The sequence below is a fragment of the Cyprinodon tularosa genome, unplaced genomic scaffold (genome assembly GCF_016077235.1).
Source record: "Cyprinodon tularosa strain WSP-4 unplaced genomic scaffold, ASM1607723v1 ctg349, whole genome shotgun sequence".
Lineage (NCBI taxonomy): Eukaryota > Metazoa > Chordata > Actinopteri > Cyprinodontiformes > Cyprinodontidae > Cyprinodon > Cyprinodon tularosa.
In genome coordinates, this window is record NW_024039062.1 from 604,496 (window position 1) to 748,674 (window position 144,179).

The 144,179-nt window shown below is 39.0% G+C and overlaps 3 protein-coding genes across 8 annotated transcripts; 2 read left to right on the forward strand and 1 right to left on the reverse strand.

Annotated features, from left to right (window-relative positions):
- Positions 1-27,069: 27,069 nt before the first annotated feature.
- On the forward strand, positions 27,070-87,117 carry znf462 (zinc finger protein 462). 5 transcript variants are annotated; one of them, XM_038294967.1, is made up of 13 exons: positions 27,071-27,419; positions 60,672-60,925; positions 61,166-66,345; positions 68,311-68,445; positions 70,758-71,137; positions 73,098-73,216; positions 75,103-75,300; positions 78,359-78,614; positions 78,721-78,860; positions 80,506-80,729; positions 81,739-82,108; positions 82,909-83,038; positions 83,396-87,117. In XM_038294967.1, exons 2-13 carry the CDS (start codon positions 60,712-60,714, stop codon positions 83,613-83,615), a joined length of 7,566 nt encoding a protein of 2,521 aa, XP_038150895.1. In that variant the 5' UTR covers positions 27,071-27,419; positions 60,672-60,711; the 3' UTR covers positions 83,616-87,117. The 5 variants fall into 5 exon arrangements, with proteins under 5 accessions (XP_038150896.1, XP_038150895.1, XP_038150892.1 ...); XM_038294964.1 differs by having other exon boundaries at positions 27,072-27,419; positions 70,755-71,137; XM_038294966.1 differs by lacking the exon at positions 27,071-27,419 and adding an exon at positions 28,100-28,230 and having other exon boundaries at positions 70,755-71,137.
- A 6,425-nt stretch (positions 87,118-93,542) lies between these two features.
- Positions 93,543-106,868, forward strand: rad23b (RAD23 homolog B, nucleotide excision repair protein). Its single transcript, XM_038294973.1, has 10 exons — positions 93,543-93,749; positions 94,332-94,413; positions 97,305-97,384; positions 99,227-99,417; positions 99,496-99,548; positions 100,313-100,440; positions 102,546-102,684; positions 102,806-102,933; positions 106,101-106,274; positions 106,404-106,868. The coding sequence occupies exons 1-10, from the start codon at positions 93,684-93,686 to the stop codon at positions 106,512-106,514; spliced, it is 1,152 nt and encodes a 383-aa protein (XP_038150901.1). The 5' UTR covers positions 93,543-93,683; the 3' UTR covers positions 106,515-106,868.
- A 1,412-nt stretch (positions 106,869-108,280) lies between these two features.
- klf4 (Kruppel-like factor 4) lies at positions 108,281-112,042 on the reverse strand. 2 transcript variants are annotated; one of them, XM_038294971.1, is made up of 5 exons: positions 111,743-112,042; positions 111,532-111,640; positions 110,113-110,980; positions 109,720-109,890; positions 108,281-109,331 (listed from the first exon to the last, which is right to left on the reverse strand). In XM_038294971.1, the coding sequence occupies exons 1-5, from the start codon at positions 111,745-111,747 to the stop codon at positions 109,156-109,158; spliced, it is 1,329 nt and encodes a 442-aa protein (XP_038150899.1). In that variant the 5' UTR covers positions 111,748-112,042; the 3' UTR covers positions 108,281-109,155. The 2 variants fall into 2 exon arrangements, with proteins under 2 accessions (XP_038150899.1, XP_038150900.1); XM_038294972.1 differs by lacking the exon at positions 111,743-112,042 and adding an exon at positions 111,294-111,452.
- Positions 112,043-144,179: the final 32,137 nt, after the last annotated feature.

Genomic DNA, 144,179 nt, shown 5'->3' on the forward strand with positions numbered 1-144,179 from the left:
TAGCTGCTGGTTAATATTCACTGAGTGCTGCTGTGCATCTCTCCTCCTCCACGTAGCTAACCTCTATGCACCCAACCTCTGTTACCTCCACTGGCTTCCTGCCCCCATCCGCCGGGGTTCTCAGACCAGCCCCGGAGCTCATGGCTCGGTTCGAGTGACCGGTGTGTTTCGACTACGTGCTGCGCTGTAGTCGACCAAAATCCTGGACGATTTTTTAATTCTCCCCAGACCTTTTTTTAGGTATGAAAAGTAGGACATGTCCAGGAAAAAGAGGACGTCTGGGCAACCTAGTCTTAACACACAGAAATGTAAATGAAAATTCCCAGTATGCACTACGCTCTACTTCTTCTACCTGAGAAAATGGAGCTCGCCATACAGGGCGTACCGGATTATAAGGCATGCTATCGGTTTTTGAGAAAATTGAAGGCTTTTAGGTGCGCCTTATAGTACGGAAAATAGGGTACTTACTATTTTTGTTCTTTTTGAAATACATACAGTACCTTTTGTCGGTCTGTACAATTAATTCCACTATCATATGTGAAGATTTCTGTTTATAGTACAAAAAAGAGGAAAAACCTTCAATCAACACATTGCGGAGCAATTAACATAGATGGTTCACAAAAAAAAGATAAATACAAAAAAGCGTTTCTCTACTGACTGATATATCTGTAATCAGTAGCATAGCGCTTTGCCATGTATACAACTTTATAGATGACAGAAAACACTGCACATCACCCTGAACCCACCACCACAATTAGACATGGTAGAGGCGTCATTATATCCCTCTGGGGGCCAGCCAGCATTTAACCAACACTATAAGAAAAACTAGGAAAAATTAAGTACATGTCTTTTTAGATATGTCTGTAATCTGGTGGTGCATCTATTAGAAAACTTTAGGAGGACCAATTTGAATGATTAAAATCAAGTTACAGAGAAAACCTTCAGAACACCAAAGTAAACAAAATGATCAAATGTTTCTCAGATTGTTCTGGGATCAGCGGCAATAGATGGTGCTGCCTTGTTTGCTCCTCCACTGCAATCCCAACTCTGCCTCTATTAGCTTGGATGCTTTTATGGGAAACTGACAGCAAAATGGATTAAATGGGGTTTGCTGACAGAATACATATCAAATCTTAGGGCATGCAATTGTGGGGCTGCGGCATTTGCAAGGCTTATGACTTCTGCTGAGGCTGTGGATCCAATGCGCTTCTGCCGGCTTTCCTCTTCTCGCCGCTGTTCAGATGAGGGAGAAAGAGGGAGAAGAGGGGAAAAAGGAAAGAACTCTTGATCACATGCTTTGTCTGAAGTGAGTCACCTTGCAAATATATGAATAGCAAATGCAGGAAAAGTAATCTGGCGGTGCACAGGTACATCCTCTCATTTGCATATCTGCCAGCCCCTGTGTTTAGCTTATGCATTTTAGGACATGACATCTGAAATATGCAAAGGTATGCATATATCCCCCCCCCCCCCCTTTTTATCAATAGGCTACACATTTCTTTTTTGCACTTTACCCACTTTTGTCTCCTCAGTCCTTTATGGTTTTTTCCCCATTCTGTATCTTCTTTTTCTCATCTCAGACCCATGCTTTCTCTTGCACTCTAAACCTAATGCTGTTCTTCTCCCTAGGTCTCAATCAGGGTGCAGTGTACACCCCCCACCCCACCACAATGAGGTGCATGACAGGGTAGCAGGTGGGTCGAGGAGAATATAACAAATATTCCCTTCCGTTTCTCCCGGCATCTCACCCACTGTCCGGCCGGAGGCTCTCCTCAGACATCCTTCCTCCTTTCTTCCAGCAGCTTTCTATTTCCTCTGAAAACATTGACAGTCAAATCAGATTCAGGCTATGTTCCACCTTTGCTGAACGTCTTTCTAGACAACCAACAGTAAAGAAAGTTGCTAAATGTCTCAAGCCTGAATTTTCATGATCTGGCCTGTTTGCTCTTCCTTAATTGGTTATTTCTTTCACCTGTTGTTTTTCCTCCTTGTTGCAATTATCATTTACTCCTCTCACCTGTTTCCTTTGATTTATATTCTGTTCAGCCTAAGCATTTGGGGCCAGATCATTATTTGTTCTCCGTTAGTCGTTCTATTCAGTTCAGTTTGTTTCAAGGTTCATGTTTTGGATCCTGTCGGCCAGTGGAAAGAGATTTTGTGTCTGTCTCGTCTCCTGCTCGTCCACTGTCCCTCCCCTGCTGAGTCCTCAGGGTTTTTGGCTCTATATGCGGAGAGGTTCAGTTTTTATCTCAGTAAGCCTGGCTCCCAGGTGGAAACCAGTTTATAGATCCTTCATCAAGTTCTGGTTCCATGTCTTATATCTGCTACCCTCTGACACTGAGGCTGCCTGTCTGCACCTGATCCTGTCTGCTTCTGTGCGTGACCACCTGGTCATGCTTCTGGACCCTGTCAGACTCTGAACCCTCCTCGGAGCTCTACTATGCCCGGAAGCCTGGATCCTGTCTGTTCCTGCCTGATCTAGATCCCGTTCTGTCTGTTTCTGCCTGATTTGTATCCTTGACTAGGATCGGCTTCCTGCTAATCCTCCCGAGATGCACCGGGGACACTCTGGGTGACGCTCGCCGTGTCAGCTGTCAGCCCATCGGCTGGATCGCGCAACCTTCACAGGTGATGGACTGAACTGCTAAGCCAGAGTGTCTGTAATTGGGCGGTGCCCCGCCCCCCCTGCAGCATGCGTGAGCCGCAGTTCCTGGCAGCTCCACTTTAGTTTTAGTTTTGTTTGTTTTCCTTTTTGAATACTGGGTCCATCTGTGCCGTTTCTTGACATGAATGGGCATTAGGTGTTGACCTAAGTTAAATAGGTAAATAAATACAGGAAAAATTAATTGCTTCAATTGGTAACATGTAATTGAGTTAAGTTTGCCTAACTTGATTAAAGTTTTCAACTTATAAAGATAATAAATGAAGCTGGATCAACTTGATTCAAGTTGCATTTTATTTTTAAAGTGTATAACAGAAATGTGAAATACATTTGCATTGACCCCCTCTGAGTTAAAATGTTGTATAACCACATTTCCCTTATTCTTTACAAAATAGTTAAAAGCTCTGTCAGATTGGATGGAGAGTATTTTCAGATTCTCAATTAGATTTAGGTCTAGACGTTGTCTAGGCCATTTATTAAAAACACAAGCACATGTTGATCCATGCCTTGCGGTAGTTTTACAGTCAGTGTACTATTAGAAGCATTTAGAAGCCTTCAAAATGTTTTCTTCCAAATCTGCTTCATGTTTACTTAATCCATAACATTTCTTATAATTATGGATAACATTTATGGACACGGCCTTATGGAAAAGCTGTATGATTATTTTAATACTGCGAGTGCAAAATGCAATGCATGTCAAATATGTGTGTAGTTTAGGTCAACATTATCTCCCCTTTGTAAAGTGCTTTGTAGAGGAGAGGTTGGGGAGGGTGAGGAAGCGCTGTTTACCTGTATGCTTTTGCTCTTATTGACATGGTCCCACATGACATGTGAATGGAGCCACAGCTAGTATCTGGCCATGAGCTATCATTATCTTTGCCATCCTCTCTCTGATGAATCTACCGCAGCTCCTTGCTGAGGAGCATGGCTTTATTTAATGGACTCTTTCAGCCGTGGTTCGCCAGGCAGAAGCCTCTTACAAACCCATTTAAAGAAGGTTCTATGGATTTCATGGCTCCCTGGGCACTCTCTCCTCCTTTCAATAAGGTGAAGTCCAAGGCTTTATCCATCCGTCAATGGGCCAGGGGAATTGTGGAAGCAGCACTTTTTTTTATCCCTGAGATGCCTCTGTGCTTGGCTGTTCTCTGATAGGACAGCCTTGTTGTTCAGCTTCCACCTGGGGACTTCTGAGTTCCTGTGGCAGAGCAGATTTATTGTTGCATAGATGAGGATAAAGTCTGGGCATCTTGAACTGTGCCTGCAGACAGAAACTCAAATAATAGAAAGGAGGAAGGAATAGAGGAAGGAGATCCATGTTGATTCAGGTTCTTCTGAAGGAGATACACATCCACATGTATGGGATGCAGAAATATGTCTTCCTTGTATGGGTTCTTTATCATTTAGCCAGGAATTGCACACAAGCACCAAGATAATTACATTTGCAGAGGTAATAACACTGTAACTAGAATAAAATGAATTAAAGCACAAACCGTTCTTTTTAATAGAGATCTCAGCAAATTTGTGAGGTATATATCTTGATAAATTCAAAAGAATATTAAACAAAACCATGATTTCTTAAACATTTCAATTGAAGCTGAAAGAAAATTTAGGGAATTAGTTTTTCACCTTTTATCCATCCCTTTATTTTACATTGTGGCTGGATAAACTGAGCTTCTCATCCAGCCTGGTTTGCACATTTTCAAGAAATGCTCTGCTGATGGATATTAGCAAATTTAGCCCAGCAGCTATTTTTCTGACCTTTAAGGACCACCACACACCAATGTTATTTCACAATTCCTTTATTTTAATAATACGTCACAGTGTGCACATCTCTGCACAGTTAGTTCAGTAGCTATGGTCTTGTACTCATTTCCCAACTTATAAAAATTCAGCTCACATGCACCTGACTTGACTGATTGATTTATTCTTTCACTTAAAATACCCTCCTTTTTTCTTTTTAAATCAGAGAATGTTAATCATGTTGTGCAAGTTTACTAGCACAAGATTATGAATATATTAAATAACTCAAACTGGGAGTTATAGTTAATTAATTGGTCATTCAAATCAAGGGTAAAACTAGTAAATCCTTATCGGTTGAATGACTATAACTGTTATTTGCTTACTGAGAAGGGTTCTTAGTCTCTTACACAAAAGGTTGGACTCCTGAATCCAGCTGTTTAAAATCCAGTTGCCTTTTACCAATTTAGTTATTTAGACAGTGACGTGCGGTCAGGGGAGGCAGGTGAGGCAGTGCCTCACCAGCCATCATGGAAAGAAAGAAAATATATAATCATAAAGTAATTTAAATTGTTATATTCATCCGGTGGTTTGTACTAAAAAATATTAATTTTTCATGTAGCTTCACCAATTTCGATTTTTATTTGTTCAAAATCGCTGAATTTTCTTATTTTCCCATTCAAATGCTTGGAAGCGATGCCGGTGAGGCAGCAGCGAGCTCTGCCTCACCTTGGATTGCGCAACCCCTGGCTCTGCGCTGGCTGCAAAGCGGAGAGAGCATGTTGCTGTACGGCGTCAATAAAATGGTTTAAACAAATGTAATATGTGAACTTATTTCTAATAATTTGGCTTATGTATATAATGTACAGAGCTTTTTGTCACCAACTGTGTTTGTGTAACGTGTTTCGTGTAATGAGCGATTATAAACGGCAGAGAACAAGTTCGAGGTGAGGCAGGCAGTTCTCTTGCCTCATGGCAGGGGGTGCTCAAGAGACTGAAAACATAAGGCAGGAACAGGACGGATCAAGGAAGGCTTTCTTCCCTGGCAGTGATCTCCATTGAGACAGAGAGACTTTTAAAACTGAAGGAAGATAAGGAGGACTTCTATTCATTTATAAGTAAAGGTAAGACAGTAATAACATTTATTTTGTTTTGTTTTTTAAGGAAATGTGTGTTTTGTGAGCTACAGTTTGTATGTGTAAGGATGCAGAAGTGAAACATAACCTGTAAACTGCTGTCAATCTATGCATCTATTTGCAAATCTGATTCTGATGACGTCAGTGCCTCACCAGCTATGAACCTCACCGCACGTCACTGTATTTAGACTATGGTCGATCTACGTTCCTACCCTCATCTATGGTCATGAACTCTGGGTCATGACCGAAAGAACAAGATCGCGGATACAAGCGGCCGAAAGGGTGGCTGGGCTCTCCCTTAGAGATAGGGTGAGAAGCTCGGTCATCCGGGAGGGACTCGGAGTAGAGCCGCTGCTCCTCCACGTCGAGAGGAGCCAGTTGAGGTGGCTTGGGCATCTGTTTAGGATGCCTCCTGGACGCCTCCCTGGTGAGGTGTTCCGGGCACGTCCCACCGGGGGGAGGCCCCGGGGAAGACCCAGGACACGCTGGAGAGACTATGTTTCTCGGCTGGCCTGGGAACGCCTTGGGGTTCCTCCTGAAGAGCTAGAAGAAGTGGCTGGGGAGAGGGAAGTCTGGGCCTCCCTTCTTAAGCTGCTGCCCCCGCGACCCGACCCCGGATAAGCGGAGGAAGATGGATGGATGGATGGAAATACGCAAATAAAAGGGGAAGAAGGGGTTTAAAAGTCTGCTCAAGAGTCTCTGAGGAATGTGAATGAGAAAGTTTTAAGGTTAACAAATTGAAAGTGTCTTTTAAAATAGTAGCATATGGTAAAAAAATTTACATTGACTAAGGAATGCATTAATTGTGATGAGGCTGAAAGAGAATAAGTTAGTTTAGCTGTTACCAGGAGATCTGGTCAAACAAGACTACCTATTCTAGCTAGGTCACCCAAGAAGAGCACTTATTAAACATCAAATGGATGGATGGATGTTCCTGTTTTGGCTCGTTGGAATGGAAGGGACTTTCTGCCTCGGGCTGTTGCAGGCCCCGTCTTTGTTCCAGTCTGTTCGTCCAACTGCAGCTTTTAAAGCAATTTTGAGCAATCTGATGCAATAACAAGAGTCAACTTTGCAGGGGTTAATGTTTGAAGAATAGAAAAAAATACATTACAATAGAAGAGAATTCAACTTTATTGTCATTGCACTGTTACAAAGAACAAAGCAACGAAATGAACTCTCTGCTTTTAACCCATCCCCTTGGGGAGCAGTGGGCTGCCATTGTGCATCGCCCAGGGAGAAGTGTGCAGTTAAAGGTCTTGCTTAGGGACCCAGAGTGGCAGTCCTTGGGATAGGGGCTTGAACTCAGAACCTTTAGAACACAAGCATAATGCCTTAACCACTATTTCACCGCTCCCCCTATAACTCGCAGTAGTCCGGGACGTCTCCCTTTAGCTACAACGTTTAGCAGGTGGCAGCTCTCAGGCAGTGGCATTACCAGTATGGATTGGGTCAGGGACTTCTTGCGGCTCCTCAGCAAACAGCAATTGGGCCCAGCTGTTGTTCCTTCGGCAGTTAGATTCATGTTGACCAGAGCTGGATTAGCTCTCCTGTGCTGCAGTAGGCGGTTCAAGAAGCACTGCGTTAAACACGGTTTTAATTACAGGAAAGACGGCCACTACGATCACCTCCTTCCGAACCGTAGGAAATGTAGTCTGACTTGGTCCAGCAAGGAGAGACCTCTCAGGAGGGATTTGGTTGCAACTTAGCATAGCTTTCAGTGGAGAAGCACTTAGTCTAGGCCAGAGGTCACGGATTAGTGGACAGTGGTCCGGATCTGGACCCACCTGCTGGCTAAGCCGGACCCAACCTGATTTAAAACATTTAGAAATTACCACATGTGTCCGACGACAGTGTCTAACTTCACTTGTGCCCCTTCTCCTGGTAACAAGGTAAAGCCCTCCAGAGCACCTGGGACCAGGCTGCACATCATACAAATTAGCCAATGAGCTGTGTGCTGCTGTGAAAAAGAATTCTCCACCAAGAGAATAAGAATCGATCAAGGCTCAAAGTGAGACCCTTGATATGTGCTTGAAAATGGCCATGTCACCAATCAAACCCAGGTTTAAAGCCTTGCAGGGCAGTCTAAAGCCCACTTCTCTCATTAAGCCATAAAAAAAGAACAAAAAACAAACAGTCACTTCAAAAAACACTTTAGATTTTAAAATGGAAACATTTCCTATTTTTTTTATATATATTTTTTATTTAAAAAGTCAATGTGTAACATGGATGCATAAACCCCTCATTTTATTTCAATGTTAAATTCTTAATTAACTTGTTCCTTAAAGTAACAGAATATAATTAAATCTCTGGACCTTTACTGGTTGATGCTTTTCTTTATTCAGACCTCGCTGATTTCTAACTGGTTACCCCTGGTCTAGGCCTTACGCGGCTGCCGGCCACTGACAACAGGAAGTTGACTGGATACATGTTCCTTTTCTAAACTCCATCGGTGGGGTATGCCTTCAGGAGGGAGTTGTTCCAGTTACATCACTGAAGTTTGATCTCAACATTCATAATCCAAATGTTTTTTAATGTCTAAAAAAGTTTTTTGCTCAGACTCTAGATATAAGCAAGTTTGGGTGAGTAGTGGAAAAATTATCCTAATGTTGCTTAATTACAGAATGTTCTCTTGTCTGTGTCATGGTTTTATGTAAGTTTCCAACCCACATGCAGCACACACTCAGGAGACAAGTAAGAGTTTAAAATCTTTATTGATAACAGGAACTAGTAGGCAACTGGTCCAGGAATGAGAAAACAGGAATAAGTGTTGGGCTGTATAGCAGGGAAACTGAATGGATAAAAGAGATCTTGAAAGAGAAGATTTGCTTACTGGTGATGAGTGGGGTCTGAAAAGTGGAATGTGATTGGAGGTTAGGAACTGGTCTTCGAAGGTGAACTGCTTGTGAGTCATGCGTGTGAACCAGGTGGCTTCTTAGGTTGAATCAAGGTGAGCAGCAGGATGACCTGAATGTGAGCTGTTGGAGAATGATCAGGGTTCAATGGGAAGTAGAACTCAGAGGAGGAGAAGGTCTGGGGAGTACCAGCTGGAGCTACTGCAAATTCAGTCCAATTCCAGGGAGAGGAGGAATCTGGGGGGAGATGGTCCACCATGTGAGGTTGTTACTGCTTCAGAGCTCAGGGTGGTGAGGAGCTGGCGCCAGCTAATGCCAAGGCAGCAACAGTGTCCGTGAGGGAAAATTTAAAGCCCATGTACAGTCTAAGCCAGGTTGACAGACCAGTGCGCCAAAGAGGTACCGAAAGAGAATCCAAGCCAAGGTCAGTAACACAGCCCAAGTTCAGTAACCAGCAGAATCCAGGAAGTCAGTCTAAACACCAAACTGACAGAGCAGACAGGGACAAATAAAAAAAAACAACACAAATATAAAGAGGCAGAAACTAAATGTCAAAACATTTACTTGAATGCTAGAATTTATCTTGCTGAAACAGCTCAAGTAATCTGGTGCTGATGGCAGGCAAGCAAACTGCGGGAACCAGGTGAAACAGATTGACAATAATCAGCCGCAGGGCCAATTAGACAGGTGAGCAGGGGCAAATGAAAAAGCCAAACATCAGCGCCAGGATTGGCCCACCTTCCTGTTTCAAGAGTAGCCAATTTAAATTTACTTTTCTATCATATCTCATTTATATCCCAGGAAACAGGAAGTCATGATTACCAATTCAAAGTCCCTTAAGTAATTATCTATCTCATGGTCCTTGGATGTTAGGTTTTGGATTTCTATTGTTTTTTTAATCTATTTTTTAATCTATTTTTTTATTTGTGTAATAACTATTTCCCTGCTGTTTAGTTGTTTTCATTGCTCCTGTAGTTTATGTGCTTTTTTTCCCATGTTTGATTTCCAGCGTATTCCAGTTCATGTCCCGCCCCCTTCTCATTAATAATATCTTTAAACATCATTAGTATGCTAATCCTATGATCCTGTCTGTTCCATGGTCATAACACCTTGTGTTATATAAAAATCTAAATTCAGTTGACCTTTTCGGTCATCGCTGACATGCTACCATTCATGCTACAATTCAATTCTCTATGAGCAAGAAAGAAATACTGTTGATTTTGTACTTTCTCACTATTTTTTCTTTTTCTTTTTTTTTTTAGAAGAAACAAACATTCTTGGGTATTTCAAAAAATTGAGATATTCTCCATTCTCATTCTCTTGATTGTGCCCCAGAGAAATGGGAGGCAGTAGTTAGTGGCATTATCAGAGGCAATCACTTCACTGATGTCAGACAATGAGGACTTAAGAAGCCATAAAGTTTGCAACAATGAAAAATGATGTGCCAACACACATCCAGAGACACACAAAAACACATTTTCCTACTTCCATTAGGAGTTTTTGTCCCTTTTTTTTTTTTTTAAAAAAGGAAGCTTTAATTAAGAAGTATGTTAAGCTGAGATCTTGTATGTTTCAGCGATATGCCAGAAGAGAAGAAGCAAATAACTGCATTTTTGTTCTCACATTATGCAAACTGTACCTTAATTCAATTCAGTTAACTTATATAGGCCTAGCACTAATTCACAACGCATCTTATCTCAAGGCATTTTACAGCTCAGCCAGATCATACTGTCAAATTGATTCAAAGTTTTCTATCTAAGGACAACCAGTTGATTGCATCGACTCAGTGACTCGAAGGCAATCCCTTAGACTAAACATGCTTCTAGCGACAGTGGAGGAAAAACTCCCTTTTAACACGAAGAAACCTCCAGCAGAGCCAGACTCAGTATGAGCGGCCATCTGCCGCCCCGACTGAGGTTCAAGGAGACAGAAGCAGAGATACAGAAGCAAGCAGATATACAAAAGGCAACTTTCCAGCTCCACAGGAAAAATCAGCCAGGCAGACAAGCTCCGAGCAAGCTCACATGTCAGAGGATGAAGAGAGTCACATCCAGCCAGTCACAGTCAGAGAAACAGGACAAACACTGACAAACACTTTGGAATCATCTATATGCAAACTTGTTGATGGCAGTAGCAAAGATGATGATCCAGGATGGTGGCACAGCCAAACAAGAACAGACCAGATAAAGCTACTATGAGAAAAAGCAGAGAGAGCATAAAGTTAGAGATTGATACCGCATTTAAGACCAGCGTCAAGATGTGTCCTAAGAGTGGAGAAATTAGCATAAATACATAAAAAGAGGTCCAAGAAGGCATTTATAGATAAAGCAAATAAATAAAGCACAATAATGTACAAATTTACATTCTACTGAAGATGTACATTTTGATTGCAAGATGAGTCAGAGTGAAATTAAAACACATTCATCAATTACAGAGACTGAATTACCACAACATGACCTGAAGAGCAAAACCTTGCTTAAGAAATGTCTGACCTAGAACTGGCCTAAGAACAACTGACCTCCTTGCCTTGAGCCCATTCCACTGACACTGAGGAATTTGAAACATCTGCAGAGGGGGAATTAAGCCCACTCCTCTTTACAAAATGTCTCTAAATCCTTTAGGTACTTGGGTTCCACTTACAGCTGAAGCTTCAGCTTCCTCTGGAGGTCATTCTGAGACCGCCTCAGTCGCTGCATGACACGGTTCATCTTTCCCACTTCTGTATTTTCTTGTTATTTCTCAGTCACAGTCATCCTAAAATACCCAAACAGGAGCCATTTTAAGCTTGAGGAAGAAGGTTTTAATGTCGGTTGGAATCATACCTCATCTGTTCAAAGCATTAATGTACTATCCTTGGCATAAAAAACAGAAATTTTCTTAGATCTGAATAAATTATTGTCCAAAGAGCAGGGCATGGAGCTTCATCAAATAAATAAATGTCTTCAGTGCGTTGGTTTGAATAAAAAATGCTGGCTAATAATAAAAGATGAACGGGTTTTATACAACAATGTTCATGTTTCAGAAGAAAAATGCTGGGTTACACCATCATATTTGAGGACTGCAAAGGGACCCAAGCTGCACTTTGGTCAGCTCTGATTTAAATGTTGTTTGGAAAACCATAGATTGGCCTATATCTGGGCTTTTTTTTTTTCATTTTTATCAGGGCTCATCAAGATCTCAATCTATTCCAGCTTAGCATGTCATCAGATGTGTTCTTATTGCTGTTTTCCTTACTGCTTCATGGTTCACATCTTGTCATCCTGTCAGATCCTGAATGGAGCCTCAGAACAAAGTTGGTCGATAGTTACTCTCTGTTTACTCCATTTGCAAATAATCAGACAACATCAAAGTCTTGACGCTGATTCATTCACTAATTGCAGCTTTAGACAGCTTTTACCAATATTGATGGAGATGCCGGAATCAAAGCTGGATCAGGTTTATGCACACAAGTAAAGTTCATCACTATGATGTGTGTTTCAATTTTTGATGGCATTAAATACTCATTTAATGAACTGAATCCAGATCAGTCCTTAGCCTTCATGTAAAATGTATTTTGTTCAACAATCATGAACCAGATTGTATCTGATCATATCCTGGCTCTTCAGACTAGCCATCGGTTCCAGATTATTTCAAGCCGTTGGTGAGACATATTCTAGCGTTCCTGTATTCTGTTTACCTGATCCTGACCTGTTCTGCCTCTCAACCTCTGAGCTTCTCTGTTCCCATCTGAATTGTTTGCCTGATCGATCTTCTGACTTCTGCTTGATCACTGCCTGTCAGTGTTACGTACCTGGACCTTTTACCCGACTTCATTCCCTGGATCTCTGACCTCCTGGCTCTGACAACTGAACCGTTCACAGATGTCGGCTTTCACTTTGCCCTCTGGATTATCTTGCCTTCCTTAGTCTGCTCAGTTCTGATCTCCTGCCTTTCCTCTGACCAACAATACATGCACATCTGGGACTCTTTGTTTAGTAACCGCTGCATCGCATTGGCAGCCAACCAGCTGGAACCAACCTCACCCTCAGTCCAAGCCCAGCGGGTGAGGTTGGTAGTTGACCGGCTAAGTTGGGGCTCAGAAAGTTGTGAGCTATAGAAGGCATTGCCTTTAATGTTTGGGATTCTGGTTCAAAACTAACCCTAGGATTCCTACATCCTTGTTTTGTTCTTACAAAAACCTTTTCTTTCGCTTCACTTTCGGTATTTGAAGAGCCAAGTTTTTTTCATTTACATTTGGGAGAAAGATGTACAAAGTACAAAGCAAGGAAATTCTTTTCTGCGTGTAACCCATCCCCTTGGGGAGCAGTGGGCTGCCATTGTGCAGTGCTTGGGGTGCAGTGTGGGGTTAAGGGTCTTGCTCAGGGAGCCAGACTGGCTGTCTGTGGCAGTGGGGCTTGAACTCAGAACCTTTGGAAAGCACAATGCTCTAACCACCAGGCCACTACTCCCCTAGTAAAGTTATAATTATATACTTTAATGCTTACTATAATACTATACTATAATGTTGTTTGTGCTTATAATGTAGAGATTAATATTAGCATTGCTGTTACTACTACTGCATTATTAAGGACATTCACTCCACCATCCATCAACCCCACAGTTACATCTGGATTACTTTACAGCGAAACTGCTGCTTTAATGACACCAACGTTCCCACTTTTTCTCTGTTTTTATAACACTGAATTTTGGGCTTTTCTTCATTATTTTCACAGCTCTGCTAGGAGGTGCTAACCGGCTTAGTTAATTTCCCTCCTGTTTATACCCCTTCTCACAGCATGAAATGTTTTTCTGATAGTCTAGTTAGTGCAACAATTAAAAAGTACAACAATCCAGAGGATCCATGTTTATTTGATTATCTGTCACTGCAGTCACAGTGATATGGGGGGGAATAAATCCCTGAGCATGCTGTTACACATTTACAGCAAAAAGCAATGCCTTGCGGCTAAAAATTTCTGAAACACGAATTTAAGTTACCGTAAGACATTCAAACATTGCAAAGTGTTTTACTTATGAAATCTTTCTATGTTTCAAAAAATATCAAAAGAAATATTTTTTGATTTGTAGCAGGATATTACTATGTTATCTGGGTGCCACTTGCTTTGAAAATGAGGTATGTGTGTCTGTCTTAATCACTCACAATTCATAGTCATCACTTATTTCACAGGAACACCGCTAACATGAAGAACCAATCAGATGAAATTGATGAGTGCATCACCATTCCTTCCATAGGAGTAAAGAATAGGAGCCAGCTACTATCAAAAACATTTACTCCATTATCTGTTCTTCAGCAAATGTAAACTCATTATTTTAAGATGACACAAAGACAACAGAGCATTGGTTTTGAAAGAGGCCATATGTTATTTTAAATTAAACTTAAGAGAGGAATAAAGCCTTTTTTTATCTTAAAGTTTATCAACTCCCTCTATAGTTGCTTAAGCAGGAAGGCTGCTTATAGGCTGAATCTCAGCATTTAGTTAGGATGGACAAAAATGAAACTCATTAGTTGAGATAAAAAAAGAGGATAAACAAGCTGGATTTTGGGGGAAGATTTAACAATTCATTTGGAAAACAAAACAACTTAATGTAATATTTTTTGTTGCATATTTTTTTTACTTATATCTCTTGATTGTCCCACAGGGAGGATGTTTGTCCTCTACATTTACTCATCCCTTTAAGCATCAGTGGGCTACAAACAATGAGTGGCATCCAGGGAGCCTTCAGGGATAAAGGCTCCTCTTCTGGGACCCAAAGTAATAGCCTGAATTTCTGAACCAGTGACCTTTGGGGCCAAGCGCTCTACTCTAAACATGGCGCACCACTTCCATACACACATGGTTTGGCAGACTGATGAGAGACAAAGATTTATCAAAGAGAAAATTTTCAATTGTTGGGGAACAGGCAGTACAGGAAGAAAGCACTGGTGCCAGGAGCAAAGGCAAACTGACATGAAAGGTAACCGAAAGTTGAATTGTCCAGAAGGTCATGAAAGTGACTGTTAGAGAAGTGATTATAGGACAAGAGTGGTATTGACTAATTTGTGAATTGTAGACTTAGACTTAGACTCAACTTTATACCTCCTTTGGGATTACCGGTACTCCTTCAGGGAAATTCTGGTTCCAGTAGCTTATAGAGTACAAAGAGGTAACACAAGATACCATTAAAGATAAAAAAATACGACAAATTATATAAAAAGAGTATATATATAGTACCAAAAAAGCATAAAACAAACAAAAAAATTGTTGTAATGTCCTGGAATATGTTTCCCTTAGATATGAAAATATCTGCACAGTAGAGAGCCAAGGGAAGACTACGTAAGACATCATAGTTGACTTGGGTTATTGCACTTGTGCTGCAGAGATGAACTGACCATATAAATAAATTAAAATTAAACAGACTACACCGTAGTTGACTTGGATTATTGCACTTGTACTGCAGAGATGTACTGACCTTATAAATAAGTTAAAAGAAAATGACACAGGCTACACAGTAGTTAACATGTTTTTTTGCACAGTGAGAGAAAATAATATTGCACAAGTGACAATAGGTAATGTTTTGCATAAGATGTCCAAGGAGGGGGGTACTGACAGCAGATGCAGGGACTGAACAGAGGAGCTGAGGGAAAATGTACCAGTTCTTTTTTCAGACGATGCCTAAAGCTGTGGGGCAGAAAAAATACAGTACAGATACCTGCATAAGTATTAATGTATATATTTGAAAATTGCTGGGTGGTGTAGAGCCAGGGCAAGTGGAGTGGTGGAGACAGAAGAAATTGACATATGGGGAACTAAACAGGAAAATATAAGGAGAGAGAGGGCGGGGGGGTTAACCATAAGAGAAACAATCATGTTGAAATAAAAACCTGAAACTAAGCCAAACTATTCTTACTGATTTTTTTCCAATATCCTCTTTAACTTACACTACTTTTAAGCTTGTGTTTTTGTTTTTGAGCTGTTGTTTCCTTCCAGACTGTTCTGGACTTCATGGACTGCGTTGAAAGTTTTTTTTTTTTTACGTCAGTATGTATAGTAGGGTTTTATCATTTCTGCTTTTCAGGAATTGTTGAATAGAAAATGACTTGGTCCTTGCCACCTCTGCTCCATCCTCCAACCACCTTTAATTCACACAGAAATCATGTCATGCTACATTGTCCTAAAGTTTGATTGACTGATTATGTTATTTGTTATAAGCAGCGGCGTAGGAAGAGGGGGGGACGGGGGGGACATGTCCCCCCCAATATAAAAGCCAGGTGGATATGTCCCCCCCAAAAAATTGTACCGCAAAATATTAGATTTTGACAATTTTTTAACTATCGTGCTTTTATTTTGAAGGCGCAGCATAGCGTTACGTCACTGTACTCCCCCTCCCCTCTGTGAACTGTTGAGTGTTTGAGCACTCAGAGGGAAACAGCGATACAGAAAGTCAGAAACTTGTTAATGAGGTAAAATGGTCTGTCGGGAATGCTGCTATGAATATTGCTTATTTATAACGTCTTGTTGTCAGTTCACTTTCATATATAGAAACTGAATCTTTTTGGTTTAGGCATCTTAGTCTTGTAGGAAGAGGATTAGGGCCACTGAAAAACGTTAACTGATTTTTAAATGTTTTTTTAGTTTAACATTGGGGGAAAAGTCAGAATTCTGACTTTTCTCAGAATTCTGACTTTTTTTTCTGACTTTTTTTCCCAGATTTCTGACTTTAATCTCAGAATTCTGACTTTTTTTCTGACTTTTTTTCCCAGATTTCTGACTTTAATCTCAGAATTCTGACTTTTTTTTCTGACTTTTTTTCCCAGATTTCTGACTTTAATCTCAGAATTCTGACTTTTTTCTCAGAAATCTGAGAGATGATTAATATTTCTAATCAGTTTACAGTTTTTTTTGGTGGGGGGAGGGGGGACTATACAGATATATAAAAACAAGAAGGTCTACCTAAAAAATAACCAGAATATATGTTTAGAGTAAAGATTGACTACTTGTGTTTACACAAGCACACAATTTAAAATCTGCTGAGCTTGCTGTGCAAGAAAATGTAAAATATACGTATAAAGAAATATAACAGGAAGTACTGCTAAAACATAAACTAAATGTTAAATAATGTAGATATTGGTTTAAAAAATTCTTCAGATTTGGAAATTTGGAAGGAATACATAATTTTGAAATTAATCCACAAATCTGGTAAAAAATAAATAAATAAAAAATAAAAGTTGCACTTTTTTACTTGAGGAATTTGTTGAATAACTTCATAATTATGAGTTTAACTCGTTGGAGGTAATGCTACACTTCTCTGCTTCCTGTCCTGCTCATAAAAGGTAAACATTATAAACCCACCATTAATTTTCTACACTATTTGGAAAACACAACACAAATGTAATATAACAAAAGTATGTTTAACAACAAACATGTTAGCATCAAGCCATAGCCATGTCTATTTTAGAGACTAGCTCTCTTGTTTTAATGACCTTCTGCTCCTCCATTAATGAGGGGACCCCTCAGGCACGTAAAAAGTTGCCTAATTCTGTAATTTTCCACCAATGTGTCACTGGCCATCTCAAACAACTCACATCTTTGTCAGTGAAGCTGAGAGCTCCACATCTCTGCCTTCATGGTGCCCATCTACATTAAGATCCAAAATTCTGAGAAAAAAAGTCTGAATTCTGAAAATAAAAGTCAGAATTCTGAGATTAAAGTCAGAATTCTGAGAAAAAAAGTCTTAATTCTGAAAATAAAAGTCAGAATTCTGACTTTTTTCCCGTATTAAACTGAAATAAAATGTAAAAATCACTTAACTTTTTTTTTTTTCCAGTGGCCCTAATCCTCTTCCGTAGTCTTGGTGTGATCACTCATCCAATATTTAACTGCTAACTTTCTCTAGACGTTTGCCACATTAGCCAAAATGTTTTTTTTTATATATATTTTTTTATATCTCATTTCAGTACATTGCCACCACCAACTAAAAGGCTGAAAGGCTGTCACCTAACACAACTTGTGTTGAAATTAGCCTGGTCTGGGCGTGCGTTTTACGAGGATTTTTTATTTTTTGCATGGTTTTGATTCGCCGAAATGGACAGATGTTATACCTGCCGCGCTCCTGATCGTTAGTTAACCACAGGGAGAATTAATTTTAATTCTTAGCAGCGGCGGTCGCATTGGTTGTGCAACCACTAATTAACCAACTAATTAACTTCTGCACCTTTATTTCCTCAAATAAACTGCTGGCTCCTCTTTTTAGACTATAAACAGATTAACACAACATTGACAACTCTGTAGTTTTCTCTGTTCTGTACTGCAAATTGGAATTAAAGACGCCATTTCTACCAAAGGTCGGGACAGACTGGCGCACCAGCACCTCCTGACCCCACTAAGGGACAGGGTGTACAGAAAATGGAAGGATGGATGGATTTCTACCAAAGGTTGATAATGCGTTTTTGAACCAGATGCTTCAAAGCGCCCTGTCCATAATTCTTCAACACACTGTCAGCTCCCTCTGTCAGTCAACCTATATAAATTCATTTTTGACCATTATTGCAAGTTTGACAAAATAAAACATATCAAACTTTGCACTTGTGTGGCCTACTGAATTGTTTTGATTTTCTAGTGCGTATGCGGACACTAAATATGCCAAGGGCTGAAGCCCTTGAAAGACATCTCCCTTTGCTTAATAAAAGACTCCAGTCATTTTGTTTGGTGATATGCTCACATCTTATGAACAATTGCATTATGTACATTTTAAATGCATTATTTTTGCAAACACATTTATAAAGGAATAAAGTAAAAGATTAAATAGCCTTTTTTTAAAGTAGCGTACTTAAGATATGTTTCTGTTGAATATTTACGAATCTCAGATTTCCGACATGTGTCCCCCCCAATTGTAAACATATTCCTACGCCCTTGGTTATAAGTATTTTTTTTTTTAACTAAACACACCACAGCTGATGATTTTGGCTTATTTATGTCAGAAACACTAAAGTTTGAGCATAACTTTGACATGAAACAGAGTAAAACCCCAAACAGAATTTGCTTCACTTGGACAGATTGCTTCTATGCTGTCTGCTGATAATGAAAACCATGCTGCAGACTCTCTCTGGTGCTGAATTAACAGAAAAAGGGAGAGTTGTTTCATTCAATAAAACCTGCATAGATACAATGGCAGCGGATAGGGGGGCCTTCTGGGCGCTACCCTCTGGAAGTCTTCCTGGCACTGCCACCTGAGAGGAGACCCTTGGGCAGACCCTGAAAATACAAGAGGGATAACATTTCCCTTCTGGCCTGTGAATGCCTGGAGATCCCCTGTGAGGCTGAAAGTGTCACCAGGGAGAGGGCTCTATGAGTTTGGCTCTGGCTAGTGATCCACGGAGGAAATTGAAATTATTTTCTTTCGATTATTCCTTTATATTCTCCTCAGAGATGTTCAATTTAGCCCTGTAAGCAACTCTGTGAGTGTATTTTTTCCCCCCCAAATGTCTTTCAGCCTCTTGAAAGAGTGTGTTATTTTCTTATATCCTTATCGTCCATTACAGGTAGATCATGTCATTTATGAGGACTGCGTAACGGCACCCTCCATTGAACTTTCTTTCACCTTCTCTTTTCTAAGAGCTATCAAATGCCTCAAACTCACTAACAATTAATGCCACATTCAGAAAAATTATCAGAGTCCTCTTAGAGAGCTCCTACCCTACCCTAAAGATTCCCATCAAGCAGTCCAAGAGTGATTTAAAATATGTTCCATGATGATGATGTTTTTTGCTAAATTAAATTGTCACATGGCATTTTGATATAATTACTGTTATGTTTTCTCATAAGCTGGTTATTTTATTACTTAATCCAATTGATATGCGGGCTCTTCTCTTAGCATTTTTACTAAGACTGTCGGCTCGTTTAAGGCACTTATTTGGCAAAATGGCCAACATAGAATTTAGAAAGAAAGACATTTATAGGAGGAAAATGGAGGGGTGTTGAATGTAAATTGGTCTTTTAGGTGCTTTTATGCACCAGCCTGAAATCTAAAAAGCATTTGATGCAATATTAAAAAAAACAGAGGATATGGCACAGCACAAGCAAATGTCTAGAAGATCATTTATCTTGTGGATACTTGTCATGGTTCTGCACTTTTTGGTTCTGTTTAAGTTTTCTTTTTGAAATTTTATTGGTTTTATTTCCATTTTGTGTCATTCTAGGTAATTTCTGGCTGTATTTGAGTTATTATATTTTTCTTGTTTACCATCTGTTGCTCCCAATCAGTTGATTACTCCTTTCTTTGTTCTGTTAGGCATATATATATATATATATATATATATATATATATATATATATATATATATATATATATATATATATATATATATATATATATATATACTCCTCCTCTTTAGTAACTGTTTGCTGGATTCTCTTCATTTATTCATTCCCGCCTTGACTTATGTGTTCCCATTTGTTCCAGTTGTTGTTTTCAGTGTTTAGCTTTTTTCTGGATTTAAGCTTCTGTTCCCGCCATTTGTTATTAAATTTGCAAGAAACCATCTCAGCCTCCGTCTGTGCATTTGGATCCTCTTTAAACCTCCAACCAACTTGAGTATACTGATATTATCATGAACAGCAGCAAACATAATCTATTTTACATATATAATGTGTATATAGGAATAGAATAGAATATAAAATCTTCCCATCCTCAGTTCTTTCTGCACTGCTCTCAGCTCCTCCTCAATCCCTGATCTAAAGGATCTCCTCTTTTCTTTCACAACTGCATTCATCTCAGGGTTGATCCATGGTTGTTTATTGGACAAGTGACAAATCTTTGTGAATGTACTATGTGTTATTGTACCTTTGTTTGTGCTTTTATGGTCTATATTTTCAGCATTTTTTCCCAATTCTTTTCCAGTGTTTTTTCCATTTAGGGCAATTTGCAATCATGATTAAAATTTTATAATTATTAAAATGTTTTCCTTTTATTTATTGTAATTAAAAGTACAAAACTAGAGATGCAGCTTTAAATTGTCCAGCTGCTGAAATTACTGTCCCCTGGATGATAAAGTTTATTGCATTTCTATATCAATAATTTTATGGTTGTTAAAAAGTTTGTCCTTATTTATTTGGCTTTTTAAGTGAAATTGCTAAACAGCTCTCTCTGTTGTTACAATCTTCTCTACTTAGGGGAGGCCTTAGGCTCACTAAAAGTACTACGAAATACATTTGTTTTCATTAGAAGCCCCCTTAAGGTGTTGTGTGAATAACTTTTTATCTTACCGAGGTAGAATTCAAAGTAAAATTATAGAATTTGAAAAATTCTAGGATTTTTCCCAGGATTCATAAACTTTAAATTGAAGAATGTATAGAATAAAAAGACACACATTTGTTTTCTTACGTTGCCTAAAGCAGTTCATTTTCAAACATAATTTAATATTTGACATATTTATACCTTGTACCTTAGTACAAGATTTTAAAAAGATGTAAATTAAGTATCTAAGAATGACTGCTGATTCATACAGGATTAGGTAAAGAACAGTTGCTTCAGATTCAGTCTTCAGAAGACTGTATTAAGGATTTATTTCAGAATAATCTTTCTGTTTCCATCATAATGATCATTTTAGCCAGAATTCTATCTGATAGTTCCCTATCATTAGTCACCTTCCATCTAACAGCGATTCCTCGGCTGATTTCCCACTGGTTTGACCATCTGACTCCCTGGTGGAAGGTCCTTTTTTTAGCTTTGCAGGCTGAGGTTGGAAGAAGTGCGGGGGAGGCCGGACCAGTGGGGATGTCCTGACGCAGCCTGTCCTACGATGCCGGACTCCTGGCCATCCTGTATTAATCAGATTTGCTTCAGCAGCCATATGTCCAAGCAGCATGATAAACCCTCCCTGCTCCCCAGCGCATCTTAGGATGCGCTGTCAACACAGTGTGCGTTTGTCTACAGCACATGCATTGTTCTTCCAGAGGTATTCCTTCAAAGAACTGCTGAGACATTGAATGTCTTTGGCATGAATACCTGAACTACTGTTTGACTTTTTTTGGAGAAAAATGGGTGGAAGTGAAGAAGTGGGAATAGTGACATTACATCAGAGGTAAGCCTGAAAGAAGAGGAAGTGACTTTTTGGCAAAGTGAACATTGCCACATTGTAGGGAAAAACATGGGGCTATCTACGTCACTGCAACAGAAGAACTGGCACAATGGAAAGTGCATTAACAAAAGCTCATTCCTGTTTTCTGCCTCATCTTTAAGAGGATGTTACATGCTTCATATTCTTACAAAACCCCGCTCCCAGCATGTCATAGTTTAGATACAGTTTATTTTGCACTGCTTAGCAACAGTGTGGCGGAGATACTTGTGTTTCATCTCTGGAACAAGGATAGCATATTGATAAAGCAGAAGCCTAAAACCATTTGTCCACCTGAAGCTTTCTATTTAGTTCCACAAAAAGATGCATCTCATAATCCATAATTCATAGACGGATATCATAAGCGGGAACATCAACACTTGTCAAACATGATTAACTGCGTAAGTATCTCATATCGCAAATTTAATTCCCTTCTGTACGGATGCCTGGATGTTAGACAGCAATCACAACAATTGAGGCTGAGGTTTTTATGTGACAAAAGTAGGAGAGGGAGAAAGCGTTGGAGTGCTAAAGGGATTTTTACGTGCTAATGAAAACAATCAATGGCTCTGTTTGATTAATCAGAAGGGATATGCCCTTTTATGGAACACAACTGAATAACTGATGTTCCAAAAATGAAAACACTCCAATCATAAAGAGTTCTGGTCCACCAAAATGCTTCATTTTGTAAATATAACATACAGGGCACAAGAACTCGTACCCCACACACTTTTCTTGAGTTCTTGCCCTTACTATCATACGTTTTATTGTATTTTATTAGCATTTTGTGTGATAACCATCAAAACAAACTGCATCATGATGACCAAGGAACAAAACAAACTTGTTGACAGTAAAATCATGGAGTTAAAACCAGTATAACACATGATGATTGTGCCACCGATTGTAGATATATAACTTGTAGATTCAAGTTACAGATCTCTATCTGTGGAGATCTACAGCTATCAGTGCGATCCTTCCACTTGTACAGAGATCAAATATATATATATATATATATATATATATAAATACTTGTCAAGGCAGTGTATATGGTCCTATAAGAGGTGGACCAGGGGGTCCAGAAGCAGATGGTATTTTCCCCACACACACACTCCCTCCCCCAAGGCCTATGTATCAACAACATAGTGTCAGTCTGGGATTAGATGGAGAAGCAGAAGCTGCTGGGTAGCCTAAATCCACAGACGAACTGTGGCAAGCCCTCCATGACGCGTTAAATGAACCTACTAGCCAACAACCCTAAAAAGCTGTGTTTTAACAGACAAGTAAATGCTGAGCCAAACACTGATTTGTGTGGACCTTTGAAGACTTCTAAGCGTTTAGAACATTTGTAATCTGAACAAATATAACTTAAAGATATGTTATTATTTTATAGAACCTGTCTTAGACCAAAAGCTGCCAAACCAGCCATTTTTCACAGAGGGGTTCAGTTGTTATGTTGGAATGCAGTCTCTAAATTAAAAGTTTCCAGTAAAAGAATTTCCTTAAAAAAATTCCCTACAGTTGTCCATGTGAACTCCATGTGAATACCCTGGATATGCTCTGCAAGGCGCTCTCTGGAGAGCAGTTATCTGCTGTGCAATAAAAATATTTGCTGTTGGATGCTCTGCAGATGATTAATTCATAATCATCAGATTTTGCTAAAGGTGGATAAATGCAAAATGAACTTGGTTTTAACACTCTTTCACAAACCTGGTCAACTGGGTCATTTTTTGTCACATGTATAGGTATTTGTTTAGGTTTATTAAAATTAAATGTTATAAAACAGATTTTACTCAGCTCTAAACACCCCTGTGTTCTGAATAAAGCTGTATATTTATTTTGGGCTCTTATATGCTCTGTCAAAACCAGAGGAAATGGTGCCAAAATTGTTCATTAAAATATTTTAAGCACAACTTATTTTCATTACAGTCACTCAGTTTTACTGATATCTAAGAGTTACTATGACGCTCAAAAGGTTTTTACATTGTTGATCTTTAATCAGTTTTTTTTACGAGAGATCGCCTTAAAGGAATAGTACACCCAAAACATGATTAGCCTTCATTTTCTACTCACCCCCATGCTGAACAACACTCCGGAGTACTTTTTTGATATTTCAAATGAATCTGGAGATCTGGGAGGCTTCTTGCTGTCTGCTGACATTCAAATAATGGAGGTCTATGGTGCCCGAGACAGAAAGGTCCATAAAAGTCCACAAAAAACGTGTCAATATTCCTCCATACTGCTCGTCCAATGTATTCCAAGTGTCCTGAGTGGGTAGCGTCCATAATTTACTCGAAACGAAGTCACTTAGAATGTTTTTAAAGCATAAACAGTAGTGTATAGGATTTCCTAAAAGCGCGCGCCTGCGCGTTCACGACGCTACGGAAGCCGCGGCAGACCAAACCGGATGAAAGTCCGCATTCAGCGTCTGCTCTGCCGATAATGCAAGCGTAGAAGAAGAAATTTGCTGTTTACCTGTGCAAAGAAAGAAACAACGAAAGAAAAATGTCTGAGGACTTCAGTGTTGAGGAAGAGCATGAGTTCTTTGCCGAGCTGAATGCGCACTTTCGTCTGGTTTGGTCTGCCGCGGTTTCCATAGACTCGTGAACGCGCTTTTAGGAAATCCTATACACTACTGTTTATGCTCTAAAAACATTCTAAATGACTTTGTTTCGAGTAAATTATGGACGCTACCCACTCAGGACACTTGGAATACATTGGACGAGCAGTATGGAGGAATATTGACACGTTTTTTGTGGACCTTTATGGACCTTTCTGTCTCGGGCACCATAGACCTCCATTATTTGAATGTCAGCAGACAGCAAGAAGCCTCCCAGATCTCCAGATGCATTTGAGATATCAAAAAAGTACTCCAGAGTGTTGTTCAGCATGGGGGTGAGTAGAAAATGAAGGCTAATCATGTTTTGGGTGTACTATTCCTTTAAAATATTAAATCACACCACCGTGGTGGGTGATTTAAAGTAACAGAAAATAGTGACTTTAGAGGTACCTTGCAGCTTCATGGTGTATATTAAACTTCAAAATGTGCAGGGACAGTAGAGTCTTGTTAGTATTTAAGGCACATTATTTATCAAACAGTAGCAATTATTAGTACTTTGGGTAAAGATGTGTTCTCAGATTGTATTTTTCACCCCTAAGACAGATAGGTGCAAAAAATGGAAATCTAAATGAGTCATTTTTGCTTAAATTAGGTGCATTTTTCTTGAATTGAGGAGGTAATTGAGATACTTTGCCAATGGAACAAGACAATTTACAATTAAAATAAGAAAAAAAAAAAGCTTTGTCTCATTTCAAGTGCATATTATCTAATTATCTTGTAGGGTAAATACTAGTGTTGCACCGATACCGATACCAGTACGGACTGGGCCCCGATACTGCCCTAAAATGGTGGTATCGGTGTCGGCGAGTACCAACAAATAGTGCACCGATACCATTTTGAGAGCCATAAGTTTATTCAACTATTGTCACCCATTCCAGGTAGGCAATAAAAACTTTTCATTTTTATTATCCAGTAGAACTTTTTATTATAAAGTTCTACTGGATTCACTTTGTATTAGATTTTTTCCTGCTTCACAAAGGTAGGCAGCGGCTTGACAAAGCCATGATGGCAATTATTTTACATTATTATGGTATCGGTATCGGCCGATACTGCACAGCCAGGTAATCGGGTTCGGTATCGGGGCCAAAAAATGGCATCGGCGCAACACTAGTAAATACACTCAATTTAAGAATTTTTTACTTAATTCTAGATCTTTTTTGCAGTGTATAATGGTGATGAATAAGCAGAAATGCAGTAAATAAAATAAATGTAAGTCAATGTAAATTTTTAATGTGGATTGTTTTTTTTTTTAATGTATTTATTGTATTTTTATTTATTTATCTATTTTTATTTATTTTTCATGGGGGAGGGTACCCATACCTTTTCACTTAGAAAAAAAACTCTGGTGATGTATCACAGTAGTTCCTTAATAATGCAAGAGCCAGGTCCAACTCACTAAATATCCATCCATCCATCCATCCATCCATCCATCCATCCATCCATCAATCAGTCAATCAATCAATCAATCCATCCATCCATCCATCCATCAATCAATCGATCCATCCATCCATCCATCAATCAATCAGTCAATCAATCAGTCAATCAATCCATCAATCAATCCATCCATCCATCAATCAGTCAATCAATCAATCGATCCATCCATCCATCAATCAATCAGTCAATCAATCGATCCATCCATCCATCTATCAGTCAATCAATCAATCAATCAATTAATCGATCCATCCATCCATCCATCTATCCATCCACCCATCAATCAATCAGTCAATCAATCAGTCAATCAATCGATCCATCCATCCATCCATTCATCATCCATCTATCCATCAATCACTCAATTAATCGATCCATCCATCCATCCATTCATCATCCATCTATCCATCAATCACTCAATTAATCGATCCATCCATCCATCCATCCATCCATCCATCCATCAGTCAATCAATCCATCCATTCATCCATCCATCTATCCATCAATCACTCAATTAATCGATCCATCCATCCATCCATCCATCCATCCATCCATCCATCAGTCAATCAATCGATCGATCCATCCATCCACCCATCCATCAATCAGTCAATTAATCAATCAATCAATCAATCAATCAATCCATCCATCCATCCATCCATCCATCAGTTCATCTATCCATCCATCCATCCACCCATCAATCAGTCAATTAATCAATCAATCAATCAATCAATCAATCAATCAATCAATCAATCGATCCATCCATCCATCAATCAGTCAATCAATCGACCAGTTCATCTATCCATCCATTCATCCATCCATCAGTTCATCTATCCATCCATCCATCCATCCATCCATCCATCCATCCATCCATCCATCAGTTCATCTATCTATCCATCCATTCATCCATCCATCCATCCATCCATCCATCCATCCATCTATCCATCCATTCATTTATCCAACCATTCATCCATCCATTCATCTATCCATCCATCCATCTATCCATCTATCCACCCATTCATCTATCCATCCATTCATCTATCCATCCATTCATCTATCCATCCATCCATGCCCCTATTATTTGATTCTTGCTTCAGCACCCCAACCCCCTCCACCCCCCACAGGCATCCAACCCCATATCTATTTAAAACTGACATACATTTGAGTGGGACCCCCGCACCTTCTGTGCTGGGGTCCTTTCTTTGTTAGCTGGTCGCAGCAGTAGCCTACAGAACCCATCATTCAATTATTATTATTCTTGTTTTATTAGAGCATGGACATAAAAAAAGAAAGAAATATGGGGACCTGATCTTTGTGAATTGATTATGTTTTTGATAAATTTTAAAATTATGATTGTGCTTGTTTGTATTCTTCTTTTTCAATTAATGGTTTTAATTGGAATGTATTCATATACTGCATATGGAAACATGATTGAATGTATGTTGTGAAGCTGCAGCATCACCAAAGTGAACTGCAGATAACCTCATGACGTTGCGCACATTGTATGCCAGCAGCCTATATAAAATTGACGGTGGCCGCATGTATCTGCTGCTGCTCTGAGCCGCTGATAAGGCTTTGATCATCTGACTACAGTCTAGATGAAGGATGAGCTTCTCGGCCAGAGACATTGTCCATCCTGCTGATGCTCCCTCCTCGTCTCATCGTAAACTCTTGTGCACCCTCTGGTGCTTGGTAGTCTCCCAAACTTCTTTGTGTAGCCTGCTTTGCAGATTGTCTTCCTTGTCTGTGTGGTTGCTCATTATTCAGACGGATCTCAGGTCATCTGCAGCTGCAGCGAAGGAGAAGCAGGAAAGATGGCGATCATCCATTAGACCGACCGGGCGCACGCATGAAATACGAGGACAACTTTGGGGAGGATCGCTCGAGGAGAAGATTGTACCAGTGAGTGTTTAGCTTTTAACCTTCTCCTTCTTATCGTGGTTATGCGTCCGGTTTCGTGAGGATTTCTCCAGGGCTTTCAAGGTCCAGGAGAACGTCGGTGAGGAAGATCATGGGATATCATTTGGAGAGCGCCTCGTGAATGACCTGGAAAGAGCTGCGTGCTCTTCGCTTTTTTCAATCCAGGGTCCAGACGAGGAAGTCGGCGCAAGATTTTTTTTCTGTTTGTTAGTCAAGTAGGTCTTCTCACTTCCCAAGCGCTCTCGCTCGTGTCGCCTTTCGGTTTGTTGTCAAAGTGACACAAGGAAATGGACGCGGCGGCAGCTGCAGCGTTGGTGGCGCAAAGCAGGAGGCTCGCCTGCGCGTCTCGGCTGCACCGGGGCTCAATGTTTTGTTATTCCGCCGGCATGTCTGGTCAGGGGAATTAGTCGGTGCCCTCCTCTCTCTCTCCCTCCCTCTCTCACTGTGGTGCCTGCGCCGTAGCTCCATGGAGAAGCCATTGCTCCCGGTTGCGCTCCTCTCCCAAACCAGACTCCATTAGCGCCACAGCCATAGCCGCTGGTCCAGCCGCACACACACTCACCATGAAAGCCATGTCCACTGCTTTCCTACCCCCTCCTCCTCTCAGCTTCTAGAGAAAGAAACCTTATCAGCTTGCGATTTTTTTTTTCACAGCGTTGGAGCTCCATATCTCTTAGATATGTGCGTCTACCTGCATTAGTCTTTTTTTTTTGTCCTTTGGTGCTTATTGCTACAGTGTTACCAGCGTCCCTGCTTGGAGGTGCTGTTGTGCTTGTCACTGGTCTCAAGTCAGGTATGTCACACAAAGTAGGGCTTCACCATAAAATGGAGGAAGGAAAGATGAGTCTCCAAGGAGAGCCCCAGGAGTCAGACAGGCAGGCAGAACAAAGGTTGTGTTCAGAATGAGCTCATCCACCTTTTTCTTCTCCTTCCTCCTTCTGCTTCTGCAGTTTTCAGTTCAGAAGTTTTAAGTTTGCTGAAAGGAAGCAAACTTAGTGCTGCTTTCAAGGTTTGATCTCCCATGAGAGCTGCTTTCATATAGGCATGGGTTGATTTATTCATACTGAATAGTTGGTCTGGTTTGAACTCTTTTTAAGGAGGCGCAGGAGTAATTTGCTGAAGTGGATGTTATTTATTTTATTATTTCAGAGCATATCCCCTGACTTGACCTTTAGCTGCACACTTCCAGTCAGCTGACTGAAAGAGGATTTATTTGTGTGTTGATTGTTTCAAGTTGAGTTCATATCACATTTACCATAGAAAAGAGATCATTTTGTCAATATAACATCATTTTCTGCATTTGGTCATTTCTTATACACCTGTTTCAGGAACAAACATCGCTCAGTATGATGTATCAGTTTGTGCCTGCTTTGGCAACCAGTGATTTTAAAGTGCGTCTTTTTTTCCAACTCATAATCTACATGAAGGACCAATTTTTATTAATTACTTCAGAAAAATACCAGCAGGTTAAATTGGCTGATCAGCATCCAAGGGTCCTAATCCCCCACAGTTCAATAAGCTCATCAAAACCAAAAGAAACTGAAACAGAAAATGAAATAATTTGATTTTAGAAAATAATAAGCAATTAATCTAAACAAAATGATTAAGCACATGTGTGACTACACATCTGTTGTATATTGAAGTACTGCTGAGACAATGCTATTTAATGGCTGATAACTGGCTACTTTAACAGATATTCTGACTACTCTGATAAAATTAGGTTGTGATTAATAGTTTATAATTACGACTCTGCAGGACAGCAAAAGGTGAAATGATATGTAAATAAGCAATGGAAAATTTCTCATTTACTACCTAAATAAAGCAGACAGTTATTCAATATTATTTTACTATCAAAATAAAAATATGTATTTAATGCATATATGTGTAACTGTATTAGTAAAGATATTTTGACAGCAGTAGGATTAATTGCTGCTCTTTTAAGTCTTTTATTATGTATTTGACTTTAGTCCGTGTAAATAAAGCTGAACTGCATCAGACTTATCTATATATATATATATATATATATATATATATATATATATATATATATATATATATATAAATATAAAAGGCATTTATGTATGTATAAAACTTTCATACTTTTTTAAAGCTTATCATAAAGTGAAAATCTCATACCAGCCTGTGGCAACCTGGAAACTTATCAGCATGGAAACACATCAGAAGATCTGCAGAAGAAAGATTTAGAAAATTCGCCATGGTTCTCAGACGTTTTATAAAACAAATAGGGCAGGAAATTGTACTAGTAGCACAGTACTCTCATTTGTACCATTTGAAAGATTTTTTGCTCAAAGTTCCAACTCAAAAACCGAAATTTAAAAGCTTTCAGTTAGAAACGGCAGATAGAGTGCATGAAGGTGGAAATCTAGCGGGACAGCCAAACCACAAAATCCAATATGGCTGCTTTGAATGTGAAACTTTCTAATGGCTGTCGTCAAGACAAACTATGTTACAGTTTTAAATAAGTTCCTCGTTAAACACTTCATCTAGTAACATGCAGGCTTCAGAAACTTGTTTCTTCAGTCTACAGCATGCATTAGCTTTTGTTGGTATGGGCAGTTAACATCATCACTGATTTTATCAATTAGATTATGCAACAATAAAGCACATGGAGCCACCATATGTTCCTGCTAGGTTTTTATCAGGAAATCCTTAAATATTCTTCCTTTACCTTTTTTCTTTTGGGATTTTCTTTTTAAGCAAAGCTCAATATGTCTGGACATCTCATCTTATTTGCTCTTAGCATCCCACCCTAGTTCATTTATTTGCGGTTCTCTTCTAAATTGCTCTGCAAGATCAACTGTTTAATATCACCGAAGGCAGGCCTAGTCGCTCTAGCTGTGGTCTTGTCACTGTGGCTCTAACTGCTGCTGGACGTGAGGATGGGATATGGTTTTAAATGCAGAACAGCTTTTGGGTTCTCTGTTTTTTTCTGGTCATGCAGGTAGTTAATGATCGACAACATGGTGTCAACACACATATACACACAATAAGGTTTCAGTGTGGGTGTGAAGCAACGGCGGTTGCAAATGGGGGGTTTCTTATAGGAAGTCCTGATGATGATTTTTGCTTTGTTTTGGTCCAGATTCCAGGCTGACCCATCCTCCACCCTGTAGTGGCTTTTTATTTTCAAAATGAAGGCAGATCTAAAGAACTTAAGACTGTCTGGACTCAGGGGAAGTTGGAGATCTGGGCTGCAACTGTTCATGTTATTGCAGCGTTACACGTATTTGTGAGGTTTTCAAGCCATTTATAGATAAGGTTTCAGGTATAAACATGATCAGTGTTCCCTGCTGAGCTTTAGGTGACATGTTGTGCATTATAGACTAAAGGTGTTCAGCCTGCTTGAAGATTGGAAGGTGTGCTTGTTGACTGCTGCGTGTGTGAGAGCTCTGCAGCTCTCCTAGCCACCGTGTGAAATCTTGCTGACAAGAATCCTGTGAGCTTGACACAGTGTGCTGCGACAAGGCTGTGGCTGGGAAGAGCAATCAAAATGGTGGCCACGGTTCTTCTCTCTCCACGTCAGTAGGGCAGACACGTTCTCAAGGAGGAGCCATTAGAAGACGAACAGACAAGAATCTGCTGTGGTAGACACATTCATCTGGCAGGACGGACCGGCTGCGGGGGGATCTAGTCTGCTGGAAGATGTTGCAAATGAGCTTTGGGATTGCATACGCCATGGGGTGATCGAGGTCTTCTGGTGGAGGAAGCTCCAGCGTCCACACAGATGGCTGGTTCTCTGTTTGCACTTCCAGCTTCAGCTTTAACTTTCACAAGTCTGCAACACATTCCTTATCTGTTATTCTCTCTGCACAAACAGCTGATTGATAGGATTCTACCTTTTGGGGTTTGCAGATTCTTCTGTACTCCTGAGGTTCATTGACTTTCCTTGTTATTTTTATCGCTGTAGACTAATAAATGCACATTTTAACAAAATATTTATGTAAAAACTGGAAAGCACCATCTTCAGGGCTTCTGGTCCTAAACTTAAAGCCGACTAGTCGATCAAATTATAAATAATTTAATCATCAGAAAGAGAAGCAAGGAAGACTTAATACTTAAGGGTTTTGTGTGGAAATCTGTAATGATTGTTGGATTTAAAGGCTTTTATAAAGCAATTCTTTCACTTTTAATCAGCTTCTTTCAAAGTAAAAGATATACCCACCTTTACGTCAGTGCATCAGTAAGTTAACACATATCTGAAACATTCAGTCCTCTTAGTAATCTGTGAAGATGGTAATAAAAATTCTTAATAAAGATTTTTTCATTTAACAAATACGAAAATAATGCCAAAGTCTAAAACAGCTGGCAGCTTCACTTCTCTGCTTTCCCTAAAAATGGTTTTCCTCTCATCCAAGTCTCTTTCTATTCATGGATTGTTAACTTTAGCCAGAACAATGACACTGATTGGGTCGTTTGACTAACTAGTAGCGCCATAATGGTCACTTTGGGGTGTAGCTGAACAACAGGAAGAAATTCACCGGATCTAATGTTTGAGATGAACGGGGGAAAAAAATCAATACATACAAAACGAGGAGGAAAAGTAAAAGCATACATATGCAGAAGGTCTGAGAACAGTTGATGTTGAAATCCAAACCAACAGAGGCCCGTTGGTTAATCTCTGTGGTTTCTACCTTAACAGCAGACTCAATTTCTTCTTTTATTTGTTTCTTTAAGTCTTCAGCTTCTAACCTCGAAGGATCAATTTGCTCTGATCATGCAATCATGCATTTCAGTAAGTACATCACCTCCACAATTCGAAAGGATATTATATATATGCAGTGTTCTGCACAGTATCTTCGCTGTTACTAGTAATGTACTTTTCTGGACCTGCTGTAACTACTCCTTAATTTTGGGGTCACTGCCGTGAGGGCCCCAATGACCACAGGCACCATTCATGCCTTAATCTTCAAGGTTTTCTCCTGCTCTTCTTTGAGCCCCTAATATTAATCTAGTTTCCCTTTTCCTGATGTTGCAGTCACTTGGTATTGCTGTGTCAACCACAATGGTTTTCCTCTGCTTTTTGTCCACCATCACAATGTCCGGTTGGTTTGCCATTACCAATGTCCTTCTGTATCTTGAAGTCCCCCAGGATCTTGGCTTGGTCATTCTCTACCGTCTTTGGAGGTGTTTCCCACTCAGACCTTGGGGTTGCGGCCCATACTCTGCACAGATGTTCCTGTACACAATTCTAGCCACTTGGTTATAGCGCTCCATGTGAGCTTTCCCTGCCAGAATCTTACACCCTGCAGTTATGTGCTAGATTGTCTCAGGGGAATCTTTGCACAGTTTGCACCTGGGGCCTAGTCTGGTGTGGTAGATCTATCTAACTATATATATATATACTGTTTTTTTCTCACTCCTCGTGGGGTGGTATGTGTCATCCTCAAGCTCGTGTCCTCTACCAGAGGCCTGGGAGTTTGAGGGTTCTGCGCAGTATCTTAGCTGTTCCTAGGACTGCGCTCTTCTGGACAGAGACCTCTGATGTTTTACCTGGAATCTGCTGTAGCCACTCTCCCAGTTTGGGGGTCACAGCCCCCAGTGCTCCAATTACCACTGGCACCACTGCTGCTCTTACTTTCCACATCTTTTCTAGCTCCTCCTTCAGTCCTTGGTATTTCTCAAGCTTCTCGTGTTCTTTCTTCTTGATGTTGCTGTCGCTTGGGATTGCCACATCTATCACTACTGCCTTCTTCTGCTGTTTGTCGATCAACACGATGTCTGGTTGGTTAGCCATCACCTGTTTGTCAGTCTGGATCTTGAAGTCCCATAGGATCTTAGCTCGGTCATTCTCAACTACCTTAGGAGGTGTCTTCCATTTTGACCTTGGGACTTCCAGCCCATACTCATGGCAGATGTTCCTGTATATGTATATATATATATATATATACTTGTCAATGCAGTAACTATGGTTGTATAAGAGCAAAATTAATTAATTTTAGCTAACCCTTTGGTATCAGGTTTTCTGGAAATAAATACATATTAGACTTTGTTTATGGATCTTTGTGATTTACATTTACGACATTCATTTTACTCAGTATCCTATTTGCTTTCCTGATTATAACTATAAAAAAAAACTGAAGAAATAAAAAATTGTGTTTTTTTTAACTCTGGCATCGACAGGTCACCTAACTTTGAATATCCTACAGTATATAATTCCCACAGTATACAGCAGACTCTATGACTTTGCTGATGTCATTTCAGCCAGCTGTTAAGATCCTCATTTGCAATCTAGACCTCCTAAATATACATTTTTCCATGATGATGGAGCTGGTTGTTGATGACATAAGAACACACTGATTGTTACTGGCTAATCTAAACTGTTTAATGCCAGTTTTAGCCTCAATGTCTGTGAATAAATTCCTTTTAGCTGTGCTCATTGCTTAACTGGAGAATTGGTAGAAATTACCCGCAGATTTTTCTGGTCAATACTGTTTAACTCTTTTCCCTTTATGCCTTACAGGTTATTTTATATTTTCTAGTTAATACTATATAATGTTGATGCAGGCTGCACTTAGATTCTTATGTATGTTGCATTTAATGAATAAGAAAAAAAAAATTGTTTGAGCTTAGCGGTCAGAGAAGGTCATGTGAAAATTAGGTGAATGTTTGTTGCGTCTTAGCTTTGTGCTATTGCAGTTTTTTTCCACGGTGTAACACAAACTGAATCCCTCAGCGAGTGCTACAGACCATTCAGCAATTAATGAATAAGTTTTAAAAATTCAAACATTTTTTTTATTTTGGAAAGATTTTCCTGTATTGGGAACTTCAGGCCTGTTTAAGATGTTCAGAGACCTTGCAGAAACTCTTTACCTTAAATGAGGATATAGGCACCTCTATGCTAAAGCTCATAATGAATCAGTTACTTGTATAAATGATTGTCCACATCTTTGATCTATTTTGGAAGCACATCTGCCCCAATTTTAATTAATGTAAGGCCAAAATTCAGCCCTTGAGTTGTAAAATGCTTGAAGCCATAACGTCTGTGAGGTGTCTGAGGTTCACGCTGAAAAGCATCTTAACCGTAAAGGCGGAGGGGTCGTCTGATGGTTTAAATGCTGTGATAATGAAGCTCATCACTCCCTCTGTTTCTCTATCTTTCTACTCTCTACCTCCTTCTCTCTCTGCATCACACACCATCCCCCCTCCTCCTCCTCCTCCCCCTGCTGTCGTCCAAGCCTCACTCATTCACTTACTCACACTGCATGATGCACTCCTCCATTCTTCTCTACCTGGGGCAGTGAAGGAGGCCAGGAGAGACGCACAAAAGCAAATTGAAATGCTCCAGTGAGTGCTTTCTTGACGTGATGCATGGCTCATAAGATGCAGCCCCGGCCCTGCTGTTACAGCAGCTAAAGCAGTGGCCAGATAAACACCACTTGAAAAAGCCCTTCGTCTTTTGCATGGTGCTGAGTCTTCTGATGCCCTAAAACCTCCAATGTACTTTCAAGAGGGTGCTGAAATGTGTTGTCTAAAGATATCGTTTTCTGCTGTGTAACTTTTGGTCATTTTCGAGAGCTGAATGCACCATCATGTCTGGGTTTTAGGTAGAACAAGGAAGTGGCTTTAGCAGAGGTGTCTTTCCAGTTTCTGTTGTCAGTTGCCACGTTGCACTGCTGCAGAACTGGTTCCTCCTCTTTGCTTTCCATCTGAACATCACAGTTCACAGCATTTCCCCTCCTGAAGAAAAAAAAAGGTAGTTTGCTGTTCAGGGAGGTTGTCTCCTCTAAACATGAATTCACCTAAGGAGTAGATATAAAGGAATCAAGGGTCTAAAATGAGTGTTGATATGATTGTATGTCCCGTGAGATGAACGAGGAGTCCTATGGTTTCCAAATTCATCATGATTTAATGTCCTTCTGCAGTAGGACACTGAATCTACTCTGTCAGCCTCAAGCTGCCTGTGGTAGAGGGAGGAAAAGGAAAAAAACAAACCCTCAGGCTTCTTTGGAGACGCCCGTTCCTTAGGCAGTGTGTTGCCTCTGGACAAGGCCTTCATTGAGAAGGAACAGGACTGGTCTTGTAGGGAGAGATCCACACTGGCTCAGCCTCTGAGACAACAGAGCTGTCCATCCACGATTAAATATTTAGAAGCTTGGAAAGGAGGTCCCTGTGGTAAGTTAATATTGATGCGTCTCTCGTCTTTCTCGTCTCAAACTTGTTGGGTTTCCTCAAGAGGTCAGCTTGGTGGATCTAGAGAAGACGAAGCTCCATTCCTCTTATCTTAGAAAAGCGTTGAATGTTTTTACTGCCTTTTTCTAGGGTAATCTGCTCTAAGTTTACTTTGTGAGCTTGTTTTTTTCCCTTGGTTTTACTGCTTCCCTTGTCCTCTCGTGGTTACTCTAAAATGCTCCATCCTGACTAGCTTGTAACCTCACCCACCTCCTGTAACTGAAGTAACTGCCATGTCAGGCTTACAAGGAAGTCAGCATTGCAGTCTTTTCTGGCAGTTGTCCACTGAGTGCAACTCACAAGAAACCCTTCAGTGCATCCTGCAGCCTTTTCTCTGATCTGTTTCTAGGGAAGAGATGCAGAGATGGAAATGTCTTTACTTTTGAGCCATTAGATACAGAGTTGCAATCAGACCATTGGATTGGAAGGAGATAAGGCCTACTGTGCTTTAAACAAGTATTCATACCCCTTGATTACTCCCCCCACCCCTGTGTCTACTATGGAGAACCATCTATTGTTGGATTAAAATGTTCTTTGCACTATAAATACTGATGCTGGCATTATAGCTGGAGCTTCATTGATGAAGACTGAGGGGGTTATTATGAATTACCACAGATTTAATGAGTAAATGTATGCTGATCAAAACGAACTCTTTTGCTGCTTTTTACAAATGTTATTCAAGGATTACCTTGCTTTAAAGTAGTTTTTTATCTTCCTGATCATTGCTGCAGAAAAACATTCCCATGGCATGATGCTGCCAACACTTTGCTTTATAGTAAAGATTATATGCTTACATTGAATCAAGTAGACAGAAAGTTAAATTTTGTCTCCTCTAATAGAAGCTCTTTGTTATGCATTTGCTGAGTCTTTGCAATGACCTATTCAGGTTTTTTAAGGCCAATATTTATTACTTTGACGCGTCTCACTCATTCCCTGTTATGAGTGGCAGTTTTTTCAGGGTTTTCTTGTGTCAATATTTGAAACTGATATTGCTTTTTTTTCCATTTACCTGATAAAAGAATGATTAAAATCTTAATTTAAACACAATAGGAACATTTATCAAGAAGTCAAACAAAACATTTACAACTAATGGAGAGAGCGACAGCCAATGTGCTTCACATGATCTCAGGCCTCCCGGCTAATGAAGGCACCAGTGAATCAATAAATGCATGAATGTATTGATCAGTGCGGATACAAGAAAAAATGGTAATATCAACCCAAAATATTGGCCGGTTAATGTATCAGTGTAATTCTGATCAGGAATGTACTTCTTATTACCTACTTCCCACTTGGTTGAGTGCAGATTTGTGGTATTCATGAATAATGCTTCTCATGTGAGTAGATTTCCCTCACTAAAGCTGGAAATCTCTGCAGCTCCTCTTTGGTTTAGGTAGACAGTAATGTCCTGTTTGGCTTTTAAGTCGTTCCATATTTCTTCCATTTCTATATGATCATTCAGGCAGCGGTCTATGAGATGCTCCAAGCTCATACTGATTGTTTTGGAAGTTAATACTGCTTTAAACGTTGCTTTCTCGCGGGCCGTCTGCCGTGTTCTTTGGTTTCCATGATTCTGTTTGTTCACTAATGTTTTCTAACAAACCTCTGGGCATTCCCAGAACCGTTTTATTTAAACTGAGGTTAGAACACAGACAGGTGGACCCTGTTTACCTGCTAGTCGACGTCAGAAGCAAATTGGTTGCAGAGGATTTCATTTCCGGGTAGATTACAGTTTTTTTCAGTCCACAATTAAATTAAATTTGCAAAAAAATAAATAAAACAAAACCTTTAGACTATAGGTGTGCTTTGCATTGGCATAACACACAATCTCAAAGCATTATACTGCAGTTTTAGCTTGTGGCATGAAAAAAATCTCAAGTTGTTTATGGGGCTTGAATACTTTATCAAGTAGCTGTATCATAGGGACATTTTGTCCAAAATAGCAGCAGATTGTTTTCTGAAATGATGTGGAATCCAGGAGAAACTACAGCAGATTGATTTGAGCGAGGCAACCGTTTCCTTGGAGCAGAGATCTTCCATGGCTGCATGGAATGTCAGGTTTCCTGGACTAATTGTCCTTGTGGAAAAGCACTTCCTGGTTTCTCTGTGAGGTCTGTCCTTGTCTCCTCGGCCATGTTTGTTTAGCCCTATGCAGGAGCTGATGCGCTTCAGTTTTAGGAGCTCTGACTCAGCTCTCCCATCCGACAGTGGATATGCTCTGGCTGGACATGCTTGTTTTTTGCTGTTTAACATACCTGTATATGTGTTTAGTTTGTCGTTTTTTTTGTTTTTTTTGTCATGTTAAACCTCAAGAGAAGAAAGCTCTCGGGTAAACTAAAAATATCCAGCTACCTTCCCTGGTATGATAGTAAAAATAATCACGCCTGGAGCTATTAATTAAATTGTGCTCTTCATTGGTTTTTTTGGATGGAATATTGAATCATGTTGCAGAGGACTGCCCTGAGATTCATCCATCATGCTTTCCATGCTTTTCTCACTGATTCTATTTGGTAACCCAAATTTCTTATTTACTCAAGTTTCCACGTGTTGTCTTGACGGTTAAATGATGGCAGCACTGCTAAACATTCTGTATTAAGAAGCAAGAAAACCAGAATTTGGAAGCTTCTGTCTTCAGCTTCTGTCATGGTTGCTGAGAACAAAACCACACATCTCACTTCTGCTTTCTGCGTCTCGGTCATGACTGCCTGCAGAAGGAACCGGCAGGAGGGGAAGCTGCTTGCTCAGGTCTGCGCTCTTAAAGCTAAACACTTCCATCTGTGTAACAGGATAGCAGAGGCGAGCAGCTCCTCCACTCTGCTCGAGCAGGACGGTCAAAGACCTTGAGGAGCACAAAATGGCTGGCTGGCCGTGCCTCTGATACTCCGGCGCGATTGGCTGTGTCTCCTTGGCCGCTGCGGGGTCTGGCTGTGTGAAATGGAGTCCTCTGTGTGGAGCGTTGGCCCAGCCTCAGCTCTGATGCAGAAGATAATTCTGTAAGCCTCGAGAGGGAGAGACGCCAGAGCAGCCAAGTGAGGTGACTATACTAAGAGAAGGCTGAGCAGAAGACTTTCAGGTTACTGCTCAGTTGACCTGCTTCCTCATTTCATCTTGATTTGTGTTGGGAGCTATTTTCACTCAGGCAGCTATGGAAAGGTTCATGGTTTTACTGGAGGGGGTGGTGAGTTTGTTAAATGAATAAAGCGATTGATGCATAAGGGTATTTTTATCTAACCTTCATACCCAGGAGGCTTTCAGTGAGGAATTCACCAGCTTGATGTTTTCTGAATGTTTCAACACTGAAGGTCACATAAATACTTCTGTGAGAATCAAATCTGGATGCAGATGTAAAGGATCATATTCTGATTATATTTATCTTGGTGGCGAGTCTTCACCATGACAACCTGAAGATGGTAACAGCACAGAAGATGGCCCTTGAATGCCTGCTTTTTGGTAATCTGCCTGGTCATTATCATCTGAGCAAAAGGGAACCAAATGTCTCCAAGTGCTGTGTGCTGCAGTCGTCCCTCTTTTCAGAAGGAACAATCTGAGCCCTTTGCAGAGCACAAAGGCTACCCTTGGAGCAAGGTTACTTGTTCCATGATGGCCAGCTTCTTTCTCCTTCTTTTTTTTTTTTCTAGTGCAGCTTTAGAGAGAAATGTGGAGAGGAAGAGCTTGAAATATTAGCAAAGGGAATGTCTTAGCTGGTAATGTAGGACTGCAAAGAGGAGAACAGGTTCACTAATCTCACTGCATGGGTGACACTAGGTAACCATCTGCCACTGATAAAGAGCTCAACACACATAGTTCAGAATCTTGTCTAAAAAACCTTAAAGTATTTTTACTTCTAACAGTTTTCCCATCAGGATTGGTGTAATAATCAGTAAGGGATGATGCTTAGTTTTCCAGACCTTACAGTGGCCTACAAAAGTTTTCAACCTGTTTCAGGTTTTGTTGCCTCACCATCTGGCACTAAAACAAGTAGTTTAGAGTTTGCACCATTTCATATAAAAAATAAATAAATAAATAAATTAAAAAAAACAGACCCACAACTTTGAAGCCATGCCATTTAGCTTATTGCAAAGCAAACGCATGTAGGCAAAAAATGAAAAACTGAAAACTTCGGCATTAAAATGAAGAGCCATCTCTTTGGGCAATAATGGCTGCCAGTACCTTTTGAGTCTCTATCAGCTTGCTACATCTTGCCACTGGGATTTATGCCCACACCTTCATGTTGGATGGTTTTTGCTTGTGAATAGTGATCTTCCAAGTCCAACCATCGATTCTCAGTTGGATTTAGGTCCGGGCTTTGAATAGACCAGCTCCTTTAAGACTAGAGTGTAACTTTAACAGTATAATTCGGATCATTTTCCTGCTGGTAGGTGAGCCTTCATCCTAGTCTCACATCACTGGTATGCTGACATGTTTTGTTCAAGAATATTGTTGTATTTAGCATCATCCGTCTTTACCTTGAGTTTGAAACGTGTCCCAGTCCATTCTGTTGAAAAACATCCTTACAGTATAATGCCTCATCACCATTTCTATGTTGAACTGTTTGCATGATGAGGCAGTGGTTAGCAAGGTTTGGGTTCGTTTCATGGCCCTTGATTATTCTGCATAGAGTTTGCACATTCTCCCCCTGCATGCATGAATTCTCTCCAGGTACTCCAGCCTTCTCCCACAGTCCAAAAACATGACTGTTAGGTTAATTGGCTTCTCTAAATTGTCCTTAAGTATCTGTCTGTATGTATGTGTGTGTGCATGATGGTTTGAAATTGTGTGTGCATGTGTTGCCATGCAACAGACTGGTGACCTGTCCAGGGTGTACACCACCTCTAGACTATAGGAGATGGTCACCAGCCCCAAAGCAACCCTTACAGGACTAAGTGGAAGAAGATGGGTGGATGAATGGACAGATGGATGGACGGGTGGCCTGAAAAGTACAGATGCTATTTTGATAGTATAAAAGCAGTCTGATAACAGGCTTTGAATTAAAAAAATATGAATAATAATTATCCTTCCTAAAAGGGAACAGATTTAGTACCAATAGTGTTTACCTTGCAAATAGTTGACAAATAGTTGATAAATAACACTAAAGGAAAGCCAAGTACCTCTAATGATAAGGCTGTTTTTATTCCAAATTGAGAAGAATGGATGTAGGATACTCCAGTTCTGGTTAGACAAGTTTACGTGTTATAGATGTAGAACCCTGTCAGCTGAGACCCCTCAAAAAACAGTAAAAATTAAACCTTGCTGCTACTTCAACTGAAGCTGCATTGTGTTATAATCTAGCATGGATATTAAATCTAACTACTAAACAATCCTTTTCAAGTTAAAGATTTTACACCTAGTTATCTGAAACACAGTAAAGAAGTAAAATGGAAACTGTAAAGGAGCCCTTTACAGTATAGAAGATCCAGATGTTGATATGTAAAAAAAAAAAAAAAAAAAAAAAATAAAGGTTCTGGGTTGATGGTTGTACTTTTCCAAGCAGGAAGCCATGTTGGAGACACAGCTGTCTCCCTCCTCCCTTCCACCTTCCTTCTGTTTTTGATCTCACGACTAGCTTGGAGCCCTCAGTCAGCCGAATGCTTTGAGGTTCAAAGATCAAAATGGCTCTGCTAGTTGTCCTCCATTACAGAGGTGGCATGTGTTCAGCTGTTATGCATTAACCAAGCTGACAGTGAGAACGTTTTTTGGATCTGTTTTTTTCTTTTTAGGGTGTCAATGAAGCGGCAAACTTTGCAGACAAAATCCTCTTTAGCTGTAATCTTTAAGGAAGGGCCCCCTATCCTGCTGCCATGAGCTGTTTCTCTCTCCTACTTGCTCTCAATGTGACACAAGTGAAGGTCAGGCAGGAGACAGATCAGCAAATCTTGCTGGACTGCAGTGTCTGAAAGGCTCTGCACATGTATTTATGGCTCCTCTGAGGTGGACTGGAGTCATAGACCAGATCTTCTAAATGTGCACTAAAGTCTTGTCAGAAAGCTTGAAGCTATTAAAGATACGTAGAAGTGAACTTTGATAAAAGGGAACCAAATCACAAATTTAGAAAATAAATTTGATTTAAGCCCTTAAATGATTGCAGAAACATGGTGACAAAATGGCCAAATGAAGGCCATGTCTGTTTGAGGTCATCTTTCTGTGATGGATGGTCCTATTAAGAGGAAGCTTTGAAGAAGAAAAAACCATGAAGAGGCCCACAGCAAGGCTAAAAATAACTGAAGGTCTGTATGGTTGAATCTCTGTGACTTGCACTTAGCTTGAGTCCTACGTGCTCTGGACTCTTCTCAGCTCTCCTAAACGCAGCAACATTACAGATGTCTTCTGACCAAGAGGTCTATTTTAATTTTTGTTTCTCTGGGTATGTGGTTCATCTTCTAAGCCAGGAAGCAGAAATTATGGTCTGAGGGAATCAAGGTAGAAATCTAAATTAGCAAATGTGGAGCACTGAGACATGGGAGTGCAGATGAAAACCCCAAACTGCACAGCTGTTAAGTTGGAGGGGATAAAAGTTCCTTAAATTTGGAGAAAGAATCAACACAAGAAACCCAAGAAAAAGGGTAATGTCCTAAACGAAGGTTTTTAGAGAGGTTAAGAGCTGCTTGAGATTCCACAGATGCAGCTGTCTGTTGTGATTTTTGGAGAGAATATGGGAGACCTCTTTAGGATACTGTACACTAGAAAAATTATCTAGAAATAAGTTAAAATTTCTGAAATAAGTGTATTTTGAGTAGGTAAATGAGATGATTTGCCAAAGGAATTAGTATTTTTATGCTTAAAATAAGATATTTAGATAAAATGCACTTCAAATAAGACAATATACCGTAAATGTGTTTTATTTTAAATGTAATTGTCTTGTTCCATTGGCAAAATGTCTCTTTTACCTTCTCAATTCAAGAACAAATGCACTTATTTTAAGAAGCAATGACTTATCTAGATTTTGATTTTTTTTCCAGTTTAGGTCATAGTTTTTGTTTTCTAGAAAACAACGTCAGTTGTTTTTTTGTGTTCCAGTCTGTTTCACTGGGTTCTCATTTTTTTTAAAGAAAGTCAGTGCACATACATTTGAATTTATTTATTTACTTCCTGACAGCATCATATGCTATCAAAACTGTGCTTGATTTATCTGAAGAAGAGTAAAGGCTTTTACAATAACCCAGCGTTTGTTAAAGTGGGGGTTGTGCACCATTGGGGGGCTGCAGTTGAATGGGGGTTTGGGGGTTGGTGAGGTAGAAACGAATTGAATTAATGACCCCTACTGAGATGTATTGTTCAAGTATAATATACTGATACACAGTTAGGATACTTGCATATTAAAGGCGGTAGTTTTGTCACCTAAAAGAGATTGTAGTTTATTTATTACAATATGTAATTAACTGTTGTTGACTTTTCTTTGTTTAACTGATGAAAAGGTTGCTCAGGTGGGGAGCGGGGGATAAAAATGTTCTTGCAAGCTGAATATAGGCCAAGCAAGAAAGGTTTGAGGGCCACTAGAGTGACCTAATTAATTAATTGATTTATCAATTAATAATTGGATAGCCAAAGTTACCTTAAAGAAGACTTTTTACTAAATTGAAAAAGGTGAAGCTCAAACTTTCCCGCTTGGGGAGTTCTGGATAGAGCATATTGACAGACAAAAACATTGTTTTTTTATCTTAAATGCAAAATATTTATAGATTTTTTTCACAATTCTAAGTGGGTTGATCTGTGAGCTAAATTTATGTTTAGAGTCTCTATAATCCAGTTAACAATTAATCAATTACTGAATTATTTCAATAATCAATTATTCACAATTAATACAATTAATTGTTTCAGCCCTAGTTGTCATAAACCTTATGTACCAAAATTCATCATATGAGTACAGGCACAACCTGCAGAAATACTGATAATTTGCTAATAATCAGTAATCGGAATAACTGGTTTATATAATCACTCCATTAGATAACCATGCCATTAGTTTTTTTTTGTTTTTTTTCAACGTAATCAGTCTAACTTATTTTCTCGTTTTGGTATTGACATTATATTGCTTATAAAATAATAAGGAACATTACTACAACTCGATTGACAAACAGCAAGAGAGAGAGAGATGCTTACTAAACGCAAAGGCAAAAGGTTGCTGTGATTTGCACCATGTGCCCAGGAACAAAGGCCTTATCCACGTTGGTTACAAGCAACTCTTATCTGATGAAGCACCTCACATCATCCCAGCCTTTCACAACACTAACAACATGGCGCCTTAGTTTTGCAATACATTGGACTTTACTTCTCCTGTTATAATGAAATCTCTTGCGTGGTATACTGTTATCGTTTGCTTTTATTGACATAAAATTATTGAACATACAGTCTACCTGGGATGAGTTACCAACTACTTTTTGGGAGAAGTAACTGTAACTAGTTTGTCCTTCAAAGTAACATGCCCAACACTGAAGGCAATACCATTAATGAGACACAAACGCATTTAAGGATGCTAATTCTGCTCTAAAACATCACAATTCTCTTTAAAACAGAATAAACACTTTTTTTTTTCAAATTCATACTAAAGTCAACAACTTTCATTTTTAGGTAGCATGATGAGGCTCAAGTTTGTCTTGTCTTCTAAAGCTTTTTTGCTCTCACGGGGCAAAGCTGCTGTCTTTTGATCTTCCAAAAAAATTTCAACAAAACCACTGGACATTTTTTTTCTCCAAGTTTGAAGACCTTTCCCTTCCCATCCAGAAAGCATTCTCAATTCAAGATGTCTGGAGCACTGGGGATCTCCAGGTTTTACAGAACAGCCCAACAAAAAATTTGTTATGGCTTAGAAAACATGCAAATTGAACCGAAACAGGCGTAACGGGCAGTCGTTAGGCTCGTTATTGGTCTAGATTACCGGAGCGATGTTCTGACCACCTGCATGGCGATGCAGATTGAGGTGATAGTGGGATTAGAGATCTTTTGACCTCTTTTGTTATTTTTCTTGCAAATTTTACATTTGGATTTGGAGTTCTTTTTTATGTGTGAACGTAAGTTTAGCAGTATCTAAGAAAAACAATGATACCCATTCTTTTTTTTTGTTACTTTATTGCTTAAACCCTTCAAAAACTGGTGAAGATTTATAAACACGAACATAACACTTAGTTTATTGAAACCTCCTCTAAATGCAGTATTCAATTTGACACGCATCTGTGTGAAAAACCTTACAGTTATTTCCTTAACGTAAACTACGCGCGTTGACCACCATGAACAAGCGTTGTCTATAACAACAAAAACCTGCTGGTGAAATTAAATCGGAGAGAGTTGCAGCAGCAGAAACAAAACAAACGGTTGGTTGTCTGTGTTGAGCAAAGATGGGTTTCATTAGATGGTTTTGAACTTTTGACTCATAAGAGGAAGCATGTGCCAGATCTCGTTTCACAATAGGTGTGGTCTTGAAATCAAAGCTGTTTTCCTTCATGAAGGACTTTGTTTTTTGGTGTGGAAATGACGAATGGATGTCCCCTGTGGCTGATTGGTAAAATCCCTAAAAAGTGGGATCTGTCCGCAAATTCTTAGGACCATTTTGATATCGCTAAGACACTCAGACCTTTTGAAATATGCCTCTCACAGACTCAAATCTAATAGTACTTTACTGGTTGATATAGCGGTAATAAATCTATTGAACTAATTGAGGGTTGTTCTCTAGATTATAATTACTTATTTTAAAAATTCTAGTAGAATATACTCAGATCTATAATCTAATTGCTATTGTAAGTCATTTACACCCTTTATCTTAATGTCATTCTCATAGTTTCTATTTAATTTGAGGAGTCGACTGATGAATGCTATGACACAATGTTCATAGCAAACATTGATTCCTCACATCTCTTCTGAAACAGGCCCGTCTCATTGATCAGGCAGGTGGGATCGATGTTTCATCTCTCTGTATTCAGACTTCCTCAAATGAGCCGCACCATGTGATCACGTCATTTTAGGGAAGGGCTCTGTTCTGATCACAGTCAGAGAAGAATGAGGTCAGCGCATGTCTACCTGGTCCTTATCACACCATAGCTGAGGCAGATATGCTCATCGAGGATAAGGACAAGATATGTATTTAAGATTAAATTGCAAAGTATTAAGTTAATATATAATAATGTATCTGTTTTGTGAGCTAATTTATCACTGCATTAGATATGGTCTTCCTTAAATTGACTGTTCAGTTCTGGCCCGTCACATCCACCATCATGGATCTCTTATTATGTCCAAATCTGTTCTGCAGCAGAATAGAAACCCTAAACCCACATAGTAGTCGATGTTTTCTTCATCAGCAAGAAGAAAAGAAGTCCTGCAACAGATGGTGATGCCCAGCCTCCCCTCCCCCCACCTCATCCTGATCTGGATCTGGGCAGCATTCAGTCAGTCTGGGATTATAAAGTAATAAACATCTTGAAATAACCTAAATCCACTGAAGGACAATTGAACACATCTTTGCTCAAATTTTAATATTTGTGGGGGGTTTTTTGTTTTCTTTTTGATATGTAATGGGTATTTAGTGGAATATCCCTCTATATATGTAAAACCATTAGAATGATACATGACCAGTAAGGGGACACTTCTGTTAAAACGGTATTTATCTTTCTTTGGCCTTAAATTAAAATGTAAACTAGATAACTAGTTGGATGACTAACTTTGAGTTTTGGTGTTTGACAAGATTTCCCTGTAAGTAGTAATATGTTTTTTTTACCTTGGCAGATTTAGGCCCTTTTTGTTAAAAACCAAAAGGTCTTTTTGTGTTTGGGCTCTCTGTGGAGACCACTGGAGCTTGCTTTTTCTCCAAAGCAGCATATCCATATTTTTACCACAAAAAAACAGAATCTCCTGATATGTGGAAGCTCTGGTACCAGCCCAGATTGGTGTTTAGCCCGTCCACGTTTCTGGGATCTAATTTTGACACCGGTTCCCAGAATGGAAAGATTTAAAAATGCTGCTTTTGCGTTTTCTGTGTGTTTTCTTTTTCTAAATCGTTTTTTTAAAAAGGTGCTGATTTTGTCCTGGTGTGAACATGGTGTTTGTAGGCATGCATTTGTGGTTGATTGTCAAAGTACATGCTGCCTGGGTGTGGTGTTGATGCAGGGGGCACCAACTCATGTGCAGAGGCTTAGTGCTCAACATGGCCATCATAGGTTTGAGTCCCGGCATGGTGACATTTGGACGCACGTCTTCCCCTCTGTCTCTCTAATCCTGTTTCCTGTCTGCATAATTACCAAAAATAAAGGCCACTAGAGCCTAAAACATAAGAAATAAAACATACTGTCTACTAGCAGAGATATTGCACTGTTTTAACATTTCTGCTAATTTTGTTTACAGAAATCACAATAGTTTAAATGTGTTAACATATGATTGTGTTTTCAGTGGATCAAGTGAAGTGGTCTTTAGATTTAAAATCCCTTTAACTCTCCCAAAAAGGCTCCTAAAGGGAAATGTTGATCTCTCAAGAGCTGAAATGTGAAAGAACGCCACATTCAGAATCATACTTGTTGGCATTTTATCAGAAATATTATGCCAACATGTATTTACCCCCTTCCCAAAAGTCAGTGGATTTTTTTTTTTTATCTCTGGGCCTCACAAAAACATTAACTCTTATTCATAAGAGACAGATTCATAATGATACCTTACAACTAAATTTAATTTAGGATTCCACCTTACACTCAAATCCAGTTGGGTTGCCTATATGATTTATGAGTAATACCATAATCTGATGCATTGATTATTTTTATCTGATATAAACTAATGGAAGTAAGTTTATCAATTAGAGGGTCAAACAATATTATTTACATCGGGGCTATGGGTAATTTAGTGCAAATATGAGCTAATAAGTTTTATTACATTTGTTTGACCAGGAGAAATTATACACAAATGAAAATGTAAATTTCTTCCATCTTAAGCAGAACCATATTTCACTACTGGAGTATAACTAAAAGTCACGCGTGGGAGACCCACAGGAAATCCTTTATTTGCTGTTCAAACTTTGAAGATGAGGTTGCAGATTTTAACTTGAATACAAAATGTTCATTTAACCTTTATAATGGTAACAATATCAGAGGTAAATTTGGTTTTTAGAAAAAAATAATTTGCTAAAAAGATCTGGTGTTTTTTATGGAAGAATATAGTGTCAGAGATTATTGATATTCCCTTCTTTTAGGGGAAAAGTATTAGGAAATGAAGATCATTGGCACCCGAACTGTAAACTCATTCTTTAAGGTTGTGCCTGCAATCTCTGCCCGCTGATTGGTTATTGCAGGGCTGGTAATTTGGTGCCACATAGACCCACGTTAGCTGATAGTAAAGGTGTGAATTGCATTCCTGGCTACCCTTTAGCTGTGGTCTCAGAGCCAGTAGCATCCCATGTTTGTTCACGATTAAAAACATAATGACATTGTAAATGTGTTGAAACGCTCATCACTGAATTGGTTGATTTTATTCTTGTATTTGGGTCTTCAAGCTGCTACCTGCCTTTCAGGCAATCTGACAAACTGGCAAATTGATATAATTTTGGTTCACATCCGGCTGCTTAGACTAGTTTATCATCCGTCATTTTTATGGCCAGCTAGTAAATATTGGTGACTGGGTGTGCTTTAGTTCTTTATATGGGGTTCTGAAACATGCAAGAAATTGCCCAAGCATTTCGTTTCGGCAGAAAGATTTAAAACAAAACTGTATTTTTTCAAATTTTTTAAGAGCTAGCCCCCTAAACAAAAACCAGAACACTGAAAGTTCCTGCAGCACAAATGTTTTTTTTTAATGTGGTTGAATTTTCTAAACTGATTATCGTTGTTATTTTTTTCATTTTTCAATTAAGGGAATAGTGAAGTAGCCTGTGTTTAAATAGGTAAGCCAACATTTCTGGCTTTTACTTGGACTGCTTTAAAAAAAAAAAGGGTTTCAGTAGCTGAAAAGCAACAATTTTACCAGTCACTCAGTGAGGGGTCAGATACTTTGCTTTGGTTTATGCTCTTTCTGTAAATGAAAAAATACATTACATCACTGGCTAACTAAGTACCTTAACCCTAGTTCTAAAAGAACATTGTTATTTCATTCCTTCTGAGCAGAATTTTTTTTTCCACAGATGATCTGTGGCATTCATTGTTCCCTAATGTCACAGAAATGTTTCCACTGCCTTTTCTAGGCATTGGATGTGAGAAAATATAAATTGTGGATTAGACAACTTGCATTCTGAGGGTAAACGTTTAATAAACTTGTGAGAGTTCCAACAGTAGGGGTGTGATAACATTTCCCACACATGTGGAAGGGCTGACTCAGTCGTCCTTACCCTCAGGCCATGTCTGCGGTGACTCTGTAACTCAAAAGAAGCCTCGACTGTGGAAGTCACCTTGTTTGTGCTGCTTTGGCTTCTCCCTCTGACCGAGTCTGTTTTCTAGCGAGTGATTGTTCATTAGTGGGGCTGCCTTGGGCAGCTAGATTGTTTGAGAGAAAATAATCTCCATGTAATTCGTCAAAGACTCACACCACCCCTACCCAAACCGCAACCATAAGCACAAACAACACGGTTTTGGTTCTTTGGTTGTTGCCAAAACAGCTTTGACCCTTTAAGGCATGAAGTCCACCAGACCTAAAGGTGCCCTACAGTATCTAGCAGCAATTTCTTTGCTGCTCTGTAGACCAGAGTTGTACCCTCATCCTAACCCACCAACATGCCATTGCACATTTCTCCTTGGACCAGCATTGACTAAGTGTCCTTGGTGCCCGTTAGCTCTCAGTCCAACGTAGTTCACTGCAGCTAAGCGATTCCTATCTATGAGAGTTGAGACTAGATTTGGGCTGTAATCAGACCTCATAGTAACAATATATTTAAGTGCTGGGTCACTTTCAAACAATTGTTTTTATTCAAAACTGCCAAATTGACATTGCATATTTATTGATAGTTTTATACAACCTGTGATAAAGGCAGATTCTACACCTATAGCTTTAATTGATGCTGACTTTACCCCATAACCGTATGGAAATGTCTCCTTAAAGAACACAGTCTCTCTAAACTTGCTTGGACTTAGCAGGTTAACACAAATTGAGGACTGAAAGTTGGAAGAACATTTTATTTTCTCATATTTTCAGATGTTTCCTGATGGTTTCAAACATTACTGCCATGGCGGAGACATTCGCAGTGCTTTCTACGCACATTAGAAGAGAATTTTTCTTTGATCAGAGAGCTTTTTCCTTGAAAATGTTCAGCTTCAAGATGTGCAGAAGGAGTCAGTTGGCTATGTGGGTGTTTGTGTTTGGTGCTGATAATGGGGTCTACTAATAAAACTAAATTAATGTTTTCAATGTCAGTCTATCAAAAATAGTTTAACCAGCAGAATTTGTTCCATCATTTGGGAACTAAATCTTGTTAAAACATTTCAGATGGATGGTACCTGTAGTTTAGGGAAATTATCCTTTGTTCTACACCAGGGATGTCAAACTGGTTCCAGAAAGGGCCATGTGGCTGCAGGTTTTCTTTCCAACCAAGCAATAGCACACCAGACTCCAGTCATCTCATCAAGTCATCATGTTAAGACTGGACTCACTTGATAGGATGACTGGAGTCTGGTGTGCTATTGCTTGGTTGGAAAGAAAACCTGCAGCCACATGGCCCTTTCTGGAACCAGTTTGACATCCCTGTTCTACACTGTTGGTGCCCCTCATAAGATGTTTTTATCACATAGAACAATGTTACCACCAGCGTTCTGGAAACACTCTAATTAAACATTGCTAAATGACTCTTTACTAGTAATCAATTAGAACAGAGTGGCAAGCTCCTTTTTTGGGGGGTTGGTTTTAGTTCTGCTATGTTTTTTAGTTAATTTTTTGAATATAGTCATGAATTTTGGATGTATCATTTTAATGCATTTTTGCAACACTTTGAGGGAGGCAGGGAGAGTCCTGTTTATTTGTATTTTATTTCAAATCTTTTTTAAACTTAGTGACAACCAGGCATTGTGAAATATGATACCAATAAGCTAAATTAGGCACCCAAACTATTTGTATTCAAATTTCAACTTTCCCCTCTATAGCTGAATGCATTGATACATACAATGTGTAACAAATGTTGATCACGATAGTAGTTTGATTTCCTCTCATTCGATTGTTTCAAATCAACCTAATTTAGAGTTTTACAATCTAAATTTGTCCTCCAATATTTTACAAAATCACCCAAGAAAACCACCACAGTGCCTTTCATTATTCAACCTCTCAAAGTTTTGATTATTAACCACTCCTTTGTGTTTCAATTTCACACATTTTCATACCAGGTTATCTACTGTAGATGTAGACAGGGGCATGATTTTCTATTTCAACAAACCTTCTAATGATCACCAGGTTTAGAATAACCTGCAGAAGAAGATACAACTTTGACTTTGAAATAGGGGCCTTACATGAGCTCATTGCTCTTTTTCAAAGTCTCTCAGTTGTATCTGGGAAAGAGAATGATTAAAGCCAAGGTGCCAAAACAGATACCTCTTGCTGTGGCTCCACTTGGCCCTCACTTGCATCAGCAGATGCTTTATTTGAACACCAAGAATTGATCCTTCACATACAATAAGAGTGCAAAGGTTCTTCATACTGTGAAAGCGACAGGCTTTATTAGGATCATCAGATGAAACTGTCAATTAAATTTGGACTTTTATGTTTTTTTGCATCTAAGAAGAAGTAAGAGTCAGTAATTCAGAACTGAATTAGAAAGTTCTGATGCTACAAGTGGTTTAATTGTTAAATGTTTATTATTTTATAATTTTGTCTACGTCTTTTGTTCAGGAATCACAAATCTGGATGTATAATCTTATTGTATTTTTGTTTGAAGATTTGGAGGGTTTAGAATGATAGGTAATGATAGGTTTGTTTTTGTTTTTTTCTGGCTGAAGATTTTGAAGTCTCTGAAAATTGATTGTATTGAGGAGTGTCCCAGATATCTCTTAACATGAAAACACCTGCTGGTAGCTCTAGCCAATTCAAGCAGTATGTTTAATTGTTCCACAGTGTTCAGTCTACAGCATGATCTCCAAAGAAGAGTCAGAATAAAAGCATTGTACATACAAGCTCATCAGGATGGCAGCTCCTCTTGTATGCAAGGCAGCATTAGAATAAACTATACATTTTTAAGTTAGGTTGACTGAGAAAGTTAAGATTGTGCTTCCTCTGCAGTTTACCAAATGACTGGAGAAGCAAAAAGATGCTATTGGTTCAAATAAAACAGTATTCAGGGTGGAAGAAATATAAATAAGAGGGAGGACTCCACTGAATAAATATCTGCGTAGCCTGGATACAGTCGGACCGCTCTGTAAAACTTAAGAGCCAACACAGAAGGACCAGAAGTGCCTCCAAATCCACCGTGAATTATCTCTTAAAAAACACAGGCTTAAGTTTTACAGAAATGTCTGAGATTCCAAGTCACTGGCTACGTGCAGATCAGAGGGGGGAAAATGATGAGTGATTGATTGATGATTAACCCAAAAACATATTATCTTACATCTATATCTTAAATAAACATTTTGCGTTTCCTGTCAGCACATTTTGAGATTTTTCTGAATTAAATACAATAATACCATAATTCTGTATGCTACTTCAGCAGGTAAAAAAGTTTTTAAATGTTCTGTAGACAAGTCCATCAGGTACATATAATCTGCTAACTTTGTTTTAGGCCCAAAGTATAGATTTTGTGGATAGCAAAACTCTAAACAGGTGTAAACACACCTTTATAAAAGGCTTGGCTAACCTGGGTTACCTGTAGCATATTGGATGGTAAGGAATCAAGCTTAAATTTGTTCTTTTTTGAACAGGTCTTGATTCATTATCCTTATCAATGTTTCTGACTATTTCCTGTTGCTTATTTGAGAAGCTGTTTTTCAGAGATTTTTGCAAAGCTCCCTTATACTTTAATCTGATGACCAAAACAATATAGTTATCTTCTGTTATCATAAAACTGAAGCTAATATCAGATAACCTGGGGATTTGGTTTTTCTTTAAACTTTTCTCAACTTCCAGTGAATTTTGAGTCTCATAGACTCATCACTAGTCTAATAAATGATTGCATCATGATCTTTCTACACCTTTTGCCCTTTTTTTTAAACTTATTTATCTATACAGAGCTCCAAACTCTTTAGAAACACACATTACATGTCAAATGCTCTCATAAATACCATAAATTGACATCTTTTGCAACAGCGTCCTAATATGAGATAATTTATCCATGAGTGTAAAGATCAACATGAGGGAGGAAGATGCTGTAGCATGGGTTACTGGGAAAATATAGGAGCACTCTCTTTGGCACGGCTGTGTAAACCTCCCTATCTCAGAAGCTGAATAGCTGTTATTTATACAGATAGTCAGTGCGCCAACATGCAGGAGCTGCTGGTTGTGAACCTGTTTGTCTTGTAGGGTTAAACAGCAGACGCCTCGTCTCTGGTGGCTGTGATGCATTTATGATCAAATCATCAAAGCGGAGAGCTCCAAAACCCGCTGCCTGCAAAACCTCCCACTTTTTATGGCCTTTGGGTCATTCAGCCTGTTGCAGACCTGGTGTTTAATTTTTGAGGCCCAGCTTTGCCAGATGCTGCAACCAGGAGTTTAACTTTAGTTTCATAGTCTGAATGACTTTCAGCAGTTTTATTTGTAAAAAAATGAATCATGTTTTTCATCTAAGGTGTTATATAAATATTAAATTGCTACAGTTTTAACTTATTTAGGAGAAAATCTTTGGTTCAATGAAAAAACACTTGATAATTCAGAACTCAGTGAAACATGGTGATGGCAGCATCATGCTGTGGGGATCCTTTTCCTCTGCACTTGATCTTGGAAAAAAGCTGTACGTTGCAAAGATTTAGCATCTGACTGTCAAATTACACAATCAAAGCAAACAGAGTGTTAAAGAAATTGAAAATGAATGCCATGAGATGTTCTTCATTCATATGTATTGAGCTAGAGTGATTTTTTTTTTTTTACAAACAAAGACGGGAATAGTTGCAATAAACTTCAATTCAGCTCTAACATCTATAACCAAGGATGTTGATGGCAGCAGCATCTAGGATGGAGACACAGCTGAACAGGACAGATCAGATGAGGCTACTATGACAAGACAAAGCGGAGAGAACATGAAGTGGAACTTAAAGGGAATCGCCGTTTTTTTGTTTTTGTTTTTTTTTTTACATTGGGCCCTTGATTTCATGTTATTACATCATGTTCTACTCACCCATATGAGTTTTGTGTCGTTTGGAGCTGTTCTGAAGTTAGGTTATATCCAAGTAACGTCTTCCTATGGGCAAACAACTTGAAGGCACAAACTAAACTGTTCGGAATATCTTCAGAACAGCTCCAAATGACACAAATATCATATAGTTGAGTAGAACATGATGTAATAACGTAAAATCAAGGGCCGTATGAAAAAAAAAAAAAAAAAGTGTTTCCCTTTAACAAATACTGCAGAAAGGGAGAAACAACATAGAATGAAGCATGATGAGGACAAGTGGTTCCTATGTCTTCCAGCAGCTTAAACATATAGCAGCACAGATCTTGAAAATGGCTCTGAATAACATAGCTATTTTGAATGAGATATGAGACAGGTAATGTAACATATCCCAAAAGACATGCATCTGTAATCGAAGCTGAAGTTGGTTCTATGAAGTCTTTGAAATTAAATCAAATTAAGTTACGTTGAGGTTTGTGGTTATGATTGGATATAAGGTGTAAGGGAGATGAGAACATTGTAACATGATCTTTTTGACTGGTCTGCTTAACCTGGAACTGCCAGATTTTTAAGTCATGCATTTGATATAGAACTATTCATTAGCATCCTTTAAGCTCTGTCCTTTTTTTCCAGATAGCTTATATATTTGTAAGGAGAATTTAAATAATAATCCTCCAAGTTTTTTCGCTTTAGTTTTTCTCTGAAGTATGGAGGTAATGTTTCAAAGCTTTTGGTAGTTTTATTTTGTTGTACTTTTTGTCATTCTACCTGCTTGTGCAGGGTGTTTTCTGTCTACGAGTGAATAAGCATGGCATCAGATCTGCTTCAGTGAACCTTTATTTTAGCACCATGATCAATGCAGCAGTTTTGCTCTCCAGTTTCTCCTCTTTGTGCAAAAAAAGCCAACTTGCTCCTCCGCAGACACAATGGGGATCTTTCTCTGAGGTCTTCTGGGTAAATCTGAACAGACTTCAGCAAAGTATCATGTGGGGTTTTTTTTAAGCGTTCTTCTCACATTTAGTTTTATTTTTTTATATTACTTCCTTTGAACTAAAAAAGCATTGATTCCTCACTGATGTCATCTCATCTCTGCAGAAATCGATTTTTCCTATCGGCTGCTTTTCTTGTTTTTTTCTTCTTTTTTTTAAAGAAAGCAGGCTGTCATTTTCAATCAGCTGGTCATTAATTATTGAGGCAGTGCAGGTTGACAAGACGCACATCCTGTCTTGTTTGCCAGATGATTCATCTGCAGCCAGAATGCCCCGACATATAATAATGTAACATGTCTGTGGGCTCCTCTCTCATGGGAGGGTATGAGGTGGTAGCTCTAACCCACTGTTAGGGACAAAACCTCTGTACTACTAATCAGCTTAATGCTGGCTTATTCAAAGGCCCTCTTTCAGACCGAGCAGCTGCTGTCAGCCAGTTTGAGTAGAGGGTGTGACTGCTGGCAGGGCTCGCTGATGCAGAGAGACCGGTTGGTGATTAACAAACGTCAGTAGACTTTGGAATCTGGGGAGCCCAGTCTACTGGCTTTGTCTTGTGAAGGTCTACCAGGTGGCTCGGTCATGCTCTCTCCCTGCTTTGCTCCCCCCTCTCCCTTTCCTTTTTTTTTTTGCTCCAGCTTCTCCTCAGGGTTGGATAGATTCGAGTTAAAGAAGTTCAGACATGCCTCACATTTTTAGACCCCCTCGTGGAGGCTAGCTGGCAGCTTCTACAAAAAGCAGTAGCTCTCTCCACTTTCTTTTTCTTGGTGCACGCTGCCTGCTCTGACCTATTCTCCCTTCCCTGGGAGAAGGGTGGGTGGGGGGGGAATCAACCAGTTCTCTGAAAATCTCCTGATGCGTTAGATAATGTTCCCAAGAAATGAAAGGACTAAGCAAAGCAAGCCTGGTGAGAGTGGGAGATGTTTTCTGCTGAGCTGTGTGGGCAGACGGCTCGGGTACACGGCTGTACATCTGGCAGATAGATTTCTGTCAGCAGCTCTCCAGTGACAGGCTGCCTGCCTTTCAGGAAGAGGATCAGATCTGCGGGTCCATGTTGTGAACACCTAAGCACACATTGCCTGCTCCTAAAATGGCTGCCCTTGAAGCTCAGCTCAAAGGAGGATCTGAGCTGCTCAGGCGCTGTCTGCTGGGGCCCCGGCTGACTAGATGAAAGCAGTTGCACAATCTCGCCCATTAGCTTGGTGTGGTGCAGAGACTTACTGGCTGAAAAGACACAGCCAACTGCAAGGCAGATGGTGGACTGAGAAGGAGGTTTCTCTTCCCCACTTCACGGCTGTATTCCTCTCCCCTCCTTCCTAAAGGACTTCTCTTGATATCCATGTCAAGGAACCTTGTGTCAGGAGCCAACTTTGTTCAAAACAGGAGCAAAGTGCCAGGAGAGGGGTGTGGACATGTGATGAGGCTGTAACCTGACCCTGAAGAACAATGGATCCACTGGTTGCTCAGGGACATGCAGGCAGTTGGGCTGGTTCCCTTGGTGTGCTTCACTACCCAGCCTTTAAGGTTTGGGAGGTAGGGCGGGAGGAGTAGTCTCTTCGTTTAGATCATGTCAAATTTGAAAACAAACTCAAAGTAAAAAAAAAAAGTTTGGCTTAAATATCAGTTGATTCTGAATACTAAAGTTATTTCTGATTCTTTAAAATCTAGATTTAAAATGATTATTTATTTCAGCCAAAAAGATTGTTTTTAATAGGAAATCCCTGGCATCCATGAAAGGAAAATTAACTTGTGGATTGTTTAAACCCTTCCCAATAATCAATGGAAGATCCTTTTTTTCCAGCTACCAAACTCTTCTTAGTAATGTAGTTTGTAGTTTTTCGAGCTGGTATTTTCTACCATTCCTCCACGTCTTTGAGGTTTAAAGCCTATCTGCCATCCCTCTTATCTTTAGACCACCATAATCTATACCAGGGGTGTCAGATTGGTTTCAGAAAGGGGCATGTGGCTGCTGGTTTTCTTTCCAGCCAAGCAGTAGCGTTCCAGACTCAAGGCATCTCAAGTGAGGCCAGTCTTAACATGATAACTTAATGAGATGAATGGTGTGCTACTGCTTATTTCCTTCCTGGAACCATTTTGACACCCCTGATCTATATGTTTCAACAACAGGTGTTAACAAAACTACTTGCTAACCTGGTTTCCTTCTCTATTTAAACACTTAACAAGTCTTCCCTTCAATAATAACCTTTCTGAGACAGATCTGTTAGAGCACCATCCACTGTGCCCTAAACCTAGGTTTAAGATATAGAGATAATGATGAGTTCTCTTGTCTTGTTTCGAAGAAGGATAATGGTGGTGAGCTTTATCTTAGGTTATATTTAAATACAAAGGAATTTTTTTTTTTATTATTAAATGTTACTACTAGCTTACAAAAGTTTTTTTAGTGGTTTAAAAAGAGGATTTTAGCCTAACCCTCCATCCCTTAATCAATTGCAAGGCTATTTACATACTTAAAGCTTTTGTTCCAGTAAAATTGTCCAATTTAATGCCATTTGATCACATCACCTCATGCTCAAAAAGTGGAGGGACTCAAAGTCCAAATGTTTTTTTTTTTCTTTTATTGGTAAGCATCTGTTTAGTAGTCGACCTTTGCAAATTGTTCTCTCCAATGTGAAGTGTGAATATAAACCTGCAAACATAAAACATGTAGAGAACTTCTCAGCTTATGCACAGACAAACAAGGTGTATTTTATTTTCAGTATCCAAATGTGCAGTACAAATTCTGGAATAAGTATTGTAATTATTATCACCCACCCCTTGTAGTCCTGCCCCGTATGGCGTCATTTAGGAGATGGGTATAATCCAAAGTAAAAATAGAGTAAAATAAACTAAAAAAATAATAAATAAATATATAAAAGATAGATAAATAAGATAAATAAACTCAAAATAAAAAAGGGGGGTTAAGGTTTAATGTAAGATGCAGTCAGAGGAGAAGGTTCCAGTAGGAATTGAAGGATAGTTGCTAGAGAGTCAAATATAGATTTTATGAAATGGGTGAGTTTCGGGCAGGGCCAGGACATATGATAGAGGCTGGCAGCTTCCTGTTTACATCTATCGCAGACTGAGTCTAGTTCAGGATAAATCTTAGCCAATTTCTCTTTAGTGTAATTAAGGCGATAAACCTCTTTGAATTGAATAACACTGTGTGTCACCCATATTGAAGAGGAGTGAATCCTTTTTACCACCAGCTCCCAAGTTTCTTCTGACATAGATCTTTGCATATCATTCTCCCATCGAGTTTTGAGAGGTTCAGTGGGTACCAGGCTAAGGGTATTGATTGTATTATAGAGTTTAGTTATGTAGCCCTTTCTCGCAGGGTTAACATCAAGGATGTTATCTAATGTATTTTTGGACGGAAGGGCTGGAAATTGATAGAATTTAGAGCGAATGAAATCTCGAACCTTTAAATTTCTCAGATAGCTGATTAAATGAAGCAAAAGTTCCCCATATATAAAGGTCTTCCAGGGTGCATATACCCTTTGGTCTCTAAATCTCAAAGGCATTGTCAGAAATAAAGGGGGGAAAGGCTGGATTATTTTTAGATTATTAGATTATTTGGAGAACCAAAATGTGGGTCTTTGAATTTGAAAAGCCTGTCTAAACAAAATGTCCAGTTTTCTTCATTAAGTTGCATACTGTACTGACAGGGGTTAAGGTTTCACACAACTCCTGTTCATTTTGGGCGCCATGTCTCAACAAATTGTCAGATATGCAGTCAACAGCTAACAGCTTTGTCCACTTTATCAATCGAGAAAATGTACTTGATTCCACAGACACTACCCAAGATCTGATACTATTTCTTTTGTTTTCTATAAATGTGAATTGTCAGTACAATAAGTGGGGGCATAAGAAGCGGTGAAGTTTGAGCTTTTCTTAAGGTGCAGGTATGTGCATATTGGCAGCTAAGCTTCAGATTCAGCTCTCTCAGTAGATCCATGCTTCTTCATAAGAAGAAGTAAATCCTTAGAAGCTGTTGACCCACTTTATCCTCTTTGACTGCATGCAAACACTTTGGTCTTGACTTATAGAATAACCAAATGTGTTCTTGCTGCATGGTAACAGTTCTCAGAAACATGGCTCATTAATTTTTGCCAATGGGAGTTTAGTTGAAAGGATGCATCACCTTTTGTAATGTAGAAGAATACAGACCCAGATAAACATGGTATGTAAATGAAAAATCTTACCAAGACGAACAAACCCTTGTCATTTCTAGTTTCATTAGAACCAGAAAGATGAAGAGTGGTTTGGAAAGCTTGACTAAGAAGCGACTGTTCCAGTCCTACTAGCTTGTGCACTGGAAGTTCAAGAAAATGTTTGTGTAATTTTCCTCCGTTCTCTCCACAGTTTTCTCAGTCTCTGTAAATTTTGGTCTAGCTCTAGATTTCTCTTGTCAAAGTAGGACACCGTCTCAATGTGTTAGAAGATACACAAAGTTGGCTTAGGCTATTAACACCACATAAGGACTTCTAGAAATGACATAAGTGAATGATATTAGTATTAGGAGTTTGTTTGATTCAATAAAATTGACCGATGGGTCTTTTTTGAATCTATGCAGAGTATAAACTGTCGTCCAAAGTTTTAAAACAGATGACAACACTGTTCCGTTCTGTTATTGGGATAGTCTTACATGTGTGCACGTTTATGTGTGAGAAGCCTCGAAAAACTACAGCTACATTCAGTTAATTAACAAAACTTGGCAAAACGATTTAAATTCAACACATCTCACAACATTTTAGGTTCATTAAGTGCTTTGAAACAAACACACCTTGTTTCAGTCTGTAAAGAAAAGCAATTTTGTAAGATTACAGTTAACTTGTATCAAAATTAATCTTAGCTTTTAAAACACACTTTAATGACTAAATAGAAAGTCTCAAGCACTCTTGATGTATCGCTTTGTGTTTAGGCTACAGAGGTTTGGGCAGTGATGATCTTTTATCTTCATGAGGTGACGAACGCAATGCAAGATTCAACTTGTGTGTAAAATACAACCAGTAGAAATATTTTCACCTTTGAATTTCACATGAACGTTATACCTTCCATTTCCCTATTCATGTCAGAATAACTGAGACCCATCCAAAACATAAAGCTTTCATTTCTTGGATGTTTCAGTCAATCTTCAGGGCAGTTAATACAATCAGTTGAAATGTTGTGCTCTAAATACTGAGCTCTGGAGCTGCTCTCCAGCTGTTGCTTATCCTGAGGTAAAAAAAAAAAAATGGGACAAATCGACCCATAATCCCTCAGTCCCTGCATTGTTCTTGGAAAAAAAAAAAAAGAACCTGCAGCATCTGCTGAATCGTGCCCTGTGCCACGTGGGGTTATTTTCTAGAGTTCACATTGTAACATTCTGACTTAAAAGGCCTTTAATTATATATTTTGATAATTCCATTTATTATGTTGTGAAAACGAAGATATTAAGGTTTAGCAATGAAGCCATTTAGTTTTTGTTATGCAAGCAATGCTTAAAACAGCTTTTTAAGTCATGAAACAAAGCTGCAGTTGTGAAAACACGACATTTTAACACCTTATAACCATGAATAATTAAAAGCTTTTTTGTATTGCCTTATTTGTCATGCACATAAGTGGGACAGGTCCTTGCACCTGATTATTTATGTTCACAGCAGTATCACCACTTGTAATCATCAATATCAAAATCAAGCTCCTCCCTATGAAACACTATTGTCTTAAGTTGCTGATTCAAGTTTAATTCAGCTTGGATGTTTTGACTATTAATTTTTTTTATTAACATTCTCTCTGATAATGCATAATAACAGAGTAAATAATCATCTATGTATCATTATATGAACCTAAAAAAGCAGCATCAACTCATGATTTTGCCTCTTTGTTTTGCAGGTTTCCCTGATTTTCCAGGGAGTTATCCCCCCTTTCAGTGATGGAGGTATTGCAGTGTGACGGCTGCGACTTCCGTGCCGAGTCATACGATGACTTGAAGAACCACATTCAGGAGGTGCACACTGTTTTCTTGCAGCCCTCAGATGTAGAGGGGTCTGACTCTTTGAGAGAAGAGGATGAGGATGAAGAAGAGGAAAATGGGGATAAGGAAGACAGGGATGACAAGGATTACTCTCCTTCTAAAGCTGGAATGAGTATGCCACCACCATAATCAGATGCTGCTGTTATTTTATTTAGGATTAGGAATTATTTTTCTTTTTTTAGAGCTCTTGTAACATTTGGATGCATTTTTATCGAGCAGAAGTTATAAATGCCTCAGACAGCAAAAAAGTAAATTATATTATTAGACGTGTTAATGCCAGATGATTGTTAATACGTGTTAATAATATATAAGCTTCTATAACCTATCTTTCATACTTGTTTTTTTTTTTTAGGTCCCTGCTCTGCTGATGGTCCCGACCAAACATCGCAAAAACCAACTACTGAGACCCATCTTCCATTTTACCAATGCAAGTTTTGCATCCGTTACTTCCGGTCAAAGGGGTTTTTAAGAAATCACACCAAAAAGGTCCATAATGTCACAGAGGAAGATTCAGATGCAAATGTCTCCTCAGGCCCTGCTAAGGACGCCAGCTACACTGTAATAACGCACAATGATCATTCAAAAGTGTATTCCTGTCAGTATTGCACGTACAAGTCTCCCCGTAAAGCAAGGATCTTAAAACACCAACTGATGTATCATAACAAAGTTCCCTCTGGAAATCAGCCGGACGACACGGAGGCAGAGGAGGGATCTGAAACAGCTGCTGGACTCATTAAGGGAACATTTCCTTGCGAATGGTGTGACTATCAGACTGACCAGAAAGACAGCTGGACTGACCATGTTGTAAAAGAACATAGTGATAAGGTGAAGATTGTTTCCAACACTGAAAATCTAGAAGAGGAAGCAAGCGCGAGCTCACCCAGGCCAAGCACTCCAGCCTCATCCCCTAACTCGACAAGATCAAATGTGACTTTGACTAGAGAAGGAGATTCAGTTGAAAAACCAGAGAAAATGATGGAAACATCCGTTGAGGCAATCTCATCCATTCAGTATTCACATATAAGTGCAGTCACGCCCAACAGCACAGGTTCTTCTATTCTGTCTAAAAGATTTGCCTCTTCTGACGTCTCCAACAGCGTCTCACATGTGGACTCTAGCTTACTGAATGAGGACAACTCAAGAAGCAGCTTGGAAGATGACGACGAGGAAGAAGTGGGTGAGATGGATGATCCCAACTATACAGGAACTCTCTCTGCAGATGCAAAGCAGCTGTTAATGGATGGCGATAATAAATTGCTGGAAACTAAAGGAATACCGTTCAGGAGGTTCATGAACCGATTCCAGTGTCCCTTTTGCTCTTTCCTTACAATGCACAGGCGGAGCATTTCCCGCCATATTGAAAATATTCACCTTTCTGGTAAAACCACAGTGTACAAATGCGATGAATGCCCCTTTATTTGCACCAGCCCTTTGAAGCTTGGTACGCACAAGCAGAGCCACAATCCATCAGATTTAGAAACATTGGACCTTACAGGCGACAGCCCAGAGCCTCAGAATGATGGTGCCACAGAGCCACTGAACGGAGGAAATGTAACGTCCAGAATTAATGGGAAAAAGCCAACCAGCACATCAAATGACCAGCAGAACCCTCACCGCTGCACACTCTGCAGCTTCTCTACCACCACTCTAAAAGGTCTGAGAGTCCACCAGCAGCACAAGCACTCCTACTGTGATGACCTAGATTCCTCTGTCTTTGAAAGCCAGATGACTGACCAGCCAGACTCAGAAGTAGAAGCTTTTCCGATGTTTCTGCAAAAAACTCAGACATCCATATTAGGATCTGCCACCAAGAAAGCGTTAGTTACAGGAAAAAGAGCCAGGAAGTCCATAAATGACTTGCCTTTGGATCTGTCCTCAGTCAAAAAGAGAACTAGGATTGATGAAATCGCCAGTAACCTTCAAAGTAAGATAAGCCAAAGCCAGCAGGATACGATCATTAACCTAGATGACATGGATGAAGAAGACAATGGGGAAAATAACGGCAGTGGTGATGAGATTAGAAACCATGACAAAAACCCAGTCTTTGCTTACAACACGCATCTGTTTCATCAAGAGTCCTCCATCTCTCACGAGGGAAGCAGAATAGGGAAAAGAAAAAGCAACCCCAAGTTAAAACCCAGAAACATTCCAATATCCCTGACTCTCTCTGATGATGGTGAAAATATCTCAGCCAATCCAACTGATGGTACCATCAATGAGAATATGGACTATTCAGATGATTCCGGAATCATGCGTTTCTACTGTAAACACTGTGATTATCACAACAAATCGGCTCGAAGCGTTAGCACACACTATCAGAGGATGCACCCTTACATAAAGTTCAGCTTTAAGTACATCCTAGATCCTGAAGACCAGAGTGCTGTATTCCGCTGTTTGGAGTGCTATATAGAGTACACAAATTACAACGACCTGCACCAACACTACATGGATCACCACCCAGAAGCAAGCAATGTGCTAAACTTCAACCAACCGCATCTTCTGTACATGTGCCGCTTTTGTTCATACACAAGCCCCAACGTCAGAAGCCTGATGCCTCATTACCAAAGAATGCACCCCAATGTAAAAATCAACAATGCCATGATCTTCTCCAGCTACATTGTAGAACAAAGTCACAAGACCAGTGAATCGCAAACACTTAGAGAAATATTAAACTCTGGCCCCAAAAGTTTTAACTCATCATCTCCAGTGCCCAGGTCCTCATCAAGCCCGGTGCAGAAAACGGTTCCCAGGTCTCCAGAAGCCAGTGCGGAGTCTGAATCTCTCAAAGAAACTATCAGCAATGTGGTTGTTTATGACTGTGATGTGTGCTCCTTTTCTAGTGCTAACATGCACTCGGTGTTAGTTCACTACCAAAAGAAACACCCAGAGCAAAAGGCATCTTATTTCCGTATACAAAAAACAATGAAGGTGGTCTCGGTTGATCAGTCCCACCCCTTAGCAAACTCCTCCTTCAGCCCTGGGATCCCCAGCACTCCAAAACAATCTAATTTAATGGTGTATGGATCAGATGAAGAAATGTACTACTGCAAACATTGCATATACAGCAACAAATCTGTTGTGGGTGTGCTGGTTCATTACCAAAAAAGACACCCGGAAGTGAAAGTGACAGCTAAATACATCAAGCACGGCCCTCCCACTCCTGGTCTGATGAAATTAATGGATGAACTGCAAATTGCTGCTCCCAAGCAATTTTTGAAGCAGTTTCAAAATAATGGCCACGGCGGCTCCAAAAACTCCAAACTAGGAGGTGGTGAAAAAGGGGAGGAAGAGCTGTTCTTTTGCCAGCACTGTGATTATGGCAACCGCACCGTAAAAGGAGTGCTTATCCACTATCAGAAGAAGCACAGGGAGACCAAGGCCAACGCTGACCTGGTGCGCCGTCACACTGCGGTAGTGAGGAGTCAGCGCGAGCGAGCACAAATGGTCCAGTCCAACAGCGCTTCCTCTACTGCAATCTCGGCTTCTGCAGACAATGAAAATTCGACACCTATGCGTTCCCTTAAGTGCAGACACTGTTCCTTTACAACCCCCTACGTTTATGCCCTGAAAAAGCATCTCAAGAAGGAGCACCCTACTGTTAAAGCGACAGCCATGACTATTTTACATTGGGCTTACCAAGATGGCATTCTGGAGGCGGGTTATCACTGCGAGTGGTGCATTTATTCCCATGCTGATCCCCAGGGCCTTTTGCTCCATTACCAAAGACGCCACCCTGAGCATAATGTCGATTATGCATACATGGCAAGCAAGCTATGGGCAGGGCCAGAAACCACCCAGCAAGGTGGAAATATGGACACAAAACATTACAAATGTAGAGACTGTGCCTTTGAGGCTTGCTCTATTTGGGACATTACAAGTCACTACCAAGCTGTTCACTTCTGGGCCATCAAAGAGGATGAATCTGTGCTTTTGGATATAATCAAAGGGAATGGCTCTGCTGAAAAGTTCCAGCAGCAGGTTGCAAAGGAGCAAGGAGTTATGAATTGCCAGTCTGATGAAGGAGCTCTAATTATTGCCACCCCACCTCAAGAAAGCTATTCTCACCCACGCCTTTCCATTTCTAACAATCCTTATCAATGTACTGTGTGTCTGTCAGAGTACAACAGCCTTCATGGCCTTCTCACTCACTATGGCAAGAAACACCCAGGCATGAAAGTAAAAGCTGCAGATTTTGCACAAGAGGCAGACATCAACCCCAGCTCTGTTTATAAATGCCGCCACTGTCCATATGTGAACTCCCGCATTCACGGGGTCCTCACTCACTATCAGAAACGTCACCCGCTGGTGAAAGTCACCGCTGAGGACTTTGCAGATGACATAGAGCAAATTTCAGAGTTACACGAAGGAGACGACAAGTTCAAAACTCAGAGGCAGGGCTATGGTGCATATAGATGCAAAATGTGCCCCTATACCCATGGGACGCTGGAGAAACTTAAAATACATTACGAGAAATATCACAATCAGTCAGCCTCAGATATATTCACACCCTCTCTGAGTAATTTTTCGTCCTGCAGAGAAACCGAGCCAATGGCTGAATGCAGTGGCAGTAATATGTCAAGCACTGCTAAAGTCCAAGAGGTGAGTGAATTGGACCTTGCCCTCTCCCAGTTACCCATCAATAAGCCAGAGAAACATGCTGTATTCAAGTGTCAGCTCTGCAAGTACTTCTGCACCACAAGAAAAGGCATTGCTCGCCACTACCGCATCAAGCACAACAATGTGCGCGCTCAACCGGAGGGTAAAAACAATGTCTTCAAATGTGCTCTGTGCTCTTACACAAACCCTATCCGGAAAGGCCTGGCAGCCCACTACCAAAAGCGGCATGATATCGACGCCTATTACACTCATTGTCTGGCTGCCTCCAAGACCATGAGTGACAAGCCCCCCAAAGTGATCGCTCAGCCGCCATCAGATGGGGAGTGCTCAGAAATGAGCGAAGAGCTGCGTTTAGCGGTGGAGAGGCGGCAGTGTAACCTCTGCGGATTCCAGGCCTTCAGCAGGAAGAGCATAGTTTCGCACTACATCAAACGCCATCCAGGCGTCTTCCCCAAGAAACAGCATTCCAGCAAACTCGGTCGTTACTTTACCGTTATTTACGCCAAGGAGCCTGAGAAGACCGAAGAAGCCACACCTGGTGTAGAAGACAAGGAAGTGCTGGAGGTCCCTCTGGAACAGGAGGAAGACAGTGATGATGACTGGCTTCCCTTCAAGTGTCTGAAATGCTATCGCTTGTCCTTTAGCACAGGACAGATGCTATCTATGCACTACAATGACCACCACAGCGTAGATCTGAAGAGGGACTTCTTGGTGTCATCCATCCCCGAGGATGAGGAGTCAGAGTTATACGAATGCTCCCACTGTGAGTTAAAGTTTACAACTCTGCCTGATCTGGCTGATCATCTTCTGAGTCACAATGAGGAGTTTGAGAAGAGAGTTGTTAGACTGGAGAAGAAGAAGCACGTTCTTGGGAAGCAGAAAGGACCTGAGGTACAGGATAATAAACTTGAGAAGGTAAGCTTAGCAAGCTCTCTGGAATATTTGCAAATCCAATGATTATTTGCTTGAGGGGATTGTTCAGATCTTTTTATACAAGTTTCTTTTAAAGTGTTAATAGCAGTAAATGTCTTACTTGTTGAGGATAATGCTGATAGGATTTTCAGTTATAAATCTATTATTTGGTCGCAGAGACTGAAGCTAATGGGGAGTTCTAAAGACCAAATAGCTAAGGTGATTTCCATCATCTTCCAACCTAAAGCTCAAAAATCTCTTCATTGTTTATGGTAACGGACCATTATTACCAGTAATGTTCCAAATTAGCCCTTATGGGCCAGTGTCTGTGATGGTTTAGATCTTTTCCTAGTTTAACTCACCTAAATCAAATAAGTGGCGAAATACAAGGCAAGGCATATTTATTTGTATAGCACAATTCATAACAAAGACAATGCAAAGTGCTTTACACGATTAAAATACAGGAAGATAAAACAGGGTCAAAGCAAGTAGGAAAAAATAAAAATAAATAAAATAAAACAAAAAATGCAGAAACAAAAAAGAATATTAAAAACAGTTGGACTACAGAAAATATGTTTTAGTTGAACTGTTTAACTAGAACAGTCGAAGGCAATCCTAAACAAATGTGTTTTTAGTCTGGATTTAAAGAAACTCAGGCTTTCCGCACTTTTATAGTTTTCTGGAAGTTTGTTCCAGATAAGTGGAGCATAGGAACCAAATGCTGCTTCTCCATGTTTAGTTCTGGTTCTAGGTATGCAGAGCCTCAGTATGACGTTCTGTCATTGGCTCATGCAGCTATTTGAAACAGACAAGTTAGAGCAGGGAGGCTTCTAAGACATGCAGGACACTGGGCTCATCGTGCTAGTGTTGCACATACATCCTCAATTTTGCTGCCATGTTGCACTGAGCAGTTAAAAAGAAAAACTTATTTACCTAAGAATTGGAGGTCAAAGGGAATTGCACCACTAACCATCTTCCTGCTAATGTACTGAGGAGGAAACCTGTTCGCCATTTTTAGAGTAACTATCTAATGTGACAGTAAGGAGATGCTGAAATAAACAAAATAGTTTTGAATTTAACCCTGATTATATTTCCTCTTTTTCAGTCTGCTTCATTCTCATATTCAGCTGTTTTATTGGAGAACATGTTTAGTTTGCACATGTTTCACACAGGAAGGTCATTATTGGTGCATATGTAAACACTGATCATCTCTGTGAAGCCCACCAAATGCTAAATGCCTTAAAGTTCCCAAGATGCTGCTCTTTTAAAACAAATAAAATTACACTTTTTATTACACTGGAGCTTTTTAAAGACTATTGAGACTCTAGAGATCCTGCTCCTTAACATTAGCTTTGGTGTATTGGACCAACTATGTTGGATTACTAGGAGAAAAAGAGTACAAAAGACTGATCTACTGCAAGAACATATCAACTGTTTGTAATTTTTAAATTTATTCTTGCCTGAATTATTCTGAACTTCTCCTCTTTTGTTTTTAAAGCCTAACATGATAGTAACTGTTCATTTAATCAAGGTTCAGGGTTACCAGGGTGAAGAATTTTTAACTTTATCCTAAAAAAGTACATCTTTTTGAGAATGCAAACATATGACATTACAAAAGGCTTATTCGGGATGGTAGAACTAGTTATAATTATTACATGTTTCTCTTACTTATTTTTTGCATTTAAATTTATATTGTATATAAAGTGCATCAGAAATTATAACATCATAAGGTTGTTAAAATTTCTATTGATCTTATTGTTTAAGAACTGTTGCATTATTTAACTTCCTGAATAGGACATGAGTTATAAAAGGATATTAATGTACTTTGACTGCAGCAAATATTTTTCACTGCTATAGGCCGAAGGATTGTGTTTTAGTTCTCAAAGAATCTTTATTATATATAATCAAGATCCAGCCTTTGTAAATGTATCTGAGAAGGTAAACCACATGCTGTTTGTCTGTCTCCAGGAAAGCCTTACAAATAAAACCCCCATAGGATTCAGGTGCAACTTCTGCGTGGAGATCCACCCGACCCTCCGAGCAATCTGTAACCACCTGCGGAAGCATGTCCAGTACGGAGAGGCCAAACGCGGTCATGTCAAGGTGAGCAACACTGTTGATATCGCCATGATTGAAGAGTGAGAAATTCTTTACAATTGCAGCATTTTTTACTTAACAATAATATAGTAACAAAAGGTTAAAAATGCTTTCAATCACACTTTAATGGCAGTATCTTTAGATCATGAGTTAATTATCTCAACGTCTCGAGATGCTTGCGTTAACGACTTAATTGTTAGGTAATTGCGGGAATCCACTGATGGTTATCAGGATGCTTGCAGAGTGTCATGCCAGCATGCTTGGGTGGTATTTTAATCGCTGCAGAAAGTGGTTGTCTGAAAATGTGAGAAGGAAAACGGCTAAACGCATTTTTCATCTTTATTTTTATTAGAAGATGCAGATTTTTTAAGAGATTTTGAACTTTAATATTAGAAAGTGATGTTGGATAACCCAAATATTTACACATTATGAGTGTATTTTAGAACCAAGAGCAAAGTCTTAAAAAAGAAGTATTTTCCACAGTTTTTGAGTTACAAGAGAAAACCTCCATCCATCCATATGATTCCAGATACTTAAGAAGTTTAACAGCATGACATATGCATGAGGATTGTGCCCCAGATTTCCTTTAAACTCTTAATTCCTGCCCCCTCGCTGTTGTAATTGTCAACAATAAGATGTCAAACTGTTCCTCTAAGAAAATTGTTCTCCCTACAAAATGAGACTCCATGCAAATGTAAAGATTCCTGCTGTGCAAAAATCATCCAAAGACCTTATTTCAGGATGTCATAAAAGCACACTTGTCTGATCCCTGGTGAGTTTGTGTTGTTTACTGATTCTCAAACTCTGAACTGTTTTAATAGACTCGATTCTGTATTTTGTTTATTACTAAGGAAAGCTGTCAGCCTCCCTTAGAGAAAATGAGCCATGCTGTCCCATCTTAAATGAGAGGATGAAGCTGTGAGCCATAACTTTTCAGACAGTTGGGGGTAACAGTTTGTGCATTAGTATTCCACTGAGGCTGGCACAGAGGGCAACAGGCCGGAGGATCCAGCATCATCCTCAGATCCAGGCCTGACTTTATTATGAAGGAGGAGACAGACGGGCAGCATTCAGAGTGTGAAACACTGAGGGTGCCCCATATTAGCTATACAGTCTTGCAATTTGATGTCCTTTGAAATGTCTCCACATTTAGTTAAGCTCTAACCAAATACTAAAAATTTTTTAAAAAGATTTTAGTTGTCTTATTTTTGGGTGATCTGCAATGTTGTGTGTGCTTCTTTAGGCATAATCTCGTTGGTAAATATTTACCAAAACAAATTTCCACTATAATGTTGAGCTGCAGCTCGTTTGGGGCATTTTTCCACCTGCTTTGTACCTCTGAAATTTGAAAGTTGTGGTCATTGCTCCACATAAAATCAGTGAAGCTCAGTTTGGATCAAGAAAATTGTGTAGGATTATTGTCTTCACAACGTCTAATGGGGGTTCCTCCACGATAATTAGGTACATCCATCTTTTCTAAAATTAATAATTTCCGCAGCATGATGCTGATCCCGCCATGTTTCAACATGGTGAGGTGGATCATTTCTGTTTCACTCATTAACTGATTTGAGGTTTGGAGTTAATATGCATATATACAATAACATCATTCTCTATATGAGAGAAAATTATAACAAACACATTTGTAATCTTTGAAATCCACTTCTAAATCAGGATCTGTGCTCTGAAAGATGGATGCACAGCAGGCAGGGATTGTGAATTCAGGAAGTGGCTGGGCCTGCAGTTGGTGCTTCATATTTATGGCTTCCTGAAGTGCAGGGTCAGATCCTTCCTCAGAAAGAATGAGTTTTCTCCTGGCAATAAAGAAAAGAGTGCAGTGATTGTCCTTCTGCTTGCGATGGCCTTACTGACCTGCTCTACAGCTGCTGAGGAAGGTGAAGGGAAAAAGATGGAAACATTTTGTTTGTTTTTGTGGTTTTTAGATTGGAGATAAGAATTGTTGGAGCTTTAGATTATGACCTAATTCATTTCTACTAATGAAATAATAAGTATTTGGCATGCTGATGGATGAATAATAAGGTGAAATTCAAGCACCAAGATGTCTCGATGTCAATTGATTCTGGAGTATTTACCAAAATAAGAACTTATGGTGAACACAGATGAGTCAGTTTATGGATTTCAGCAAAAATTAATCAATAAGTGATCCAAAATAGCTAGAAAAATATTAATTATTTTATATCTCTCAGTATCATGTTTTGTATTTTTTAAATATTTTGTATAAGCAGTTAAAGTCGTTAAAGAATATTTAGATGTAAAAACAAAACAGTTGGTGAGCAAAACATTTCTTTGCTTTGCAGCAGGAGGTCTCTGATATCCCCCTGACTTCAAGCTCTCTAACTAACGGTGACCTGGAGGAGGACGAAGCGTCCGAAGTCGATGGCATCGATGGACACAACCCAGCCTTTGCCCGCCCCTTTTCAACACATTCTAGCAATCACCTTGCTGACGACGTTGAGCTGGAGCCCCTTGATCCGAACGTGGAAGGTGTCGAGGGTAGAGCGGCCGCCCTGGTGGCGGCTGCCAGAGCCGGGGGTCACCCATGCTCCCAGTGCGACCGGGTTTTCATGTCCATGCAGGGGCTGAGGTCCCATGAGAGGAGCCACTCGGCCATGGCTCTGTTCAGCAAAGAGGACAAATACAGCTGCCAGTACTGCCATTTCGTCTCCCCCTTCAGACACAAGTAAGTGATGAGTCATGCTCCTCATACCTAATGCTATTTCCTTCCTCTGTGTCCTGTATTTACTTCCTTGTTTCCTTCCCTATGACCTATCTTCCTCACTTTGTTCCTTTTATTTTCTTACTTTATTCTGTCGTCTTCCTTCCTTCCTTCCTTCCTTCCTTCCTTCCTTCCTTCCTTCCTTCCTTCCTTCCTTCCTTCCTTCCTTCCTTCCTTCCTTCCTTCCTTCCTTCCTTCCTTCCTTCCTTCCTTCCTTCCTTCCTTCCTTCCTTTCTGATTGTTTCCTTTCACTCATCCTTTCCTTTTGTCATTACCTTTAAATTTTATTCCTTATCTCCTTCAGTCTTTCATTTGTTCTTTTCTTGCTGTCATTTTTTTTCATTTATACTTCCTAGTTTTCTTCATTCCTCCCCTCAGTACAAAAACTTCTACCATCTAACTTTCCTTTTAACTTCTTTCCTTGTTCTTCCTATCTTCCCTCTTCTCTTCTTTATCTCATTCTGTCCTTACTAGTGCACTTCAATCTTCACCTTCTTGTTTCCTCTCCTACCTTGTACCTTTGGTTGTCCTTCATTTTTTTTCTTTATTGTGTCCTTCTGTCTTGATGTCTTTTTCCTTATTGTGATGGTTTTCTAAATCCGTACCTGTGATGTTTTCTCTCATCCTGTTCACACTTTCTTATCTCTTTCTTTGCTTCATTCCAAGCATCCTTCCTTTCCTCCTTTTATCATTTTTGTTTCCTTCTTTACTTCCTTCCCCTTGCTTTAACTTCCTTTTGTAGTTACTTTCTGTTTCAGATCTTTAAGCAGCCTCAATTTGTAAAAACTACAGAGTGTAGAAATCCATAATGTTTTTGATATGTATGTTCTATGTGTTTGTATAAACAGCCGCCATTATAAAATCAGAAGGAACCACTGATCGCTACTCAGCATGGACCTATATTTAAACACCAGTTCTCTCTTGGATATAATGGATTAAAAACTAAACTTATTTCTATAAATGTTCTGAACCTTTTATCCACCACTCTTCAGTTGGTCACCACCAGCAGCCAGCCTGCTGCTGCTGTTGGAAGCATTTATTTCTTGTGGCTCAGCAAAGCTTTGGAGTCCAGATTAAACCAGTTTTTCAGCACCAGTGAGAGTCAGGAAAAGCCAGTTGTAAGCAGCCGTTTTAGCACCAGAACTGGTTTGACGTTTGTGTTTTCTGAAAAATGGTAAATGCACCTACAGCAGGTAAGGTCCATCATCAGGAACATTATCCGCTGTAGGTGCTAATTCGTTCTTTTGCGTGTGTGGTTACTTTAGGAGAAAAAAAAGATTCTATTAAGTTGTATTAAAAAAACCTACATGCACCAGCAGACATATCAAAGAAAGTAGCCTTCTTTCCCCTACATTTTAAACCCTTTGCCCGTACACCCTCCCATTCTGACACCATCTGTCTTTCAAATCATCTAGCTGTTGAGCCCGTTTTGTTCCAAGCACAGTTTTGCACCTCGCTCTGTTTACCCGATCGCAATCCCTCCGACTCTTCAATCTTCTCTGAGATTTCCCGCCAGCTCGGAGGAAGAAGGGCAAACATTACAGCGAGAGACGGGACATTTTGGTCCTGCGATTTGTTTTATCTGCAGCAGAGACAGAGGGAGCGAGAAGGAAAGGGAGAATCCTCATCTCCTCTGAGCTCCCAGGTGTAATCCCTCTGCACTGTACATGCCCCGACCCAGAAAGAAGCTGCATTCCCGCGCCACCGTAGAGGGCCTGGCATTAAAAACACAGCTCCCTTCGTCTCTACTGAAAACAGTTCCCTACAGGGGATTGTGGGTAGATGAGTTCATCCCCCTTGGCTCAGTGTTATGGAGTCATTAGCAGATATGTTGCTGTTGGTTTTATAAACGGCATTATATTCTTCTCCTTTTTCTCCTTCTAATCCCATCCTTCCCCCTCTGTCATGTTTTGTGCCCTGACAGCCTAGACAGACATGTGCAGTCTCACCATGGCCACCACAAGCCCTTCAAATGCAAGTTCTGCACCTTTAAAACTGCCTACGCTAGTCGCCTGAAGAGCCACCTGCATAAGGCCCACACAGGTAAACACAGACCTGCATGCAGTCACATTGAGTCACTCCTTACAGCGACATCCATTAGGTCTAAACAGATTTTTTTTTATTGATTGCACAGCACATATTGTTTGAGGTCTGCTTATTGAAATGCCAAGAAGCTTATCTTTAGTAGAGATGAAATATTCCAACCCGCTGTCTTCCGTTGTACTTTCAGGAAGTTGAAATGTTCTAAACGCGATGTTCTCTACAGATAAAGCTCAATAAGGAAGTCGTTTTCCAGGCTAAACCACTTCTAGTAAAGGCACCTAACAGCCAGATCAGGCAGCAGGAAAAAGCCAACTAGACTCTGTAGGGGCATTCAGAAATATAGACAGTTATGTTTTTCTCTGCAGCAACACAAAATTGTGAATAAATTCATACAAATCAAGCACATCTGGTTGGGTGCAGTCTGCATGTTGTTGCCTTGTCCCATTGATATGTGCAATGAATATAAAATTAAATCTAATCTAACCTGATTGGCTCCACCGACTCTTAATTTGGGAGATATCAGCTTTCTAAAAATTTTTGACTGAATCCAACTACTAATAATACACATTAACTTGAAATACTCTAGCAGTCAAAGCACTTAGCTTCATTATTTGTTTGAACAGAAGTACTTTTCAATACAACATTTGCAACAAACTGTTTTCTACTTTCTTTTTGAAAAGTATTCATACCCCTTAAAATTTCTCAGATTCGTCACTTTATAACGACTAACTTCCATGTATTTCATTAAGATTTCACATGATAGATCAACACACAGTGATGCTAAATTGTGAAATGATGGGAATCGTATAAATGGGCGGCTGCAGTTTGTTCTAAACCTTTGTATTGAAGTAATTATAGCATGTAGGATCATGCAAAGGATGGTTGTTCTGCTGGACGATCAACCTCTCTCTATTTGGCAGCTTCTAACAGCTTTTCTTTATGGAATTCCCTTCATTTAACTTCTCCCTGCTTTGCAAGAACTGTGCTGATAGTTTTATGAAGGCTTTCGTGTTTGTAGGTTTGCACTTGTGCCACGCTTTCCCATTTTTAGATGATTAATCGAACACGGTTCTTTAATTGCCGTTTTATAACCTCGTCCTGCTTATGTTTTGTGTTTTCTACTGAGTTTGGTCACCTAATGTTCACCATCAGACCTTATGAGCGCTTCACAGAGGAAGCTACATTTATAAAAGAGTTCAAATTTACTGTTTAAGTAGTTTTTGAAGTCAGCTTGTAGTTTTGGGTTTAGTTTAGGGGTATCGGAGTAAAGGGGGTTGAATGCTTATGTTATCCTCACAGTTCTGTTATTCTTGTTCGTTAATAGCAATTAAATACCGCACTGGAAAAAAAATCAAAATCTAGATAAGTAATTGCTTCTTAAAATAAGTGCATTTGTTCTTGAATTGAGAAGGTAAAAGAGACATTTTGCCAATGGGACAAGACAAATTACATTTAAAATAAGAAAACACATTTATATTGTCTTATTTGAAGTGCATTTTATCTAAATATCTTATTTTAAGCATAAAATACTCATTACATTGGCAAATCATCTCATTTACCTACTCAAATGGTAAGGGTAAATACACTTAATTTCAGAAATTTGTACTTATTTCTAGATTGTTTTTCCAGTGCAGCTATCATTTTCCTTACAGTTATATGTTACCTTGCGTTGGTCAGTTACAAAAAATGCCTTATGGTTTCTACTTGTAAAAGTTTAAAATATCTCTGCTGACATTGTTTTAGCTTTCAGTTTGTAGGTTATGTCCTCTGAATCTAACCGTGTTTCCAGATCTCTGCGAAACAAATCATGTTCTTTCTGTCCAAATAATGACAATAAAAAAAAAAATAAAATAACTGAAATCTGTGACTGTTTGTTTTTCCTGCAGGTGAACAGCACACATACAAGTGCTTGTCCTGCCCCTTCTCCTCTATGACCATCAGCCAGCTGAAGGAGCATTCCCTGAGTAACCACGGTGAGGTTTTGACCCTCCCTAAACTACGAGCCGCCATCCAGGCTGCACACGCTGCTATCAGGCTTCCTCGACCGACCGTTCAGACTGAGCACGCTCATCTGACCCCAGATGGTAAAGCAACACCTTTAAAAGATATTCCAATAAATACAGGAGTATTAAATAATATAAAATGGATAAACTATAAGGTTTTCAAAAGTTTAAATGGAGTATCTTGGTTACATGGGAGTGCATAGAGGGCATAGAGCTTGGAATTCTTAGGTTCTGAGTTTGAGCCCTTTTTCTGCAACTCTGGGTCTCTGAGCAAAACCCTTAACCCCACACCGCTTCCTGGGTGCTGCACAATGGCAGCCCAGTGCTCCCCAAGGGAATGAGTTAAATGCAGAGCGGTAATTTCTCCAAGTCGAGTTCAATTATTATAATTATTACATAATAGGAAGGGGTTGGATAAAAATCACTGTCTCAGAGATTTAGCACATTAAAAAGTACTAGTTGTCTGTTAGTTTTACACGTTTCACATCAGCTGTTTTCATTTTTTTCATCCATCTTTTTATTCCTACACATAAAAAATATTTCCAGTTTGATTTCTGCTTCCAGTTTCGACTTCCATCTCTTCTTTGACGCCTTCTCTTTGTCCATACTGTTAAATGAAAGTGGCACCTCAGCTGAAGTTTGACACGCCGCTGTGTGTTGAGGTGTTGCCGTGGTTCTTCTGTTTTTTTCCTCAGCGGCGGCGTTAGCTTGCAGGCTTTTCTTGGCAGCAGCTGTCACCTTGCTGCTGGAGCTGTGGAATCTTCCCTGGAGCTCGGAACAGTGCAGCATTCCTCAGTGCACCATCCTCTGCTGTCAGCTGTGCGCTAGCAGGACAAATGAAGCATTGAGCGAGAGCAGAGCTGACATATTGAATGTCTCCGTGCTGCGTCAAACCAGCTACCTTTCGCTGAACGCCTGAAATTCAGACTGAGCAAGTCTTTTGTTCTTCGCTGTGAAGGTTGTGGATCAATTGCTTCTGTTTTTGCAGTAATATTTACCCAGATTTCCTATAAATTATATATCTAATATAATGGGGCTTTTAATTTGCTGGAGACTATGGAGAACTCCATTGTTCCTTTGCTGCTAAAACAGGTGCTCCAGCTCTGATTCATGCAGTAAACCTACAAATCATCGCTGAATTTGCTCTCTGATTTATTAATTTCCACATTGCAGACAGGATATTAAAGGATGAAAAAACTGTGGCCTTGTTAAATCTGAACTTCTTTGCTTCCTTTGCAAAAAATCTGAAACTGGATATTAAGAACAAAACAAAAACAACAAAATATAGAAAGTGCAAGCTTTTCTTATATGCTTCCTCACACTCTGACTGCTGAATTAGGCATTATCTACATGGGTACATGATCTATTGGTGTCACTTCCGTTTATTTATTGATGTGTCGGAGGCTCAAAGTAGGACGGGAGTATGCGCCCGATCACTGATATCACTAAGCCCTGGGGGGGGGGGGGGGGGGGGGGGGGGGGGCTAAAGATGAGTGAAGATGCTCATGCTTGTGCTTTTTTACCACCGGAGTTGGGATTTCAGTTTGGTGTTGCCAGTTCATGCACTGCTGTAACAGTAGGTAGATTATTTTTAGCTTATTATTTTTAGTTTTAGCTTTATGCTGAATGATTATGCAGCCAGAATTTCTCACATTTGTAGGATTTAATAATAGGTCTGTTCTAGATCAGCAATGGGTGCCTTGTTGTTCTAATGACAGCTCTAATGTGAACATATGGAATATTCTAATGCAAAGGTTTGCTTTAATTCCTCATAAAGTTTACAGCATTAAAACTGTAGAAAAAAATGTAATGTGCATTATAACATTTGTACTGATTTTGTGCAGATTATGCAAATCTGTCTGGATGCTATTTGTGTCATAAGAAAAGAATATTTTAGCACCAGTTATGATGATTAGGTTCTACAAGAGGCAATAATTTTGTAATGCGCCGAAAAATTATTTCTCAACGGAAAAATAGGATGTGAAAGAATTTTTTTTTTTTACTTAGTTATTACAATCACAAAGGAGTTTAAAATTGAATGGGAAATAAGATACCAGATTATTATTATCATTATAATTTTCCTTTTTTTGTACTTTATTTATTTTTACAATAAATGCTTAAAAGTGTGGCATGCAGCCCCCTTTATGCTAAACCTTTAACAACATTTTGCAGCAATGACAGTTGCGAGTGTGCAGAGGTTAGTTTCAACCAACTTTGCTCTCTTTAATGATTGTTGTTTTGTTTTTTTGCGTTTAGTTCTGTTAGCAGAAATTCTCCCAAGTTCTTTCATTTTAAGCTTTTTTCAAGTTTTGTCACGGATTCTGAACCTGAGGTAGAGGTTCACATGTTCCAATATGAAAGATGATTATGCTTTGATCTAAACGGTTCTGTTCTATCTCTGCCTAAGTTTATGGTTGTTGACTTTGACTTTGAACCTTTATCTGGATATTTTTGAGGACGGCCCTTTGTTTAGCTTCATCGATTCTCATTTTAACCCTGGCATGTTTCTCTTTCCCCAAATCTTAATCCCTTTTTAGGGGTTATTTTTCCTTCAATATACACCTATTTTTTGTAGAATACTATATACCGGTAATACCATTGTTGCCCTCTGGGAAAAGGCTTCACAGCATCTGCTGCAGGTTCAGTAGATTCTGCAACATCTTCTTCCCCACCGCCATCAGATAGCTGAACTATTGAAAAAACTCTAAATCATGTCACAGACTCTGCATCACTCTGATAATACCAAACCAATATACTGCACCATATATATTTAATGCTCTAAACTTCCATATCAATGCGTTATACAACATGTTTTTTCTCCCACTATGTTTACATTTGATCACTGCTGCAATTTTATGGAATGAAAATGTTCATTTAATTGGACGGTTGTGTCTTGATGGGTTTGCAGTTGTGCAATGCTGCTGCTATTTTAAAACGATAAATTGAAATCCTGGGACATAATGTTACATACCTTCCAGGGTTTTAAAAGTCTGGATACCTTCCTTCCTAGTGTGTCTGGCATGTTTTTTGGTTTTCACAATGCTATTTCCACAGCTGAATTTTCCCTCTATTGAATTTACTCATTAGCTCTCTTTTTAAGATCTTAATAAGCCGTCTCGTTTTTCTGCCACTTTCTCAGATCCATCAGACCTGGAGCCAGCTGATGTCTGTCAGCAGCTCAGTCCCTACCAGCTGGTTTCACGGAGTCAGATGTCCTCCAGCTTTCAACCCGCCGGCTCAATGGCGGGTGACAGTCGTCCAGACGGCATCCTCACATGCGAGTTCTGTGAGTTCAGCTCCGGATACATGCAAAGTTTGCGGCGGCACTACAGAGACCGCCATGGTGGCAAGAAGCTCTTCAAGTGTAAAGACTGCTCCTTTTTCACCTGCTGCAAGTAAGAAGAACTGCTGAGCCTCAATACAAATGTTCTCTCCTGTTTCAGCACATTGTGAAGACTGCAGAATCCATCTCCATTTTGCTCCATTTACCTTTTTTTTTAGGGACAACTTCTCAATGCATGTTGATGCTGGTCACCACAACAGTGGAAGTGGGGAGTTGTCTAGGGAACTGCACTGCCCGCTCTGCCTCTACCACACCATACACAAAAGCAACATGATTGACCATATTGTTCTGCACAGAGGTAGGCATACCTATTCATCAGGAGCATCATGTTTTTTTATAGAGTGGTTTTTAGATTGTTGGTGCCACTGACTTTACTTAAAACCTGAATAATGAATGATTACCAACAGTTCCTAGTTACATGTGTTTTTGACATATAATGGATTTTTTTATATTGATAAGTGTTTTGTTTAAAAGATTCATATTTAGCTATTGAAAATTCTGTAAAATGTATTATTATTTTCTCTTACATATCTTAGTTGAGATTAGTTAATCTTACCTCTAGTTTATTTAAGTTGACCTTTTCTCTGTTAAGTTTGACTCTGCTAAGTTTAAGTTTAAGTAGCCTGTTTTAGTGATTCCTAGCTTATTTTTTGCTCAGTTTAAATTGTTTTATCTTTTCTAGTCTTAGGTTAGTTTAAGTAAACTGTTTATGATTTAATTATCAAATCTCACATAAGCTGAGCAGATTTTAGTTTGTTAGATTGTTTTACCGTAGTTTATCTTGGATAACTTTAGCTCAGATTAAGGGTTTAATTTACTTTATTAGTCTTAGCTCTTTCAGTTTAGGTCAATTTTTAAGCTCATTTTATCTTTGGCTAAGCTTGGTTTTATTAGTTTTTATTAGTCTTAGCTCTTTCAGTTTAGGTCAATTTTTAAGCTCATTTTATCTTTGGCTAAGCTTGGTTTTGCTTGGTTTTGCTTTGGCTCAGTTTATCTAAGCTGAGTTAAGCTCATTGTAGGTTATCCTATTCGAGTTTAAGTAAGATTATTTTAGTTCTGAGGAGAAAAACAGACCTAATTTAAAATATAGCACTTAGTCTACCAGATAAGTGAGAACAAAGCAGCTAAAGCAGATAAAACGTGCTGCTTTGTTAAAAACAAGAAGTGTCAAATCCCACCAAATTACTAGCATACATTTTTAAAGTTTATTTGAGTTTAGAAAATCTTGTATTCCTTTTCCTGTTTAAATTGTAAAAGGCAAAATTTTCCATTAGTTCCTACTCGAAAATGTTTTCTGTGGCGGTATTTTCTCTCCTGATAAAGCTATTGTTGCGGGTCTTGCAAAGTAGACTTAATAAGAGTGGCGGCCTTGTGGTTAGGGCATAGGGCTTGGAATCCTCAGGTTTTGAGTTTGAAACCCACTCCCATAGACTGCCACTCTGGCTCTCTGAGCAAGACCCTTAACCCCACACTGCTCCCGGGAGCCCTACGATGGCAGCCCTCTGCTCGGAAAGGGGATGGGTTAAATGCAGAGAGTTAATTTTTCCAATGTGAGATCAATAAAGTTCAGTTATTATTATTATAACTCAATGTTTATATTGGCCCGTTCGACAGGACATGCTTTTGAGTCATATTCAAATTTTTAGAACTACAGTTGACAGAAATGTCAGACATGGAAATGAACTTTTTATTTTCGCTGAAAGACTGGAAGCAAGGTAAACTGTTTCCTTACATTTGCTTATATTACCGTCTCTCAGTGGTTCCCTGGCAACCTCAAGGTGGCATCAGGACTACAGGAAGTCCCACAGATCTGTTTGCTTTCATTTCTGACAGTGCAGCAAAATGTGTTATGCCGCACTGTTGAAATTTATTTAGATCTTTGCAATTCTTCCTCTTTTTTTCTCTGTAATAATTAAGCTGTTTTTCTCCATCTTCTCCTTCAGAAGAACGTGTGGCTCCTCTGGAAATGAGCCGCTCCAAGCTTGCACAGTACTTAGAGGGCCTTGTGTTTTGCTGCCACAAGTGCACCTTCACGTGCTCAAGTGAGCATGCCCTGCAGCTCCATCTCCAGAACCACGATGAGCTTAAGCCGTACCAGTGCCAGCTCTGCTACTACGACAGCAGCCGCCGCAGCCAGCTAGAGGAGCACCTTCGTGTTGAACACAAGGTCAGTTTGGGACCAGTATGTGTAGTTTTACACAACTGGTCTACTCTGTGATCATAGAGACACCTGGGATTTTAAAACTAATAGACTTAGTTTTTAACTCCAAGTAGCAAATTATTAGAGTCAAATGTTTTGACATCATTTTAACTTATTAAATAATTTCTGTGTGTGTAATTTGTGTGTTATTATAATTAATAACTGTATTGTTACTTTAACTGCCAAAAAAGTAGATGTAGGTCATCAGCCGCAGTCATTACAACAGATTATTGGGGTCCTGTTTGCAATTAGTTTAAAATTGAATAGGAAACAAAGAAGGATCTAAGATGCTGTAGAAAGGCAGATCTGTTTCTACTATTACATCAGCCTTTTATGACAAATGTACAATTTGAGATAGTTTTCTACATTTATTTTACAGTTTATTCACTGGCAGTGAGTCGACACTAGATGTTGAATCTATTTTTTCCTTTGGAATCTAAACCCTTAAAAAGCCACTATTTCTTATTAAAATACTTCTAAAAGTATTTGCATTGTTTCAGGGGGAAGCTGAAGAGTTTATAGATCAGTTGTTTTTGTTTCCCAAACTAATGCAGCTAAAACTTTCCCAGGCCTTCTTACAAATGGGATATGTGGAAATCTATCCTTCAAAATGGGTTTCCATTTTTATGCCACAGCATTGAGAGGTTGAGGGATAGCTCAAGATAGATTCTTTTGCCAGGTGTGAATAAAATCTGAGTGTTTTGATAGAGTTAATGCCGTTAAAGCATTATAGTTGAGTTTTTGAAATGGGGGGCAAAAATCTAAGTTTAAAGCAGGCCTAGGCCACAAATGGTAATGTATTTTCACTAAACAAATAGAATAAACATGCAACAATTTCACAAAAATTATGCAGGAAGAATATATATATTCTGGTTACAAAAGATAGAATGATGTCTTGTCTTTGTATAATCAAAAATAGTTTCCTCCTATTTTAATAAAGGCCAGTTCTGAAAAGTAACCTCTTGTTTCTGATCAGGTTATCCGTAACTTTGAGCTGATGGGTCGAGTCAATCTGGACCTGCTGGAGATGTTAAATGAGCAAGAGAGCAGCGTAGAGGAGGAAGAGGAGAGTGAAATTATGGAGATGGTGGTGGACGGAGAAGCCAACATGCAGGAGGAAGAGGAAGAGGTGGATGATGACGACGATGAAGGAATGGAAATCATTGAGAACATGGTGGATCACCAGGAAGAGATGGACGATAAAGATGTGGAGGAAAACATCAAGGAGGAGGAGAATGAGGGGTTGGATGAAGAGGAGCAAGATGAGGAAGAGCTGCAGGAGGAGGAAGACGTGGAGGAGGAGGAACAAGTTAAGGAGGTGATGAAGGAAAACCCTGTTCTACAAGGTACTAATCCACATCAAGGAAAAATCTTCTGTAACATATTTATGAAACATCAAATCAAATCATTGAAACAGGTTTAAAAGATTATTGGATGTACTTTATTGTTTCATTATATACAGTCAAGATCTTCTTTGTTAGCATGATAATGATGATGGAAATGATAATTTGTTTAACATTTCCATCTTTGGGCTGCAGCAGAGCAGCAATAATCCCAAATATTCAGAATAGGTTTAATAAAGAAAGGAGTTTTACATTTATGAGTTGTAAGCAAGTCTGTTTCCCCGTACCTTAGTGAAATTTGGTTATTGAATGTAACTTCATTTATTAGCTTGCACTCAGCACAGTAAATTAAATCTCAGAGAAGAATGATCCCAGTTCAGTAATATGCATTTAATGTTTTAAAGAGTAGCTGCCTCTGTTATATTTGATGACTACAAACGACCGTTGAGGAAGACGAATAACTGGGAGTGATGCAAGGGACAAACAAACGGAGCAACACAACCCAGAGTCTTACGAGCTCACTGCTGCAATTTGAAAAAAAAAAAAAAAACTTGTTCGTAAGATCTGGATTTATCAACTAAAACAATACATGAATGTACCAGAAGCAGCAGTACATGGAATTTAGAGCAACGTTTGCCTTTGGGCTGACATTAAAATCCAGATAAGTGTTTTTAAAAGAGTGAACAAAAGTTGTGACATGATCACCGTTTACTTTTTTTTTTTTTCCCTGTTATCAACGACTCATATCATCATGTGTTTACTTACCCCTAAAGTTGAATATTTTTTTCAACTCCATTTCCCAGAGGTCCTTGCTTCTCCCAGCAGCACCAGTTCCGGGCAAAGCGGTGGGGAGAAGCGACTTCCCTGCGAGTTCTGTGGCCGCTGCTTCACTAACAGCCTGGAATGGGAAAGACATGTCCTGCGGCACGGCATGTACGTCTGCACGCTGCTGTTGTCTGTCTCTGTAATTTCCCTGCAAAAGGGGACTAAACCAGTACATGCCACATGCTAACCTTTAGTGTGGAAAAAAAGGATTTAGGGTTTTAAAAGTCTGGAAAAATATGGAACTTAATTTAAGTATTTCTCAGGTTTCAGGGGGAAAAAATGGAGCATGGGAAAAAAACAAAAAAGAAAGCATCTCTCATGTTCAGCTCTAAAAATGGGCCAAAACCGGACTTGGAATTTTGCTAAATTCAGTATGAGTTTGGCTTCCAGTATTTGTGTTAACACAGTTAAGAGATGCAACCATTTATTAAACCTTTGTCCTATATGTCCCTCCTTTATCTTCAGGGTAGTTGAAAACATTCGCCATGACACCAGCTCTACTTCAGCCATGGACGCCTCAGCTCCGTCCTCAAATGACTCCTCTGCTAACGAGGACTCAAGACTGGACCTGGCTGGTTACGACAAAGAGGAAGAACAACCTGCTGATCTCTCACTGACTAGTCAAAGCCAGTATGTGGAGGACAAAGAATTGCTTCACACCAAAAAGGATCAACAGTCTCCTTAAACTGATTGTAGCGTCAAACGGGGGAGAAAAAAATGACGCAGACATCTTTTGGGAGACTGAAAATGGAAGAAAAGTGACTTTTTAATCAGTTGGTGCATTAGTAGTTTTTTTTTAGGTGTTACATATATAAGTATTAGGTTGTGCTGCATAAAAACGTCTGAGCTCTTTTAAATGGGCAGTCCCCTTGGACAGAACTTAATATATTGGTAACCAATAGTGAACAGAACTCTTTTATCGCTGACATTCTGGTCAAATCCACCGTGAACGACCCCTACCTTGATGAAACTAAGCTATTTATGAAGAACATTGTCCAAATCAATGACTTAAAAGTTTGCATTTTATTATTTCAAGCATCTTTTCATGCTCCTGCCCCCCCCCCCCCCCCCCCCCCCCCCTGCTTGTCCAGGTTTAGTGAATTTTAACTTCAAACCAACGGTGGGTAAAAGAGTCGAAATGTTTCCCCTACTGAACAATTCTTTTTTTTTTTTCTGGGTGAAATTTGGGACTTTTTTTCCATATTGTGTTAAATATGTAGGAATATTCCTTTAGAAACAATTGCACCTTACCTATGTTCATAAAATACAAAAAAAAAAATGTTTCCTTCATTTTAGAGATTTTGAACATCTTCCCCTGCCTTTGTAGCAAATTGCTATAATCTAGCTCCCTTTATATGATATTATACTGAGTATAAGCCTTCAGCCTGTGATGCCCAGCTCCTTTGACCTGTACTTATTGTTTGTTCTGTTTGTCGGTAAAATAACACAACTCCTTGTTATCCCTGTCAGATCTTACGTTTATAGAGCTAGAGATATGTTTCAAGTGTCATAACTGTAGCCATATCCGTTTAAAAATGAGCAACAAGTGAATAACAGGTTTAATGAAAAGGCCTCTTGATGAAGGCAGATTACACTTGTCTTTTTAGTGTTAAATGTTGGTTTGGGTGTTTGCAAACCCTTCTGCAGAGACCCAGACAGCATTAACCCATCCACAGGTTCACCGGGTTACACCTCAATCAGAATCAAACCCCAGTAGGTTAAGTCCTCAGCTGCGCTTTCATACCCAGTGCCTTAGAAAACAACTCATCAAACAGCAAATGAACTAAACGGCGATTCAACAGCTTTAAAGTTTAATACAAATTCACATAAATTGAACAACAGAAGTAGCAACCGATGCTACTTCTGTTGTGCGCAGAGTAAGCCCTTTTGTTCCATCAAGGTTAAAAAGATTGAATAAGCATAATTTCAGTGGCAATCCTTGAAATGTTAATAAATTGCTACACATATCGAGTCCTTTCTTGTTGCCATCCTGCCAAGGGACTATGTACACCAGCTCTAACCTCTGCTTGGTGAAAATTCCCTACAGATGGGAGACAAATACATATGAACACTACCAAGAACTCCCACTTTCTCTCCTAGCTTTTGGCCTCTATGTACAATATGGAGGTGTGCGCTCTTATGTTTTCTTGTATGCTCTTGATGACTAAGGATGGTCCATGTCAGCTGAGAAGTAATGGTGTTTCTCGCAAAAATGCAATAGCAGGACCCTCTGTGACAACTGCTGCTACCAGGCTCCTCAACTCATCTGCCGTAAAAGCTCTGTGGGCTAGTTGCTATGGCTACTAGGTTTGAAAATCTATTTTGTTGTCATGATTATTGATTTAACTGGCTGTAATATAAATGGTGAGGCTTAAACATTTTAAAGTAATTTTGTGGGGGGTGGGGTGAAAAGGAAATAACTGTTTTTTGAGGAAAAATATTTGTCAATCTTCCGAGGACCATTTGGAGCTGGATTAGCAGTCAGTTTGGCCATCCAAATAACTCCTTTATATATATTTTTTGCTTGCAGTGGGTCCTTTAAAGTCGTATCGTCAAATGTTAAGTCGAAGTAAAGGAATTCACTAAAAAGACTAGTGTAAGCAAAGCCGAACGTCCCACATACAGATAGAACTGACTGTTAAGGAGTTAGAAGAAAACACTGCTAAACTCTTATTCTGTGTTGATAAACATGTAGTAGTCCACATCTGTGTGCTTTTTAATATTTTTTTTTCTTTTGGTAAATGGCCTGTATTTTACCATTTTTGTATCTTGTTGATCTTGAAAAATAAGCAGAGATTGTATTTGTTGGTAAGCTGCTGCTTAAATGCCCTTAAGCCTTATGAGAAAATTAAGTTAAATTCATGGTCAATTCGACAGGAAACGGTGAAGAATCTGTGATTTAAAAAAAACAGCAGATAGCTCTGATTTTCTTTTTAAAAATATTGAGGAGCACAACCAATGGGATTGTGTTTTGGGTACCAAAATATTTATGAAGCCTGCTGTGTTTGCTGCTGTACTTGTTTTTTTTTGTTTTGTTTATATTATTTGCAATGAATTGTTGATGGAGATAGTGAATTTCTGGTTTGGACCTTAGAATCCAATGTGTAGGACAGATAAAGCTATGTTAGCAGCCATGTATAGAAAACAAAACTCATTTTTTTCTTTAGTGTAAACTGTGATGTTTCAGAAAGGATTATTTAACCCCTTTTTTTTCATTTTTAATGTTTTTATTTTATCGGGGAAGAAAAAAAATGAAGATAACCTTAAGAGACTCTTAAATCTGAAATCCAACATAATTAAGCTGTTGTTAAATGTCTGGTTGCTTTTTTTGTGTAGGAAAGGAAAAGAAAGGAAGCATGAAAAGAAACTTCTTGAGTTATCGGGCAGTTTTTCTGGCGAATGAAGAGATGATGCAAACAATAGACCACCATCTGGGTTTCCAGTCAGCCTATAGATGTAGCCAATCCATGTCACCAAAAACCTTGTCCCTCCTCTGTTTTCTGTTTGGTTACCAGATATGCTGATGACTCATTTAGTCTATTGGTTACCCGCCCATAATCTCTCAATCTTCCCAGTCAACAACAGGTGAAGGCAGCAGCCCTTATCATCTCCTCCGCTCTTGAAATTTCTTAAAACCAGTTGAGCTGGTGCTGAATCTTGAAGCTGTTCTCACATCATTTTGCAGAACCAACTTGTGTCTATCCCCTGAAAGGAAAAAAAAGAAGAAAAAAAAACATTTGATAGTAGTCGTCGTAGGAATACAGTTTTATCGCCCGGCCTGGCGTCACCCAGAGGAATCTGGACGAATGCGGCCATGAAGCTGTCGGCCCGGTATTGTCCGTTCTGTGATGATCGTTAATGAATCCTTCACTGTGTTCTTGATCCAGACTGTAAATCCCCCACTTTACTAAATGTTCCCGCCCCTGCTGAAGACACACTGGATACTTGTATATATGTTTAGTTTGTTTTAAAAAAAAGCATTTCTCTTTTCAGACTGTTGTCTCCATAGTTTGAAACTAGAATCTCTCCTTGCCTTTTTTTCCTATATAAATCTGATTACCTGATGGTGGGTTGTGATGTTGCCTAGAATGATTGTTTACAATTTTATTCCATTTATCTCTGGATATTCTGTAAATATTGTAATTCATTGTCTTTTTTTAACTTGATAATAAAGTTATCAGAATACAGACGATTGTCTTCCTCGCCGCTCAAACTCATCCTTAAAAATCCAAATCATGTTATTGAAATATTCCATAAAATATGCTGCTTTAAATTGTGAAAAGCTTTCAAATTTACCTAAACTCAAATATTAATTCCTCGAGAACCGCAAAGTTTGCACATTTGAACTGCAAACTTTTAACTGAATACATTTTAGAGCAACACAAATTAATGTAGAGTTTTTTAAAAAAAATTGGTGCATGTCTTTTGCAGTATGTCTTTACCAATTTTCTCTTGTTTTTTAGCGTGGTTAGCTTTTTCAAAACGGCTCCTGCTCAACTTTGCTTGAATGCAAATATGTTGGATGCAGTTTTAGGGCTGGGATAATGGGATTGAAGGCAGGGCTGAAGGCCACCAGTGGGATCCTGTGGAATACAGGATGCATATACTGTATTCATCATTATCCACTGACCTGTAGGCAAAATGCAGGGGCAGAAGTGGGCCTGGGATGGATGTAATGTTTGTCAGCACAAGGATTTCTTTACCACAGAGGTCTGGGAGACAAATCTATTATTTTAGTTGTTTTTTGGGGACAGGGATGATGGTGGAGGCTTTGAAGCAGGCTGGCATGTTTCCTATGAGCTGTTCTAGATAATGGAACACCAGATACAGCTGATCATCATAGAGCTTTAGTCTTTAACAAATGTTCCCAGTAACTGTAACCACTTCCATGTCGCTACTGGAAAAAATGATTCCAACAGCATGATGCTGCAATCGCCAATGGGACTTCTTATAGAGTTCTTTACAACAATCCTTTTCTTCTTTATTTGATTTTAATCCTTTTAAGGCAAAGGTTTTGCTGCTACCTGAGTTTAGTTTTTTTAATCTCCTTAAGATAGATTGTTCTGTAAGCATGCTGACCTACCTGCAGCGGGCTTTGGTCTTTATGATGAGGTTTGTTGTCTTATATTCTAAAAGAAACCTCAGAGCAAACAGATTTTTACTGACATTTGATTGGTTGGATCGCCTTTGGAGATACCAATTCCCTAAGGCTGGGATATTTTTTTATTATTCTATCCCCTAACAAAATGAAATGTGTTTTGTTTTCATCTTACACTTTAAGTTTATTGGATCCATCACAGAATACCTCAGTAAATGTGCAGATCCTCTAGAGCAGGGGTCTGCGACCTATGGCTCCGGAGCCGCAAGTGGCTCTTTAGACGCTCAACAAAGGCTCTTCACTAATAAGATTAATAATTTGAACAAAAGATATACAAAAAAAATGCGTGTTTTAGTATTTTCCCCACTGTCCAATTGCATTCAATTTAAAAAAACAGAAATATATTATGTTAAATGTTTTTTTAAGTCAAACAACTTTTTTCAACATGATTCCCAAATATATTAGCAATCTGTTCTAGATATGTATAAAAAAAAGTTATATTTTTTATTCCTTTAAATAAGGTCATGTAATGTTTGAGATTCACATTTTTATTTTTACAAAATAAATTGACTCTAATTCTAATAATTATTTAAAGAAAAAATTCATTAAGTATATTTTCTGGATCTGAACTAGTTTTATCAGCTGGATAGAAGTCCAAAAGTGTTCTTCAGATTGTAAAGGTTGCAAACCCCTGCTCTAGAGGTATGAATACTTTAGCAAGTTGCTGTTTAAGGTCTGATTTTAGGCGTACGACCTCAAAGTCCTTGCTCTTGGATGGAGAGCATGTTAGCAATTACCTTATACCCTTCCAGTCATCTGTTTCCCCTTGCAATGCACTCCACGCCCTGCAAGAACCCTGCTGACCAAAACCACACTGTGTGCTTAAGCGTGTTTGGAAATATCTGTTCAAGACACATGCATGCAATGCTGCAGCGCAGATGTTTCAGAAAATAAAACTACGTTGTGTAGAGTTGTCTTTTTCTACCCTGCACTTTTAAGAGGGGGCTGAGTCCTTATTTCACATGTCTAACATCATCTCTTAAAAATATCTCAGAGTCACCAGAGATCAGACTGTAATCTCTGCAGCTCTCCCATTCGGAAGAGGCCGATGGCAGACTGACGACCCCTGGAGACTAGAGTGAGGGAGACAGTCACAGAGGGAGAGGAGAGGGGAAAAGAGGACAACGGTTCTGCTGCTGAGTGGAGCAGCATAAGGAATGCCTGATGAGAGGATGCACAGGCCAAGGCCAGTGAGGGCACTGCTCCTTCTGTGATAACTGGATAGAGGCGGGGGATGCAAGAAGAGCAAGACATCCAAAGCAATGAAGAAGGACAGAAACAGAAGAGGGAGATAAGAATGGACAGATTGGTTTATCCTTCAAAACAAAAAGTACTAGACAAGGTTGCAGAAGACTTAAAATGATTTATATTTTGTACTTCCTTAACAGATAACTCGACAGCAGATTTTCTAAAGACTGCAGTATGTAAGAGCTTTGAATATAAATAGACCATTTTCATTCCTAGGAATAAAAGGGGTTTAAATGGATTGGATTGTAGAACCTTTTGGGGTTGTTTTCAGTCGCAGCACAAATACAATCCAGATCTGCAGACCTCTAAAGGTTGCCTCAAAGGTCAGCCAGAAACACCAAGCATCAGTCTCCCTTTTCTGTTTATTCCAATATAATACTCATTCAAATGAGGAAGTTAGCAATTGTAATTAATTTATTAAGTGCCTTAAAAACCAAAGTCCTATACACACAAACTAATTCAATGATAAAAATAATAAAAATACAAAAACAATAAACAAAATACAAGGTTGAGGGCAGGCCCAGTACCTTGTGTTACTTAGAAGCCACATCAAGCGTAAAACACTCTGTTTACTTCTGATGGTGGCAACTTGTGTCAGAGTACAAAAGAATAAAAGAAATCTGCTATGACAGAATGTTATTGTTCACTCTTTTACAATTCTGAGGTAGAAACCACACATTTGCAATGGTTTTCTACACACACATCATTGCCCAGACAGTCAAAATGCCATCCCGCCTTCTCTTATATCCTCAACACTTCTACTCGGTTAGACAACAAAGCACATTCAAACAAAAGCTTTCTATTATTTATCTTTCAGGCTGATTTCTTCCTCTGCTCCTCCTCTATCCGGTCTGGAGGATGAAATTGAATTAAGAGTAGCTTGAGTTTAGCAATATGACAGCTGCGGGGTAAAAACCGATTCTGAGCCTGGTAGTCTTTCTCTGGTTGCTCCTCAGCTGCTTGCATGAGGAGAGAGGTTGGATTAGTCTGTGTGCAGGATGGCTGGAGTCTTTAATGATGCGGAGCACCCTCTCCCTGCATCTTGATGAGTACAGGAATGATACCTACTGTCCTCTGTGCAGCCTTAATCACCCTCTGCAGAACCCACCTCTCACCATCTGCTGTGCCACACTGTGATGCTGGTGCAGAAAACGCCCACTGCTATAAAAGGTCCTAAGGTCTGAGCTCCTGAGTCCAGCTCTAGGCAGCCTTCTGATGAAGTATAGATGCTGATGGGCTTTCCTGACCAAACAGGACGTGTTGGCAGTCTAGTAGAGGTCACTGGATAAATGCAACGCCAGGTACCTGTAAATGGAGAAAACCTCCACAGATGCTTCTATAACTTAAGGCTATGGAGAGGCTCCTTGTCACTTCTGAAATCCAGCATCTCCTTAGTCTTCTTCACATTCATACAGAAGGTATTGCCTCTGCATCACTGCACCAGGTGTTTAACCTCCTTTCTGTATATGGAGTAATCCCTGTTTATGACACCCCCCACTACTAAGTCGTGTGCAAATGAAACTAAATGACACTGGGGTGTCTTGCCGAGCAGTCATATGTCAGCAGCCTAAACAGGTGGGAGCTCAGCACGCGGCACTGGGGCAAGCTAGTGCTGAGGGTGATAGAGGATGAGATGGTATTGTGGATCGTGACAGTCTGAGGTCTGTTGGTCAGGAAGTTCAAGACCCAGTTCCCCCATGTTGGACTCGGTAAAAATAAGTAGCACTTCCACACGTAATAGCCGGTACTTTTATAGCACTATTTTAAGCAATTATGCTTTACACTACATTCAGTAATTCATCTATTCACTGATTCATATTCACACTTAAAGTGGCAAGCTAAATTGTAGCCACAGCTGCAAGGGTGCCGTAATGACCACCATCATTAGGCAACAACAGAGAAGCCAGGGCTGGATCTTAAGTGGGCAATACCCCCAGTTCCAAGGCAAGCCCCTGCATCCAATGCCACTGTTGCCTTTGTGTTTCCGTAGACACAAAGGTCTGTGCACTGATGGTGTTGGAGTCCGAGGAGAAATCCAGGAAGAGTAGACAGATGTAGGAGTGGGTGAGGGCTGTGTGGACCACTGATGAGATGGTGTCAGTGGTGGATTGGTTTGTCCTGTAGATGAACACTGACAACGATGGAGTCCTTGATGTGAGTCATAACTAGGGCTGAAAGTTTTTGCCAAAAATCTAAATTGCAATCTTTTTCAGCCAATGTTGCAATTGCAGTTTTTTTGAAAACATTTTTCTACTTGGCTAAGCACAACCATGAAGATGTTTTCATTCAGGTTTTCATTTTTCCTTGACCTTGAAAGCTTGCTTGTCCAGGAACTATTCTTGCAGGAGATGTAATGTGAGGAAAAGCATGTGCCTCTGCAATTTGAAAATGACTAAATTGCGTTTATACCGCAAATGCAATTAATTTCCCAGCCCTAGTCGTGGCTATCTTCTCAAAGCACTTTGCAACTACTGATGTTAAAGCTACAGGTCGGTAACCATTCAGGCCTGTCACTTTGGAGTACTAGGGTACATGGACCATAGTGGCAGACTTTAACCAGGTTGGGACACTTATTATATGGGTATTATAATACCCATGCCATATTCTTTTCTTCAGCTACCACAGTATACATGTCAGATTAAATAATACTACTTATACCCCAGCAACAGTATCAAGGCGTTACTTTATTGTATCTCTTATAATATATCCGTTGGTTGTGCTGTTCTTTTTACATCTCTTTGCAGGGTCAAGATGTTTTATCATTATCTCCCTTTTATCTCCCCTGCCTTTCATCTTTTCTCCTCTTTCCTGTTTTTCCTTTTCTACTTAAATTGCAGTGTCCATATAATCTGTAATACTCCCTGCATGAATTATAATAAAGCTATTTATATGCATAAATCAAGCGGAACACTATGGCAATAGCCATACTGCTAAACTTGTGAAAGCAAAATCTGCTGGGCTCTCCTTTTGGCATAAAGACAATTCTTCGTATTGCTACATTGCCACACAGGACACTGTATATATATATATATATATATATATATATATATATATAAACTGTTTTCTCACCCCTCGTGGGGTGGTATGTGTCATCCTCAAGCTCGGGTCCTCTACCAGAGGCCTGGGAGTTTGAGGGTTCTGCGCAGTATCTTAGCTGTTCCTAGGACTGCGCTCTTCTGGACAGAGACCTCTGATGTTTTACCTGGGATCTGCTGTAGCCACTCTCCCAGTTTGGGGGTCACAGCCCCCAGTGCTCCAATTACCACTGGCACCACTGCTGCTCTTACTTTCCACATCTTTTCTAGCTCCTCCTTCAGTCCTTGGTATTTCTCAAGCTTCTCGTGTTCTTTCTTCTTGATGTTGCTGTCGCTTGGGATTGCCACATCTATCACTACTGCCTTCTTCTGCTGTTTGTCGATCAACACGATGTCTGGTTGGTTAGCCATCACCTGTTTTTCAGTCTGGATCTTGAAGTCCCATAGGATCTTAACTCGGTCATTCTCAACTACCTTAGGAGGTGTCTTCCATTTTGACCTTGGGACTTCCAGCCCATACTCATGGCAGATGTTCCTGTACACTATGACAGCTACCTGGTTGTGGTGTTCCATGTATGCACTTCCTGCCTGCATTTTACACAACGTGCTGTTATGTGCTGTGTTGTTTCAGAGGCATCTTTGCACAGTCTGCATCGGGGGTCCTGCCTGGTGTGGTAGACCCTGGCCTGGCCTCTATTGATCTTGTACTGAGTGCCTGTTCTTGTGCTGCCATGATTAGTGCCTCTGTGCTGTCCTTATATATATATATATATATATATATATATATATATATATATATATATATATATATATATATATATATATATATATATATATATATATATATATATATATATATATATATATATATATATATATATATATATAAAGGATACAATAAAAAAATAGATACATTTCCATGCCATTTTGAATACAGAACAGTGAACAAAGAATAAACAGATATTTTCAAACAAAGTTTATAATGAATGAGATTTCCATCCACTTTAAAGAAAAAACATACTGGATTAAGAATTTTTAACAGCTGTGGAAGTTAAAGACAAAAAACAGCCCAACCAAATACTTCAAGCAATGTTAAAAGCCAGTGAAAAAAAAAAAAGATTGAACAACATATGTTGTTCATTGTCAAACCACTAGAGGGAGCATAGTCAGGATGAATAACACACGAAGAAGAAAACCGAATAGTCATGGCGGCTGACAGTTTGTGATGAGCCAACGAAAATAGCAGCGACTAGTCTTTCAACTTAGATTCAATTGGTTTAAACTGTCCAGTGGGTTAAGCTCAGCCGACAACATGCTGATAACTTTGAAGACTTTACAGCAACAGACCTTTAAAATTGACATCGATGAGGAGGAGACGGTGAGAGATAAAATATGAGTAGAGGGGGTGGAGTCGGGTATGTCCTGGAACAGAGAACAGTTTTGGAATGTTCGATAATAGACTAAAATACGGACAGGTTTGCGGAAATTCATTAAATAATATTTCATTACATACTCATTACCCGTCTTGCTAATGATATGGATCATTTATCGATCGTTTTAATAACTAGTAATATAACTGACTTGTTTATATTGAGAAAAAGTGACTTGTGTTATCACTAATTAGCCGCAGCCCGCCTGGTTATAGATCTACTAACTTTTACTTTCGGTAACCTTATGTAACTAATGTTTTTATGAACGGGGCAAAATTTCATTGTAATCTACTAAAGAAGATGCTGTAGTTATATCTTAAATTATCCTGTTAGAATGAATTTAAGCGTCAGTTTCTGGTGGGAACGTTGAAGAAAGCTTCTGTTTCTGTAGTTGGTTTTACTTAGTAGTTCTTTTGAACCATGTTTGTGTGAGCCGTTGGTGGAAAACCTATGGTAGCAATTAAACTGGTGCATTAAGGTCTGAAGACTGGTCCAACAAACTAAACATCATGTTATTTTATTTTCCACAGGTGAAAACGTTAAAAGAGAGGATTGAACAGGAGAAGGGGAAAGACAACTTTTCTGTTGCAGGACAGAAACTGATCTATGCTGGTATGATTTATGGTTTTCTACAAGCATTACCGTCCAGATTTATTAGAACCTTTGTTGGAAATGTGTAAACATATCTGAAAATAATTTCATCTTTGATTGCTCTATTATAATCTCACGATAAAAGCAGGATCTATTTGCACTTCCAAAGTATTGACTTGGATTTTCCAAGTTTGGAAAATATTGGGTATTTCTTCCTGTTGATTGACCTCTCTTCCTCCTTCTTGACCAGTTTCAACCTTCCATACTTTAACTTTTTCATCTTTCCTTCTCCTCTCCCTTTTAACTACTATTTTCTTTTATTTAACACCTTTTCTTCCTTTCATGCTTCTTTGATCCTTGCCTACTTTCCTTCATGTCTTTATTTCTACTCCCCGCCCTTGTCTTCTCACTTCCTCCTTCAATCCTGTGTTTTTTATTCTGCAGACTAATGGGCTAAAACGGGGTAAAAGTAACAGAAATGTTCACCAGACACAAAGTCAGTCCACATATTTATATATAGATTTCACTGTGAAGATGAAAAAAGTTTAGCATATGACCCAGCACTCTGTATAAATTAGAGCAGCCATTCTCAATCTTGGGGTTGCAACCCAAACTGGGTTCATGAGACGCCAAATCATTTTGGAAAAAAGTAAATAAAGAAAAGCTTCCAACCGGGCATTAGAAGGACAGCGAGTCGTTGGTATCACACAGGCTTTTTATTACTCAAAACTAGCTACTGTTGGCTTTAACTGGGCTTCTCCCATCTCTCTCTCTCTCTCTCTCTCTCTCTCTCTCTCTCTCTCTCTCTCCTATCTGCCGTCGGCGGCTGCAAAAAGCGTTTGCAGACAGTGATAGAAATCAGACCTCAGTATTAGTATTTGGCTACTTAAAAATGATAAAAGTAAGGGTTGTTAAATCTATATTAAATTACATATTTTCTAAAATAGATAGGTTTACTGCTTCATCTTTTGTTCCAAATTCCTTGTATCAATGAGTTTGAGATTCTTATCTGTGCATGTCAGATTCTGGTCAGTGAAGCATCATGGTGGTGGAGTGGGGGTACGCTGTGTGCACCTGTGTGCACAGATGGAGCTGGAGATATGTAGGGGTTAGAAACAGCTTTGAGGGTCTGCTCAATTTCTGCACTGCATCGATAGGGAAGGACCTGCTGGAAGGTGTCTCAAACCAGAGCTTTGTGATGTTCTTCTAACATCTGTTAAGATTTTTCATTTGATTAAATCCTGGCCACTTCAAAGCAGACTTACTGCCACACTCTGTCATGAAATGGGATCAGACCGCGAAACAATTCTCTTTCTCATGGCAAAGAGGCTCTTGGAACTACGTTAGGAGGTCTGCATATTGTTATCAGACTGTAATTCTCCCCTTATTGAATAGATCCAAAGTTGTTTGTGAGCCTAGCATATTTAGCCAGCATTTTTAACAAACTAAACAGCTTAAACTTGTCCCTACAAGGCTCAAACACAGATGTCCGTATTCTTTCTGATAAGGTCGCAGGATTTAGAGAAAGCAGGAGCAGTGGGTTGTGCGAGTGGATGGGGAAGGGTGGAAATGTTCTTGCAGCTTGAACACTTTATTGAGAGTTATGAAAGAAACATTCAAACTATGAAAGACATTATTGCCTCTCACCTCAGGAGCCTGCTTGAAAGTTTCAGTAAACATTTCCTGAATAATGCACGCCAGAAAAAGTACGGTTGGATACTCCAGCCTTTCATCTCCTTCACCGCGCATCATCTGACATCCGGACTGCAGGACGGCCCACTCCATCTCTCCTCTGATCGCACATTACTGATTGCTTTCTCCGCATCAACACAGGATGAGTTGTGGTTGTCACTAGCAGCAATGTTAAAAGCTGCAGCTGATGTACTTTTTTCCATTTTGCATCCAAATATCTGTTCCAGAAGACGTATTCTCGCTGACATACATGGAAAACAAATACAGATCACAACTCCTTAGAGTTGAGTGATATCTACTGTACTTGTCATTTCTTGCCTTTTGTCATTTTTAAGCTCTTGGAAGCATATACGTTTGAAATTAAGGATGAGATATTTTCCAGTGTGTTATATTAAATTTTAGCACATGCTGTTATCATTTTATTATAAAGACTTAAAAGTTGACCTTATTAGTTCACATTTTAACAGAAAAACAATCGGATGTTGCAACATTGCCGGTCTGTTTGGAAGCTTAGCCTCTTGATGCTGCTTCATGTTTTTCAAAAAAATCCCCAAAAAGATAAAGAGACTAATAGCTGAAGTGAGTTAAGGCTTGTCTGATTATGTTAATGTAACATATTATTATAATAATCGGGCATGGGGGGTTATGTTAAAATTGGGGGTCGTGACTCAAAAAGGTTGAGAGCCACTGATCTAGAAAAACTGGACAAAGATGGCTTCCTCTGTATGCTGCAACAGCAAGAAGTACTTCACTGCATGCTGTCTTTTTTCATAAAGAAGGATCGCATGCAGGATAAAGTCCATCTTTTATCTCAGTACCTATATTAAGGTTTTTCCCACATCATAACTAGAGGTACCAGTTAATGTGTGTTTATAAAATTAATGTATTATGAGCTGAGTGATTTAGTGGAAAGAGGTCTAACCCCACTGCTTGGGAGAACTATAGCTTATTAGCTTTAGGTTATATGTTAATCAGTTTTAAGTAAGCTGCTTGAAGTAAATGATTCATATTTTCAAATATTTTTACACATTTTCTAAAAAAAAATATCTGTTGCATTTTATAATTATATGTACATTTTAAAATTTGGATCCCTAGATATTATTTATACACATTGTTGATAGTTAATGCAGAAAAAGTTTAGTCAATAATAAAGTAGTTTGCTGTTTCTTTTTTTTTTTCAATAAAAAAGTAATGAGTTTCTTTTTTTTTTTGTGAAACAGGTAAAATCTTAAGCGATGACACGGCTCTTAAAGAGTACAACATTGATGAGAAGAACTTTGTGGTGGTCATGGTGACAAAGGTTTGGGATTTACAGTGTTTTATCTTTTTAATCCTTCAGGTAGATTCCTGTATTATACAGGTGCTGGTCATAAAATTAGAATATCATGAAAAAGTAGATTGATTTCAGTAATTCCATTTAAAAAGTGAAACTTGTATATTATATTCATACATTACATACAAACTCATATATTTCAGATGTTTATTTTGTTTAATTTTGATGATTACAAATGACAACAAATGAAAATCTCAAATTCATCATATCAGAAAATTAGAATATTGTGAAAAGGTTCAAAATTGATGGCCCCTGGTGCCACACTCTAATCAGCTAATTAACTCAAACCACCTGCAAAAGCCTTTAAATGGTCTTTCAGTCTAGTTCTATAGGCTACACAATCATGGGGAAGACTGCTGACTTGACAGTTGTCCAAAAGACGACCATCGACACCTTGCACAAGGAGGGCAAGACACAAAAGGTCATCGCTAAAGAGGCTGGCTGTTCACAGAGCTCAGTGTCCAAGCACATTAATAGAGAGGCGAAGGGAAGGAAAAGATGTGGTCGAAAAAAGTGTACAAGCAAGAGAGATAACCGCACCCTGGAGAGGATTGTGAAACAAAACCCATTCAAAAATGTGGGGGAGATTCACAAAGAGTGGACTGCAGCTGGAGTGAGTGCTTCAAGAACCACCACACACAGACGTATGAAAGACATGGGTTTCTGCTGTCGCATTCCTTGTGTCAAGCCACTCTTGAACCACAGACAGCGTCAGAAGCGTCTAAAGAGAAACAGGACTGGACTGCTGGTGAGTGGTCCAAAGTCATGTTCTCTGATGAAAGTAAATTTTGCATTTCCTTTGGAAATCAAGGTCCCAGAGTCTGGAGGAAAAGAAGAGAGGCACTTCATCCACGTTGCTTGAAGTCCAGTGTAAAGTTTCCACAGTCAGTGATGGTTTGGGGTGCCATGTCATCTGCTGGTGTTGGTCCATTGTGTTTTCTGAGGTCCAGGGTCAACGCAGCCACATACCAGGAAGTTTTAGAGCACTTCATGCTTCCTGCAGCTGACCAACTTTTTGGAGATGCAGATTTCATTTTCCAACAGGACTTGGCACCTGCACACAGTGCCAAAGCTACCAGTACCTGGTTGAAGGACCATGGTATCCCTGTTCTTAATTGGCCAGCAAACTCTCCTGACCTTAACCCCATAGAAAATCTATGGGGTATTGTGAAGAAGAAGATGCAATACACCAGACCCAACAATTCAGAAGAGCTAAAAGCCACTATTAGAGCAACCTGGGCTATCATAACACCTGAGCAGTGCCACAGACTGATCGACTCCATGCCACGCCGCATTGCTGCAGTAATACAGGCCAAAGGAGGCCCAACTAAATACTGAGTGCTGTACATGTTCATACTTTTCAGTTGGCCAACATTTCTATAAATCCTTTGTTTTTATTGGTCTTCAGTAATATTCTAATTTTCTGATATGATGAATTTGAGATTTTCATTTGTTGTCATTTGTAATCATCAAAATTAAACAAAATATACATCTGAAATATATGAGTTTGTATGTAATGTATGAATATAATATACAAGTTTCACTTTTTAAATGGAATTACTGAAATCAATCTACTTTTTCATGATATTCTAATTTTATGACCAGCACCTGTATAATACTGGGAATCCACCTGAGGAGAACAGTTTTGAGTGTGTGATGACTTTTTCAGATACCTTCTTAGGGTCATTTAGAAGCAGTATAATGATGTGAAATAATACTTTAAGTTATAGGTTGGATTGTATAAACAATCTTGTGTTTGACTGGGATATTTTACAGCCTGAAACTTTTTTTTTTCTTTTTTCCCCCCAGCCCAAAACTGCGCCGACCACCACGCCAACCTCATCGACTACTTCTGCTCCCAGCACCACAGCTCCTGCAGCTTCGTCCAGTTCAGACAAACCGGCAGAGCCGGTGTCCTCTGAAAACAAGCCTGAGGCCAAAGCAGAGGAGAAACCAGCTCCGACAACTGAGCCATCCTCCACAACCAGTGGCACTAGAGAGTAAGGATTGGTCAGGCACTCAACTGCCTGATGTTGTAGAGAAATTACATGACACTTTGATTTTCTTTGCTTTTGTAGGAGCTCTGAGACTTCAAGCTCAAACTTAATCAATGAAGCCGTTTCAACACTCGGTAAGTCTGCATCTGTAATGATCCTTGCTGTTCTAATAATAATTAATATATAATATTTAATAATGAATTTATGTCTACATGTCCTGAGGACCCCTACATACTTGCACATGTGCATGAACTCGAGGTGTACTCTTTGCAGATAGGTTTTCACAAAGCTAAATATTTCCAACTCCTCACAATGTCTCTTACTTACGGATTGGCAGTGTTCACATTTCTACTGCTACTGCTGCCTGGTATCTGGGAATCTATGTCTTTACTAAATAGTATCTGTTTTCGCTGACATGCAAACATCATCTAAAAAGAGGCTTATTTACTTGAAGCAGATGATGTTGCTTCATGTTGCTGCAGATGATGAGCAGTTAGCGGTGCAGAATCCAGGAGGTGTAGCCTTGGATCTGAGGCTGCTGGGAATTGTGCACTCTTCGTCCTTGTGAAAAATCTTACTCTTAACCAGATGCTCTTTCGGATTTAAAGTATTTTTCACCACTGGTCTTGTACTTTACTTCGCAAATATTTTAAAAGGCTGAGCGCTGCTCTTAAGAACTGCTGCTGTGTGCTGCATACTGGTTTCTATAAAACAGTCTTTTTTTTTTTTTAAGTCTCTTTATTCGGAATGACTTTATATATGTTGTAAATAAAAATGTGTTTCTTCTTGTTTTGTTTGTTAACTTTCCTAAATTTTGCATAAAGACCAAGTAATGAGACGGTATTACGACTGTTAAAGATTAACTGTTTTATTGGAGTCTGTGTTCTTATTCCTTCAGTGACGGGTTCGTCGTATGATGCCATGGTGAACGAGATGATGCTGCTGGGTTATGGGAGGGAAGAAGTGGTGGCCGCTCTGAGAGTGAGCTTCAACAACCCAGACAGAGCTATGGAATACCTGCTCTCGGTATGAGGAGTGGCTGAACTAGATCTGCTTTGGGAGGAAATTACCTGGGGTGTTAAAAGTGGGGTGGGGTGCTTTATATTACTTAGAAGATGTTTCATACAAATATTGATATTTTCCCCGGATTATCCTTTAACTGTTTATTACATAACAGTGTGGGTTGCTGTACCTGAAAAAACGTTTGATCATAAAACTAAAGGGGAAAAGCGTCTCCATTTTTCTGTTTATCAATGCCAGAAGAAATCCTGACCATTTGTACAACATAATTATTGAGAGACAAAAGTTCTCTTACCAGATGTTTTCTAAAACTAGCAGTAAGAACCTCCAAGACTGGGCTGCAGGGACAAAATGATGTAATTTTGTCAATGCAGCTTTTAGAGCAAGAAAATACTTTTTCTTTTTTTTTCTTTTTTATAACCTGTTTATATGGACGTCTTTAATGCTGCCTACAAACCTTATAATTACAATCTGCTGCAGATTTTTTTTTTTAAATCCTGCTTTTGATCTCAAACCATCTGTGTGGCACCTTTCTTTAACATAGTGAGTTTATTGAATTTAAAGTTAATGATCATTATTTATAGAAGTAGATTGATAATAAATCTGGCTGCTTTTAGTGTTTTTTTATCGTATTATCATTGGCAGATGCATGCATGCGGGCTGCAATCTAATCGATAAGTTGACCATACTTCGGTGGGGCAGTGGTCAGCGCACACAACCCATGCACGGGGGCCTTAGTCCTCATCACGGCCGACCCGTTTCGAATCCAACCTGTGGTTTTTTGCTGCATGTCTCTCCCCTCTCTCATACCCTCTTCCTGTCAGCCTACTGTTAAAAAACAAGCCACTAATGCCGTAAAAAAAAATAAAAAATAAGTTGTTATTTTTTAGATCAATAGTTGCATAGCAAAAGGTGCCTGAAAGAAGATTTTATACAGAATTTAAACCAGGTGAACCTTAAACTTTTGGTCATAACTTATTTATGGACCAAAAAGATTTTTCATCTTCAGTGAAAATTATGTTTTTTTTTTGTTGTTTTTTTTTTTTATCTCATAATTACTGTTATAAGGGGGTCACTTTGTCAACTAATGGCATCTGTTAGATTAAGTATACTACAGTTAACAATCAATTACTTAATTACTTGATGATTATTTAAACAGTCATTTAATGATTAGTTGTTCCAGCCCTAATTGGTTCGCCCATTTATTAATGTGTTCAGCAGCCATCTGGGAAGCTTATACATCATCATTCCCTTCATTTGCTTTTCATTTTAAAGTTTTATTAAATAAAAAAAAAAAAATCTTTTTATTGTGTCATTTTTATCATGAAAATGGGGAAATAAGAAATTTCAGCTCACAGAATCGGCGCAGAAAGAAATTGGCAGCACACTGGGATTGGTCAGACTGTCAGCCTGGGATGGCTGCCGTTCAGTCAGTCTGTGAAAAGGAGGGACATTTAGTAGAATACTTTGAGCTGATTGGGTGACGTGCCAACTGATACCTGCCTTCCATAATATGCCTTCAGCCAATCGTAGCAGTGTGATTTATCTGCAGCTGTTTTCACAACTAGTAGAGTAAGCTGATAAATCAAACTTTTTCCAAATCCTGTCAGAAGAACAGACATCGTATCCCATCTACAAATGAACAAAGTGCTTCTCTTTGCTCCTTTTTTGAAATGAGAAATTGCTGGAATTTAGCCAAAACCGAGTAAATTGCGCTATCGACATTACTAGCTCTGTCCCTGTGGGGTTAAAAACAGCTCCATCTTGTACAAGACTAGTGAGTTCGAATAGTGATCTTTTTATCAATATTATATCAATTTCAGTCAGTCTATCAGTTTATTTCTTTTAAATTCAATTTAACATTTTTTTAGATATTTTTTTCAAATATTAGATGTGGGCAGAATAAGTTTAGAAACTCTTTATGTTGATCTTCCCTTTAATGAATACCTAAAAATCTTGTTGGAAAATATTTTAAAAAGTAAAGTAAATGATTCAAAAGAATGATTTCAAAAAGTCTATTTGATTTTATTTTAAATAAGTTTTTTAACTGCATCTAAAATTGTCCCTCCTGTTGATTTACTAACCAGCGTAAGTCCTGCCTCCTCGTACAGGGAATGCCAACCAGAGATCAAGGTCCAGCTGCAGGCCCTGACACCGTGGCGCCTCCATCAAGTGGAGCTCCAGCCGCTCCCTCTGGAGGTGTTAGCGCTCCTGCCAACACTGGATCGTCACCAAGTCCTGCAGCAGGGGGTAAATGAAACGCCCTGATTCCCAAAAACAACTAAAGTTGCCCTAAATTAGACATTTAATTTGGCATCGTTTGTCAGTGTTCTTCTTTCCTGCTGCTCATAGTTTTAACCTGTACTTCCAGCCAATCCCTTGAGCTTCCTGAGAAGTCAGCCACAGTTCCAGGTGATGCGACAGCTGATTCAGCAGAATCCTGCTCTTCTTCCAACGTTGCTGCAGGAGATCGGCAGGGAGAACCCAGAGCTGCTGCAGGTGAGGAAGGGCCACAACAAAAATATAATGAAGTTCCTTAAGAAAAACATCTTTATTTTTAGAGGCCAGTTTCAACAAAAGGCCACTTTACTTGTAATAAATTCACTATTCTAGCATTAAATAATAGTGCATTGCCATCAAAAGGCAGCCATGCACTAAGGAACCTTTTAAATGACTCATTAATTTAATTTTATTTGGACAGGATGTTATGTAATACACTAACACAAAGCTGTCAGAAATTATTGTTTTTTACAAATAAAATCTGATTAATATTACATTAATTTATTTTAACCAACTTTACTCCCCATTTACAGGCTGTAAGCCTGCAATCAGTGTTATGCAGCTTCTGTTTGTACTCCAGAAATACCAGACCTGTTTAGTGCACAGGTATGACAATTATTTTTTAGGCTATATTTAATGAAAAATATCAGAATTTAAAATTGTAATGTTAAAATGTAAAGCATGCAGTTAATGCTTAAGAGTTGAAGACAAATCAAATACCAAAGAACATGTACAGGTGCTGGTCATAAAATTAGAATATCATGAAAAAGTAGATTGATTTCAGTAATTCCATTTAAAAAGTGAAACTTGTATATTATATTCATACATTACATACAAACTCATATATTTCAGATGTTTATTTTGTTTAATTTTGATGATTACAAATGACAACAAATGAAAATCTCAAATTCATCATATCAGAAAATTAGAATATTACTGAAGACCAATAAAAACAAAGGATTTATAGAAATGTTGGCCAACTGAAAAGTATGAACATGAAAAGTATGAGCATGTACAGCACTCAGTATTTAGTTGGGCCTCCTTTGGCCTGTATTACTGCAGCAATGCGGCGTGGCATGGAGTCGATCAGTCTGTGGCACTGCTCAGGTGTTATGATAGCCCAGGTTGCTCTAATAGTGGCTTTTAGCTCTTCTGAATTGTTGGGTCTGGTGTATTGCATCTTCTTCTTCACAATACCCCATAGATTTTCTATGGGGTTAAGGTCAGGAGAGTTTGCTGGCCAATTAAGAACAGGGATACCATGGTCCTTCAACCAGGTACTGGTAGCTTTGGCACTGTGTGCAGGTGCCAAGTCCTGTTGGAAAATGAAATCTGCATCTCCAAAAAGTTGGTCAGCTGCAGGAAGCATGAAGTGCTCTAAAACTTCCTGGTATGTGGCTGCGTTGACCCTGGACCTCAGAAAACACAATGGACCAACACCAGCAGATGACATGGCACCCCAAACCATCACTGACTGTGGAAACTTTACACTGGACTTCAAGCAACGTGGATGAAGTGCCTCTCTTCTTTTCCTCCAGACTCTGGGACCTTGATTTCCAAAGGAAATGCAAAATTTACTTTCATCAGAGAACATGACTTTGGACCACTCACCAGCAGTCCAGTCCTGTTTCTCTTTAGCCCAGGCAAGACGCTTCTGACGCTGTCTGTGGTTCAAGAGTGGCTTGACACAAGGAATGCGACAGCAGAAACCCATGTCTTTCATACGTCTGTGTGTGGTGGTTCTTGAAGCACTCACTCCAGCTGCAGTCCACTCTTTGTGAATCTCCCCCACATTTTTGAATGGGTTTTGTTTCACAATCCTCTCCAGGGTGCGGTTATCTCTCTTGCTTGTACACTTTTTTCGACCACATCTTTTCCTTCCCTTTGCCCCTCTATTAATGTGCTTGGACACTGAGCTCTGTGAACAGCCAGCCTCTTTAGCGATGACCTTTTGTGTCTTGCCCTCCTTGTGCAAGGTGTCGATGGTCGTCTTTTGGACAACTGTCAAGTCAGCAGTCTTCCCCATGATTGTGTAGCCTATAGAACTAGACTGAAAGACCATTTAAAGGCTTTTGCAGGTGGTTTGAGTTAATTAGCTGATTAGAGTGTGGCACCAGGGGCCATCAATTTTGAACCTTTTCACAATATTCTAATTTTCTGATATGATGAATTTGAGATTTTCATTTGTTGTCATTTGTAATCATCAAAATTAAACAAAATAAACATCTGAAATATATGAGTTTGTATGTAATGTATGAATATAATATACAAGTTTCACTTTTTAAATGGAATTACTGAAATCAATCTACTTTTTCATGATATTCTAATTTTATGACCAGCACCTGTATGTCAGTACTCAGAGATTTATTTCAGTGTATGTTCTATTTTCAGTTCAGTTTATTTATTTAGCACCAATTCACAACACGTGTCATCTCAAGACACTTTACAAAGACAATTCAATCCGATCATAAAGTCAGATTGGTTCAAAGTTTTCTATCTAAGGAAAATCAGTTGATTGCATCAACTCAGACTCGAAGGAAATCCCTCACGCCAAGCATGCTTGTAGCGAAGGTGGAGAGGAAAGAAACTACCCTTTTAATAATAAGAAACCTCCAGCAGAACCAGGCTCAGTGTGAGCGGCAATAAGCCGAGACCGACTTCAAGCAGACATACAGAAAGAAGTAGAGATACAAAAGGCAAATGTCAACAGGCTCCGCAGGCGGCCCCGTCCAGGAAACACACAGCCAGGCAGACGAGCTCCGAGCCAGCTCCAACATCAGAGGATGAATAGATATTTCGCTTCAGGATGGTGTCACAGCCAAACAGTAATAGATCAGATGAAGCTACTTTGCAGAATTTATTAGTTTAATATCTAATGTTATGCTCTTTTTGCTTTTTCTCAGAGTGGGAGAATAGAGATATGATGAAAAGGGTCCCTATGTCCTCCAGCAGAATTAGACTCTAGCAGTATAAGTATAAAGATAGCTCAGAATAACCTGAGCCACACTAACTATAAGCTCAAAAAGGAAAGTTTTAAGCCTACCCTTAAAAATAGACAGGATTTCTGCCTCAAAGACTAAAACAGGTTGTTGGTTCCACAGGAGAGGAGCCTGATAACTAAAAGATCTGCCTCCCATTCTACTTTTAGAAATTTTTGGAATCACTAGCATATAGAACATGCTTGGTCTTGTAAACTTATGGAACTGAAGCACTTCTTCTAAAACATAGTTTCTCTCACTTTGTATATGCAGATAATTGATAACTAGAGTTTGAACTACCCTGAGTCATTTCTTGTCACATAAAAATCTTCCATACTGCTGCATCTTAGTTCTACGTTTTATTTTGCAACACTTAGCTTTAGCTAAGTTTCTCGTTCACGGCTACAGGAGATCAGCAGCCACCAAGAACAGTTTATTCAGATGCTGAATGAGCCCAATCCAGACCCAGTGCCAGCAGCAGGTGGAGGTGGAGGAGCTGGAGGAATGGGAGGTGGTACACCTGGTGGGGGTCAGACGAGCTACATCCAGGTCACACCACAGGAGAAAGAAGCTATTGAGAGGGTGAGCTGGAGCATGGCAATCTGGAACCAGTTTCTGCTATATCTTACGGTTTAATGGTCAACCACTTGATCCTCAATTGAACAACATGATGGTTCTAAACTAATTGAGCATATTTTGCTTTTCATGCAGCTAAAAGCCTTGGGTTTTCCAGAAGGACTTGTCATCCAAGCCTACTTCGCCTGCGATAAGAACGAGAACTTGGCTGCCAACTTCCTTTTATCACAGAACCTAGACGATTGAAGGAGCAACTTCTTGTTTTCCACCATCTTCCTCCACTGTCTCTTTGCTCGTGTTCAGTATATATGCAAACAAGCCTTTTTCCAAAGTGTTTTATTCACCAGTTCCAAATCAAAGTTTCACAATGACACTGGATAATCCTCGGTTGGTGCCTGCTGTACTTGGACAAGCTGTTGTTAACAACTTAAAATGGAGTAATAATTAAAATCCAAGACTTTTGCATCAGATGTTTCCCATGTGCCTTTTGTTTTATTACTTAAAAGCAACTCTTTGCTGATATAAAGGGTTAAATCTCAAAGGTCATTGCAGTATTCATTGGCTCCTTGAAAAAAGATTAAAATTGGAACCAAACAAGTAGCACTTGTGTCACAGTTTTTCTGTCATTACTTATTTTTCCACCATTAAACTTTTTTTTTTTTTTTACAAAAGCAAATCACATTTTCATCTTCTTTTAAACTGAGTTCAGTGGGTTCAAAGAATATGGATGATGTACCTGAATAAACCTGCAGAGGGCGATGTGGACCACGAAATAGGCTATGTTTAACATTGGCATTAATGTTGCAACTCACCCCAAATTTATATGTTAATGTTTAATGTAAAAAGATTAAACATTTCTGTTTTACTTTTTTTAATATAATTTTTTTCACAGTTTAATTCTTGTATATTTATATTTAATTAATTCCTGTTTTTTTGGGGTTTTATAACTTATGCAGCATATTAATTTTCAGAGACTAATACAGTTTTTAAGATTTAGTCTGTGTTTGCTATTTGAACAGCAAAATATAAAGACTGCCCTTATTGTGGTCTGAGATGGTAAAAATATTTCTAAGAAACTTTCATTTATATATGATTTTTTCTTTAAGCTCAAGCTAACCGTAAGGTTCTTTACATTATACTTGGAAAAATATAATTTAACGATAAAAAATGAATTGAAATACAAAATAAAAAAGGAAACGGGTTAAAAACAAAGATATGCTATCTTTTCCAAACCACTATATCCCTACAAAAATTTGTCAAATTAATTTTATACTACTCAATCTTTGAATTCGAGTTGCTTATTCTGATCATAATAATATGAACCATTAGGGAATAGACTCATTTGCCTTTGAGAAAGCATTCCTAAATTATTTAGCTATTTACACTTAATCTTTGGGTATTTCTTAGACTGGTTTTAAGTACTTTCATTTTGAATCATTTATATCTAGTAAAGTTCCTGTATGTTTAAAAGAGTTTGAAAGAAAACTTAAGTTGAATCAGCCCTGCTACAAGCTGAATTCCTCCATAACAGCTGAACTAAATTAAAACAAATGTCGCTGAGTCATAATGACACTCTAGAGGGGCAAACAGAGTTACATTTTTTTCATCCAAGTGCTAATATTGTTATTTTTTTTTCCAAATAGCTGGTTCTGCAAAGAGCAGCGCAGGAATAAGAAAGTTTGTCCACTTTTTAGTTTAGTTCTTACTCGTCGTCTCATCACAGAATGGCTATCAGACCTGGTGTCACCTCTAGATTTTACTTTTTCTTTCTTTTCTCTGACAGGTGAAGAAAAAAATGCATAAAACCGGATGTTATAGGAGGGATTTGTGTTTTATAAAATTCCTAAATGGTGATACTCTGTCTGCAGCAATTTCATCATGATATGGGACCATATGCTATGTGATGAGCAACTTCTGCCATTCACATATGCTCCTCTTAGTGTTGCAACATATAAAGAACTAAATTTTCCCCTCAAGAAAACACAGCTTTCTGTTCAAGTATACATGCCAGCTTTTCTTAGTTCAAATACATTTTATTTCATTATAGTGTAAAATACAAAACAATAACAAAACATTTTTATGTACAAATGTACAAAGTTCAACATTATATTACATATTTTTGGCTATAAACAAAAACAAAATCTTTGTTCAGAGTTACTCATTCAATACAAAAATATGAATGTTTCATATAAATTATTGCACTTTGCAGCTGCAGTGCGTTGTAGATTGCCATCGCTGTTTAAAAGTGTTCACCTGAAGTCAAACTTTTTGGAAGAAAACACAACTGTATGGCACTGCCCCCCCGCCTCCCTCACTTCACCCTTTTTTATTGACTTTATATCATCTTTGGTACCTTTTTATTCCTTAAAGAAACCTTCTGTGTTACTCAGCACATTCTGTATATATTAAATTGTACCTGAAAATAAATGGCTTTTGCAGGTGAAATGGGACGATAAATATCTTTGTGTTTGTTAATACAGTTTGTTTTTAACAGTGTGTATTAGGAGTAGATTCTGCAATGGCATGTTGCTCGCTGCTAGAAGGCCTCTGGAGATGTTTTGTCTGTTGCTCCTGGTTTCCCTGAATTTTCCAGTTAAAAGCCGCTGGCACCTGGTCCACCAAGTTTTGTCGGTTAAATAAGACAAATTCCAGTTTTGGTCCCTTAATAAAGTTTTACAACCTTGGCTGAGAGGCCTTGTCAGATCACCTGCACAACACGAGAGACGCTTTTAAAGGAGTAATGTTTTTTCTTTGTGCCATGAACACCACGGCGTGTCTTGTTGCCCGACGACAGCTTAAAGGCAAGTTTTGGTAACAAAAAGTGTTTGATCAGGATTCTTCAAACGTGTATCAGAGAGCCTTCAGCCTTTGTCGTTTTGTCCTCATCTCATAAGTGTCTCTTCATGTGCAGAGCTAGGTGGTCCGACCTGGAAAAGGCTCGGTCGCATTTCTGGCACTGGAACGGCCGATGACCCGTGTGTTTCCGGTAGTGGCGAGTGAGCTCATCAGAACGTGCAAACTTCCACCCGCAGCCCTCCCAGTCGCAGTGGTATGGCTTCTCCCCTGCAATAAAAGAAAGAAAATATCACACACAGAACAGTTAACACCAACCTTTAGGGGAAAGTAGCCCAGCAAGAAAAGAGGTCCATCCTGTCCTGCAGCTCTTCTGTAAAAGGCCTTACACTCGTATTTGAGTAGGGATCAGTGTCAACCTGTTCTGCTGCACCTGACAAGCAACTCCCCTACTCCATCCCCCACCCTTCTATGAACATGTTTGTTCAACAACATGCAAGTGATGTGGTGCGGCTGTTTTTCAAAAATCCACAATGAAAGTTCTAAGCTGAATAGCTCTAGATAACAAAATGACTGTGATAAATGAAGGAGGCTTCAATACACATGCCTCATAATAGAAAAGGCAACAGAAGAAGACGAACAGTAAAGAGAGCTCTACCTGTGTGTGTGCGGTGGTGTGCTTTCAGGTGGGAGCTCTTAGTGTACGTTTTCCCACAGCCGACGTAGTCGCACGTGTGAGTCGCCACCCTTTTTCTCGGCCAGGAGCGCCGACCTCGTTTGGGCTTTGGCTCCTCAGGCAAACACTCCCCGCTGGAGATGATTAGGCCCTCTGAAGTGAGAAAAATGGTCAACATAAGCTCTCCGAAACTTTAATATCAAACAATGGATGAATTAACATTTTAGTAATAGACATCCGCTTGTGCAGTCAGTATTACCAACCTACTGTGAAAGTGCCCCACTTAACTACCATTGAATGTATTGTATAGAGAAATTCTAAGCTGTACTGACTGTTCAAAGTATCCAACATGGTAAAGAGTCGCGTTCCAATCACCTTGGTACTGCATGGAGGACCCCTGAGGGTAGGAAGAGAAGCCCTGAGAGGTACCATGGTGGTACCCCTGCGGAGGTAGAGGGATCTGAGAGAGAGGGTGTCCCAGCTGGTGCTCCCGACTCAGAGGGTTGTCTGGAGAAAGGGAAGAAGATGACGATAACCTAGTGCCCGTCATTGGCCTGCCATTGCCTGGAAACCCATGAAGATCCAAGTTGCTGGGACGCTGTTGCTGACTGGCACGACCATGAGAGTTCACCCCTGCCAGATGCAGGTCCATGGGCTGTGAGATGGTGCAGTTACTGGGGTTCTCCTGCTTTATCCGGCTGCACACGAAGGACGGTGAGACCCGCGTCGGAGCGGACTCCGCCGCTGTAACCACGCACGCCTTGCCAATGTTCATGCTTTGGCTGTACTCTCCCATGTCCATTGTTGTCTTGACTACAAACTTGCCATGAAGGCTAGATAGGTGGAGGTATGCTGGGTCCAAATCGGGCCTCATGAGTTCTGCCACGAAACCTCCTGAGGGTGAAACATCGTTGATGTCTGGGATGGTGTAGAGCAGCTCGTTGCTGTCTTGAGGTGAGGGTAGCTGGTAAGACGAGGTAAAGGAACCTGGAGAAGAAGACATGGCCTGAGCAGAGCTGCATCCCATGGCCTCCTCCTGCTGTTGTTGTTGTTGTTGCTGCTGCTGCTGCAGGATGGAGTTGGATAGAATAAAATCATAGTCCAAGTCAAGATCGGGCTCGGTATCCTTCTTGGACATGCTGGTGCTTGCAATGCTGGTGGCAGTAGGGTGGTCTGGGTCGCAGCAGCTGGTTCTCTCTGGCACACCGGATCTCTTAAGATGGGACAACTCCTCCTTCCATTTCTAGAGATAAGTTACAGAAACCAGATAAGGAGCTTGTTTATATCAAGTTACCACTAATTAAAGAAACTTATTCATGCTTTGTGGATGAATACACATGTATCGAAATCAAGTAAAAAAAAAAAAAAAAAAAAGAAATAGGCTCAAAGACAAGTTTAATTCAATAAAGAATGTAATGGAGGGTAATAAAGCTCAGAAACACAGCTCAGTCAGGTGGAGGAAAGATCAATGGAATGTGCATTGCCTGAAATACTAGAACTGGCTTTGAAAGCATTTAAAAGGAAAATAAATAATAAAAGCAAACAAGTTCAGATACCTAATAGGAGCTTTTCATGCATTTAATGCATGATAATGTTCTTTCTAGGAGATTTGCTAGAAGCCATGTGGGCTTTCCTAGTTTGAATGTCGAGTAGTCTGTATAAACTGGTGCACGCCCCAGCAGAATCAAGCCTTGCCTGCAGTAATAACATGGGAGCTACATCAAAAAATAAACATACTTTAAATAGAGAATTTAAAAAAAAAAGTATATCTGGATTTCAGTGGGTTATACTCACCAAATAGGCACCTCCTATAGATCTGCTCTTGTCAGTTGGACCGCTGGCAAACGTGGAAATAGATGGGAGAAGCGTGCCACAAGCCATCTCGACGTCATTTGGAGGCTGCCTGAAATGACAGAAAACAGCGTAAATTCCCCCAGAAACGATACTGCAGGATTACAGGCTCCTTCAACCGATGATCAGGCAATGTTATGGGAAAAACTTTCACCTCATCAGTTGGAATCTGTGTGCGTAGTCCTAATTCTTCTTGCCTTTCACTGCACTCTGATCAAAATCAAATAAAATCCTCCTGTTAGAGATGCTTTAAAGTTTCTGCGCCGCACTTTGGCTTCGGAGCAGACTGCTGATAGATGGGCGCGTCTGTGGAAATAAGAGGAGAAAAAAAAAAGTTGCTAGTTGTGACTGATTGGAGGCTGTTTTGAATGGGGAAGACAGAGAGGCGACGAGCAGGGAAATCCCTCCCGCCTGTTGCCGTGCAGGGACCGGCGGCAGTCTGAGCTGAGTGAGGAAGCAGCGTGAGAGTGTTATCCCTTTATTACTGGGAAACGCCTTCTGGTTGCCCAGGCAACAGCGCAGGAAAAACATTAGAGAGGGGGGGCGGGGGAGGAGGAGGAGGCAGGCCTCAGTCTAAAGACATAGAGTGAGAGGCACAGCGAGGTTTGTTTGTATTCATAGCAACGGTACCAATCCTTACTGCTTTTATTCTTGTAAAATGCCGTTCAGAATATTTCCAGTTGCAACACCGAGAATGAAGGAGGGGGATCAGGTATACAGGTTACACAGGTCACCTGCAGGCACACCTGGAGGGCCAACATAAATCAATGGTAATTAACAATTCAAAGAGTCACTTATAATTATTACCAACTATAATTAGAATTATTATGAAATAATACTAAATGTTTGAAGTTTAAACTATATATTATATTATGTATAGGGTTATATTATATTACGCAAATATATATATATATATATATATATATATATATATATATATATATATATATATATATATATATATATATATATATATATATATATATATATATATATACACGCACCGCCTTTTACAGTTGCTTTTTGTATCTCTGCTTCTGTCTCCTTGAACCCCAGTCTCACACTGAGCCTGGTTCTGCTGCAGGTTCCTTCCTGTTAAAAGGGAGTTTTTCCTCTCCACTGTTGCTACAAGCACGCTTAGTGTGAGGGATTGCACACGAGTCAACAAGTCGATGCAATCAACTGATTGTCCTTCGATAGAAAACTTTGAATCAATTTGACTGTATGATCTGGTGAACTGTAAATCGCCATGAGATGACATGTGTTGTGAATATTAATGAACTAATTATATATATATGAGTTATATGTGTATATATGTATATTATCTTCTGTAGTTTATTGTATATATATATATACATATATATATATATATATATATATATATATATATATATATATATATATATATATATATATATATATATATATATATATATATATATATATATATATATATATATATATATATATATATATATATATATGTTTGTATCTGGAGCATGTAACAAAAGTAATTTCCCTCTGGGATTATTAAGATTATTAAAGTATTTCTGATATAGTGTCTTTTTTCTCTCTCAGACAGCTGTAGCTGTCATACTGGTTTGATATAATCAAACCCTTCACAGGTGTTGCCTCCTGGTCTCCACTGAGGGAGGCACCTTGGTTGCTGTGTACATTTCTGTCTTGGACCAATTTTTAATAAATATTGTTTTTATAGGGGTGTCTTTGATAAGTTACAGTAGGTGTTATTGGCAGTCTGTCAAAAGGAACCCTCCAGTTTGTCTATTACAGTCTTAATTATTTTTATGTGTGAAGTCACTTTGCAGCTTTTTCAAAGTTCATTTTCACTATTATGTTTTTTTTCTGTTTGAAATTTGAATCTGCTGTCTGGCACTGTGGCATTCAGAACTGTTTTCATAGAGCCACAGAAGCCCACAGGTTTACTTTTTACAATTGCAGGGTTGCGACTTTTACTCTTATTCAAACTACTATAACACAATACTATTTTATATGATTATTATAATGTATTATACTTGATAAGCTGTTTATGCAAAAAACTTTATTAGACATTATTTTTGGATAATTTAGTGGACTCAAAAACTGTAACGGCAAAGAAAAAAAGGAAAAGGAGAGAGGTGAGGCAAGAAGTTAAAAGGATAATGATAAGCCATAGCAGATTCAACCACAGGTCCAGAGACCTGGGACTATTTGAAAGAGACAACCCACCCGAGCCTCCCCAGGATAAAATGGCCCTCAAACCGATCCCAGCCCCAACCCCATGGAGCCCCACCACAAACTTCAGAAACAATATATTCCTAAAATATTTCAGCAATAGCAAGTTCATTTAAAAAGAAAGACTAACAATTGGCTCAGGATCTCGGAAACATCTTAAGTAAGCCTAAACATTTTAATAACAGATACCTCAGAATATTATTAATTCTGACAATTTAAAAGGCTAAATCATACGTAGTTTAAAAAAAAATTGTAATGCCCTGAATCATGAACTGCTTTATCTATATGCAAAATGATATATAATAGATGTCTTTTTTTTTATTATTACAGTATGATATGCTAAAATTTACATTAGGATTAAGTTATTTATACCAATTTTATCTATACTGTTGTTTTTTACAAATAATATCCTTCAGTGGAAAGACACAATAAAACTAATTGTGCTTAAGGGTTGTAAAAATCTTAATTAAAAAGCATTCAACCTTTAAAATGTCAAGCATTATGGTTTGAAAATGCATTTTTAAATCGTGCAGAATTTGCAGATCATTTGATATAAACTCTGCTGTCCAGCATAGTTCAGCAACTGCCTGAAGATATAATTTGGGAGAGCAAACAAAGCATTCGCCACTGATCCTCCTGCATCAGGATCTCGTCTGTTAGGTATGTCAACAAACACGCCGCCGTTTCAACAGGACATGTTCTCCATAAACGTCTTGTCCGTCTCTTTGCGCAGAGTTTGAAACTGCACAAATGCTCAGAGCTTCAGTTAGCAAACAAACCCTGTGGGAAAAAGACAGGATACAGAGGCACATGAGCTCTGTCAATAAAGTAGGTATCCTGTTGGGCTGCTTAGTTGTGGTTTGACATATCTGATGATGAACATCGTATGTAAAGTTCAAATCAGATATTTGCATACACTGTACAACAAGACGCTCCCCTACTTCTTTACTCATTGTCTGACATCAAATATTTCTTAATTTAGGCCAATCGAGAATACCTTCATTCCGAAAATGTTTTATCAATTTCTAACTGTGTAGCATCATGAAACAAATGTTGGATCTCCCCAACTGTGTTTTATCTTGCCTTATTTGACCATTTTTTATATGCATGTCCTGCCATTTATTCTCTGAGACCAAAAATGTGTGAATAAACTTCAGAATAAAAGCATGAGAAGTTATGACAAGTCCTGTACTGACACAGGCTAATAAAGCTACTCAGAGAGGAAGTAGTCATTTCTCAAATGTAACACAAAAAGGAGAATGGTACTCAAGGACAAACACCATGGGATGACAGTGGCCCCAACCCAAAAAGTTGTGGGTTTAATATCTGCTTCCTAATCTCACATGTGTTTTAGTCTGTGTGCCTGAGTTAGTATGACTTTGATATTCTTCTTAAAATCAGTGCTGTTACCCTTAACATCTGTCTGTGATTTAATCGATAGCGATCTGCTGATCAAAAACAGCAGGTGACTTTCTTTTTAATTTTCCGAAAAGTAACAGTAATAATCAGATTAATCCTAACTGAGCTAAAACAAACAAATTTGCAATGGAGTGTGGCCGAGTGGTTAGGGCATTGCTCTTGGAATCCAGAGGTTCTGAGTTCAAGCCCCACTCCGACGGACTGACACTCTTGCTCCCTGAGCAAGACCCTTAGCCTCAGACTGCTCCCCGGGCGCCACACAATGGCAGCCCACTGCTCCCCAAGGAGATGGGTTAAATACAGTGTGCTCATTTCATTGCTTGGTACTTGTGACACTGTAATGAAGAAAAAAACAGAAGTAAAGTTTGATCTAATATCAGATATTGACTACAAAGTGTACCTTCCTTTCTACAGAGTATCCACATATCTGCTTCCAGCTGTATATTTACCTGATTTTCTTCAGATGTGTTGTGAGAAAAGAAGTGATGGTTTTAAGGTGACTCTGTGTGTAGGATTCTTGAAGACTTACTTCCTAAAGCAGGTAGGAAGACAATAGAGACTGTGTCATTATATACATATTCTTTATGAGGGGAGATAATGGTTCTGAAAGTGATCCTCAAAACAAAAGGCTAACTTGAACAAGTGAGGTGCTTTGCATTGAAATACTGGCCTGGAGAAAACAGATAAAGACTGAAAAGATGACACCACTGTGTGCTGTTCTTGGGTCCTGACACAATGAAGTCATGGCCAGTCTGTAACTCACACCAAACCCTGTGTATGGAATAAGTTAATGCAACAGCTTTGACTGAATGCAGCCCGGAGAATGAGAAAAATCTTCTGAAATGCTACCACAGCGAATTGTTTCAACATAAGTTCAGATATTTTCTTAAACACCGCAGCGACATGAGGACAGCATGTGGCGAGACTTAGGTAATGGTATTTTATCAGTTAGGAGAGGTGATTATGATGAGTATGTTTTTCCTTTTTTTCCCCCTTTTGTTGACTTTCAGCATCCTCAGGGTTGAGTTTCTGTCTATTTCCCAGTATAAATAAAGTCTGCCTGTCACGACATTCACCTGAGGAAACACCTTTACCTCACTAAGTGTTTTTAAGATGAGCTCAGATGTTGTTCTTGGCTTTGTTCAGAGTTTCACCCAAAATATACATGATGTTCTTCACATTTAGAGACTCATTAAAATGAATTAACGTGACAAAAGTATGAGAATACAAGCTGAAAACTCCAAACAACAGCTACATCCAAGGCTCTCCAGTTATTGTTCCACTGCTGTCCCTCTGTGAAGTCCTCCTCCACTCCCAAGCTGGAAGGTTTCCAAGCGAATATGAGTATCAGCAGATCATAACTCCAGATATTGAGGTTTTCTCTGCTCTTTTCCAGATGCTGTTCAGTAATTAAAAAATAGCTTTCATTCTTTTCTTAATTTCTAAACGTTGGGGGAAGCTTTGTCGATCCTGTTGCGCTGTACTTCCACACTCCTAAAGCTCAGATGCAGCTACACATGGAGCGCGGTTTGAAAATTTCTCTCTGTATAGGATTGGGAAAGAGGTGGTTTATGCTAATTAGTCCTCTGTTCGCTGCTGTTGTGGAAAAAAAAAGAAATAATCAGACTCATCAAAAGAAAAGAGTGTATTTGATGTTTCTTTTTACTATTCAGTAGGGTTTACAAGTATTTATACTGAAAATGTTCCAGTTGTATTTAATATCAGCAGCTTTAATGCATTTAATTAGAACTTAATGGGACAGACCTTTACAGAGTAGTGCATCATTGTTATTTGAAAGGTAATGATAAGAGATTTATAAAGTTATTTACATATAAACCTATGAGAAAGTGGCCAAACCATCCCCCCAATTAAGCTGCAGCAGTTACAGTTGCAGGCCCTCTGAAGTAAGTCTCTGAAACAGCAGCTGAACCAGAGACTGGATTTCTTCTTTGTAGAACAGTTTAAATTAAGTCAGGTTTTCAAATTGTTCCGCAGATTTTCTGTTGGATTCAGCTCCAGACTTTGAGTAGGCCATGCTAACATGTGAGTATGCTTAGATCTAAAACCTTGAATCTCAAGCCTTCTTGAACCATTGTATTTTATGTAATATATGCATCACTGTTGCAGCATTCTAGATTTAGATGACTGTCACTTTCCTGGCATGTGCAGAAAATGTGTCATGTAAACATGTCAGACTGAGAATTCTAATCCGATTCAGTCTGGCATTTCTTTCTGATTTTGGAGAGGTGGGTTTTTCTGATCGTTATCCCGAATGGTGTCCATGTTTAGACCCATTTGAATCTTTGGAGTAAAATCATCTCCTCTGTGCACGTGTTCAACATCAATGTGACGTTTTTTTTCTCTATGCAAACCTTCATTCACTGGCTCCTGGTCCTCTTTGGTCAGGAAGGTAGCTTTGAAGAATGTTTTATAAGCTAAACCTGCTTTACACTTGTGCGATCTTGTGATTACCCACATTACTTTGAAATCTTGACTTTTTTCATTTTACATGTTGGACACATTATGTTTTGCATGAAGGAAGAAATATATGTTGGACTCATCTGATGAGAGTTCCTTCTTCTACATGTTTGTTGTGTCTCCTGCACCTGTTTCTGTCAAACCACAAAAAAATAGACTTCTTATAACTTTCTTTCAGAAATTATATTTCTTGCTATTTCCATAAAAGCCAGATTTGCATAGCTTACATGTAACAGTTTTCATGCTTAACAAAGCTGTGAACCTCTGCAGCTCCTCCAAAGCGACTATGAAGTGTTTCAGCTGCTTTACTGACAGTTCATTTTCTTGCCTAGCTTGTCAGTCATGATGGATGGCACATTTCCAGATGTAAACTGAAGATTAGATGCTTCAGATATTGCTTTATAACATGACCCTGCTATAACTTGTTCTTTATGATGCTGTTTGTTCACTGATGTTCTCTGAAAATCTCTGGATTCATACAAAAAATGAAGAACAACACACAGGAGGATTCTACGAATAAGGGGCTGAGGTTACACCTTTGGTAACATTTCTAATATCTTTATTTATATATAATAATGCTCTTTGTTTTGTTTGTCTATTACATAAATGCCTAGGAAAATACAGTGAAGTTCATGGATTGTAAAAAAGTAGGAATACTTTATAAATGTTATATAATCATCTGTGGAAATTGGTTTGCCTAACCTTCAAAAATATATATTTTTGAATGAACTGTAAGACAAAAGATTATTAGTTAGGGGTTGCATTTAGTTCAGAAGGTTTTACAAAGTGAATAGAATCATCATATTCAAAATTCTAGGTAAAAGAAGTTAGTTTGCAGCTATTGGTATCAGACGTTTGTGTACTGCGCTCAGTTTTCAGCTCCACAGTTTCAACCAGATCTGTACAGATGTGCAGAGTTGTAACAAGGCGAAGCTGAGCATTCATCACACCTCATTGAAGCTGTGGGTTTCCACAGGGACTGAAACATGTGGTTGAGGCGTAGAGTGGTGGTCGTAGTCATGTTTCAGGCTTTGTGTAAAAAGCCAAGCGGGTTTAAAGGAAGGAGGAAAAGAAGAGATAGAAGTTTGCAAAGGAACCGACTGTGAGGAAGGGGAAAGAGAGAGAGAGAGCTGGAGAGAGCTCCTGCTGGGCGGCAAGCTGTCCAGCTTTTGCTTGCCCTGGGATTCCTTAACAGCCTTAAATATGCCAGTTATTTTTAACCAGCGACGTAGCAGGGTCCAGCGTCCGCCCTCTTTGTTAGATTATTTCCTTTCTGTCAGAAGGAGAAATGGATTGGAGCCATGCTTCCTGGTCACATGATGTAGTCCAGGCAGCCAAGAGAGAGAATTTCAATGGGTTAAGCAAACGAGGAAGAGAGAAAGAACTCTGGGCTGGCTTTTCCACACTCACACCAGCCCACACATTCACCCAGCACCTCCCTTCTCTAAAGTTTAACCACCTCAGAGGGACAGATGAGGCAGTCCCTCTTAATCAGATGCTCTGACGTCAGAGCCTTGAGAAAGCGGAGCAAGGATTGGTGTTCGTGAGCTGCAGAGGAAATGAGAGTGTGGGTTAGGCACATCGGCAGACAGAGGCTTGGGGAGGAGGGCTGTGTGATGTCAGGATGCGTACCCACCAGGATTAGAAGCCTCTAAAAAGAAAAGGCCCAGGACTGGGCTGCTAGAGCTGGAGAGTGTGTTTTTCTGTCTGCCTGACATGGGAGAATCAGGGACTTACCATGAGCTCACCTTGTTGACATACCGACAACTTGGGCTGCTTCCCCTCCAAGTCTTAAACATAAAACCAGTTACAGCCACAAAACTGCAATGTTTGACAGATCTTTATTGTTTTCCATCCAGTTTTCTTACAAACCAGTTAATGGATTAGTACGTAGATTATATCTGCTGTAGTCTAAGCTAAAACTGCAAATTATAATAATAAAAACTGGTCAGAAATAAACTGTAAATTTGAATCTTTTGCATTTCTAGTGACACATTTACATGTCCGCTTTCCATGTTTGGCTTTCATCTATTAACGGTTTGCGCTTGATTAAAAGGAAATGTACAGGTTCAAGACAGGAACCGTCAAGGCACACAAACTGGAAACAGTTGGAACAAAAGGGTCTCTGTTTGCAGTCAAATAAACTTTCAACTAAGAGCATGGCCTCTCCAAAAGTAAAACCTTTAATCTGAATCTAAATTAGCAGCAGACTGCACTGACAAAAAGATCCCTTTAAAACAAAGTTTAATCATGAAACGAGGCAGAGATTGACTTGTTTGGCTTTAGGATATTTGGAGGAGTAAAGGTGAGGCAAGATCTCAGTAGTAAACATTATATGCGGCAGCATCAATTTTTGGGAGCTGCCTTGGTGCCAAATAAGAATTTTGTAAATCATCTCAAAGTCCCTATTTAATCTTATGCCATTTAAATTGGCATGCATACCAACAATAAATAAAATATGGATAAGATCTTATTTTTACTTTGAAAAAGTAACCAAATAAAACATCCTAAAAGCCATTGATTGCAAAGGGTGCCCTTATTTTGGCTTCGATGGTGTTTCTTGTCCAAATTACTTTTGAACATACTGTAGGTTTCCTCATTTGATGCATAAATTAGAGAAAAATAGTTAAGTTTAAATCCTGGCCAAAACAGAGTCAAGAACTAAATTTGACACAAAAAAAACCTGTGGCGTCACTTTTGCAAGAAAGAGTACACATATACTGTTAATTTGAGATTTAGGCTGCTGATAGATACCCTCCAGAACAAGACTTGAATCTTAAGGCATTTTAGCATAGTATTAATTAAAGAGGTATTTTTTCTGTCTTTTTTTACTGCTCAAAAAAATAAAGGGTACATGTACATAACACAATATATGTTCAATCAACTCAAACTTCTGTGAAATCAAACTGTTCAGTTTGGAAGCAACACTTTTTGACGTTCAGTTTCACATGATTTTCTGCAAATGTAATCGAAAACAGATGTAAATTATTTGCAATTAGCAAGACACATTCATTAAAGTAGTGATTCTGCAGGTAGAGATCACAGACCACTTCTCAGTACCTATGCTTTATGGCTAATGTTTTGGTCATTTTTAAATGTTGGTGTTGCTTTAACATTTGGGGTAGATTTAAAAGGACTCTACAACCCACACAACTGGCTCAGATAGTGCAGCTCATCCAGGATGAATACTGTGACAATAACGTTTGCTGTGTCTGTCAGCGTAGTGTCCAGAGGCTTGAGGCACAACCAGGAGACAGGCCAATACACCAGGAGACATGGAAGGGGCTATAGGAGGGCAACAACCCAGCACCAAGACCGACTCCATGAAGATTATAGGGCCTGAGGTCCACAGATGATGATTGTGCTGTAGTATGCTTGGCATTTGCTAGAGAAAACCAGGATTGGAAAATTCACCAATGATACTTTGTGCACTTCACAGATGAAAGAAGGTTCGCACTGAGCATATGTGACAGATGTGACAGTCTGGAGAGAGGCAATCTGATGCCCACAACATCCTTCAGTTTGACAGTGGGTCAGTAATGATGTGAGGAGGGCTGCAAGGCCCTCCATGGGCTCACCAGAGGTAACATGACTGCCATTAGATGAGATCCTTAGACCCCTTTTGAGAACATATGCTGATGCGGTTGGCCCTGGGTTCCTCCTAATACAGGACAATGCTAGACCTCTTGTGGTCGGAAGTGTGTCAGCAGTTCCTACAAGATGAAGGCAATGAAGCTACAGACTGGTCCGTCCTTTCCCCTGACCTGATTGCAATCAAGCACATCTGGGACATCATGTCTTGATCCATCCACCACCGTCACATTACAACATAGGCTGTCCAGAAGTTGGTGGATGCTTAAGACCAGGTCTGGGAGGAGATCCCTCAGGAGATTATTCACTACCTCATCAGGAGCATGCACCGGTGTAGTAGGAGGGTCATACAGGCACATGGAGGCACACACAATACCGAGCCTCATTTTGACCTGTTTTAATGACATAACATTAAAGTTAGATCAGCCTCTAGTTTGTTTTCTCACTTTCATTTTGTGTGTGACTCCAAATCCGTGCCTACTTTGGTTAATAAATTGGATTTCCAGTGATATTTTTTGTGTGAGTTTGTTCTCAGCACATTCAACATTTTACAGAACAAAGTGTTCAACCAGAATATTTCTTTCATTCAGATCTAAGATGTGTTATTTGATTGTTCCGTTTATTTTTTGAGCACTGTATATAGTTTAAGTGTGTAGTATATATCTCACATTATATGTTAAAAGTTTAAAGATTTTATATGGAAGTCTATTTTTTTCTAAGCTAGCATAACATTTTTTGTTTGACTGTGTTTATAGGGTTGAATGATTTAAAAGTTAATACATTAAATAAAGATCTATAAATAACCATTTTTACGCATTTTTTTATTTTTATTTTTTTGCCATTTCCAATTGATAACAGACTCCGAAACGATTCAAGTCATTTAAGTGTGTCAACAGTTAACCATGGTCTGGGAAATAATTTTACCCTCAGATAAAATGAAATTGTCCAGGAGCGACCCACTAACCATCAGTGTACCTAAGTTTGAAGTGGTCAAAACTAGGACTAAGTTCTAGTATAGTAGAGGCAGCATCATGCTGTGGGCTGTTTTACTGCCAGTGGTATTGGTGCATTGCCAGAAGTAGATGAAATATTAGAGAGAAACATCCAAACTTATTCTTATTCATCTCATATTAACAACTAGCTGTTTGTAACGTAACTCAGTTTGATGTTCCAGTAAAAGTGTTAAAAAAACATATCAAAACTATTTTTTTATTTTTATGTATGAAGCAAGCTAACATTTGCTCTAGAGTAGCCTCTACTAAACATTTCTGGTCTATGACTAAAACCAGTGTTCATGGCAGACTACCAACTGGTTAAAATTAATTCTACAAAGTGTAATTTGCAAAATACGATTTAACCAAACATGAGTGGAGGTATTGTAATTAAATTCTGTGTGTGTATAAATGTGATTCTTTCTAAATTAGACACAATCCAAAAGGGAATGAGACTAAAACAAATGGTTGATGATTTTTAAACTCTAGTGCTATATCATATATTTTTTCCGAAGACAGGTAACCCAAATAAGTCATTAATAAATCTAACCTACATTATCCCATTATAAATGTATGTGCATTTCAGAGCAGATTTATTTAATTTTCTATCATACATTAAATAGTATCCATTTCTCCCAGACTTCCAACTAGCATTCTTCATACCTTACAGAAACGGCAATTAAATGATATATGTCATAGCTGTTACATTTCCAGAACACTTAACTGGATCTATATGTTACTGAAACAGTCCTGAGGTGCAATGTGATACTGGTTTGATTGCTCAAAAGCTTAGACATGTTGCCTAAATATTGTCATTTACACAGCTTAAAACCTGCATGCCATTGCACGTAGAATTTTAAGCATGTGGGATTTAGTTAAGGGCTAAAAGCTTATGTGTATAGGTTTAAAATTTAAAGAGTAAGACTGCACACTTACCCTCTGCTGAGGATCACCAGAACTGTTGAACGCCGTTGGGAGGAATCCTGAAAGTACAGTGCTTGGCATTATAATACACTGAAATTCTTCTGGTAATTGCAGTCAGATTTCAGGGTAGTGGGCCTCTGTGTTCCCGCAAAGGTGTACAGTTGTGTGTTTTTCGTCTAGGAGTGGTTGGGAATGTGTGACCTTTTTTTCAGACTTTGGATTAGCTCTTTCAAAATGTATAATTGGCCAAACCATTCTGGGGTTGTGAAATGACAACAATAATCCCGAATTTTAGAACAGAGACCGTGGCTAGATGATCCATGGTTTGTAGAAGAGAGGAAACAGTCTTGGTGGGAAACTCCCATTACAAAAAACAGGGATCTCCTCATAAATTTGCAGTGCAATAAGAGACAAGAAGCATAAACGTCACCACAGTTTCTCCAAACCTCCCTATGGTATGCAGTTTAATATCCACGCATAAATCCGAGAGCTGCATGGTCAAAGTTAGGGCTAAAAAATATTGCATGGCTGGAATGGACGTAGAGCAGAGATCTGGAAAAATACTGTAAGGAAAATAATTGGAGACCCGTATAATTTCTTGGTTCTTGCTTAAAAATCAGTGAGTGTGAAGGGGATTTTCTTTTCATCGCTACATTCTTGTCTGTGTACAGTAACCCGAGTAACACTGAAACTTTTGTGGCAATGCGTTGAAGGCAGGAGGCCAAATCAAATCAGAAATGGCACATTGTGGTAACCTTAATCAAACTACAAATCATTTTAGTGCAGACGGATCGGCTGTGTGGAGCACTGCAGAGAGAACAATACTTGACAGGCCTAATTTAAGTGATGGCTTCGCTAGTCGGACGTTTTATTGACATCATGCTAGAGCTAATTGAGGAGGGGGTTTTAGTAACTCAAACCAGATGGGCCACCAGCTCATGAACCAACAGCCAACAAACTTCCTAAGCTTCTTCGCTGATTGTCTTTTTCTGTATTTGACATTTATTCCACCTATGACAATATACTGATTCTACAGTTTTGATGCTATTCTGCCTAGACATTACATTTGAATTCATTTTGCATTATAGACTGCACAGAGTTTAAGTCTTTTCTTTTAGAATTACAGTGCGCCTATTTGCTTTCCTGCCAAATGTTAGATAAAAGACGCTATGAGGCTTGGGGAAGCATCAATAGCTTGCATTTCTTTTAAGAAAATTCTGAAAAATGTACATGAAAGTGAAAGAGTTGTGGATTCTATGACATAATCATTTCTCTCCTAAAACCATGTCAACGAAGAGTAAATTTAGTGACTTATTAATGACGGGTGTCTTGCAGCTAGCAAATAGACTTAGACAGACTTTATTGTCATTTTGTACACACAGAGTGTATACAAACCAAAAATCTTGTTCAGTACAGCTCTCAAGACTTTTCCATTTCTAAAGTGCAGCAGCGATATAATGTAAACATGGTGATCAAATGTAGACATAAAACTGGTATATGATTTATAGTTTCCAACATTTGGCAGTTTTTTTAACCCCATTTTATACAACATTCAGCAGCCTAACGGCAGTTGGGAAGCAGCTGTTATGGAATCTGGTAAACCTGCAGCAAATGCTGCTAAGCAGGGAGAACAGTCCAGGACGAGGTTGTGAGGGGTCATTGATGATGTTACGGCTCGGGACATGCAGCCCTGGGATGAAATGTCTTTTATGGAGGGAAGAGGAGTCCCAATGATCCTCTCTGCAGTCTACGAATTGCAGAGGGAAGTTCTTGACATCTTGCTGCCATTGTGCAAAAATTGCGTCTAGGTTGAATCATTCACTTTAAAGTTTTAGGTGATGTCAAGTGATGTAAAGATCTACTAATTTATAGATGTTCGTCAAATCTTGTTTCTTTGTGCACCAAAAATGTCTGAACAGATGGCACTTGCAAAAACAAAGCACAAAGTTTTACCAACCAGAGAAGAACAAACACCAGGTTGCTCGCATGGAAGATAGACTAGAACAACAAATTACTTCTCAGGGTTTAAAAGGACATAGAAATATTCAAATTCTTGGTTAGAATCTAGCAAAGTATTGTCAACACTTTGGCCAGACACATGAGTGTGTGCTTCTCAAAATATTCTTTTAACAACAAACTGTTTAAAACCCTAGGCCTTCCGGTTGTATGACAGAGGAAGTAGCGAAGTGCCCAACACATTTCCCCTGTCTTTGGCCCTTTCAGAAAGGGCACAATACAATGCAGGGTTATACTATAAAATATATTAAAGTCAGCTATATTGAAATAGCTCAGCTAATGCAAGAAGACAGATGGCAACTGCATGGAGAAAGAAGGTTACGCTTTGTGGGTACAGACAGTGGTTGCCAGATGAAGTAACACAGCTGATTGCCAGGACTATTTGCTAAATTCATAGCTAAGTATGTCTTGGAATGAACAAGCTACCTTTAGCATCAGACAGCACTGCTGTTACTCAGGAAGACATTTTGATGAATGTGCTGGCCACAACTTCTCTTCTAGGCTTGCGGGGTTGATCAGTTTTTGGTGAAAGGTAAAAGAATCTGATCTCTTTGTAGTTGTAGAGTCTGCATTATTAAAATGCATGTGTATCTTCATTAACAACCAAATTAATCCAAAAGAATCAATTAGATTTTCAATGTTCTCTAAGACAACACCAGGATGACAACACAGATAAATTTATAATTTCTGTCAACTATATAAATCTTTATTAATTAGACCCACACTTGCATACAGAATTGTATAGAACCCCAAGGCTGGGAACACTTTCAGTTATGGTTCTTCACATTGTTTAAAAACAGATAAACATGGTGGGGTTGTCAAGCTATCCATTAGGATCTTTTACACACAATCAGTGATGAAACGTGTGTATGCCATAGGTAACGGTACCATTGCATATACTAAATCAAAATCATATCTCTAGCCTTCATGTGTTTACTTCTTGGCTGGATGTAGTAAAATGTGCAGATTTTAGAATGTTCTTCAGTAGGAGATTCTTTTGTAGAAGCTGTAAGAATATGTCTCACATTACTGGCCTTTTTTGCTATGTTTCCAATAGATGTACATCATGGAGCACATCGGCATTCTCTATGTTCTTATTGGCTATGCATACAACATTTTGTTTTTTTTTAACCTCTGCATATTAGAGAAAGACACTGTTAAAGAAGGAAAACTACTACCAAGCCTGTTTATTAGACACATGGAATTAATGAGCCTGTAAAGAGATGTGGCTGCTTGAAGGGAGCTAAATTAGTGGCTTCATATGGCATTCTTCAGAACAAAATTGGGAAATTTGCCACATCAGTGTAGGAATCGTCATTTGAGCAAATGTTTGAAACAACATCAGAGACTTTCTGATTTCATACCAACTGCAATCAATGGGGGACTTAAAAGCAACAAGAGTAAATTCAGCAACTGCTAATGACATTCATGACCCAGCACATAGACTTTAGTGCTGTAATCAAGTAGACTTCAGAAAAACGCTAAGAAGTTCCAAAGAATTAAATTAGGGTTTCCCTGGCACAGTCCTCCACATATAGATGGCCATAAACAGAACAAAGCATGGTAACCATTAAAGTTTGGCCTTATTGTAGCTCCCTTAATAGTTTTCCTGCCCACAGATTTGATTGATTTTGGTTTGGAAAGAGTGGCATAAAAGGTGAAAGCACGAAAGAACAGTTTTCAACTTTACGTTTTATATAACATCAAAGTTGGTGATCTAAGGACTTGTGATACAGTTGAAAACAGATATTTACATTTATTTTGTAAAAAGGTGACATAACCTTTTCTTCATTTTCTGGAATTGTTGCCAGGATAATGAGTGACATAATCTTAGTCTGAATCATTCTTTAAATATTCCTTAAATTCTAAGATTAACACATATTTTTCGGTTTTTGGTAGAACTGTATTTTAAACGGAATATTTAGGTTCAGATGTTTTGGTGGTCCTTTAACAAGCTCCTCACAGTAGTTTAAAGGCATTTTGATTATTTTAGGCACCTACCTTTCCAGCTCGCTCCAAAACAGCGTTGTCGTACTTTAGCCACTTTGTATCCAGGCTGCATAAGTTGAGTCAGTGTTTCTTATGCATATCAGTTTTTCTTACAATGCCCTCTGTTTTGTAAAGTGCACCACTCCTATGATGCCGTAAAACACCTACCAAACATACTTCCACTACCATGCATCACAATTGCTTTTCTTAGGCTTAAAAATGTCCCTCTTTTTTCCAGATGTAACATGAGTCTTTACAAGCAAATTATTATCTATTTTTCATCTGAACATGGGAATCTGGCTTCTTCCTCTCTAAGGGCCTTTCAGCTCATACTGGTACAGCACTGGTTTTACTGTAGACTATTTTAGTCTCCTAGTAGTTTCATCCAGCCTTATTATTTGGTGCTCTGCTCTTCCTCTGGGGTTTATGATCATATATCACACCAAAACATTTCCATCTCTCTGATCCAGAATCTGCTTTCTTCCTCAACAGCATGATTTCTGTATACTGCCATGTTGTCTAACCTTTGCTAAATGTTTGACCACATGTATGTCGCATCTTCACAGAAATTGTATTCAATTATAGCCACAATTCTCTACCTAATATCTCTGCTTTTTAGACAACGAAGCCATGAATATAATGGGATAAATAGAAATAATAAATCCATATTTTTTAGCTCCTTTAAACTCAAATGTTTTGAATTAATATGTCAGACGTATATGAAGCATTCATGATCTCATCTGAAATTCTACAAATCAGTTTAAAGCTGCAGTATTACCCACCGAGTAATAATAGGATGAAAAGACGACATGATTTATGACCAAACAACGTCTACGTTTGGTTGAAAAGTGAAAGGTGAAAAGCTCTAATTTTCAGATTGTTGAAAAGACGTTGAAGACTAGGGTCATTTCTCAATATGTGTACCTGTGTTGTCATGTGCTCGTGTGCTTGTGAAACATCATCAGTCTCAGCCCTAGTACTGTTCCAATTCAATAGAACAGCAGACCAATAACAGACAATGTCCCCGGATGTTGTTCTCGCTCCTCCTTCTTTACCGAGTATGCATCAGAGCAGACTCGTCTCTTCTCGAGATTGACAGCTGGCCCAGCATGCACTGCGGCATCGTTTAAGGCGAGAACATTACACTTTTAAGCATCACTATATGGCCCATTTAATGATTTAGTGCATAATTTTAAAAAAGTTCAGATGTTGAGAGGAGTATGGCAACCAGCGGACCTCCGAGGCTAAGCCAAGCCAGGGCTAACCTTAGCCTGTCTGCAGCAGCCCTCTCTCAGCGTGAAGTAAATCTTAATTTGATTTGTGCTTATATGACTGTGTTAATTATTATTCCCTCACTAAATGAAAAAAGTAAGAATTTATTATTATCTACAGACTATTAATAACAAGGGGTGAAATGCAGCTCCAGACGAGCCGAGTGTGTGGTGACATCACGAGTACGCTTCTGTTCCAATTGACCCAGATTTATGCTGCACACTCCCGTTCTCCCCAAGTCCATACTTTCCTGTTTTCTTATCATACTTGGTGAGGACAGGAGTCCATACTCGCTTTCTTGTGAATTGAAAAATGACCTAGGTTTACAACATCTTTTCAAAGTCTATTATTGGACTAAAATCGGACAAAATCAGACCAAACTAACATAGCCCAATTTTAAACAATTTCTTGACTAAATCAATACTATGATGGACCGACCAGATTTTGCCTTAAAACTAATGTCTAAAGGACGTCTGGTGTTTGGGGGATAGTTTCTGTGAAAACTTCTAAATTTAAAGAGAAAAATAAAATTATAGAGGTTTAAGCTGATAGAAATACAAATGTATTCAAAGTATAAAAATATAAAATATCCAACTAAAGTCATTTTACTTGATGTTGCTATCAGAAAGGTTTTGATTTTAGCTTAAAAGTGAAATTTCACATAGCTTTCAAATTGGTAATTGTCTTTAAATATCCAGTTTACTTTGTTGTGTTTTAGTTTAGTTTCCTATAAGTTTTTTCTAGCAGGATCCCCACCCATTAGACATTTAAAGGAAACTCATAAACTTTTTGACCCATTCAGTCTCTGCTGGATTATACAGCCTACAGTCAGTGGATTTCTTCAGCATGTTGATGATGAGAAAATGCGTTGACTTGGTATGTATGCCTGCTCACACGCTCCTCATGGAGCAGAGCCGCTTCCATCTCTGCCAAGGAAAATGTGATGCATGGTACCATCAACATATTATGGAACTGCATAAAAAGCCAACAAAACACGGGCATATACAGACACCATGTAAGCAAATGCACACCCACACACCTCCACTACGTGTGCTCTAGGAAAAATACAAGTTTTTGCTTGTCTTGGAGGCCTGAGCACCAGTGTCGCCACACTGAAATACTCTAAGAAAAAGTAATCTTGTGTTTTTAAAGCTCAGCAATGTATTTTCTTGTTACCTATGCAAAGGTCATCTTCCTGCCTTTAGAATAAACAAGTGCATAAGCTGACTCAGCACTCTGAAGACAGGAACAATCAACAGTTTATGTACCTGCTGCAAATGAGTTGGAATTAGAACTTAATGGTTTGTGTGCTCACACGTACCCAAGAGCTCTGACTATCCTCATTTCCTCACTCTCCATGTGGTTGTTTGTGTCCTAAAAAGACTCACAAATAGAAGATCAGTGTGTCTCTGGAAGATTACAGTTTCAGTTTTAGTATCAGAGCCACAAGTGTATGAAGCAACTCACTGCCTGTTTTTAAAGCAAATACCCAGATGGCAAATTTCTTTGACTACATCAGTATTTTTTTTAAAACATATTGATTGGAATGCAAATTTTCACAACAAAAAGAAGAAATGACGACTTTTATTTCCTCTAAGGTAGCATGATTACTGAAGAATGATTCTAAAACAGTGAGGACATACTCAAAAAAGTGAGTTTCTTTTTGAATTGTTGGATTTAGCAAACACTGTGTAGTGGATCTTAACAGCATTTGACATGGATTATGAAGCATTTTCATCCAAAAGAAGTGCAACTGAGATAGAATGTTGAGTTTTGGGAGTACTGTAATAAACTCAGTAGTGTAGTGGTCCCTAGAGAAGTGGGTATTACTCGCACTCTTTTTTTAATACAGCTCAGAAACAATTAAATGTAAGACCACTCTATGTAGCTACCCAAATATTCCTTTGTAGTATTTACTTAATGTGATCTAATTTCTGCTATTTGACCTCAGGAAGGAATGATTTTAAAATAACTAAATGCTGGCCTATAGACAAGAGAGATACAATTATGGATTGTGAGTGAATCATTCCTTATTCCTGAGTCCATCCACATGGATAACACGTATTCTCTCACTTAGCAAGTCAGTTAGTTGTTTCTTTTTTAAACTGTCTCTTTAAAAAGCTGATTCATAACAGTCAAAATTAACATACCGTAAATTCTCTAATATAGGCCCGGGCCTTTATTTCACTCAAGTGCATCGCGGTCCAGGCCTTTATTGGATAGAGGCCAGAATTAGAGAAAGGCCTCTATTGCTATTAGAGCAAAACAGACTACCAGTGGAATGAATAAAAATGAGATTTTGTGTCTATTTGAACCTATAAAACACTAGGTTCATTTATTGAAAAAGTACAGTTACCATGTCTCGCTTGGTTTGAAGTAAAAAAAAAAAAATCCTCAAATTCTGTTTAATTCTCCTCCTCAGTTTTCCTCCTCTTCATCTTTCCCTTTAATCTCCTCATCACTCGCGCTCCTCATGTTCTGCTGCGTGTCTGTTCTCTTCCTCGCGCAGACGGGCAGCAGTCAGGGCCTGTCGTCCAGCTGCGCAGGGCTGTGGTACTTGTATGTTACTACCACAAGTATAATGTTGAGGTATGCCCAGAAAAAACGTTTATAGCCCCGGCCTGTATTAGAGACCGGCCATTATTCACCTCCTCTGACAGCGAGACCGGCCAATGTTAGAGTCCCAGCCGCTATTGGAATACAGGCCAATATTAGAGAATTTACGGTAACTTCATCAGGAGCAGTTGGTACTGCTGTTCACACAGGCAGCCTGCATGGATATAAAAAACTTATGAGGCTAACATGGTGTTTCAGCTATTTTTTTTTTTAAACATTTATTCAAATAAAACATTTTAGAAGTGAATTTTTCATCTTTGTTCATATTTCAACCTTATTTAAAAATAAAAATCAAATGCAATCAGATAAACTGAAAAGTTCATAAACTATTAAAATTGAAATAAAGGCTATTTTAGTGTAACTCAGATATATATTAGTGTTGCACCAATACCAGTATCAGACGGGGCCCCGATCCAGCACTAAAATGGTGGTATCGGTGAGTACCAACAAATAGGGCACCGATACCATTTTGAGAGCCAAAAGTTTATTCAACTATTGTCACCCATTCCAGGTAGGAAAAAAAAAATGTTGATTAAAAAATAAGTGGGTATACAACGTATACCCTGGTATACTCTGGACAACACAGCTGATTGAAGTCTTGTAGCGGCCTGTCATTTATGCCTGCCTCATGTTTGCAATCATTCTACCCATACCGGTCTAAAAGCCATTATGGAGGTTAGTCTGCAGTGAAAAGATAAAGTAAATCATCATCAGGCTAATGGACATCTTGACATCTCAGACTGGTTAGGCGACAGGCCACTACATCAAAAATGTCTGACACATATCCTACGTTGTATACTATACATAAAGCAGTGAACGACTCACCTTCTAATACAAACCTACTTATTTGTAATATAGTTATTAACTTAACTTGGATGTTTATGTTTACCTTGGATCAAGGAGCATATTTATGGAAAAAATCTGATTTCTTCCTAATGGTGTTGGCCAACATGATGATGAATGGTAGAGACTGAGCTGTAGAAAGAGTCTGGATCTGAAATAATTCAACATGTAGGGATTATTTCCAGCAGTAAAAATATAATCTGTCAAATCCAGTAAAGCTTGGACCTCCTCACAACTGTGTCTATTTATTTTTGAATTCCCTTATATACAAACCTATACAGTGTTTTTTGAATATGTATTGTGAGAGCAACAGGTTAACCAAACTGGACAGTAAATGTGAGTGAAAGTCCTGTGGTAATGTAATTCTGCTGGTGGGGTGTGACTTATGTGTCCTGACTAATGCTGATTCATAGGGAAGAGTCTGGACAGACAGAAACACACAGCACCAGAACCATGAGGGTTCAGCCCAATGGGTAATCACCAGACAATCTTGGAGTTTGCATATTCTCCATGAGCCCGCGTGGGTTCTCTCTAGGTACTCCGGCTTCCTTCCACAGTCCAAAAACATGACTGTTAGGTTAATTGGCTTCACTAAATTCTCCTTAGGTGTGAGTGTGTGCGCGAATGATTGTTTGCCCCATTTGTCTCTGAGTTTCTCTGCAATGGACTGACGACCAGGGTGTACCCTAGACAGGTCGTCCCCACCCATTGACAGCTGGAGAAAGGAGCCAGCTCTCCTTGTGACCCTGCTTGCGATAAACATGACAGAAAATGAATGGATGTTTTGGTTCAATGTTCAGTATTTAAATGTAAGGCTGTAAGCATTTTTGACAAAACCCAACTTATTCAATAGCATTGTATTGTGCAGCATCATGTCATCCAGAACCTGTTCTAAATTCCAAAGAGAAGAACTAACATCTAGGAACTAACATCCTACACATGTGCAAAAAGTGAAGTGTGGGTGCCTACTTGGAGAGTCAGTTTTGTTTTTGGGATTAAATGTTTATAATGCTGAGATTTCTTTCTCAACTAAGCTGAAAAATGGACGTTCAGAACTGTAGGACCATGGACCGAGTCCAGTTCACTGAAAGGTAAAACAACAATACTTTGGCCAAAAATGAATGCATGCCATCTCGGTGTAAAACAATTTTCTGCCGTTCCAATGTGCTTCCTCCTTTTAAAATCCTAATTTCTCTTCTCTAAACATCAAATCAGATAAAATAACAGAAATGATTGCATAAACCCTTGAGTTTAATATAGAGAGAGAAATAAAGAAACACTCTGATTAAGATTCAACACTCTTAATCACCCTATGATAATCTGAATGCTCATCATCAGGTTCTTTTTAAACTTCTTTCAAATTAGTTGATTGAATTGTTTCATGTCTTTACCTAATTATTAATATATTTATTAGGGATATCACTAATAAGTTAATAAAAATTATTTAAGTGAGTAAGTAAGTCATATTTTTTTTTGAAGTGTTAATGTGATTCACCAAATAGATCATGTATAGAATGGAGTAATCTGTTACTTCTCTTTTAAATATCCAGTAAGAGGGCTCAGTGATTAGAAAAAACATTTTTGTCTTTCAGATTGGTACTAAATAGTTTTGAGAATAATAACTAATTGAATATAAAGTGGCCTTAGATGTTGGCATGATTGATGATCCCCTTTTTGTAATTTTTTAAGCTGTCATCTTAGGTTACCATCCTCCATCTCATTTATCATTTTTTAAATTTTCTTTCTCTGCCGCCATGCAGTGTGTGCAGATGCACCAATCATATCCAGCACCACTCTCCCTGGAGAAGAATTCAGATTGTGTAACTGTCTGTCAAACCAGTTTTTTTCTCTCTGCACTATTTGAATGCTTTATAATGTAGTAAAGGAGACGGGCAGGCCCTCCCTTCATTGTGACTCATTTTGATATGTGCGTAAGCAGTTGCTACAGAGCATGGAGTACTATTCCATTACTTTTAGTGTTTACTGCTATCTTTAACATCATTGTTGCTGTTTTTCTAGTGTTATTTTTTTCTATCATGTTGGTGAAGGTGACTGATGTTGGTGAAGGAGTGAAAACTCATTATAGCAGCAAGTATTAGATGATGCATTGATGATTATGTCATTATTGTGTTATGTCCATGAAAATGTTCCACTGTCTTGTGTCTTTGGCCCTTTTTAAACACAATATGCGTTAAGTGTGGGACTGAACTCAGAACCTCAAAACTGAGGTAGTGAAAAACTCCAGTAAAGATGTTGACAGGCTGCCAAAGAAAGTGAAGGCATAAGAGGGAATCTAGGGAGAGCATGTGAGAATGGACATGAAGAAAAGCAGCAGGTGTGCTGGACATAGTAACGCAACTATGGGTCAGAGAGAGATCATTTTGGAAGGGGTTTTCCATCGAATTTGAAGTCTCTGTGGTATTATGTCACCCATTAAAACATAATAAAGGTGTAACCTAAATTATGACACATGGATGCTTGAGCAACAGCTTTAAAATCTGTCAGCTGCAGAAAGAAACGAGGAAAATGAAAAGGATTTTGAAAATGCTTTTGTTGATCAACACGTGGAAGACGCAGACGCAGAGCAAGTCCAGATAAATGATGTGAGATTGTGAATGAGAAGCTAGGGCACCGGGCCAGAGGGTAAATATCTACTCCACCATAATGTGCGTGCTGATCATGGTGTACACACCCTCTGGCCACAGATAGGAGCAGTCATTTATCTTACACTGTTAAAACGCTGGTAACAGTGACGGGACAGAAAACGCTGCACAGAGAACCAATAGAATGCTGATCAAGCATCTTTCCTGATTAGTCCTGTTTTCAAATTTGTAGTTTTTTGTTGTAATTATCACCTCAGATTATGCCTCATGCCTGATTTTCGTTTGTTTTGTCAAGGATTGCCAATCCCTTAACACAGCGACAATGATATCCTTTACTGTTGAAGCACTCCCTGAAGGAATTTTATATATAAAAAAGGCATCAACAAGACATTAGCCTGTTTATCTCAGTCAGTTTGTTAGCTTCTACTCCAACATGTCCTCTAATGCATCCTCTATAGTATATAAAAACAGACATCCTCTTCAGGGTTTACGTCTTTGCACATATCTATTGCTTTAGGTTTGTACATACATTTTTCTTAAACATGGCTTCATCAAATATAACAAGGTCTGTAGTAATAGCACATGTAATTTGAGTCTGAAAGAATCTTAGAGCCTGCTTAAAGAAACAGATCTTTTATACATTAAAACCCTTAAGGTGACAGGTGTACTGTCTTTCTATCAAGATGGTATCTATGGATGCTGATAAAAGGAGAGTGTGTGGGCTGTGGTAAATATGTTACATTTTTTGGGAGATTAAGAGACAAGCTAGAAAAGTTTTCATCCATCTTTTGTTTAAGCTGTAAAAAGATTATTGATACAGTATAAAAATATTCCCATTTGGTGTCATGATATTGGCGGTGATGACTGGTTTATTTGCTCATTCATTCCACCTGTCTAACTCTGCCTGGTTGCTCATTACCGCTCATCTAATCCCCCTGCTTCTGCCTCGATATTAGGTACTTGCATCAAGCTATCAGGGCCAGATTATCTCGTTCTCAATGGCCAGTGGTGAGTGGGGTTTTTAAGTGTACCATAGTTTTTCTGATTTCCTGATTGTGACCTGATCTGCCTCTTATGCACTGAGCGTGCCTGTTCCTACCTGGATCCTACTAACGTGGATAATCATCCTCCGTCTGATTATAATGGTCACTAACCCGTGTTTCTGTCCGATAGAGCTTCAGTGATAGACGCCCTAGCCAATGATAGTGCGGATCCACAGTCTGCCAGTTTTCATAATAAAGACTTAGAATTATCCCACTGTCTGACTCCCTGTCATGACATTTAGAAGTTATTTAGATGTTTTAAGCTACGAGAAACAAGCAGACATTTCTTTAAGATCACTATATGTATTTATTGGTAATGAAGAAATTACATTTATGCCGAACATTCACTTGCATTTTCTGTTTTATAGTCCAGCTCTCCCAATATTAAAAAGAACAGCGAAATTTTCCTTTCCATAATGTTCCTAACCTGCAGCTAGTTTCTTTAGCAGCTTAACCTGCTGTTTGAAAGTTTAGAATTAATTTTCTGACAGCTAGAAGTACTCTAAAACATCTGCTAGAAGGAGTAATGTTGACCTGTTTTGCAGAGTTGTCTTGCACAACCAAAGAGACGGCAGCCTGCCTTGATCTCAGAACCTCAAGATAACTCTCCACTATTACAAATAATACATCAGTCTGTTGATCTCTATGTTATAAACAACTCTGCCACAGTGGTGCTTTGTTATGCTTGTGAATTGAAAGTTTTGCTGAACATCTTATATTTTCCCCCACAAAAAATAACTAAACTTCATCTCTGATGAATAACTTCAAAAATTTAGTTATCGCACACAAATGCAAAAATCACAATAAAAAAAGATAAAATGTTTTAACAATGTCAAATAAAACCTAGATTTTTGTTTTAGCTTCAAATGGACTTTACATGGTTACAGCTTTTCTTTATAGAACTTATAGATTTTATTTTACAGTTATTTTACGATGTTTTGGTGTGAGTTAGCATATTGTCAAAATTTCTATTATTGCTGAGTTATGACTATTTGTTAATTTTTACGTTGGATTTTTAATTAAGTTTGACAATATGACCTTTTAGAGAAAGTAATCCATCTTTATCTCTAGAGTTAACGTGCATCAGTAAAGGTAATTTGTCATTTAGGCATAACGTCCACACAGGTACTGCTTTTTTGACCAAAAAAATAACGTTTTTCTTAAACTTGGGTCAGAGAAAGTAAATATTACAAAATGTTGGCTTTTTTTGGTTCTGTTTGTATATTTGACCTGCATCTTTTCTTATACAGTATAACACCGTAGTACCTTCTCTCAGAAACTGGCATGTGCGTCTTTGCCCCCAACCTTGTCTGTGAAGGCCTGTTTTATTTTTGCCCACAGTTTTTTGATCCCAGCGCCACCTTTTATACAAACTGTACTGTCTTTAGATGTCCTGCATGCACTTACGTGGCTACACATTTTCTCAAAATTGTTTTTTGACCATTTTTTTCCCTGCATGGATATGACCTAAGCAATACTACCAAGTCAGGTCAATGTTAATTTATTTAATCTGAATCTAATCTGAAAAATGCCATCACTGATCTTGCGATCTAACAGCATAATGCCTTAAGTAGCTGTTAATAATAACAATTCATTATGTAATTTAAAAAGGATTGTGTTAAATATCAACAAACAGAGCATGTGATAAATACACAGTAAGGAACCAAAATAGTAACGCAGTTTGTTTGCATTTTAAGCCGCACCTTGTTTCATGTTTGATGATTCATAATAAATAGCTAATTAATAGCTTTTACATGTGGAAATATCTTCTTTGGGCTTAACCCCCAGTCTCCTTAACTCATATGAGGGGTTATTGACTGTCTGCAGGTAACTTATGACTTAAATGCTTCCCTCAAAAATTCTCCACTTTGCTTTTGAGACGAAAATACAGGCAAAAATAAATCCACAATTCTGGCATTCCTAATCTAAATAACATTCCCCACAAACTCCTCCTAATTTATGTTATTTCTGCCTGTTACTAAATGTGTCTTTTCAGAAACCAGAGTCTCATGTGTTAAAGACAGAGACACCTCTTTTCACTGATGAGTGCATTTTGATATTTATCATCTTTTTCAGTACCCCACTTAGTTTCCCCTTAATTTGGTGACCAGCTGCGGTGTGAAAGGCTCTAATTTCTGCACTAGGAAATGTTGATGACGACCGCAGAATCCAGGCTTCACTCGCAGTTAGATCAGATAGAGCCCCGAAATGCAGTCCCTTCTGGAGTCTGTAAATGAGAGCTTTTGTGACTTTGTCCCCTTTGCTGTCTAAACAAAACTCATAAATGTGTTCAAAGCCAAGGTCCATTTCATAAATACACACAAGGACGTAAGTATTGGTAGCTAATTGGCTGGCAGAGCGTTACGGTACAAGGGCAGCTTGGTCATTAAAAAGAGATTTCCTGTTTGAGTTCACTGATCCCTTGATTGATAAGCACAAAGACGGTTTTATATGATCACAGATTACAGGCACCAACTTAAAGTTGGTTAAAGAGGGAGGTGTCATAATGTAATATTTGTTCATCTGGTGCTATTTGAATCAGAACAAAATTTTCCAAAAAAGATCAAATTCCCCTGTTAAGGCATAAAGAACACAGCTAATGCTTCAGACGACTTAAAATAATCTTTGTACTTGATTCATGAAAATGTCAAAAAAGGCCCAATTTGAATTTGCCATGACGCGACACTAGACCCAGGCCTGCATCCTGAACATCCCGACAGGCGGGAGTTTGAGTCTTTTTAGATGAAGGCATACAGAAGGCATGCAGACACAATATCAGCCCAGGACTTCACAGCCTTGTGCTATCAGGCCTTCATTATGCAACAAACCCACCACCACCCATGTTAGCGAAGCTGTGGAGGAAGCGCAGGGAACAGATAGACATCCCCCCCCTCTTTTTCCCTCTCGGGGGGCTAGGTGGAGAGATAGGCCAGTGTTCAGATCTGATTTTGCAGGAAGGAAGGGAGAAGGGAGGGGAGTGCTGGATAAGAGTGCTGTCGTTGCTTTATTTCGTCCTTTCCCTGTGACCCAGGCCTGTGTTATGAATGCCACAGAGGTGGAGTTACTGCGTACACAAAGCCAAGCCAGGTCTAATCTCATTACTATTCTGCTCTGTAACAATACTGGGATCCCTTTACAAGGGCCACATTTCAGATAAGTGCAGTTCAACACATTAAACCGAGCAAAAAGTTATGTAACAGCAAGAGCTGAAACTGATTTAGGGGTTTTACTCATTTTCCAATAGGAGTGTTTGACATTTTTAACCTCTCCATTTTGTGTGCCCTCTTCACTTTCTCTTTCAGCGGTTCACTTACATTACTTCTTTTTCATTTAGGTGATCCAAAGCACTTGTCTAGGCCAAGGGGCGCCTTAGTCTAACTATAAAAAGACAATTACTACAACAGGAAGCTGCTGTCAGCTGGAGGGAAACACGGGAGAGGCAGTGCACACACACCAACACGCCCAGGAGTCTGCCTGCACACACAAATACAAATACAGAGTACCTCACAGATATCTGCATACCTCCTAGTGCTGTTTAAGAACACTATAGACTGTATCCTTGTCAATTCTCTCATCCCCTCCTTCATTTTTCTTCCATGACGGGGCACTTCTTAGCAGACGACATAGAATCTCCCCACCCAACAGAAAAAAGCTGGAGCACTGTGCCAGAGGTTTGACATGAAGCTGGCAGAGGAAGAGGACCCACACCCTGCTGGCAGACCGTCAAGCACAGCAGAGCTCACTACCTGTCTTGGCTGTCATTGTAACAGGGTGATACTCACGCCCCCTGCCCTTTGCCGTGGAACAGACATTAAAAAACTCATCAGCTCTTCAATGTCTTTCAGCAGGCGCCCAGATCGTGTTATAAAGAAAATCACTAAAGTAAAAATCTTTTAATATCAGGCCACGCTGATTGATAAAATCAGTTTTATGATGACATGATTAAAAAACCTTAAAATTAATATGACGTCAATAAATAGCAATATAATCACTCCTGCCCATGATAGCGACCTTTATGATCATAAACGCTTTATTTATTCATTCCAGTCAGAAGAAACCTATTGGGAAAAAAGATCAAAGGATTTTTTAAGCCAACTTTTTAACAATTTTCAAATTATTAAAATAACAGCAAGAAAAAAGACAAAACAAAAAATAAGAATGTTTTCTAGAATTAAAGATATTAATGCTTTTATTTTCTGAAATACACTTTGAAACAGAAACTGTTGAGCCCTAACTGGTAGCAATATTAGAACTTATGTCACATAAAAATGCCGTAGTATTAGTATAGTATTAGTAGTGTTAGCATCTAAAAAATTTATCTTTTCTGTGATATTACATTTTAAAAAAGATTATTTTTAGCCTTTAAGGAGAATTTGCATTTGACTACATATTAGAATAGACTAGAACAGAGTCAAATAGAACAGAAAATCCTTTTATTTTCTCACAGTGGGGAAATTGTGGAGTTACAGCAGCAAAAGGTTATAGCAGAAGTGATCACACAATGTAAACCTTAGAAAGTGTATAAGAAGAACAGAATAAGTAACAGATTAAGAATATTAGTGATTAGTGATATTACTGATTTTTGATTAAAAACACTACATGGTTACTTGCTACATAGTTTGAGACACATTAAAAAGTAGAAAATGAGACTAATAGAAAAGCCAATTCTGCTTGCTTCAACTGTCCATGAGCTGTTTGAACTTGATTTTGCCATCTTTAAACAAATTAAACTACCTTTCTCTTGGAAGAAGTTTTTTATGTATATGGTGTATGAGAATAATATATTCCCATAATTAATGTTTGAGAATTTAAGATAAAAAAAAATAATCAATGCACGATGTGCAAATATTCATTGTTCCTGCTAAAGGGATGTGAACTCCCCAAACAATATTACCGCTTAAAGTCAACATTTCTAAACAACTTCACAGTCATTGTTTCATTTCATATCTTTGCTGCAGGATGGAAGCCAAAACAATGAAAGCTATATCACTGTCCAAATAACAACAGTGTGCACTGTTTCATGCAATCTGTTTGTTCACGGAAACGTAGCAGTGTTAACCATTACTGAAGGTGAAACTGAGAGCATAAATTCAATGAGATGCATTCCTGAGCTCCATTTTCTACTGTTTCTCATATGATCTTTTAATGCTCTGAGATGCAGAGTTTCTTAAACACCATCAGCGTCTTTTTCTTTTTTAATCTCTGACTCTAAGTTACTAAAGCTGGTCTTATAAAAGTAAATTGCATGTCTATAAACTAACCTTCTGGGTTTGTGGGGGCCATATTTAAAGTTGCGTCATAGAAGCAAAACAAACTGTTAAAAAAAAAAAAATTTATGACACACATTCACTGCATAAGATCAGCTAAGCAGTTAGGCGGATTAAGATATAAAATATGCCTATCTGGAAATGTTTTTCGCACGAAGATGGTTTCGTTGCTCTTTTCACAACCTTTGTTCAAACCTGTTAAGGGTTTATGTTCGTTTATGTCTTTTTCCACAAATCTGAACATATGATTGTGATATCACTTAAGGTACACAAATAACTGGATTAAAAGGTATTTATTCAAAACGATTACAGAAAACCCTGGATTCACAGTGCAGCAGGGGTTCTGCAAAATATGAAATATTTACTGATAGAACTGAAAATACTCCCCATCCCGAATGAGAGATTCCTAATTGATTTGAGGTGTGATTAGTCTCTGTGTGCACAACAAAGAACATTTATTCTGCCTGTGTAATGGCCACACCTTTCAAGGTGAGACCATGATTTGCGTTTAAATCCTTGGTTACACTGTTGGGGTGTCCCACTCCCACATATGAATCACAAATATGATGCTTTTTAATAAAAAAAGCAAATTGTCTTCTTCTTTACTTGGACATAAAACACATGTCTACCCCCTACTATTAACACATAACTTACTCTGTGCCATACTTCATTTCTTTAAACTGTCACTACCATAAAACTAGAATTTTTTTCCATCCTATCACAACATAAAATTGTGAGCAATTTCAGTCGCTGATATGCTCTTATCTGCTGTGGACTGCGTGGGAGGTTTGTCTTGCAATTTCGTTTGACAAGGAGGCAAAACAAAGTCCAATAGTTTGCTGTGATTTAACCACATTATAGCAGAAAAGTAGGTTTAATGGGAAACCTGTTCTCCTGGTCTCTATGATGGGAAATCAACAAGATTAGTTTATAGTATTTTTCTCTTTCTTAAACCCTGTTAATATCATATCAGAACATTTAATAATGCTGCTTTGTTTACTGATTATATTTTAATTTTATAGAAAGTAAAAATATTTTTGGATGTATGTTAACGTCTGTTAAAAAGCTAAAATGTCAAAGTTCCTTTAATTTATAGAAAGAATAAAATTATGTTTCTCTTTTGACATCATTGTTTAACCCTTAACCAAATTGACAAAAAATTCACTTTTTTTTTTGGTCTCATACTCATAGATGCCTGTAGTATGTCTTCGTTCAGATCTCTTATTTCTATTATATGCTAGTTTAAATCATTATATTATGCAGACTCATGTGGTATAATAACACCTATCACTGGGTTTGTTCTACTAGCTACCACACAGTAATAACGCACCACAAGCTCATATATAAAGGGTTAGTAAGTTATTAGTAAGTAAGGGTTAGTAAGGTATTTTGTATAAATTTGTTAACAATTTTTACAAGTTCTGTTAAAAATATTTAACATAGTAAGTGGGTGGTCCAACCTAATGGGACATGTCCAGGATTGTCCAACAACCTTTTGTCTCCTCAGCATTTGACATAAAGTCATGGTCTTAATCAAGTAGAGCAAATTTATTCCAAATCTTCCAAAGAGGAATCAGAAACACTACAGTCTTCTGGCAGGCAGTCTTGCATTTTACTACTATTGTTTAACCTCTACCTTGCAAACCAAATTTAAAAGCTGAGATAGCTTTTACCTTACATTTTTGTGGTGATATTGTGTTAAACATCTCAGAGCCGTGTCAAATACAGTGAATTTTTTCTAAATAAAAAATGCAAATGCAGTATAACTTCGAGAAACTATATCAAAGTATCAATTGGTCTATGCATTCTCTCAATTATGACTAACTGCACACATTTCCTTTTATCGCCCATGCTTAGACTTGGTTTGAATCTATTATTTACCTCTCCAAACCACTAATCTAAACCCTTTTCCTTCCTTTTCTACCCTTTGCCCGCCTTGTTTCTCTTCCTTGGTCTTATCCTAGTTGAGTACCTACGTAATAATGCACGTCCATCCAAAACTTTGACTACGTGAAACCCCAGAGGACACCACATTCCTTCACCCAGCCCTAAAGTAGACACACACTTACACTAAAGCTCACGAGTGCACACACACGTACCCCTCTCAGCTGGCTGCCTCCTCACCACACCCATCGGCTTGACATCAGTCTGTGATGTCATCATGGGACCGAGCTGGCATGCTGTTGAACAAAACTTCATCATCTGTGTCCTCATCTTTTGGCAGCGGAGAAGGGGCCTCGGATGGGATGCAGCTGGACTGTAACAGGACTATCAGCCTTCACACGTGTTTCTGTGTGTGTGTGTGTTTGTTAGTGCAGAGGGAAAGCTAAGGGATGTCACTACTCTAGCTTAAACAATCTGAGCCAAACCAAAGTCGGACCAGTTTGGTGTCTCTGTCTCATTTATGGCCCTCTGTGGACAGATTCCCATCATGTTTGTCCATATTTTAGCTGTGAGGTAAATATTACAGTGACGGTGCTCATTACAGAACACACAAAAAGTATTAGATGGGAATGTGAAGCAGCTGTGAACTCGGAGGCTGGAAAAAAAAAGAGAAAATCGCTGTCGGAAGAAAATCAGTATAAATGAGATGAGACAGGAGCGGATAGGGTGATAACAAGGTGAGACAAGACAAGATGGAGTAGGACAGAGAAGGAAGAAGGTCAGCGCCAGATTGGAGAAGGACAAGAAAGGAAAGGGAAAGATATGTTTTAGTGACTCAGGTGCATATGAAGAAGTGCATAGATAATGAAAGAGACAAAGTCTAAAGTGAAGCACATTTCTTGCCCCGTCATCAAAGTATTTTATTGCTATCATGTCAGTTGAAAAGCTTTATGTACATTAACCTCCTCAAATGTTTTAGTGTTTTGTTTGTTTGTTTTTTACTGGCTTTTTGATGGTATAATAGAGATTTCTAAAATGCATAAAACAACAACTAAAGTGTTGGCTTTTCCACTTCTGTTCTGCTTTCCCACAGACACCTGTACTGTAATAACGGACCACTGAGGCTCAGTTCTGGGTTCAAAGTGAATAATGAGTTTAAATGGACAACTAGACTTTATTGATCCTCCCCTGTGTTTTTAGCTTTCATCATTTTCATGTTTTATATTCTCTGTTTTGGGAATTTTGAAAGAAATATTGTTTGTACCGTTCTTGCCGTTTTTTGCTTATGATAAAATTGCAGATCACATGACTGTCCTTCAACTAGGCTGAAACAGAGCCAGGAGTAAAGGGAGAGATTTTTTTTCATCTTCTTACTCATGTAAACCTTATTTATGTCAATACCCTCGAATGTGTTTTGCTATT

What these genes read in the sequence shown, in the direction of transcription:
- znf462 (XM_038294964.1), top strand. Translation starts at nt 60,712, where the DNA reads ATGGAGGTATTGCAGTGTGACGGCTGCGACTTCCGTGCCGAGTCATAC. An exon ending in CCTGCATAAGGCCCACACAG is followed by an intron (nt 73,217 to 75,102) that starts GTAAACACAGAC and finishes TTTTTCCTGCAG; the next exon opens with GTGAACAGCACACATACAAG. An exon ending in ACCTTCGTGTTGAACACAAG is followed by an intron (nt 80,730 to 81,738) that starts GTCAGTTTGGGA and finishes GTTTCTGATCAG; the next exon opens with GTTATCCGTAACTTTGAGCT.
- rad23b (XM_038294973.1), top strand. Translation starts at nt 93,684, where the DNA reads ATGCTGATAACTTTGAAGACTTTACAGCAACAGACCTTTAAAATTGAC. An exon ending in ACAACCAGTGGCACTAGAGA is followed by an intron (nt 99,418 to 99,495) that starts GTAAGGATTGGT and finishes TTGCTTTTGTAG; the next exon opens with GAGCTCTGAGACTTCAAGCT. An exon ending in ACCAAGTCCTGCAGCAGGGG is followed by an intron (nt 102,685 to 102,805) that starts GTAAATGAAACG and finishes CTGTACTTCCAG; the next exon opens with CCAATCCCTTGAGCTTCCTG.
- klf4 (XM_038294971.1), bottom strand. An exon ending in CTATAGGAGGTGCCTATTTG is followed by an intron (nt 110,981 to 111,531) that starts GTGAGTATAACC and finishes ACTTATCTCTAG; the next exon opens with AAATGGAAGGAGGAGTTGTC. An exon ending in GTCCTCCATGCAGTACCAAG is followed by an intron (nt 109,891 to 110,112) that starts GTGATTGGAACG and finishes TTCTCACTTCAG; the next exon opens with AGGGCCTAATCATCTCCAGC.